This window comes from Dermacentor andersoni, chromosome 2, assembly GCF_023375885.2.
Source record: "Dermacentor andersoni chromosome 2, qqDerAnde1_hic_scaffold, whole genome shotgun sequence".
NCBI classification, from domain to species: Eukaryota; Metazoa; Arthropoda; class Arachnida; order Ixodida; family Ixodidae; genus Dermacentor; species Dermacentor andersoni.
Window position 1 is genome coordinate 134590986 of NC_092815.1, and position 144179 is coordinate 134735164.

Below are 144179 nucleotides of genomic sequence, written 5' to 3' on the forward strand. Positions count from 1 at the left end.
TTTGGCTTTTACAAGCACGATTCCAGCTCTCGCGTGCGCCGCGGTACCCCAGCTCATCAATTCAAGGCATGCGAGTGTGCCACTTTCGCTATTTCCGCGCAAAAGTTCGACGAGCGCGTACGTTATGCTCTTCGCCCCGGCTGACGTGGCTTTGGACTTTGTTCAATTCCCATTAATTTTTTTTTTTTTTTTACTGGGAAGCGCTCGCCGCATCGTCGGGTCCATCGCCGACGTCTCCGCGGTTCTTCCACGATTCTCAGCGTGCTAGAATGCAGCAGTTTATACGCAGACACCGACTCAGGTCTCACATGTCTGCCAGCCACAACCTTAGTATACTTTGCGAGCTGCTACGTGCGCTGTGCCAACGCCGTTGCGCGCTCGCGCTGTTCTTTTAATACGAAGTCTTTTACTACGAGTCCAGTCGGTTACCTCCATCTGGTACTCTACGTTCTACAGCAGAGGCTCGGCAGCCTCGGTGCGCTCTGCCCCCACTCGAAGAAGAGCGCATTGGGATGGCCAAGCTAAAGGCGCGGATAGTCCGGCTCGCTGCATCGGCAAAAAAGAAATTCGAGAGAATAAACATTTTTATTAGGTAAATGCAGCTTTGGAGAGGCGTCCTCATTCCAGAATGCCTTGAGCTCGGGCCGCGTCCTGGGCCCTCGCAATCAGCCGTTGCTGATCTTCGAGGTCGGAGCTGGCCAAGGCTCTCTCCCAAAGCTCGTTGGTGTGGTAAGGGTTCAAAGGATTTAATGTTGCAGCTCTGCAACCCCCTACTATGTGCCTGAGGGACCCGGGCCCTGCGCAGAAGCGGCATTGCGGAGATAGTTAAGTAGGGGTTATATGAGGTGATTTCTGGTTGGGTGGGGGAATGCATTAACCTGTAGAGCTCGGAGGAATCGCTCCTGCTCTCTAGGTAGTGACTTGTGTGGGGGTGCATATGTTCTGCGGGTTAGCTTGTAGTGTTGTGTGATGTCTTTGAACGAGACTAATTGTAGTGTTGTGTGATGTCTTGGTACGAGACTAAAAGGTGCATGCGCTCGGGTTCCGATTCCTCGGCGTCGGCTCGGTGGGTCAATATCTCGAGCCACGTGGTTGGCGACCTCGTTGCCAGGAATTCCGTGATGAGCTGGCGCCCAGATGATCATGACTGATCTCGTTGGCGGCTTTTGATTGATGATCTGGAGCGTAGTGGTATGAATTCAGCCGCTAGCAAAGTTGCGGCACGCCTGTTGGGAGTCGGTCACTATAGATGACTTCAACCTCTGTTTGGGAGAGGGCTATGGCCGCTTCCTCGGCTTGGAGGGGATTGTTTCGGGTGAGCGAAATGCTGCTCCGATGTTCTTTGTTGACGAATACGGTGGCTACTGTGGCTGCGCATCTGGGGAAAGACCCCGCATCAGCGTGTAGGCTGTAGAGGGTAAAGTCCCGTATTGCTTGTGTATGGCCAGGGCCCGGGCCTCCCTTCGCTGTGCGTGGTGCACTGGGTGCATGTTGCGAGGTAGCTAGAGGACATACGGTGATGTTGCTCCGGATGGCATTTACGACACTACCAAGGGGCTCAACCTGTGGCAAGACGCCAACGAGATGGACCTCACTCTGGTCACTGACAAGGCAATTTTACCACGCGCATCGGCATCTCCGTCATCCGGGACTCGACACCCGACCTCGCCTTCTTAAGGAACGTCGAGGATGTGGGCTGGGAGAACACCGCCATGGAGTTCGGCAGCGACCACTACATTCTAGAGACCAACTTCAAGGTGGCTAGGTGTAAGGTCGGGAAACTCACGTTCGTCGATTGGGACCATTTTCGCAAGATTCGGGAAGGACCCGGGAGAGCCAGGGCACCCACCAGCCTCGAAGAATGGTGCAGAGGCATCCGCAACGACGCTTCCGCGGTCACTAAGAAAGTGAAAACTGATCTCGACGTCGAGCGAATGGACAGCAAACTCGCCCATCTGATCGAGGCCAAAACACCCTGATTCGCCGATGGAAGGGTCAAAGACCCAATCGCAGACTCCGAAAGAAGATCTCGGAGCTCAACAAGGTCATCGATGACCACTGCAAAGCTCTCCGCAAGATCATCGCAAGGACGGACAACGTTTTCCGCCTCGTTCGCAGAATCGCAAACCGACACCGAGGCATGAAGAAAAACAATCTCCTCAGGCTGATCAACGCCTTCGTACAATGCCACTTCACGTACACGATTTCTATGCACAACTGGCTCAGAGCGGAGCGAGACAAGTTCAACGCTCTCATCCGCAAAGTAGTCAAAAGGGCTCTCGGGCTACACATCAGGACCCATACCGAGGATCTCCTCAAGCTGGGGGTACATAACACCGCCGAGGAGATTGTCGAAGCCCAAGAACGCGCGCAACTCACTCTCCTGACCACCACAGAGGCAAGTAAACGCATCCTCAAAAAGCTGGGTTACCACCTGCAGGCGGCATTCTCGATGGTAAGTACCCAGATCCCTAGGTGCATTCGAGACAAGTTCCAAATGGCCCCCGTGCCCCGAAATGTCGATGCCGTCCACAATGTGGGCAGACGCAAGGCCAGAACAGCAGCGATCCTCAAACAGATCAAGCAACAAGACATCAAAGCAAGCTTCGTCGACGTCGCGGAGCACAGTGATGGGAAGACTTTTGCCATTGTCGTGGTCGACTCCAGCGGCAAGATTTTCAATAGCGCCGCTATTCGCACTTCAGACCCCGAAGTCGCCGAGCAAGCCACCATCGCCATCTCCTTGCTAGACGGTTGTGGGCCCGTGATCTATAGCGATTCCGAAACGGCAGTTAGGGCTTTTGAGAAGGGTTGCATCGCCGAGCAAGCTGCTCCTCTTCTTATATAGGGTCTCTAGTCCGCATGCTCTTATGCATAATTCGATTCACTGGTTTCCCGCTCACCTAGGGTTGGTCGAGGGTGCTCCCCCGGACCTCAATGAGCCTGCTCACGATGCTGTGCGCGACCTCATCGACCGCGCTTCCTCTGTAAGCAGCGCCGACCCCTCCTCCCTACGGCCACAGGGACGCTCCCGCTGCTCACAACGAGGTTATTAAATTCTTCTGCATGTTTAGAAAGGTCTTTCCACCTCCTCACCCCAAGTTGTATAGGGTGCAATCCGTTTCTCTTAGACTGTTACAGACCGGCACATATCCGTGTCTGACCGTTCTACACGAAGTTTACCCCGACTTATAACGCGACGACGCCTGCCCGTCCTGCGTGCAGACCTCCACTCTAGCCCGCAAGATCTGGGAGTGCTGGTCGACGTACCCTAAGTTCACCAAGGAGGAGTGGGACTCGCTTCTGCGTAGCCCCGCTCTAGGCAAGCAAATCCTGGCCGTCCGGCGCGGCCGCGACCGGACCAGCGTGCTAGACCTGCTGGTCCCGACGTGGGACTAGCTGGTTGCGCGACGAGTTCGTGTCCTCGCTGGACCTCCACTAAAGTTCTTTCACTCACTCACGTCTTGCCCAGCTCCATCTTTTTCTTCTTCCTTTAATATCATCTCTATGTGCGCCTTCTAGCCCTTCGTTTGATAACCATTCATGTGCGTCGAAACCACGGCAGCCCGAGGGTGCTATCGCAATAAAATGGCTCCTGTAAGTATAGTTCTCGCAGCAAAAAATAAAAAATAAATAAAAAAAATTATATTTGGTGCAAAATCAGCTCAAAGTTCCAACTATATATGTATATATATTGGTTATTTTAATTTGGTCACGCAAACACTGAAGGTGGGACGTGCACTGCCACGAAAACCACCCGCGATAAAACTATATATATATATATATATATATATATATATATATATATATATATATATATATATATATATATATGGCAGACAATCGAAATTATTCCCAACAGTTGGGGATATTTGTAGAAAGGAGGCAGATGTCTCAGGCTTGCTGTTTAGTGCAGGAAAAGCAGCTGTTTATGGCATATAACGATGAAAGTAGCGTAATTACAGTGTAGTGCGTGGAATTAACTGCACCCCCCCCCCCTTCGCCCAAGGTATTTAAATGAATAAAAAAATACCTTGGTGAATGAAATACGGCGAACTGCAGGGTAAAGCATAGGTAGGAATTAAAGCAATATAAAATATCGCTGTCATGAAGCACATGTTTGTGCAGCGCTAAATAAACAGGAAATGAAGGATCCCAAAACGACGTAGACAAACGTTGACTTTCAACTACTTTATTTTGAAAAATGTCGAACCAACCTAAACACATGCAGACATGATATTGGGGAAAGAATAAGTATGAAAATTGGTTCGACGTTATTCAAAATAATGTAGTTGGGAGTCGGCGTCTGTCTATGTCGTTTTATTTATTTATTTATTTATTTATTTATTTATTTATTTATTTATTTATTTACTTTCAGGGCCCGGAGGTTTTGTGTTCCTTCATGTTCCGATTATCTTGCACTGCACCAGCTGGACCAGCTGGTGTACCTCGCGGACCAGCAGATGTACCAGCTGGACCGCGAGTGAATTCTTCTGGTGCAAAAGTCAATTTAAAGTCGTAGTGAACATGAAGTTATTCGCGGAATGTAAAAGGGTGCGATGGTTCCAGGCTTCAACTTTGCAAATGCAATAGTATGCCTTGGATCAGACATTTCTAATCTTGAATAGTGCTGCTTCCAGAAACGCCGCAAAGAAAACCTCCTGGCTACGATCCCTGATTCAGAAGATCCCCTTCCCGGAAGGCGATGTGGCGGCCATGTCGAGGGGCATAACTCCTTTATAAGAAATGCGAGAGCAGGGTACGTCGTGAGAGACGACAACATCGCCTGTGGCGACGTGATACAGAGATTTAGGTTAGGGGACGCAAGCAGCTCCGAACCGTCGGAGGACGCAAACCTCCGGGCGTACAATAGAACCTATGCGAGCACAAAAGATCGCGAAGGGCCCACAGTGGTGTTTGCGTCCCCAAACGCTTGGATGCGGCTTGCGTCCAATAACCTTAAGTTCTCTGACTTCGACCTCCCAGTATCACCTCTGCAAGCGAAGTGATATGCATGCGCAAGGAAGATCACTCGAAGTGTTCATCCTCTCGTGCGGAAATCTGAAGCACTCGAGAGATTTCGAAGTTCGTATAGCGGCCTAAGGAGGTGAGATCGTCTGAGGACCAATTGCTTCGAAGTAAAAATTATAATATTAAGAGCACCAGTAAGGGACGACTTACTGGTGCTCTGGAGGGCGCTAGGTTACCGGGTGGCAAGTGCGCTTTTAGGGCCTCGTACCGCGTGTGGCTGCTGAAATAACTTGGAGAGTTTCCTGTTGGGTCAGTTCGCACATGATGCTTCAGAAGAAAAAAAAAAGGAAAGGAAAGAGCGCAAGGAAAACGGGACAAGAAAGAGACAAATGCAACGCTGACTTGCATCTGAATAGTTATTTTTGTGACGCAACATATATACATGGTAGGAACTTGGGTGCAAGCCAGGGGGCGCACTGTGACGCGCCCGAGTGGCGCGATGACTGAAGTGAGTCAGCTAATGGGGCGGGGCAATTATGGACGTAGGAATAGAAAAAAAAGTAAAGAAAAGGACTAGTCGGATACCAAATTAATTATCCAAGTATTCGACCTCTTTCTGTGAGAGAAAGACTGCAGCTTGCTCACACACGGTATAGTATTGACACACGGCTATAGCTCAAAACGGGGGTTCGAAGGCATACATACATAGAAGTCGATTCAGAGTCTCAAATTCAGAGCGCTTCAGCACAGGAGTACTATGGTACGATGGTATAGCATTTGGAACATCCCGCCAATATCGACGACCCGGCCGAGGTCCCATGAGCGCTCTTGGCTTTATTACGATAAGGGAAACGAAGTAATAATATATTCATGTGTAAACGGCCTGGGCAGAACACGGTGCTCACCGCTATACCACTGCAGGCTGTCGCTTAATCTCTCGGTCTGTATAGTATATCGGTCTCGTGGCTTTCCATGCTGTTGATAGGCGAGCCCATGCATCAAGAATTTTTTTTTTTTCATCTTCGAGGCTTACGGTCCTGTGAGCGTGAGGGAAGTGCTGCTGAATGCAAGGTGCTTACAGTAACTTCTTCGCTGCCACAGGCGTTGAAGTCGATACCGTCCAGTATGCGCGCGTATATATGTTTGTGTTCGTAAAACGTGTGTTGTAACGGTATGCAGGGTCGTGTACGCAGCCTTTGGGCAAGAAGTACAATGGTCGCGCTACTTTTTAGTTGCCAATCATCATCAAGGGGTGTCTACTGGAGAAGGAGAGCATATAAGAAATCGATCGATTGTGAACTATGCGTCCTTCAATGTGGCCGGGACAGCAGATAACGTGCAAGAATTCAACGTGCTAGCGTTGCTTGTAGGTGTTCGTCAAACATCTACCCGAGACCACCGGCGGCGACTTGCAATAAAGCACCTCTGCGGTCAGAAAACTTGCAGTGGCAATTCCCGCCCCTTAATATACCTCACGGCGATGCCGCAACATCGGCGGGCGCTTTGGTATATCCACCGTGTTGATCCTGCACTTATAAGTCCATGGTGACGGCGGCGCAGCGCCCGGTCCCTTTGTCGGTAACTCGCATTTTTCTACTCATATGCGTCCATATGCGCTGCGGTAGAGAAAGGTTGGTGGTTAAGGGAGGCACGACGCAGCTGTCGCAGCATTCTTGAGCGGGCTCGAAAGCAGCAAGTGCAGCGTCGATCCGATCGAGCACCCCGTCTTCCTCAGAGGCGCCACGCAGTCGGTCTCCCACGCACCGGCTGTGCACCACCGGGTCCCGGAGTGGCTACAGGATGGCCCGCCAAAGTTCCGAGCCGTGTTCTGGCGATGATGTTTGCTCGCATCTTTGTTTATACCCAACAATCCGTCAGCGCTATAGAAACACCCACGCGCGGAGAGACGTCGGCAATGGACCCTGCCGTTGGTTGTAGAGTGATTCGGTCCGTACCGCGCTGTACTCTGTACGGTGCCGGAGCAGCCCATCCAGAGCATGCCGGCCGAAGAAGAGGGCGATGAAGAGGCGTCCGTGCACTCGGAGGTGGCGGCGCCGTGAGAGCACGGGCGCGCGTTCGTGCGCGCGCGACGGCACGAGACCTGCCGTTCGCGACCAGTGCGCCCCGAAAAACGACGAACTGCCGCCTCCGCCGTCATGCCCATCCTCTACACGGACGGCAGCAACAGCGCAGACGCCGGAGCCGCCACCTCCTCCGCCGCATCGGCGTCGCAGCAGCGCGACGACCGCTCGGACAAGAAGCGCCGCAAGAAGAGCGCCATCGGCCGCTTCGGCCGGGCGGTGGTCAAGTCCTTCAAGAGCAGCGACAAGAACTGCTCGCGCCACAAGGATGTCGAGATCGCCAACGAGAAACTCCGGCAGATCAACCGCGGTGAGTGCGCCCTCTTGGCGTCTGACCGTTCGCGGCGGGATCCACGCGACGTGAGCGCACGCCCGCGGCCCGCGTCCTGTACACATGACGCGATAGGCACAAGTACAACGCATTTCCGGCACATTTTCGGCGTTGGCGCGCGCGTTCGCTTCGCGCCGCTTGATAACCACGCCATTATCGTGATTGCTGTGAGTTCCGAGTGGTAATCGCTTTAGTGGAGGATCGCACGGAGCATTTTATGATAAAAGCTACGAGGTCGTTATCGCGAGTTCTAAAAAGAAACGCGCCAGCGTCTTGTGTTGTCTTATATCTTCGGTGGGAACAGCCGTGGCGGGATGGCTCCTATATACTCGCGGGCAACTTTCTGTGGCAATGAAGGGAAAAGTACGGGCGCGTGGCTGCTGCACATGTGTTACGGCGCCAAGTAGTCCGCCAGCGTTTGATAGTGCTTCCGTAGCTCGGAACAGACGCTGAATCGACGCAGCTTCCACATGCAACGGTTTCGCGTTTGCCCAGACGCGGAAGGGAAAAGCCGCAAAATAAGTAAACTTTTGCGTTCAGTGGTGTGTTTTATGTTACTCAACTGTTGCTTATAAGGTGGTTATGTTTTCTCTTCCCCAGCTTAAACTAACGTGGATGAAAACACGGGACACTTTTCAGAAGCGCTGTCACTTGTGCGCGCTTTGCCTCTGTAGCTTTCCCAATTCATTGTCAAAGAAAGTTGTCCGCGAGTATAGGCCTTTATTGAATTAGCTGCTAAAATATAGATAAACGCAAATAGAAACGCTTTGGTAAATGGCTAGGCACATATGGACGAGACGAACTGCGTTTTGTCCTGATGTGCTTAGCCGTTTCACCATGGTAGTTTGTGGCTATATATATATATATATATATGGTGCGCTTCTGACCCCTTTACTAACGAAAGCATTCGAGCCTTTCGTGCCACTTCGTTCAAAGTTAAGTACTCGACATGATTTTGTGTGGTTGCCAAAGACTTTTATAGCATCCGTATTCTTTTCTCACTGACGAACCTCGCCGTGAGTGCTTCGCGTTTTACGTGATTCTTTTTAACACTCATCTGACGTATAAAAGCGTTAGTCGATACGATAAATGAAGCATCCAACGCATATTGTGATGTTTCGTATATTCACACTCTTCCTATATATTCGCGCGGGAGTATCGCTAGTTCAGAGACGTGGGTTCGGGATCAGCGAGTGGCGTTGTTACGTCATCCGTCGCCTCTCGTTATCTCGCTTAGTCTCGAGGGGCACTGAGCTCTTTAAAAAAATATAGTATTGCCGAAGTTACTGAAGAAATCAGCATTTGCCTCCGGCGACACCCAGCACTGTACAAACCATAGAGTTTCATACAATTACTACAGAGGGAACTGTGGCACTACTATCTACGGGAGCTACAAGCAGGGCAGCTCAGCCAGCATGAGAACGATGGGTAATGCTTGGATTTGTCTAAACTTCATCCTTCTGGCTTTTGAATGGCTTCGTGACATTGCAGAGTTGTCCTTCTTAAGAAAATACTGCGTAATAAATTAAATAAAAAAATTTTCCGACGGCAGTATTCGAACACAGGACCTCAAAAGCACAGAAGCCCGATATTGAAACCCTTACGCCACGGACGCATGGTAAGCGGAACCACTGCAATTAGCTAGCAGCGATTATGCGTGCTTGCAGAGTCTTATTACTCTCTGCATTACAAAAAAAAATATAAAGTGCTTTGAAATTTAGGCCAATTTAGGCCCAGATAAAGCGTAATAAAATAAACCACAAGAACGTCAGAAGAACCAAGCACGAATACCAGAAAAAATCCATGTACTAATTCCGATGGTGGCTGAATGATCGCAACGGCAAAGTTCCCTCTAGCAATTGTGGGACACTCTATGGTAAAAATGCTCGGTAGTGCCCTGATGGCTCGTGAAACAGACTTCCGGGCCAAATAAGAAAAAAAAAAAAGAAACAGTGGGCGCTGCCAGCATGTCGCTGCGGAATGATACGGCTTCGGGTGACATGCCGCCTCAGAGAAAAGTGTCTCCTCTGCCGTGCTGCGTACTGTCGTGATGCACACACGTTGGTCTGTGTGGGTGTCTTCGCGATCGCTCTACCTAGAGTTGGAGTGCTTGTTTGCGCGTGCCATGAGGTACCTCAGCTCTACCAGTAAAAAAAAAAAGTCAATGCGTCCAACTGGTCACACTAGTTGGCAATTACATCCAAATGGAATGAACTGGAAGCCAGTTGGAGTGTTGCACTTCAACGGGAGAGCCCAATTAGACTTGACAGTTTCGAATCGTCATGACAATTTTCCGTTTGGTCTTATAATTGGAATTCGCTTGTTGTTCCAATTGGTTGTACACATTATAATTGGGGACCAATTAGAACGACACCTTTACTATTTAAATGATTGGTAGTTCCACTGGTCGCACAATTCAAATTGGCGTCAACCCTCTGGAGCATTGCTGTTCCAATTGGAATCGTTTGACAAGGTTGTGGGCCCAGTTTATATGAAGCATTCCGATTAGACATCTTCTGATACCGCTCGCGCCGGTTGCGCCACCGCGGGTGGAAGGGAAAGGTAAACAAAATTAAGATTATGGGACACTTTACTTTCGGGACACTTATGAGACACTTTACTTCAACAACTCAATGAGGTGTCAGGAAAGACTTGAGCGGAAGTTTCGCGACGCACACTTACGAGTTCTAGCTCTAGCGCTAGAGGATTAGGTGAGAACGTAGGAGCAGCGAGACAAGCCGCGTCTGCTTTGCTGCGCTACAGGCCCTGCTTGTTACTGTACAGCCGACCAGCTCCGGAAGACAACAAGGAGTACCAACGCCTACACGAAACGATCCGCACCGACACTGGGCGAGCAGAATCACCACGATCTCGCAGGCAGACTGGGAGATGGGATGAAGACCAGTTCAGGTAAGCTGGACGCTACCTGTACTTGTTGTTCTTACACCTTGAAACTGAAGCAGGAAATGAGAGGCAATACATTAGTGTGTAACGTTCACGAAAGCTTAGAGTTAGTGTCCATTGTTCTTCCAGTGTGAGTTAATCTTAGTGCGGTTGCATTTTTTTATCGCTCGTTAATTTTGCTGCATCAGTTTAGAAGCGCTTGCGGTTGCGTATTACAACATTGTTCACGTCACTTGATATTCTTTAATCGCCTCTCGCAATTTGGCACTGAACTGGCGGTTTCACTTGCCATGAGTTCGCAGCTTGTACCATTCTTCATGGCGTACATTTAGACAGGTCTCAATAGTATAGTTTCTTATTCGCGTAGGAGCACAGAAACAGACGTCACGCGTTCTAAAATAGAGAAAATGTCTTGTTTTTTCGCAAGATGTCAAATTTTGTTTTATCAACATTTAAAGTGAACCACATTGCCAAATTCATGATAATCATCGAAATTTTGTTCGCACCGGAGGCAGAGCTAACTTACCGCACGGAATAGCGAGGGTTGCGAGTTGCGGTGGTCACCGAACTGTGCAGACAAACCGTGTTTCACGAGCCCCAGAAAACAGCAACTCGGCATTGAAGCTGCTCCCGGAGCATTTTCCCTTCGTTGTGGTACTCTTTTTGGTGCAGTCAGGCCCTCTCGTGGAGCTAACTCATTCAAGACAAATTGGTTCTGAGTGTGTTGCATTACGCCGTTTCCTCCACTTTTTGTTTATTTGTACTTCGAGACTTAACAATATGAAGTCTTGGGTGGCATGACTAAAGGCAATCAAATTGCCTGCCAAAGGCCATTGCAACAGAAGTAGCAGAATGTCAAGATGTAACACGACTTTCTTGCACAAATTGTAAATCAGATATAATCAGAACAGTCGCATCTCTTAAGCTCAACACAACGCATTAAAAGTTCCTATAGACATGGTGATAATATTGCACAATCCAACACAACTCCACATCCTCAAACCACACATGAGGGTAAATCACCGGCTGTCAAATTTAAGAAAATAGATAAAGAAACTGAACAATGAAATGGTGCAACTTCTAGTGCGCACTTAAAATGTTTTTCTCTTTAATTCAGGTATGAGAATGGTCTGGGATGTTTTGTCAAGTAGGGTTGCGATTACCTTAAAGGCAATATATCTAAAAAGAGAACGTCAATGTCCAGCTAATATTCTGAGTTCACGCGTTCAGAATCAGAATCAGAATCAGAATCGGTTTTTATTGAGATCATTAGAATGATTACAAGTTGTTAATATTCAGGAGGAGGTCCCGGAGTCAAAGACTGCAATGGGACCTCCTTTACAAAGTAAACGTAATAAAACAAAAGTACAGCAGTTTTCAACAAATTGTTAAAAAATTACAGGTTTTAGTATGAATACCGTGACTGAAGAATTACATATGCATAAATGTCATGAAAAAAAAAGCACTGTAACACAATCTCGTTGACAACTGATGAAGTAACTGCGTAGATGACGTGACGAACACAGTAGAATTTGTTAACTCGAATGTATATGTGAGGCAAAAACAGAAACCTAACGGTATGGCAATGAAAATGAAATGAAGGGACCCTGAAAGAATGGTTATGAGTATGGACTAGGCGTCAGTATTCGACAGAATGTAATCTTTTAGTTGTTTCTTGAATTCGTGAATTTTAAGTGTTTTTATGTAAATTGGTAGTGTGTTCCAGAATGCGATAGATGAAAAATGGACGCTCTGTTTGCCATAATTAGTATGGATTTTAGGTAAAATGAAGTTCCTATTTATTGCAAACCTGGTAATATTAGTATTTAATAGAGAAGACTGTGGTAACAAGCTATCGCATCGTGTGTAATTGATTTGACGGAACAAAAAGGTACCTAGATTATATTTAACGAGTTGTGTGACTGTAAGAATGTGATTAGTTCGTAAAAGATATGAGGCGTTGTTATTATATGGGCTAAATGTAATTATCCTAATAGCCTGATTCTGTAGAATTTGCAATGAGTTTAAATGGGTTACGTAAGTGTTTCCCCGGCAAGTAACGCAGTAATTAATGTGCGAATGAATAAATGAAAAGTATAATGATAGTAATATTTGATGGTCAAATATGTTTCGTGCTTTTAGAAGGACCCTAATCCCGTAGGTAATCTTCTGTTTTAGTTTGGTTATGTGTTCAGTAAATTTAAGATGTTTGTCTACTTCTATGCCAAGATAATTGCATGAAAAACTTGCAGGGATAGGACTTCCGCCCAATAAGATAGGAGGAATGGAGTGAAGTGTTCGTTGGTGGGAAGTGAATACAACAAATTTTGTTTTAGACGGGTTTATCTGTAGCTGGTTAGTTTGGCACCACTCCATCAGGCTGTGTAAGTCGCTATTAAGGTTAGATACTAAGGTTGTAATACATTTATTGGAAATAATAATAGATCCATGCATGAATTAATAATAGATCCATGTATCTATGCTAAACGAAAGGAGCTGCATCAGTCACATGGCTTCAAAGCGAAAACCTGCCATATCGCCGCGCATCCTCCATCGGCCTCTGACTGCTCATTTCGTGGCACAAACAACAAGTGGCCATACACAGTTATTTACCTGTCAAGACACTCCGAAGCAAGCTGTGTTGAAATGTGAAGCATTCGTCTCTTATAGCCTCTATACATGTCTATGAGACGTTAGGCATAATCAACCAATCATACACGGTAGACAGAGCGATACTTTCCTGGGACGGCCACTCCTGCCTCATAGGAAAATGTTTCTGAAGCATTAGAATAGTTGGAGACTATAGAAAGGGCGAAGAGAGAGAAGAGATCGGTTGACAGAAAAGAGGAAGGCCTGCTGACCGCACCATCCAAATATACACTGCACGAATAAGCATAAAGAGGAACTAAAGGCCAGGCTTAGCTTACAGGGAAGCATGTGCACTGCGTGAGCAAACGTCAGTACAATGACTATCCGCAATGGGCGAACAGAAAGAAGTCGCATTTTCGCTCGAAAGGCGAAGCATCGATTGCGATAGCAAATGAGTAGACAGCTATACGAAGTAAGGATAGTAGTTTTATTGGCCGTGTAAACTTGGAAACATTCGCTTGCTAACTGAATTAACAAGCATGGTGTCAGCGCGCACAAGCAAACGTGACACATCACACTCGATGAGCGCGGACACTCTTTATTAAAGCGCTGTCGTGAGCAAGCGCGGCAGCAGCAGCGAGCGAAGGGACCTTCGTTTCAAGCGAAGTGACTACCGCTTCAACGCAAGAGCGGCTAGAACGCAGCGCGCACAAATGTATGAGCCGTCTGCAGATCCCTTTCACGATACGGCGTACGCGACCGTGCAAAGTACGCACTTGATAGCGGAGTTCAAGTACGCACTTGATCCCGAAAATTTTGACCACCTGGGGTTCTTTAACGTGCACCTAAATCTAAGTACACGGGTGTTTTCGCATTTCGCCCCCATCGAAATGCGGCCGCCTTGGCCGGGATTCGATCCCGCGACCTCGTGCTCAGCAGCCTAACACCATACCTATTATCAAGCTGACAGATTGCGGACGAAATTTGGTATACAAAAGCTAAATAGACGTTAAACGCTCTGCCAGTAATTCCTGAGCTCATACGGTAAAACTACACTACGCATTTATTTGCGAGAAGTGCGCCGACATTCTATCTAAGAACCTGAGTTTCTAAAAGAGGGTTTGTCTACGTTTCTCTGATATTTTCTTCATATGTCCATGTCTCACTTTCGTGTCTTGTTTGTATGTCAATTCCAACATATAGTTAACCTATTTTTGCCCTGCGTTGGTTTAGCGGGCTGTAGCGCAGTCAGCCATATTTTGAAATCGCAGCAGGCAACATATCAACGCGAAGTGTCCATCTACTTTTTTCTTTTTTTTTACACGGGAAGGGTAGATGGTGCATGGAACGTGTAATCTTTCTTCGTTTGTAACCAATAAACCAGAATAACATTATCAGGTTCCTAGAGAAAAAGAAGCTCCAGCCGGAATCGCTGGTGACTTTGAACCTGTTGGGTGATAGGCGAAAGCACTTTTTGAGCACTCCAAAAGTGTCCCTGTTTATCCACTGCAACGCGTCCTATAAAAGCGTTTACACGTATACAAGCTACAAGAGTGGCTACCATGATTGCATTCTCGTACTTGCTTGCTTTTTCTTTTTTTGGCAGAAACCTCCAAGGACGTTATGAGGTACCACGACGTGTCACCAGTTCCTACAAGACACCCGCATGGCATCAGCATGGTGGCCGGTGTCAGAACGAGAGCCTATTCGGACTCCAAGTGAGCAGTTTATTTCGTTAAATGAACGTACAAACACTCTAAACCATAGCACAAAACACTGACGAGCTTCGGAAGGCTCCAAATATTTTGCTCTGACATTTTCTCTCACTAAGAGGTTTCGGTACCCCGTAGACGGATGTGTCATGACGTCACGAAAATTTGGCTCTTATTTCTGCTGTTGCGACCGATGAGCAAAGCCAGAAGAAACGGTCGCAGTACTTTTGTTCATTTTATCTTGACGGGCCGCAGTTATACATAGCCTTATTGTTGAACGACGACCCGCCGTGGTTGCTCAGTGGCTATGGTGTTGGGCTGCTGAGCCCGAGGTCGCGGGATCGTATCCCTACCACGGCGGCCGCATTTCGATGGGGGCGAAATGCGAGAACACCCGTGTATTTAGATTTAGGTGCACGTTAAAGAACCCGAGGCGGTCAAAATTTCCTGACTCCTCCACTACGGCGTGCCTCATAATCAGAAAGTGGTTTTGGCACGTAAAACCCCATAATTGAATTTTTTTTAAACGACGTCAATAAATTTAGCTCTCTGTCACGACGTCACGAAAATGTCAATGACGTCGAGGCGGGCATTTTCGGATCAAAACTTCAGTGCTCAAACTGTTTCCCAACCTTCATATTCCTTAAATGCCATCCTTTTATGTGCGACGGTTGTCAGTATACAGTTTCTACAACTTCAAAAATATGATTGCACCAGTTTGCTTTATGACTATGGTGCCAGCACTTGTCTATGGTTCGAGTGCGCAGTCTCGAGAGCGTTTCACTCGCCGATGATCGCTCCGTAACTGCTGAGCACGAGGTCCTGGGTTGTCCGAGGTCCGAGGTGGAACTTGCATTACGACGGGAGCGGAACGCGAAAACGTTCGCACTGAGCTTCGGGTGCTCGTTGAGGGTACACTATACTCAAGAATGTTCAGTTGAGCTGTACTAGTAGATTACGCTTCTGCAAGAACAAAACAGCTACCCTGCACGTGACAAGTGGTTCGGTGAGTCGGGGGAAAATATGTGCAGGTGGGGCACGCCGCTTCGAAGTTTCCGTAACATTTTTCATGTCTACTCGGTTCTACCGGGTGTTTTATTGCGAAGCAATACTACTTTAGGTCGCACTTCAGCCCGTTCCGTGGCGAGGCGGTGGTAGGCACCATTGACCTTATAGCGTGACCTGGCTGCGTGACGTCACACCACGTGACCTAGAGTGACGTCACACCAGCTGTGTAAAAACGGGGCCCCATCTCACGCCGTCGCGAGGCGAGGCGGTAACCACCAACGGCGGCCTAACTCCCGCTCCTCTCACCAGGGGCGCTACGGTCGGTGTGACGTCACACCAGCTGCGTAAAAACGGGGCCCCATCTCACGCCGTCGCGAGGCGAGGCGGTAGCCACCAACGGCGGCCTAACTCCCGCTCCTCTCAGGCATTACTGAGTATATTTACTCAATTACTACCAGCTGATCCGAGAATAACACACTATTGCTTCGCAATCACTAGGCTTAACCAAGCTAAGCCACGGCCGTTTTTTTATATTCAAGTTAACGTAATTTTTAAAAATCCTTTGTGATATTTAGCACAAATGTGCTTATTACATAATTGTTTAATTAAGGAAATGTCGCAAATTCACATTTACACTAATTACTATATTAGTGCCCATACGACAATGCACGGATTGAAGCCAGTGATTTCACAAGGCACATGCACTTGGAACGAATTTTGAAACCGGCACCAGTTTTGAGATAAGCGCAGTCAAACTTCAAAAAGCATTACTGTGCCACTTACTTCTTCGACAAAACACCCTTTTTATGCATTAAATTTCAAAAGTTACTGGGTCATAATGCATTTCGTATTTCATAGGGCCCCCACATTTGTTTTTATTAAAGAAACCAGTAAAGTCTCAATCAGTATTTCTCAAGCTCTTCCAGTACGTGGCCGCTTGTATTAGTACCAAACCTACCATGACCATGACCTCATCTTTATAAGCCTTCCGAAAATTTACTTTTTTTTCGATGACGCGGATACATTTGCATTTTAATTTATTTAAAAGACATTAATCACAGGAGAGACAGCTACCAGAAATGCTGGTTGTTGTATTTTTGCCAATAATTGAATTAATAATGCATTTTCTTGAGAAAGATGTATTGGCTTTTTTGATACAACGAATCATATGTAGGTCTGTGTGGCTAAAGGCACATCGCATATGTGCTTTAGGTTACAACCTGTTTCTTGCCTTTGATTTGACTACTAGGAGAGTCGAGAAATCACGTTCACAGTGTTAAATTGATGAGAAAGGAATGAGAACTCCTGGAACCCATCTTTGGCTGCGGTGTTGTTAAGTTCCAAGAATTACTCTTGTATGTGATCAGGAAGATCGTCTACAGTGCATCAGAAAGGAATGCGGGAAAGTTTCAGTTGTACATTCTCATGTGCGTCAATATCATGAAAATAGCTTGAACTCTTCTAGTAAGCTTGACAGATATTTCTTGATATTTTGTTGCAGCTCCATTGCAAGTGGTTTCTCACCGAAGACTTCATTCAGACGCTGGAATCGAGCAACATTTTCCCTTTAAACTTTTCTCTCCCGAAGAGCTAGCTTGTCCAGGAAAGCGTTGATGGCATCTGTGTGCCTTATAATGTGGGTCTGTGGGCCTTGTACTTAGCGGTTCAATTCATTCAAAGCTTCGGGCACGTCTACTAAATAGACAAGATAATTCTTAAACTGATCATGAATGTCATTTAACAACTCTGTCTTGTCCGCTTGAGTTGGCATAAATAACTGCAATTAATCAAATAGCTCAAAATACACGCGCAAGAACATTGACCTTTAACAACCAGCGATCAGATGTGTAGAAGAAGAGATCCGGGTGGGCACAATTCATGTACCAAAAAAAATCTTTTTGGATATCGCGTGCCAAAATTACGATATGGTTATAAGGCATGCAGTAGTGAGGGACAACGGAATAATTTTGACCATCTCGGATTCTTTAACGTGCACCCAATGCACGGTACACGGATATTTCTGCATTTCACCCCCATCGAAATGCGGCCGCCGTGGCCAGGATTTGATCCCGCGCCCTCGGGCTTAGAAGCGCAACGCCAAAGCCACCACGTCACCACGGCAGGTAATTAATCTCCTGGCACAACTGAAGAAACAGCCAGGTATAATGACGGTCCCTTCTTCGATGCGGTTGTCGATGCGGAGCGCAGTTTCTAAGGTGATTTCGCGAGCAGCTGGAAGCGTCTTGGGCGCAAAAGCCTCACGGTTGATCAGGCGGTGTGTTGTATTTACAGCCGGGTTCTTCTTGACCAGAGTCACAAATGCAGACTTGGAGCCCAGCATGCATGCTGGGAGCTGCATCCGGGAAAACACCAACCAACTTTCCCACGAGAGCTTTTCCTCTTGAAGAAGTTGGGCAGTATGTTAATGATATTTTCATGTTAATGTCTTTGTAGCTAATTTCAGTTGCTTTCAGAAGAAAAACTTCTCCTTCAGCTGATTTTCTTAGACAAACTGAGCATAAACCAAAAGTGGGGGAAGCTGTGCGACGTCTGTTGTCTCATCAAATTTGATGGCAAAGATCTGTGAGATAGTTGTATTTTCTCCGTCACGTTAAGTCTGATATCCTAAGACATGTCACTGACGCACTGCTTAACTGTGCTGTCCGATCTGACCCATCTTGTTGACACACTCATGATCGACAAGACGAGCAGAAGGGAGATCTTGCACGAGGCCTCGACGATATTGCTATGCTAAAGGAGAACTGCTGTCCCATGATTCAATCTCGACCGCTTGGGCTCGTGTTCGTTGATACTGAAGTAGGCGAAATCTTTGCTGGCCGGTTCCAGATGAGGCTTCGTGAGGTACTCCTTCAGCTTGAAGGGCTTCACGCTTTCGTTAGCAAGTGTCTTCTTGCAGATGCCACACTGTGGTAACTGCACGCCATTGTCCACGATATACGACAAGCCAAAGCTGAGAAAACTCGTTGTATTAGGGGTGCCCGGATGTTCAGGGAGAAGACATTCAGACAGCTTAGTGCACAATCGGGGTTCTTTCGACTAAGGCGGCGACTTGTCGCCTTGGTGGAAAGGAGATTTAAAGCCTAGGAGCATCACGTGAAAATATTGAAGCATAGTCGTAAAATTTTAAGGCAGACCTCGCGGAAACGGTAACAAAACACGTGACACTAGCGTGATCCCTGCGCGGCCGCGTCGATTTCTTCGTTTCTTCCGTCTGGTGCGCTACCAAGATGTTATAATCTGATGGTGCCGACGTTCCGGGGTGATTTTCTGTAGCAATCGTTACTCCGCTTCGTTAGGCAAGTGGACTGCGCGCGCCGCCCCTGCCTGGGCTTCTTAAACTCAAGCTCGAGAGCACGGCAGCTGCGGGTGCTCCGTAGCGAATGTCTGTTGCAATCGAGAACTGCAAGGGCGCTTCACGCTGTGAGATGCGCCTTCCAGGTACCGGAGGGAGAAATAGAAGCCTAAAATGCAGATAGAAAAAAAATAGCGGTTACTCCCGCAGCCGGGTTGCTTTCCTCTATGGTCATCGCCTTGCTTCAGCCCTTGGGGCCCGGACTTTATATGCGATAGCGTTTCTTTGGGTACTTCCCAGAATAAACTTTGGTCGTCTCGCACTTATAAACGGAGTGCGAAGAGGCAAAAGTCTGACGTGAACGGTTGGTAAAAGGCATTCACGCCATTCATGATATGACCCCCACAAAGAGGCTCGTTACGCATTTGGGGGTCATCACCCGCAATTTGAGAAACACTTGAGCCCGACAAAACTGGCGCCTCGTGTCAGCATCGTTTTTTTTTTTTTTTGCTTTCGGCCCTTAAGTCACACTATATTCAGCGGGATTGTTGTTAATTTAAGCTTTATACATCTTCTATCCACGCAAGAGCAATAAAAAAATATGTCACTGGTCATTTGCGACACATAGTGTTCTCGACCTCTACGCATTTTATATTATTAATTGAGGAGGTTAAATCTGAATGCCAAAGCCACAGATAGCCTTCGTTGGCTCCCTATTAATTTGAATTGGACGCTCGCTAACGTACGTCCATGTGACTTGAGGTATCTTATATCTCCTCTCTACTGAAATCTCATCGCGCCATGCAACGTTATCATTGGGCCTGGAGCAGACAGCGGAATTGAATGACAGTCATGAAGTAAGCGGTGACTCCCCGGCAGCTTAATGGCTTTGAGGTTGCACTGCTAAGTACGAGGTCACGGGATCGAATCCCGGCCGCTGCGGCCGGACCCCGATGGGGGTGAAATAGAAATACATCCGTGTATACCGTGCATTGGGCGCACGTTACCCCAGCTGGTAAAAATTAATCAGGAATCCCCCACTACGCTAGAATCTCCCACTATTGTAGAAGGGTAATTTAGCGATACAGAAAAAAAAATTCTCTTTAGTGTTCTTTTAGGGAAATTACGCGGCTGGCTTTATAACTAAAGACAAGTGTTCTTCTAACCTTGAATTGGCTAATATATATCATTCCGCTCTCTGCCCGAAAGAAGCGCCGATCACAGAAACATGAGGAACACTCATCGGTGATTGCTTCATGGACGGAATATCTTCCCGCCTGGCTTTGCGAACTGTTCACGGACGGCGTTATCTCACCACATAGCCTTGGATTGGAGTTCTCAAAGCTGTAATCTTTTCGCCGAAATCAGTGTTGGACATATGGGTCCTTATAAGCCAAGTGTGATAACATAGGCCGCCATCGACCGAGGCATGGTATGCATATTTGAACTCGCTTGTATTTGTCAATAGTTCTATAAGCTGTTTAGGCAGTTTCCACTTGCTTTCGTTATTCACGCTCGAATCGCCCGTTATCGCGTATTCAAGAGTGTTCGCGTGGCGACACATACTTTTGGAGGTTATATAAACACACAAACACACAATCGCGGTGATCTTTCTCTGGCTAAAAACGAAGACCGCCTCACAAAGCCCGGTCCCAGTCGACGGGAGGATAGTCCGAACATGACAAATAATAATTTCACACCAATAGCAACACAAAAAAGAAAGGAGGTTCTTGCAGCGAAATTCTTTTAAATGTGTCACGAACACCAGTTGACCTCCAGTGACATTGTTATTACTACGACATAATCAACAGATGCTGAACAGACCGGTCGCCGCGAAGAAGACGACGCGGTGCCTCTGGGTTCTTGACAAATATGAACGCGAATGTGTTTAATTATAGTGCTTTGGCATTTGCGTCGTTTGTTAGCCACGTGTTCTTGTATGGAGATCGAAATTATATAGAAGATTCCTGTCTCTCTTGGAAACGCCCGGTGACGACAGTTATAGGTCGACATTTTGTGCGTTGGCGGCAGCAGTCGAAGGGCCGGCCTCAGTTGCGTGAGTGCACTCTTGCAGCAGAGTGATGTGACCGCGTGGTCTCCTCTTGTGCGCGACCTGCTGGCTTCGCTGCAGGAGCCTGCAGGAGGACACGGGCAGCCTGAGCATGCACATGCAGCAGCACAGCGAGACAACCCCGCGCGTCAACGTGGCCGTACTTCGGCAAGAGGTGGAAGAGTCGTTCGCGGTCATCGAGGCTGAGAGCCCCGTCCCGTCGTCGTCAATGTCCACGGCCAACCTCAGCGTTTCTGGTGAGTGGACAGCGCGCGGGAAAGCGCGCAGGAGAACGCACTCGTCACCATCTGGCGCTCAATCTTAACGGTTTGTCGCGGTAGCTCGCTTGCTCACTCACTGGATGGCGGAGTCAAAGAATTGCTAATTAACTTGTGAACTTACGCGCGAGTTGATGATCTAGTTGGTTCGACATGCTAAGGGCACATTCAGAGCGCTCGTGGCGTGTTTTACCTTCTTTCGTGCTTTGGCCTTCTTGCACTGCTGCTTTAGTATTGGCCAGCTCACCTTTTAGGTTTTGAGGAATCAATCAATCAATCAATCAATCAATCAATCAATCAATCAATCAATCAATCAATCAATCAATCAATCAATCAATCAATCAATCAATCAATCAATCAATCAATCAATCAATCAATCAATCACATGCCGATTGCTTGTAATACGATCATGAACGTACCAAAATTGAATCGACCAGGTACAGAAGAAAAATAAAACATGATCAGGTTAGGGACATCAGGTGTAAGCCTTGAAGAACTTAATGTGGTGCTTGAGCTTTGACTCGTGGTTAAACCACCTGGAGCTGTCCATGTCTGTTTTATGAGGCAGGAATTCATGCAGCGCGAATGACGGAGGTTTGAGCTTATAACTGAGCAGCAGAGGCAGTGCGAGTGCAAGCGTGTATTGAAACGGGGTGCTACTTCATAGTGGTGTCGTAGTGATGCGTAAAGAGCGCTGCAGTATTCGCGCGCACGCAATTTTCGCAAATCGTTAGCTGTGTCACGCCGAGGCTTAGTGCCTGGAAAGGGAATGATATATGCTAGCAGTGAGACGCGTGCCACGGGTATCGCTGATCGACGTCCAGATAAAATACTTCAGATACCACATCGGTGGCGTTTCCAGTGATACAAGCCACGGGAAATGATAAAAAGGACGCGGCAGGGCAAAAACTGCACCGATTCCGCGTTAGCCGGCTTGTCCTCAGTGTTATCTTTACAGACGAGCAAAGCAAACTTGTAGCACCCAGTATACCGTCGATAGCCTGCCATAACACGCGCGCCTGATAGCTTCTCACAAGCAGCATAACTGCTTCTGCTGGAGTGAAACAACGAGCATTCATCTATGTGCTTCGCATCTATAGCAACGACGTGACCGCAATTTTTTTATGAAAGCCGGCCGCGCTCATGGCCACCTCTACTTCCTCCCGAGCAGCAGAAGACCTGGCATCGCTGAACACTCAGCAGCTACCACCACCGGCCGGGCCCGCCGTGCTGGAGTGCGGCCAGATGCAAGAGATCAAGCTCCACAAAGCGGCGGGCGGGGACGACTGCAGTCATCAGCGGTCAGTCAGCAAGAACACCACGTTGTCTGACCTCAGGTATCACCTTCCGTCACGACGTCTCCGTGTATATGGAGACGCAACTTGCGTTTGGACATTCCGATTAGTGGCAACAGGCAAACGACAGCAACAACATGAACATCGCGCAGCATGTAAACGTAACACAGTGCTAACGCAAAACAATAACATAAGTCACTTTGGTGTGTAAAGTACTGCAAAACAATTCTACTTTAAGAAACTCACTGACGAGAATAGGTGCCTAAGAGGTGTCTGGCGAGAAGTTCGACGTGTTGCACCGTATCGCTGCTGTTAGTTTTCTTGCAGCTGAAGGCCTGCCACTCAGTAGTAAGCAGCGCATCTCATCCGTTGGCGTGATGTGATGACTGGCCTGATGTGAAGCAAATATTCATGCTATAGATACAGAATATCTTTCTGCAAAGCGTGAATGGTATATAAATTTTGAGGCCTTGAGATGAAACTATTGCTCGAAGCCAACCCCGATTTTCCTCTACAAAACAGTCACAGAAAACGAAGGAGATGTTATGTGTGCGATACAGCGTCCAACCAACGCAGTGGCGAAGAAACTAAATATACATCAGAAGCTCTAGCTTTCACACTACTTTAGTGCGCGTAGTGGCTCACTAAGCCATGTTGAAGTGTATGTACTGACGTCAGGTTGTGTCAACTCACCCATACCTACATCCAAATTAGGAGGCACTGGCACTTGACAGCACCTTGAGACATCACAGCTGAAGAAGTGCCTCTGTCTTATTTTGACTCGTTGAAGAGCCACAAATGCAGCTTTCTCGCACAGCACATGTCCCTTACACGGCTGTAATTATGAACTAATTGCGACGAAAATTGTATGCAGCTTGGCAAAGGCTTGTACTTCGGAATCACTTGCCTGAAGGTGTGATAGCTGTTACTTATTCTTTGCATCTCGATTAAAAGACACAAGTGCCCTTCAGAGGCGCAAGCGCCCTTGTTTCGAAGGTGGAACTTCTCATGAATTCTTAAATTAACTGCAGTGTTTGTAGCCCACTGCACTTCTCAGAATGCGCAGCCGTGCCAGAAACGCAAGTGCCCTTAATTGAGAGGCGGAAGTGTCCTTGATTCTTAGATGAAATGTGGCGTTTGCAGGCCACTGCCTTGCGATGGCCCTGCACAGAGTGTACAGCTATGCCAGAGATGCAAGTGCCCTTGATTCAGTGGCGCGAGTGTTTGTCGATTTTTAGATTAACGGAAACCACAGCCTTCGTAAGACACTGCGCTCTACACAATGTGCGAGCAGATATGTGGAGCGCACGGGATAACGAGCGCGCGCCTAAATCCACGGGCGCATTAAGACAACCACGAAGGGAACTTGCGCTGTTCGAGAAAATTCGCTGGAGTGTCTTGCAAGAGGTAACCATTGCCAACAGCGCGAAGCGCCGCCACGTGTTCACACGCACATCTTTTCTACTCGCGCGCGTCTCTGTGTCTCGGCAGGACGGCAAGCGTGGCGGCGGCCGCCAGTGCGGAGTTCTGCGCCCAGGTGGCCCGGCAGTTGAAGGACGTCTCGGTGCAGACCGACATGACGCTGATGCCCGAGGTGCCACCCGAGCAGCAGCACAAGAACTCGCGCCTCTGGGAGGCGCTGCGGAACTTCTTCAGCGCGCTCCGAGACTTCTTCCTCTGTGCCGCGCTCGCCCACAAGGAAGCCGCCGCATCCGACTGACGCCGCCTCCCACCTCATCACCTCTGTGTTGACGTTTGCGTGCCCGCACACCGAGAAAAAAAAAAAAAAAAAAGGGTTACGCGTCACACCTCCGCCTGCTGTGCGTGCCAGTTTGCCCGTGGTTCTCGCCAGACTCTCTTGACTGCTCCCCCACGGTTAGGTCAAGAGCACGGCCAGTCGTGCATCCTGTTGAAAACTGTCACCACCCCTCCACCCCAAAAAAAGAAGAAAAGAGTGTCGAAGTTGAACAAGACGAGAGTTAAGGAAAAAAAAGTTGCAACATCGGGACGATCACCGCGAAATTCGCCCCACCGTTCCTTGTCCTTCACCCTGAGCTCCCCTCGCGTCGTATGCGCTCTGTTGCAGTTCATGTACATGTAAAATAAACTTGAGAGTGAACGTCTGAACATTCGTTGTGGGGTGCAAGTGTCGGAGTGAGGCTTTCTGTAAGCCTGGGCGCAAATCCTATGTAAAAGGAGGGTGACAACGTACTAGTTTGGCTGCAGTCAGTTCGGGACGCTCTATAGTAGCGGGCGAACTGGAGCATGCAAAACTGCCGAACAAGCGCTGCCATGAGGGGCCATTCTGCCTTCGGAGGTGCAACCGAGACAAACGCGTACCCTCGCAAGAGCAGTTTACGATCAGTTCTCGGTGCTCCCGTTAACCTAGTGTATGTATTTGGCTGCGCTCACCAACTGAACAGCGAAAAAAGGGAGAATGGTAGGCGACCCTACCTTTCTGTCTTAGTAGCATTCGCACCTCGGCGTTTGTGTTCTTTAGGTTAAAGGGCCCTTCACTAGGCCCCATTGCAAACCTTGGTTATACGCTGGAAGTTGTTACGTGTCCTCTAGGGAGCGTTCTGCCGCAAAAAGTTTAGAAATCTGCTCATTAATAGCCGAGATAGAAATATTTCAGTGCCGCGAACCCATGATTTCAGCAGGCGGGCTCCACTGCCAAGCGAGAAGCTCTCCACTCACCCCGTCTAGCCTCGGCAAGCGAAATTCCTTCCCGGCATTCTCACATACCGGACCTCGAGTATCGCGTGACGCATACGTCACAGACGCGCCTTCATTTTTTTTCTCCGCTTTTCCTTTTTCGGTGCTACACACTTCCGCTGGCGGCGTCGCGCGCGAGCTGTTATCGTTTCGCGCAGTGCGCGATTTTGCACGCTGTGCACAAGGAAACACGACTAGCGGTATAATTCATTGCTACACGAATACTCAGGCAGAACAAGCGGATCCCAGAGCATGATCAGGCGCTGGAACACGGTAGAAAATGGCAGTTTCGATACCTACGCACGTCACCGCATGACTGTGGAAACAAGCAGACGAAGCGGAAGTACATATCTCTTGCTTTCGTGCGAAGTAAAGCAAAAAACATGCAGACATTCCGTTTGTGTGTTTTATTATTTCTCTAAACTACAATTCGTCAATTCAAGCAACAGATCGCACAGATAACAGATGTTGTCTTGAATAATTCTTGAAGTCACGTGTCACCACGAGCGAGGTCACACTGCGGACACCAGTACGTAGGCTCGGGCACACGAGTACGTCATCCTCCAACTTGGAGCGCAGCGGCCGCAAGGAGAAGGAAAAACGGCGTTCGGATTGAAATTTCAGATCTTCCCGGGGCGCGTAGCGATGTAATACTCTGCAGACGCATTCGTTATCACGCAGTGTACGCTCTGCGTTTGTCAGCTCAAAATGGCCAGACCTGCTGAGGGGCCCTCTAAGCGAGCGGACATCTTTCCCCTGGCACGATATGCGGGCGAGAAGCGAGGGAGGGCGATGAGGAAGAGCGGCACGCGCCACCTGGCGGGCTTAGCCCCCTAACGAGTGGCGCACCAAGCGCACCTTACGCGCCCTCTCCGGTGCTGACGTCAGAGCATGTAATAAGCGCGAGCGCGCGCGCAGCTGTTGCGAGCGAGCAAGTGAGGAGGTGAGCGAGTAGGTGAGCGCCGATAGAGGAGAAGCGAGAGAGCACGGAATGACGTCACATCCGCTCTGATAAACAAATGTTCAGTCTATGCCAGGCAATTGTTTCCCATTAATTAGCCGGTTAAATATCATGCCACCTTCTTGTGTGTGATGTCATTAGCGACATAATTATTTCCGCTTTCTACTTCCGGGTTTCCAGGAATTTAGACAAAGTCGTGCGCACGTGGTGGGTCTGTAAAGTCTACGATTCTGTGCTTTGGTGTGCGGAAACCAGTGATTTCTAATTCTAATTATTCCAGACAATTCAGTTACGTCACATGTAACTAAACTTAAGCTCGGATATCGTATCTCTAATGAAACCCATGAATTTTGTACTTTACTATTTTTTCTATATTTTCTTAATTATCTTGTATTTCATCCGCGGTCGTCCCAGGAGGTGAACCGGAAGTGCTACGCAAGAAACAACAGCGTCACTTGATGCTCATGCCACTAAATGCGGTGATGAGGCAGGAGGTCGAGGTGTACGACAAATCCGTTGGTCGAGAAACTACATTTGTCATGGCGCGAGGCTAGTTCGGCTTTTGAAGCTAGGTTTCGCCAAGTTTTGAGCACTGCAAACAAGGAATATTGACGTGAGATCATGTAGTGGTGATCTTGCAGTGTCTACGCAATGCACCTATGTGCTTAGGCAAACTACGGCGTCATTGGTCTTGTTTACCATGTCACCGATCCCACGTGCAGCGTGCAGACAGCAGCAACGCGAAATACACAGATTCCAGCGAAACACAGGGCGTGCTAAACTGCCACTGGAAGCAGTGAGTAAGGGAGAGAGAGAGAGACGAATACTAGACGGGGCTCATGACGTCAAGTGACGTTGCTCTCTACTCTAATACGGGTGAATGCAGGGAAGGAATTTCGACTGCGGATGCTGGTAGAGAACGCGATAGAGATTATGTTAGTTTGTTGTGGTTCCTCGAACAACCAAATTTCCTATATAAAGGTAAAGCGTTATAAACAATGCCACGTGACGCTTGAAGCCACAAACACGAAGATTATAGAAATCTATGCAAAATCCATGTACTACCCTTTATTGATGTGATTTCTGAACAATCTCAGCGCCAGGAATTTCTTCTACAGCAATTTCTTGTGGGAAAACTTATGGGCCGCACATCGATGTCATATCTAAAAATCTCCCTCCTCCTCGATCACCACCAAAGCAGCACTACCACTAACATAATTATCATGAGAGCAACTGTCGTTGGCAGTTTCTCGCTTCCTCGCATTATCGCCTCGATCCAATTAATGTGCTTTTATGTCCGCTATTACAAAGTACTTAAAAAAAATTCCTTGATAATATACTGTTCCGTGGACGGTGCTTTAAGGTACGGACACACTGGCGGCAAGACACGCGCGGCACGCCGCCGGTGGCAAGAACGCCGCGCGGCAGAGAGGCCACATCGGTTGTGCGCGCGGCGGCCGCCGCGGAGTCACGTGACAGCGCTGATCTCGCCTTGTCTCGAACTGCGCGAGCATAGGCGCGATATCGCGGTTGTCGCGCGCTTTTTCCTTGCTCGGTTAGCAGATACCGCGCTGATCGCGTTGATTCCTGCAATGGCAGATGCAGACGACGATGTTCTGACGACGATGAGCGTTTTGGTCATTGTGTGTTCTCTGCTGTTGCGACGGCTGCGCGCGGAAAAGGCACGCAGACGAAGCACTAGCGCTGTTTGTCGCGGCTGGCTCGGAGCGCTCGGTCGTCGATCGTGGTTCCGCCGCCGCCGCTGGAAGTTAACTTCGGCAGTAGCCAAGAGGTGGCGCTTAGGAGAAAGCCCGGACGTCTCTCATTGGTTCGCGGCACGCGGCAAGCCGCCGAAAATGGCTCCTCGACCCATCCTCTGCGCGGCACACCAAACCGGTTCCGCGGCAGGTTTTGCGGCACGCGGCGCGCCGCCGGCGGCGTGCCGCGCGCGTTTTGACGCCAGTGTGTCCGTACCTTAACATCTACCAGTGCGCAAAAAAAAAAAAAAAAATATGCCGGGAAATGGTGAGGGGTTCTTTAAGAGTCACAGAAATCGTCGAAGAACGGCTATCGCCATTTCCTACATTGCGGCAATCAGAAGGTCTAGCGTAGTTCCCGAGTGCACCTTGTCAAAAAGAAAAGTAGCAATAAAATTAGTCACCTTCTCGTCTCGACCGAGGCTATGATTGTAAGTATGTTGTTCAACTGTGTCCTTCTTTGAATGATGGTTTAAACTTCTTCGTAAATACATGAAGCAATCCTACCTTTTACATACTCGGACTGCCAGCGTATAAACGTAGAAAATTTGCTTTTATTTAGAAATGAAGTGCCTAGTCCGGAGATTCCTCTTCTTTGAGCTTCAGTATTTCTTGCTTGTATATGAAGAAGTAGCTGGGTGTCCGCATTTTCTGAAAAAAAAAATGAAGTCACTTTTGTTCTAAAACAGCATAATTGCCAACGTCATTTCACTCTTTCTGTGGAAACTATTATAACGAACAATCAGCTGTCTTGCATTCCGCGATAGGGCCACTGACGTGAGTGTTGACAAAACACTTACATACTTCCATATACTGGTCGTGTACTTTGAGGAATATCAGTGCGCACGGTGGTTAGTATTTATGTGCGACCAGTGTGGCAACCAGACGAACTAATCTTTTTATGTTAAGTGAGATTAAACCCGAACGTTCCTTCAAAGCAAAGTTCATGAAACTAAAACATTCTTATTTTGGTCGTGCCATGCGGTGTGGCGGTTCAATGAAACGGAAATTTACTGCTCGCTAAAGCTGAAAGTACGAAAACATGGAGTACACAAGCGCACGAGATGTTCAAGAGAGGTTCGTTCAAGCCATAAAGAAGTGCCGCAGTGAGCTTAAAGAAACTACCTTAAGCAGATCTTTTAGGCCTTCTTATGATCATACGGTGCCACCAATAGTCGAACGCGACTCGATGACACGCAACTACTGCAACCAGTGTAATGACGCTGTCATTGTCCGGCCTTTCTCGCTTACGGGAAGGACGCTCTTAAGGTCCTTCTACTCCGTAGTTTCGTACAGTCACAATTTGAAGCAACTTACGACGTCTCTGGCAGTGCGCGAGGCCCCTCCCTGTACCAGGATCTGGCCAAGGGTGGTCACGTGGGGCATCGCCATGGCGTAGTGCAGTGGCGTCCTTCCCATCTGAAGGAGGAAGCTCGTCTCATTACGGAGACCATTTTGTCTAACCCTCGTAGGCTCTAGCAACCGTAGATTTCCTGCTTTGTGGGTCGTGCAGCATACTTGGAACTTTATACCCAAGTCACATTATCAACCGCTAATATTCGTTACAGTCTCCACAATAAACGTAGTAGGTAGCGAAACATGTTAGTTGTACGCGAATGTACGTAAGCGATTTGTTCCCTTTTTACATTTTTTGGCATGCTTTTGAACTGTTCTTAAGTTCGATAACTTTACACCACTGCTTTCTACCACAAAAAATTTGGCATGTGGCACATATATCTTTGACATATGTATGCTTTCTTCATTCCTGAGTGTCTGTGCCTGTGTCTGTGTCTATGTAGAACGCAAAATGAATTATACCGTGTCATACGATACAAATTCGTATCATAAGATATCATAAATCCGTATCATAAGTTTCGTATTCTAAGAAAGGAAAAATGAAAATAAAAGTGGCAGTATAGACAACTTGCCACCAGTGGGAGCCGAAACCTCAACCGTTGGCACAGTGGGAGCCTGACCCCCCGATATTGAGGGTTGCAAGTCTAACAGGGCTGCGTTCAACACATGTATGCAAATGCTTCCAAAATTGTAAGGATGAATCAATTGGCGGAGCATTGCACGCGCCATGCAGAGGTTGTGGGTCCGGTTCCTAACGGCAGCAAGTTTCATTTTCTTCTTTCATCTACTTTTTCCTTTATTAGGAACAGTAAGGTTGTCGCAAATATAACCCTTATTTTACACTTAATTTTGACGTTTAGGTGCGCGCACAATCACCCCTGTCCAAAACACATGCACTCACGCACGCACACACGCATGCGCACTAGAGCCCACATAGACAAAATGCCCCTTCAGGATACGTACGTTGTCGGCGACGTGAAGTGCATCTGGACATGATTTGACCAGGTGTCGCACCACGTCCGGGTTCTCAACGAGCACGGCAACGTGCAGTGCGCAGCGTCCTCTGGTGCCCTTGGCAGTCACCAAGCTGACGTCACGCTTCACCAGTTGTTGCACACCCTCCAGGTATCCGTTGCGTACAAACGCGTGGAGCTCCTCGCGAGTTTTCTGCGAGTGCATCAGAGGGTGAGAGAGCAGTTTGAGCTGCTACAGTGCATTTCCAATTCTAGCTCTCTATCAGAATCAAAAAATCAGAATTTCCTTCTTAAACCTTGTTTTCCTTCCAACACTAACGACTAGAAAGCTCGTGAGTAAATTTGTGCACTTTTCTGCGTGTGATTCGCAGATGACCGACAACAACACAACATTATCAAATTGAGTAAGTACACTACTTCCTTTGAACTACGTAAAAAAAAAAAAAAAACTGCTGACAAATGGCAACAAAACACAGTGCCCAGGTTCTTCCAACCAAAAGTTTATACAAAATTTTCTTTCACTTAGACGCCTTTGAGAAAATCTACAACAAATAATAAAGAAAGTAGAGAGACGTCAGTCACTATATCATATACGCTTGTTATATAAGTTGTCTTCCAGTAACTTCGCAATAGGCTACGATAGGGAAGCAGCACCTTATAGTTATTTTACGAGCCTTGTTTTAGTAATTCATTTGTGACGGCTCACCAGGAACATGAAATTTTAGATATCTGCGCAAGCACTCCTTCCTTACCATCTCACCCCTCGTAAATCTCCACTCTCTCCCTCGCTGTAACAAAACAATGGTTCATCCTCATCACTTCCTATACTTCGTTCTTAATAGCACCACTAGCGATGCTGTTAGTCATTGGAGGTGCTCTTTGTCTGCTATTTAGACGGGTTATTTAGAGACATTATATATGAAATGGTTACACTATGTTTAACGAAATACACATAAAAAACCGGCAGATCCCACGCTCTGTGGGAATCGATGTTATGCGAAGCAGTGTGTGGGGAACCTACCAAGTTAACGAAACGACCATGAGAGCAGCACCAAGACATAGGTGGCTGTTTCATGACCGACATAACATGCCGGTTATAACATTAATGTCATGACCTATCACTTATGTTCGTCATACACTCTTGCCATACTATGCCAATTTTGGTAAATACCAAGACGTAGGCGGCTGTTTGACGACCTACATGACACGCATGTCATGACATTAGTGTCATGACCTATCATTTATGTTCGTCATACTATGCCAATTTTGGTATATACCAAGGCGTAGGCGGCTGCTTCATGACGTACATGACACGCATGTCATGACATTCATGTCGTGACCGATCAGTTATGTTCGTCATGCACTCTTGTCATACTATGCCAATTTTGGTACATACCAAGTTAACGAAACGACCATGAGGGCACCAAGACGTAGGCGGCTAGATAGACAGCTAGATACTGTCAAAGTGGCAAATCTTCGCCTAGAAATTCTCCACATTTAAAACGTCGTTAAGCTAGTTGCGAAATTCGTTGTAATCATTGTTTGGGCTCCAGGAGCACTGCCGGCGGCCTTTCCGGGCTCCGCAATAGGCGAAGCAACCAGTGCTAAACGTGAGCTGTCCCGCAATACGAATCCTTATGTTGTGGTGCACGCTTTACAGGCGGCCATAATAGCACTTGAATACGTCTTTGGGTGCGGAAACGTGCTTGAAGGGATCGCAATGGCGATTAGCATTATTATGTGTCCTGTATGGGGAAGACCTTGAGTTGAACGTAAACCAATGCAGCTGCAACGAATTGGTGTGGCTCTAGCTGTTACTAATGGGAGCGCAGCCTCGTCGTCTGCTTATAATGTTTCCGCCCCGACTTCGGACGGCAAAGTTATCGCAAGAGGAGGGTCGGATACTCAACGAAGAATGCGTCCATGTCGTGCACGAGTGCCTGCATATCGGTCATCTGGAATTGAGCCAGCACGGCCGTCAGGTGTCGCCCGTGGCGGTCGGCGGCATGCAGCAGTGGCTCGTATCCTCGATGCGCCAGCGCGCGCAGCAGCCCCGCTCGGCGCTCCAGGAAGGCGTCAAGGACGAACGCGTCGAGCGCGAACACGTTGTCCGTCTGCTGGGCCTCGCGAGCCACGTCCCTCGCTGTCCGGTAACGGGAGTCCCTCTCGGCGAGTAGCGCCTGGCCCTGGCGCACCAGCGCGTAGAAGCAACCCTCGCTGTGCGCGTGCGAGGCGGCGAAGTGCAGCACTGTCTGACCCTCTTCGTCCTACAAGCACGAACAAGCCGCCCGCGCGGAATTCAAAGTCAATTCCCAAATGTTTATCTGTCTGACTACCCACTCTTGTTTGGAATAGAAATTTTGGTGCAACTTGTGTGCCTTCTGTGGACGCTGCTGAGCACAATCTGCATTTAACTTCACCTTTTTCGTGCATGCAAAAAAAAAAAAAAGAAAGTTGAATCGAGTGAGTTACTTCACCTGAAAGCTGTCCTCAGGTAGTTGTTTCACATATCGACATTGTCGGGAGCAAGTAGTTTTCAACTTCAACCTGTCCCCGTTTGGCTTAGCCACACGATCAATGAACACAGACATACGACGCCGAATAATTAGAGTTACATTAGTCAATTGCGATAAAGAAATTGGTTAGCAATGCGATTAGCAATGTGGCAAAGTAGTGCTGCAACGTATTGCCTTCGCGGAGACGCGTCATATATGAGGCGCATAGGCAGCCGGGCTCCTCTCTCGCGCTTCACGCTGGACATGCTGGGTCCTTCAGCAGCGCCGCAGCGAAGTCCACAAAAGGCGCTTGTGTGAATATACATTCGGAGAAATTTGTCTGAATATACAGGGTGTTTCAGCGAACACTTTCAAAAAATTTTACAGGTTGCCTGTGGCAAACAGCTCAATTCTAGTTCATGAGGTGGTCTACTCGAAGATGCGTGCACTACTTGCACAAAAAAATTAAGAGGCAGGCTCGACAAATTTACAAAAATCATTAATGAACTTTTTCAACTAATTGCCTTATGACCCATATTGCAATTTACAAACTCTAGCCTTGTAGCTCGCAAGGCAGCCCTACTTGGAACAAATTCTCAGGATGACACCTGTTTCGAGATATTAAATTCCCGAACTTTGCGGAGAAATGCACAGGCGTTCCAGTTAGGTTATTACCGAAACATCGTTTTATGCATTCTAACACAAAAGTAACTGGAACGCCAATGCATTTCTCCGCAAAGTTCGCGAATTGATATATCAAAACTGGTGTCATCCTGAGAACTCGTGTTAAGTGGATCCGCCTTGCGAACTCCATGGGTAGAACTTGTTAATTGCAGTATGGGTCATATGGTAATTAGTTAAAAGTTATTTAGTGAATTCATATTAATTAGTCGATTATGCCTCTATTTTTTTTTGTTTTTTTTTGCGAGCAGTGTCCACCGCTTCGAGTAGACCACCTCATGAACTAGAATTGTGCTATCTGCTACAGGCAACCTTTAATAATTTTTGAAAGTGTTCGCTGAGACACCTGTATATGTTGCAACAGAACTGCTTGTTGGCCTAGTTGGTGCTTGCTGAAAGACATATTTTCTTTTGCGGCAAGTTAAAACACGCACGGAAGGAAGACACATAGAAGACAACACGCGCGGCACGTCCTTTTGTGTGTGACAACGCGTCTTTTTGTGTATGTTTTAACTTGTCGCAAGAAGCATGTATTCTACCCTGTATATGACACGGGGTCGATTTTGCCCAAGCACCAGATAAATCTTAAGTGATTCTTCTTTTGTAATTGATGAGCGACACATGCCCAGTGGCACGTACTCAGTAACACAAGTTGGCGTGAAACGGATTACCTGATGAGCGGAACATACCCAGTGACCCGACATGTTCCAGCGGTTGGTTTCGAACTCGGTTCCCTAAGCAAAGCCAGCCTGATGCTCTAACCATTCGACCATGGGACTATACGGTTACCCAGGTTGGCGGGAAAACGGTTACATACATACATACATACATACATACATACATACATACATACATACATACATACATACATACATACATACATACATACATACATACATACATACATACATACATACATACATACATACATACATACATACATACATACATACATACATACATACATACATACATACATACATATGCTGGCATTCTAGATGCCGCCTAGGAGCGTCCGCTGCGTAGATCCATGTTGAAACTAAAAAATCCGCACCTCCACCAAAATGTTACGGGGAGAAAAGACACTTGACAATATATTTGCAAGATATACACAACGGGCAGAATACAGGCATACAAGATGGAGCCAGTGCACACGACTATCGGCGATCGTTGTCTTCGTCAGTCCTCTCATCATCGTTCGCTCCTGCAGCATCTCGTGGCAATTCATTCATTCATTCATTCATTCATTCATTCATTCATTCATTCATTCATTCATTCATTCATTCATTCATTTATCGCCCCCGGAAATTCCGTGAAGTACCCTAAGAATGTTAATCCTATTAAAAACATCTGTATATTCTCCGCCATAAACATAATTTTGCAACGAGTAGAGTGAAATTTACCAGAAGTAGTGATACCACTTCCAATATTGCGAATTAGCACCTTGTTACGTCACTGAATGGAGAAACGACGGGTTGGCACTAACTGATGCTGACTGTTGGGGATTTAGAAACATATTATACAATACCAGATATACGTGGTTTGTACATGTTTCTTTTTAGCATTCACGCATTTTCTTATTCAGATTCCCGGTAACGATCGCTCGTTTCAATGCACCACCACCATACGCTACATTGCCCGATGTCTTGAGAAGCATGCTATATGTTTATCACGCGCTAGTCAACGGGCGCGATGATGTTTTCAAGACAACGGGCGCTGTCAAAAGAGAGTGCCCTAAATTTCTGTGCTGCTGTCAACCCGACGTTGCCGCTGAACTTGGAATGTTGTTGGCACCGCTCACAGCCAATAAATTGTTCCTCCAAAGTGTATGCCTCTGACTTTAAAATGACAACTATTCATGTTAATTCCAAACTTTTACAAATATGCGCACTGCTCTTCAACGTCCACAGTTTCATGCACTCACTCGCTCCCAGCAGCAATACAAAGCTATAGACCGTGGGGCTTGACTGGTTATTGGCTCTTGCGTAGCGTCTTCATAACGTCATCTTTGCAGGGTGCTTAACTGAAACATGACAAGAACATGGTTCATAGGATAGACTTACGGCCCACCTACTACAAGCAAGGCCTCGTTGTAAACGATCAGCTTTCATCCTCCTTGCTCGAACACCAAATTTTTTTTACTCCTAGTTTGATTCGCGCTCTGGTGTTTGTTATTCAGTGGGATGATTTGAGTTACTCTGTGATTAGCTTTGTTCCAAGAGATGTGGAGGCCATGTGGTCATAGGATAAGCTTTCCCGTAGGAAACACGTCTAACAGCTCGAATAGAAGGAGCAGCAGCTGAGAGCCCATATGATGATGATGATTATGATGATGACGACGACGACGATAATGATGATGATGATGATGATGATGATGATGATGGTGGTGATGATGAATGTAGGTACCAAGCGCCACCTTATGACAAGACGCGCGATGCACTCCGGCAACTTCAGCGCTTGCGCGTATGTTCGCGCTGAGTTAGGTATGTTCCAGTTTTATTTGCGAAAGGTTGGTTAAAAAACAGACAATTATTAAATCATTGGACGTCACATTTAACAATTTTCCCCACTTTTGCAGGTGCTTTCTTTCAAAGTTCTGACGAAGGCTAGTCACGGGCTAAGCATTCGACCATGGAATAACAGATTCTGCTTCAAAGCACGTAGTGGGGGTAACTCGGCTGGAGCCTGGAAGACCCAGTCTACAAAATTATAAGCTGTGTAGCTTATGTTCACGCAAATTTACCCGGAAGCGTCCGTAGGCAGACCACATTTGTACAGAATTGTATTGCAGACCCAGGCGCCACGTGGTTGGGTGAGTTATGGCATAGAGAAAAGAAATTGTAAGCGTGTAAAGCGCGTAAGCGTGGTGGTGCTACGTCATTACGTCACGCAAACCAGAAATATTTATTGCACATACTTTATATGAGAGTGTGAAGAGGCACACTGTTTTGACACTGCTGCATTCTCTACGTGTAGTACGGTGCCAGCTTTCTTACGATTCGAATAAGGTTCTATGTCAATCTCGGCATTTTGCCGTTCGCATTTGTTTTCCATGTCGAGCGAAGTATAAACGATGCTGACGTCTTCTGTGAATATAGTTGCAAAGCAGGAGGCTGTGTTGTTAGCACGAACAACTCTAGTTAGAACAACTTGAGTGGAATGACTTCATTGTTTAAATTCGCAAAAAAAACATTGTAAATAAACTTGTAAGCTATAAATTTGCAGTATGTTCAGATAACAAAAAAAAGTTATCTTTACAAAAACCATATTGACAAAGTGAACAACACCATCCTAACAAAATATAGGGAATTTATTTAGCCTATTTAGGGGAAAACTGACTTCAGAGGTTGGAAGCAGTGTGCGCAGCGTACGTGAACGGTCACCGAAACGACCTGAGTGCACACAAACTAATGCATGTTTCTTATTGCTCCTCATGTGCAAAGTGATGCATGACGTGTGTTAATCAGTTCCTGAGGCGCTTTGCGTCGCATCTTAAGTGAATTTGTGCGAACGCGCATGCGTCTGCAATCACTGGAGCAAACTGAGCGTCCAACCTTTACGCTTATCGCTTAACGTCTGGTTAAACACAAGGCGTTCCAAATAACCTAGGAATTTCCTTTCACGTTAAAGTTTGCATTTTGATCGCAGCTATGCGCTCCCCCTAATATACGATCCATTACATTATTCGTTGGCTTCGTGCCGGAAGTGCAATTGCGAAGCGCTTGTTGTACGCTGCTGTCTGAGGAAAAATGCTGTCACATTGACGTCGTGAAAAAAAAAAAAGAAGAAGTTCCGTATAGTGCGCGGCGTGTCACTGTGTAGAAACGCAACACAAAGCGCACGAACTGCGGTGCTTCTTTTTACCACATTTGATGAAAGTTGGCAAATGATGCAGGCTTTCTGGTGGCGACGCTCTGACGCAGCCTCTCACTCTTGACGGTGTGTGTGCTGGAGCCTAGAAATGCGACCACGCATGTACAGTCGAGTGAGAAACTGATATATTTTAACGAGGAACGCCGGTGGACGAATCACTTGGCTTTCTTTTTGTTGCCTTTTCCCTGCGTCACTCGCGTTAAGCTGGTGATCGCGGTCACCAAGAACTTGCCTTGCATTTCGGATATGATTTTACAGATGAAGTGGTCTCTGGGATTACTCGCTAATGCTCCTGTAATAATTTATTTGTACTGTAGTTAGACCAACGCAATGAACCGAAAGTACATCTCAAGCAGGGCGCCTTATAGTGCGTGTTCTGAAGCTGATGTACGCATGTTTACAACCGAATTTGCTCTTTATTAAGTCTGGATGAACTCAGCGGTGAGTGAATCGAGTATAAACGAATCAAGAGGTGAGCGAATATTACATGAATAGGTCTTGTGGAGAATAAACGCAATTTGAACCCTTTATCGCAATCACAAATGTGTTCATAAGTTTACAGCAAACTGTTTGCGCAATGCCGAGAACGTGATGTAAACAGTGTAAGAGTGAGAAAGGCGTGCAGGCTAGAGAAACACGAGGGCTGTGCTGGACCACACCGTACCAGACGAGACCAAGCACAGGTACGAAATAGACGGATTCAAACTTAAAGTATCAATACCTACATTTATCTATCTTTTTTGTTGTTTTCTCATCCTTTGCGACGTTTTCACCACGCCGCACGGGTGAGTAAGGGGACATTTGACACCGACGATCTAAGGAGGCTGTGCTGTCGACCGCGCGACTGGTGAGTTACTGACTACGACCGTTTTGCACACCGGCGAGCTCGACTAGCCAACCGCCACACCGAAATGTGACGCTGTTGCTGCCGTTCACGTCTGTTCGCGCAGCCATCGACAAGTAATAGACAGTTTTAGTTACACGTACGTAGAGGCTTTGCGTACGTAGAGCTTCTACGTGTCAGCAGTGCGCATGCGTAAAACGTAGCGGGCGCGCGCGCGTCTCACGGACGTACGTGAGATTCGATTCTTTGCGTGCGTTTCTTGCGCACGTAGACGGCCTCGCGCGTGAGTTCCGCGAGATCACGAACAAGCGATAGCGGGCCGCGCGCGCGCAGACGGCTTGCACCGAAACACGGCGACAGGATCGAATTGGCTACCGCCGTGTTCACATTTCCCGATAGATGTAGCTACGGGGGTCCCTCTTGGCGTGCGTCGCGTACGTGTAGCTAAAAGCGTTTCGGATGGCGTGCACGTAAGGTACGTAGGCTTTTCACGTTTGCGTACGTGAAGCCTCTACGTACGTGTAACTAAAACTGTCTAATAATACGCGCTGCCATCGGCACGTAATGAGCGTCAGCGTATACCGACGTGCTGATCCTGCGCCAATGACTGACCCAACAGCATTGCAGCTCCAGTAGCGGAGATGAAAAACCAGTCAGTGAGCGACTTAACGAAAGTGGTCGCTTTTAACCACCGAAGCGACCGTTTTCGACGGAATTTGTCGCGCGAGCTTCATTATAATCACCGGTGTGAATGCCGGTGATTGCTGTCAATACTGCCGCAGGTGAGTTCTATTACATATTTTATGCGCCTTAACCATCGGTGCGAAATCGCAGCGCTTCGCGTCATTTCTTCCCGTCTCACCTTGAGCCGGGTGTAGTCATCCATGTAGTGCTCCGTCTCCTCGATGGCAGCCTCCTCGGAGAAGGGGTTTGTGAAGCCCGCTCTCCTCAGGCTGTCGTCGCTAGAAACCAGAAAGTTTTGCGCTGGGACTCAGTCACCGAAACCCTCCGCGAAAGATTTCCTTAACTGAACGCTACTTCCAAAATTGCAGATGTGCGTGTGTTTCCCTTTCAAAAGTGCGCGTATGTTTCTCTGCTATTCACTTCTGGTGCGAGTCTCGGAAATAAAGCCTATACGTCGGGCTCGACTTGTGCAAGTGTAACTCAATGTGTCACTCTATTATCCTTTCTTTACTTTCTTGAAATCAACGCAACTGAGAACACTCTTATAGGCACTCTTCTTGTAGCAAGTGATGCGAACGGGTGCATGTCTGATTTTCCCTTTATTAATTATAGACACCCTGCGTCAGCTACTGCGCGCGTGAACTTTCTCTCCCTTTCGGCTTTTCCTTCTTTCCTTCAGTTCCTCACTTCTTTCCCGCGCAGAGTAGCCAATCGGACGCCTGTCTGGTCAATCTCCTTGCCTTTCCTTGTTCTTTGTCTCAATGCACGCAAACACCGCGAGTGCACTATCAAGTCACTGTTGTTGTCTGTTTTGATTTCCTCCCTTTTACTGAATACCATTACTTATTTCTCAAACGCAGCGCTGTGTCTATCTTATCAAGCATTTGTTTCCCGCACCAACCAGGACTTCACTTTCGGTCTGATCGCTTACAAGTGACGTGTTGATTTCTGCGTGGCTTAAAACGGGCAGCTAAGCAGCTGGTTAAAACGGGCAGCTAAGTGACTGAATCATTTAGAACAAGCACCTGGCATATTCGGTAATTTCTTTTTGTCGCAGCGTTCTTGAGGTTCAGAAAAGTGCAGCTGGCCGTTTAGCGTAGCTCTTGTATGGTGTTCGGTTTAGCCAGCAAAAAATATTGAAATAATAATAAAATAAAGAAGACTATAAAAGTATTAGAGACTGGCAACCTGGCTCCTCATAATTTCACTGCTCAGCGCCCTTATTCAGAGATATGCCTATAGAAAGAGTACACTTCCATGGTTCACTTGCACTGTTAAATTTTAGGTATTACTACAAAAAACGCTTTCTCTTTCATTAAATTGGGTACATCTGATCTTGCTTCTGACAGATAGATAATATCTGAGAACAGCTTGCAATGCTTGACACGACACTTTCTTTTTCTTTAACCATAAGCACTAACTGTTCACCAAGAAAGCTCTCAACGTCGTCGCACTCTCGCTGCTGGTGTCATCGCGAACCGCATGAAGCTGCAGCTCTTAAATAGTGTCACAAATAAAATAGCGACAAGGACGACGCATCGGCTACGAAAGACCTGGAAAGACTAACGACTCTTATTTTTCGACGTAGTGTGTGTGTCTTGACCACGCTGGTTCGTTCTCAATGTTCCCAGTATATCAACCATCAACTCTGTGCGCCATTTTATTTAAAAGAGTGTGAGCTAGAATCGCAGGTAAAAAAAAAAAAAAACACTCGGTTTCGCACTCTTTGAAGTCAACTTGCTAGATTGACAGGCTCCACTGTTATGCATATTGTTTTTATTGCATATCAAAGTGAAATCGTGTCTGAAAGCCTGTTTCAATCACGTTACTGCAATTTGCGAAACGGTGCAGGACGTTACACTCAGTCACTCGTGTGGAAGCAGACAGAGATTTCACGCTGCTACGTCAATATAGGCCGGTACTTTGAGGCAACGACGTACAACAATGAAGTCGTGATAGACCGTCCTACGTGTGCGATGTTTGTGTTCTGTTGTTCCTTGCTCACGCCTAAACAAATAAATAGAAATAAACACTCAATGAACTGCTACAAATAAATAATGCGTAATTAATGCAACATATAAATGATGTAAAAAAGGAAATATGTTCGAACTCAAGCTAAATAAAAGCATACGAAAAAAATGAACGACTTAACACTGGTGACGTAATAACAGAACAAATGCGCAGCATACGAAAGAACCAAAAGCTCCTAGCTAGCAAAGCAACGAAATAGACTCGTAGCTGTGGAGTTTCTCTTTTGAGTTGCTACAGCAGAAAATAATTTAAATAGCAGAAACAGAATGCATGAAATAATTTGAGACAAGCATACTAGAAATAAACCTAAAGTGTGCTTCGATGAAGCAATTACGGGCCTGCTTGAGCATTCCTCATAAGGTAAAGATTACTCTGAGTTCGCGAAAGAGAAACTGAGACAGAAAGAGACAACTCCACCAGTCTACAACGGTTTCTTTATTGACACAATATTGTAGAGAAAAAGGTTTACAGAAGAAGCCGGTCGATAAGCTAATCTACTCACAACCAAACATACATCATCGCAACGCATGCACCTCGTAAGGAATCAAACTGCAGGCACTGAATAAAGAAAGTGCTACGCAACTCAAGCATAACGATCACAGACGAAACTCAGGCAAATGATAAAAACGATCCGAACCAACAAACTAAGTGTTTAGTCTCTAATAACCCCAAGGCGCTTCGGAGGAAATTAAATCGATCGCGATGAATACCGATTCGCCTTGAGCAGTCGCGTGACGGAGGCCAAATGAATGCATATCTTCTATATTTAGTTTAAATTCCCTAAATGTGTTGTTTGAAATTTCCTTCTTATTATTCTTTCTTTTTTTGTGCAATGATTGATTTGCAGTGAAATAAATAATCAGTATTACGTACCTAAATATGCGTAGAAACTTCTGGTAGGTTATCCAATCGGCGCCCCTTTACCGCAACTCTCCTGACACCTCATTGCAAAAAGCGGCCGAAACGCTCCAAAAATCACCCATTGTTTCGCTAAATATTACTAAAAAAAATGAAACGAAAAACAACGTTGCACCTGAGCCAAGCTTAAGTGCGCGTTCACGAAAAGTCCCTGGGGGATCGTTAGAAACACGATGCGCTCTCGCGCGTCACAGAAACTACAAGTCGAAGCTTGTGTGAAAAATACCGCGTACTTCAATTCATACGCGTCAGGCTGTACACACATCATCACCACCGTAAAAAAAGAAAACGTGCTTACAAACGGGCTATCTACACTTTTACCCTACACGAATGCCTAAAACATCAAGCTCATTAAATGCATTCTTTTCGCTTCATTCTATCGTTTCGGCTCGTCACCAAGCTGTTTCGTTCCCGCTTGCCACAAAACAGGTTGATCGCCAGCTCTTGGGGGGCCCAGTGACGAGCTTTTCAAATCACTCGCACGTAAATTAGCCGAGTACGTTAGTGCAAAGCGTTCAGGAGTGGCACATTTCTGCGAATGCCAGCTCGGCGTGTATACACACCGCTGAACAAATCACAAAGACCGACGTTGTCAACAGGGCTTCCTAGCGTAGCCGTTTGGTGCAATGCGTAAGGGCGATCCGCTCCAGCGATGCTCCACATCGAGGTGCTATGCGCATTGCTTTCTTTTCGCGGAGCACGCGAACGTATACGTTCACATGCAGCTGGTTAGGTATCGCGATCTGCGTGCTTTAAATGCGCCAAAATAGTTTAGCTCACGGTCGACTCCGCTCAGACCAATGTATCCTTACAATTTATACACACAGAACCGCTTATAGCAAGAAGGCAGTGGTGCGCAGTCCAGCGCAAGGTGGAACTCTGCCCTCCATTGGCTACCGAACCCATTGAGTGGAGCGTGATGATGGTTTCACACCAATTGAGAGGAGGAACGTTTCACTTGGCTCCTTCATTGTTTCTAGGCCAAGCTGCAGTTACGCGTCACTTGCGTCTCCGAGGAGACGTGCTTAATCAAATATGCGAAACCGGCGCAGTTCTCTGCAGTGACACGTCAGCGGCGCGAACCGTAAGCGATGTTCAGCTAATTTGATTGGTCGAAACAGCGTGAGTTCTTTATGTGTGAGGAAGCTGCGCGCACAACGAACAAGATAACTCGGGAAAACACAACTGAAATGCCCCTCCCCCCCTTCCGCTGCGTAGAATTAAACTATAGCACGCCCTGTGTCTATGCACGGCGAATGTAAACTGCACTAGGAACATCCGTTATCAGCTGATGTTTCATAACAGCAGCGTTGACCGCCCGTAAGAGCGCAGTAATATTACAAATCAACAGAGAGCAACTGAATAGCAAGCTCAGCGTCAATTCGGTATCCGAGAGCTTGAGCCGGTGAATCCGCTTTCTCCTTGCGTTTTTTACCTTGTCGCCGAAGACGAAATAGTGTTTGCTCTGGACGCTACCTCGTTGTCTCGGTTTTTCGAGTTCACCGCCTGCAAGAAATGAGAAATACAGAGGAAAAGGACACTTAATTTTGCAGATATGCTTTTCCTTTGAAGTAACCTGAACTCGAAACACGAAGCTACACATTTGTTAGAAAAAGAAAGTTTTTTTTTAATCGCTCTTTTTATCGCGTTATCGCTGTTCCCTTCGAGTTCAATAATGTACCAACCAGCCCAATTCAACAGGCTACTGCAATTTTACAAGGAGATCCTTGTCCGATGCATAACATATATATAAAACATGTCGCGCGAGACTGCGGGTGGCACTAATGTGTAACGTTCTCAAAGGCACTCGCAGCCTGATTGTAAGGGCTTAGCTGCTTAACGTCCAAGAAATGGGGCGTTTGGGCTTTGGCCGCTTTGGTCGGGTGTCGAGCCCGCGGTCTCGTGCTCGGAAGCAAAATTTCATAGCCACACTGAGTCGCCCCTGTGGATTCATCCGGGACGGGGGTGAGATAAGACGAGGCAGAGCTGATAAGATAAGCGTAAACGTGCCCGCGCGTGCGCCTTAGACGAGAAGAGACCGCATGGAATAATCCAGAGACGCGGCGTGGCCTTGGCTCGCATCTCCCGCAGCGCATCTCTGCGAAGTGTATATAGGGAAGTATGGGAAAGTATGGGAAAGTACCAGTATGGGAAAGATGAATGGAGGAAACAATCAAAAATAGGAGAGACCCTGAAGTCACGTTTTTTTTTTTAAGCCGGAAGTGTCGCTATTTTGACGCACATCTCCGTTTTGCGTCTCAAATCAGCTCGCAGGAGCAGATGAGCGCGAGCATCGAACTTCAACAAGCTGCCGACAGCGTGCGCAACTGTGGCGCCGTCAGCACGAAACTTCTGCAACAGTTTTAAGGAAGCAGGCGCGCTCTTGTGTTCGTTATATCGTGGCACGTTGAAGAAGACGACGAAGACCCGGCCGCTCCGTGAGTGTCCGAGAGCCTTTGTTGCAGGCTCACACTCACACCCACAGTTCACCCACTCAAAACACTACTTTCAAGCTTACACAACACTTCTCTAGAAATGAACGTGTTTCGATAAGGTCCTATGCCGAAAGCTTTTATGCCACTACGGAGGGCCAGAGCAGCGAGAGCTTCCGGAGTGCGGTTGCTACGGAAACGAGGATGTTTGGACCACCAGTCCCATTGCTCCTTTCCGAAAACCAGCACGTGAGTTCTGTCGCAATCGCTCCAAAACAACTGGGCTGGCTGGGGCCTCTCCTAAGTTTCCCTCCCTCCATGGAAAGATAGGCAGTATACATGTATTTGCCTAAAGTTCGTCCTTATAGCTTCAAACGATCTGATGACTTTGCAAATCGACCCTTTTAAACAAGATATTGCGTTTTAAGTTGAACAATTCAAAATCACTTAACGGCAAGTTTAGCCTCCGCGAGAACCTCCTATAGTTATATACTACATTCCGTTTTGACTACAAACTAAATGTTACTGTGTCCTCTTGCAGAACCAGCTTAGTTCACGGCTCTCTTATTTGGAAAACAAGTTTGTACTGGAACTGCCTGCTTGCTTCCGTCACCACCGTCCCGGACACCGCAAACTTAAGGCAACGTCACACAGCATATCGCCACGGTGGTCTGCGAGCACAACGACAATGTCGACAATGACCACGTTCATCAATGACAATAACAAAACGATGCAGTGCTTTTAGGCTAGACTACTCACCATACTGTGCCGTTTGATAATTTGTAAATAGTAATACATTTTCATTTATCTGTACATTTATGCGTGTACTTCTTTATCTTTATCGAGCGACCACGTTTCACCACCTAACAAATGTTATCGCACAGCGCAGGACGCGCCTGCATGTATGGGAAGTTTCTGGAATGTTATCGATGGTTCCATCCGCTGTCTGTCACGTAACCTTGTGTAATCTGATTGCATGTATGCGCGAAGCGAATAGCATAGGACTTTGTGTAAGACACGCGGGTCCCAACGATTACTCTAGGACATTCGACGACTGATGTACAAAAGCCGACGCACTTAACCCGCTGATAAGATTTTCGACGATCGCCGACTGTGTTCGGCGCTGTCACCGTTCTTTGAGTATAGCACGTTTTTTGAGGGCACAAGTTCGCCCAACAAAACGCGCTAGTTTCGTCATTCCCAGTATTGCTGCTTTCCTCACCGTCACTACTACGCGACAATATCTGTACCTGCAACATTTTTTTCGTATAGATTCGGGTTTATAATCTAAATGATCTTTAATGGTATCTTCGACTGGTCGCCTGTATGCCCCTAAGCAGAGTCGGGTAGATCGGTCGTTTCCCGAGCTCAAAGGTAGGGGACAAGCGCGCAAGCCGAACGTGCGACTCGCTCTCGGAGGACGAAATTGCTGATGCGAAACCCCGTGACTACTGCCAACGTCCGATGTTTCGCCTATCCAAAGCTCCCGGCGCTGCCCAAAAAACCGGCGGACGTGCCGGCGGGACGAACGTTCGTCGACACGCCAGCATGCAGTGGCCTAGGTTGCAAAGGTTACGGTGGGCCGTCGCCAACAGCAGCGACGCGGCGCTGCGATGACGTTTCAATCTCGATGACTGCTCCGACGACAGGGCTCGGAGCGCCTCAGAGCGCTCCGAGATAGAGGAGAGCAATCGAGAAGAACCAGCCGAACGCAGGGCGCGCACCCTCTTTCAACCAGTCGAAGACAACGCCGCTCGCGAGAGCGCTCCAGAGTGCTCAGAAACGACCAGCCGAAGATAGCATAAGTAAGTCAGCTCGTGTATATACGCTGTTAAATCCCACTCCTTTCTGCAATCATTTCGGAGCCGCACGGCGCCTCGTGTGATAACTGTGGTAACGAGGAGACTCTTGCAGCACCTTCTCTGTGACTGTCCTCACTATAATTTACAGAGACGATGGCTCGCAAACGCGATAGGGTGCTTTGACCGAAGACCTCTAACAGAGGAACTTATATTAAAATGCCGCCATCACAAGCCATCGCAGCAGAGGGCGACGAGGGCACTGTTGCAGTTCTTAAGGGCTACAGAATTGGACAAGTGGCTGTAGCATGAACATATGTTCATAGTGCTGCAAGTGCTACTGTGCTGTGCGGTGACAGTGTGCGGCGACAGTAACCAACAGTGATTGTATGTCTGTGCTCCTTTCTTTCTTTATCTCTACTTTATCACTTTACCTCACCCTCCCCTCTTTCCCCAGCGTAGGGTAGCAAACCGGATCTTCCCCTCTCGTTAACCTCCCTGCCTTTCCCCTCCCCCTCTCCTCTCTCTCTCTCTCTCTCTCTCGGAGCCCCAAAATAAACGAATGAGATGAAACGATATTAAATGTCTTCATTGTTCAGGTCAATTCTGACGGCGGCGATACGTGGCGTTGTGCTCACTGGCATAGTGGCGTTCGGAGCTCTGGTGGTCGGCCGGTCCTGGACCATTTGATTCTGCTTTAGCCAAGAGGCGACGAAGGCCACGGGGTCTGGAGGCCTCTGCTTGGCGACGGCCGCGAGGGCCCCAACTAGCGCGTCGCCGACGCTGGAACTCAGGTACTGGGCCTCCTCCGACGTTCTTCCCGTCAGCAACAAGGATTGTGCCAACTGCACCATGTCGGCGCCGCCATTCTGCCCATTCTGTCAACAAAAAGAAGAAAACAAAAGTGAAAAGGCTGGAAGGTGATTCGACCTGTAGTTGAGTTCAATAAAAGATAATGTCTTCCTGTGCGGGTTGAGGCTGAGAATGGGGCGCAGCCACTGCACACGGCACTCTATCGCGTCCATGTCTGGACGTGATAAAGAGGTCAGGGTGAGGCGAGGTTCGGGTTCAGAAAAGCATAGAGGATGAGGCTGAGGCAAGGGGGACACCGTTTGGAATAATATAATGTGAGACTAAAAGGGGAGGACGCGATTTATATTGCTTTTAGTCACCTAGATCGTACGCGTGATGGGTTTGAGGTCTGAAATTTTGAAGCGCCCTGGCTCAAGCGCCCTCTCGAGCTTAGGTGGACGTCGAAGCCCACTTTTGAATGACCTCAGCCATCAGTGGTTGTTGATGTCAGCTGTATATAAACTTAGAGACTGGGAACTGTAGCAGCAACGAAAGTGAAAACAGTGACAGATTTTTTTTGCGTCACTCCGACATTACTTGTTTTGTCCAGTGATAATGGTGGTTCAGCACACTCCTTTATGCCAACTAAACACTCTAGAATTCTCCTACTCTTGCTTTTGATTAGAGAGGGACAAAAACTTGAGGTTTGAAGCTTTTCAGGCATTAATAGCGGTCGTTGACCTAGTGAATGTGGTATCAAGTGGGAGGAAAAAAAGACATTGTGTTATTATTGAAAGAGCTCGACTACAGCACAATCGAAAGCGATTTTTTTATGTTTCGGCTGGCACATGGCAACGGCTCTCGAGGGACTTTATTTACGATAAACATGTAGCTAAAGTGTTTTAGCTTAACCTCGATAACGTCGTGGTGTTGCACTGATTTTCTCGAATAAGCACAACAAGGTAGCTGATTAGTATAACAGGCAGTTCATTAGTATCTAACCACGAATTCCAACAAGCTCTCCGCTTTGAAACCCCAGCAACTAAGGCGAAACTTGCTGCAAAAGAAGAAGAAAGAAAGAAACAATGATAGCACCTAATTAGGAATATATCAGCGACTCAGCATAGAATATATTAACGCTCCATCTCGTTGACCATATTTACACATTGTAAAAGAAAACTTAAGTTTCCTGCCATTAACAAACATTATTATTGGACATGTATTCTATTCGGCTTTTTAGTGCATGCTGTTGATAATGACGTATAATCTTTATACGTTTAGTCAATACCCTTATGAGCAAAGCAATGTGGCATGCTACGACAATTAGAATGGCACAGCAAGCAATCATATTTCTCGACTAAGCTCACGGGACGAGTAAATGACTTACTTGTAACTGCAGCAAACCCAAGGTAAGAGATGGATTGTAGCCTTTTAAACGTCAGAGTGAGGATGGGAGCAGGGTGAGCAAATTTTTGTGTAGGCGAGGGCGAGGGAGAGTCGGTAAATTTTTCAACTTGAGGGTGAGTTGAGTACGTGACTTGCGTCGTGAAGATGATAGAAGAAAACCAAAAATTAGGGCATTTGTCCACCTGTGATCGCATCATTGCTCGCGTGACGGAAGTAGCAGGAGCGGCGGACTGTTAAAACTTGATGAGCGCGCTATCTTCGGGATCGGCTCATACTTTTAGACTGTACTATTTTCGGGATTGGCCCACGAAAAGAGGCTAGAGAAACCCAGATACGGAAAAGTATAGGTACCTCAATAAGGAATACATTGTCTTCAATATGCGGTTATCTACTTCTGTAAACGGAACTTTACCACAGTGAATCGCTCAAAGAACCATTGATCGTTTCGCAAAGGAATACGTTCGACTAATCCGTGGTGTGTTTAGTGATGGCCACGCAAGTCAAATATTGTTGTTGCCAACCGAATACACTGTGTTTCGCTACAGAGTTTCTTGCAATTAAATTTGTGTTCCTTCTCTCTCTTTCTTTAGAACCGACGTTTCAATGCCTAGCGGTTATTTTATTGTTTAACGTCAGTACATTGACGTTTGATCTTTATCCCTGATCGTGACTGGTTTGGCCAGCATAATGACAGATAGAGACACAAAAAGCAAACAGTTAAAATCGCTGAATAACAAGTGAATTTAATTGAAGGAGTATTGTTAAGTTGTCAGTCAGTCGTGCTCTCGTTTACTTTTTTTGTCGTCCTTGCGTAACACTATGCCGGCCGAACCATGCGATGTGCATCATCTAGTCCAGTAGAATACCGAGTTAATACCATATTACTGTGACGCCATGAACAACTCAAAGAGGACACAGAGGTTAGCAAAACGCTTTGTCCATAAGTGGGATGAAACCAATGAAGACAACGCGCGAATCTAACTTGCCGGCCTTTGAGGTGAACAGAGAGGTTGTCAAATTGCAGTCCGAATACGCGAAAGAACGGTTCGCTGACGTGCATTGGCTCAAATAAGTGTGACACTTTTTTTTACTTACGTATGATGCCGTCTCACTGCGAGACGTTGCAGGGGTGGGTACAAAATATGCTTACGTAGGTAACAAATCAAACATGATACAGCACGCATTTGCACGCATACAAAACACGAAATCGCATGAGTGTCCACTGCTCCTTGCAACGTGCCTTAGGGAGAGAGTGAGAAACAAATGAAAGGGAGGGAGGTTAACCAGAAATAAAAAAGGAGACCGGTTAGCTACGTTAGAGCTTCCAAAGAAATATTATAGGTATATTAAAAAAAAAAATTCAGAGTAAGGTTCATCTGCGACGCAGGATCACTACGTTTTTTATACGTTCATCCAATCTTTTGGTGTTCCCTTCGGATTCAAAGTGGCATGAAAAGCGGCGCACCCTCCGGACCTTGTGTGTGCTGCACCTCAAGAAGCCTACCATTCACTCTGAACGCTGATCTGCCACTGAAAATCTCAACTAAAATTTTTTTTATGCTAGTCCTGCGAATGTACGCAGTGAGGAGAAAGTCTCGCATAGGAAGAAAGTGCCATCCACCTGGCTTTAGCACAATGATTTGAAAGGAACCATTTCGGTGTCTGATTGAAAAGCAAACGTTGCAGTCGACAAAAGAACTGGTTCTGGCCCGAAGTTTACTACCCCTCTTCTCCTTCCTGCTGTATTTACGCAGAGTTATTTTTCAAGCTTCAAACACTACAAGTTGTAGAATACCTCTGCTTCCATCGTGCTGCCATTACATAATGTTTAACGGGGGTGAGAAAGCGGAAACTTTCTAAATTCCTTCAGCAGGCAGCAGGCACGGCTGGACCGATCCCTGGACCAGAATTAATTTCTTGTTTTTTTTTTCTGTCCAATATTTAGGCTTTCTTTTCGAGGACACTGAGATAGACCTTCAAGAGTCGTGTGGCAAGGTGACAATCGTTCCTTGTGTAAAACTTTAAGGGACGAGGCCCGACGAACCTTGCCGGCCGGCAGCGTGGTCGACGCTGGCTGGCCCGTTGCAGCAGTCGCGCGACTCGCAGCATGCTCGCCCAGTGGCAGTTGGACCGCCGTCTGCAAAGGTTCGTCGACGGGCTGTCGCACACCTTTCTCGGTTGGTACCGGTGGGGCAGCCACCTGTCCTGGCGCTGGCGGCGCCTCCGGCGCGGCGTTCGACGCCGCTTCCACCGATGGCACTGAGTTTGTCGTTTTCGACGCCTCTGACGCTGTAACCTCGGGCGCTGCTTCTTGCTGTTGCGGTTTTCCGTCGGGCAGGACGGCCGGCTGAGCCACTCCTCCATTAGCCGCGGGAGCTACTGGCGCCGAAGGCGCTTCCGGAACGACAGTCAACGCTTCTGCGAGTAAGAATTTCGTCGGTTAAAAAAAATTATGCCTAAGCCCTGTTACACACTCAAATGCACCTAAGCAAGCGACACCAAAAGCCACATAAAACCGTGTCCTAACATTTCTCGCCAAGTACGCGACCAAAAGCAGGAAAAAAAAGAAACTCGTACTTGTTCAGGGTTGGAGAAAGGGGGCCTTTTCTGCCACGGACACCATCACGGTTGAACACACGTGCTCACACGAACACACGCGATCACACGAACGATCACGTGCGCATGACTTCGGAACTGCAAAGTCCTTGCCTTTCGGCGTACGATACTCAAAAGCAAGCATGTCCAGCCGGACACTAGTGACCGGACGTTCAACAGGCGCAAGCTTTAATTGTTACATGGGTACGCCAGCAACCATATTTTCAAACCTATATGTGACACCGCGGTGCGACAAAGCATTCCTTGTGTGGTGGCATCTCTTCGGAGACTTTAGGTTCGGAGCGACCCTATGGCAGCATCCGTCATCTGGGCATGAGGACCTACAACAGTCGAGCAAAAAAGAGGTGTCCCAAGTGCACGGGTCTCGTGGCAACTACAGGTGCCCGACACCCGATTTGGCTGTGCCCTGAAACACGGGCGAATGCCCGTGTTAGGCTTGAAATGCTAAGACCGGATTGAAGTCGCATGTATACTGCACAGCTAGAACGAGTGGACGCGGGGAAAAAAAGAGTGACGGATCATCCTCCCAGCTGCGTTAGCCGTAGTACTTCTTAAAGTATTACAGTGTATCCATAACCACGTTGTATCTATAGTAACTGCATCTCCGTCTGCCACCTTTCACAATTTGTGGTTCAGGCGCAGAACCTTATGCACGCCAGACCGACGTTTACGAACCGGAAGCTACGTGACACCTTCTGTAATGCCGATTTATGTCAAGCATGCCGCTTATACATGCCGGCTGCCATGTAAACAGTCGTCCTCTATCTACCGAATGACCCAGCAGCTTCGCCCGGGACCTTACGGCGCTGATTTTCGGCCTATACATAAACGGCTTCCTGAATACAAACTTCATTATAGGCGATATGCGACAAACACGTGTGGTACAAACACTGGAGGAGAACTATATACGAATTCTGTGCTCCTTGAAATGTGCAACAATGTTTTAAACCAATGTGCTTATCTAGATACATTATTTAACTAAGGAGAACACGTGGTGTAACATACGGTAGAGTAACTATATACATGGACTCACCGGGCGCATCTGCGGCTGCGGCGGGTGTGGACGGTCTCTGCCACACGTCCGCTTTGGCCGACTTGTCGTCGTCCGTTGGCGTGTGGTAGTTGGCGAGGAGGTCTCTAATGCTCAGCTCCTTGGGATTCTTCAGGTAGTATTCCGGCGTGTGCCCCATCTGCGAAGGTCGCGCGAGTCGGCGGTGACGTGTTCCTCACTTATTTACAGCCCACCTGATCGTAGCAGAATGGCGCAATGAAAACACACGCGCATTTCTGGGATACCACGTCATACACGGGAGGCACGGGATGGGGGAGAGAGAGAGAGAGAAAGGGAGAGAGAGAGGTAGCGCATTCCCCCTCCCCCCAACATAAACCTTTCCTTCTCATTACTCTGACTTCACAGCTAGGAAAAATTTGTCCTCGCGCTGGATCACACTGTAATATACGAGTCGTTTGTTCAAATAGCCGACATTACATTTTATGCTCTTCTCGCACTCGGACGCCATCGCGCCGCCGCTCTCGTCGAAATCAGCCACGACCCGACGCGACAGACAGGAGACGGATAATAAAAATACAGGTTCTCCAACCTTCTTTAATTGCGCAAGGAAAGCTTTTTTCTTTACAACGAGCGTAGGCACAAATATTTCAGTTGACGTATCGGTGGAGTGCCTATGTAATGCTAGTTACGTACCTTGTCCTTGATGGCCTCGTCAGCGCCAGCCTTTTTGAGAATGTCGAAGTAATTTTGGGCCTCGAGCACGACGGCTGCGTAATGCAGCGGTGTTCGCCCTTCCTGCGAAAAGCGAAGCACGCCCGGCATTACTGTCGTTAATGACAACATTCGCGTAAGCATATCGTCGTGCCTCGTCATATTTGTCAATCGATGGCCAACAAACAATAATAATAATATATGAGGTTTTACGTGCCAAAACCACTTTCTGATTATGAGGCACGCCGTAGTGGAGGAATCCGGAAATTTAGACCACCTGGGGTTCTTTAACCTGCACCTAAATCTAAGTACACGGGTGTTTTCGCATTTCGCCCCCGTCGAAATGCGGCCGCCGTGGCCGGGATTCGATCTGGCCAACAACCAGTCAAGCTAAGAACGTTAGGGTGAAAATTAGTTTCTTAATTATTTCTGCATTTCAATAAAGAAACGGTTAATTTCCTCTAACTTTTCCTTGCCTTTTATTGCCAGTGGGTTTGAAAACATTGTTACTAAAAATTGAGCCCTTAGTTTTCCGTGATTCCCCTGCTCATTGCAACATTAAAGCTTAGGAACACCACACTTTCTTCGGCTACATTTTCCAGCACATAGCTTCACTTTACACTTTGTGCGTATTATCCCCAGCCCCATTCCTGACAGAGGTACTGCGTGCTCTTAATCGCCGACTGCAGATGCACTTGCGAACAGTATTGAGACTACCTACCACAACGTCTAAAGTTAGGAGATGGCGCCAATTCGCAAAAATAAATGCCATGTCCTCCAGCATTCGTGGGCGAGCCAGTGATACTGCCGGGCGCAGCACTCCTGCCGGGGCTTCTGTAGGGCGTCCTTCATTGATCGCAGTTTCGTGTGAACGAAGACGATCTGTCACCACTGTACGTATACTTAGCCTCACGCAATGAGTGCACGCGTGTAGCACTGAGGTATCCAGCAAATTCTAGATCATCGAAAGCTTACCGTATATATGACGATCGGTGGACCTTACAACGAGTTCGCACACAAGGGATAGTGACAACTAATGTCACAGACGACGGCCGACCAAAGGCAAGGAGTTATTATAAATAAGGAAATTGTGAGTTCGGCTCATTGAGACCATGCAGCGTGCAAGGCACAAGCGCGCGGGGAGAAAACACACTGCTGTCTGTAACATGTAAAGTTAACATTCTGCAGTCACAAGAAGCACGTATTGTTTCTCGTCTAAAGAAGGAAGGGATCGATGCCTGGTCTCGAGACACACTTACGTTGTCCGGTCCGTCCAGCGTCTCGGGAAAGCGCTCGACGATGTAATTGAGCACGTCCGTGTGTCCGTGCAGGACGGCGAGGTGCAGGGGGCTGGCGCCAAGGCGGTCGCGGCTGAGCGCGAAGCGTTTGCGAGTCAGCACCTGGCGAACCTGCGCCATGTTACCGCTCACCACCGCCTCGTGCACCGTCCGGATGCGATCCTGCGAGCAGACGGGCACGCAGCGAATGAGAAGGGACGAGTGGCCTCCTTGTGCACCCCGCTCCGCAGCAGGAGGCCCAACGTATACCGGTGAACGCAGACAAAAGCGTCAGCGTACCAAACGTAATTTGCAGTAAGATTTTCAGGAAATGCGTTGCTCAAAGCGTGAAAGTATCTGTAAGAAATATAGTGTAGAGAGCATGTGTGTGTGTGTGTGTGTGTGTGTGTGTGTGTGTGAGAGAGAGAGAGAGAGAGAGAGAGAGAGAGAGAGAGAGAGAGAGAGAGGGGCAGCGACGTTAGTCGGTTTGCCCCTGGTTTGGTATACACTACGCTGGCGAACGGGGAAGCGGGAAGCACAAAAAAAAGTACGTAAAAGGAAAAAGAATGGAATATAGCAATGGATGCGTGCGTATCCAAAACACCGTTCACCATGCACTCAAAGAAGGTCGCATAGTCTATTCGTATTTAAGATGTGCAGCAGTGCTCTGGTGAACTTCCGTGCGGATGACGCTCAAATTCACGGTCTCAATATCTTTAAATTTGTGAACGATCTGTCGCCCTGTCGGCTTAGAGCCGCACACGGAGCCTGTCTTTCATCATCAAAAGAAGGGCAGTAGATGAGGATACGTAGCTGTGGACCTCGGTCGCAATCACAAATGTTGCGCGATACACGAGATATGTCAACATTGGGTAAGTACGCCGTTTAACCAAATCCGTACACTGCGGTCAAAGTTACAAGAGTCACGCCTGCCACTGAGAAAGGAAGGCCAGGAGGTGGGTTCATCCCCTTTGTCATTGTGACGCATTTCACGCCGCTAGTCAAAGCGTGGTCCCTTTGCCCAACTGCTATATATCGTGTGCGGCAGGATTAGTGGTGAACAGTTGATGAACACTTCCCCTCGTACTTGTCCCCGATTGGCTTACGCTATCGGTAGTTTTGACTGCACTGCACTGATTTGATGAGATGTAGTAAAGGCGGTGTTCCAAGTGTAAAAGAAAAGAAAACGGCTTAGTAAATTCGGTAGCGCCTAATAGCATTTCTTGGGATACAGGAGCGATCCAGACTGGGCTGGTTGGCACAACATTAAGGCGGGAAGAAACAGCGCTTAAGACGCGAAAGTGAAGGCACGACAGACAAGGCACACGACAGCCACAGCGCCTTGTCTGTCGTGCTCTCACTGTTAGTTCCCGTTCTCTCAAGATACATTTTTATTTTTGTGTTTGCAAAGCTCATGTTATTTATCTTGAAATGAACTCAGCCGCTTACGAGATAGAGAAGAAACAGTCAAGTAACGCGACATCCGAGCGACCGCAGAAAACTACGCAATTGACACTTGCGTCAGCCCATGACCAAGAGTTAATTTGTCCCAGGTGGAAACCCGATTGCTCTCGCGCGGTCATATACAGTACACACCATGTAGGCGGGAACGAGTCCCAGGAACTCTTGGACTTGCTTATCGTCGGACGTCTTGTTGAGTAGCCGCTCCCCCTGGCCCGCGATGACCACGTGCTCGAGGCGCAGCAGATCGCCTTCCTTGATCCAAACGTCGATGAGCTCATTCAATCGATCTGAAATGGCACGTCTGCACCTCGTTTTGCGCCAGCACCATAAGCATAAGCTCAGCTATGTCAACATATCTGCAGCCTGGCTACTCGGACGGTCCGGGAAGCATTTTACAGAAAGGAAACGAAGCAAGCAAAACATTTTACCATAACCCTTTACAGAAGCAAAAGTCCTAATTTTTTTACAGTAGCACTGACCGACCGCAAGCGCCAAATACCTATTATGCTTGTACTTTTAGTAAGAAGTTATGCTAAAGGGCGCTGTGTGTTTGGGGAGAGAGAGAGAAAAAAAAGTTACAATGGTCGGGATGCAGACAGAGAAAGAATGCTAAAATGGCAGCTCCACGGAAACAGTGGCACGTTTGCGGTTGTCAAAGGAACGCTCGGAGTTTAAATATTTTACAAGAACTTGCTGCTTGAGGGATTCCACTACCGTCACTTGGCACAGCTGCGCAGTGCTCGCTGTAGGTAAAGGCTACACCTTAATAGACCTTGACTTTTAACGGTTTCTGTAACGGCAACTTAGTGAGACTACACGAACATGCTGGAAAGAAAGAGTGGTACATAGGCGGAATGTATGATATAATCGCCTTGTCGGTTAAAACTACTGTTCCAGCGGTCGGTGACGTGATAGGCATTTTCAGTGAAGACGGTTGCACATATACGGTTGGCTGCGGATCAATAATTTAACGACGCCGTTGGACATAGTGCTGACTTCCGAAACGGCTTTAATTAGGAGCTTCTTTTTGTTTTGTTTTTCAATTGTCCGGAGACGCGGTAGTCGGAATACAGATATCCGTGCTCAATACTCAGCTTTCACGTTGCAGAAACGACGCGTTAAACGAAGACTCATTCTACGCGTTTCACAGTGCCGTTGTCTTGTGACCTGCGACGCTTTCTATACAGAATAACCAGTTAATATTGTTGCGTGTGGAAAGACACAGACAGAAGAGACTATTTACAGGCTATTTATACGAGCCAGGCAGCCAGGCCGACACTCGCTCACGCCAAGCGCACCGACCACCTTCATCGTCGTTCTCGCGGCGGCTCGTTTCTTGAGCATCGCTCGATGATATCGTAATAATATTTTACAAATACAACTTGTGAACGCAATGTTACGTCAAATCACGCACTATCTGTGCACATTTGTGCTACCAGTATAAAACGCATACTATACGTTTGGTCGCGAACATAAGTAATTCGCTGTGGTCGCTGCTCGCAGAAACGGGTCACTCCGCTCGTTCGGTTATAAACAGCGTCAGATCTGCAACGCCTTCCGCGTAATAAATACGTCATATTTTGCGACATAAGAGTATGAGACTTACTGTTACACCGAATTGCATGACGCTTACTTATATCTCTATGTCGTACGTGACACACTGATACCCTTTGGGCGCGCATGCAAGCAGCGAGAGAAATCTCTCTAGCCTTCGTAGGTAGCGTTGTCTGCTGTGTTACGGCGGATGATGGATATGGTAGAAGATTTTTCATCAGCCCCGCCACACATGGCTGACATTGTTGCCGCGTGAGGGTTACACGAATAAAAAGAACTGTCACACTGTCACTTATGTCTGTGTCGGCAGTGGTTTATCGGTTGGAATATGAGAAGGAAAGCGTGGGGAACACAGGTTACGATTCTTCTCACACAGTCTCCTCGTTAGTAAAAAAGAACTGCAGGCCTCAAGCACTGCGAGAATCGTTGTAAGCTAAACTCCGATGAGCCGGCAAAACAGTAGACTCCGAAAAAAAAAAGCACCATTTCGAGCGTGTGTGCGATGACAGGAGCAATGTGACAACAACGTCGATAGTAATGACGGCTACGGTGACGGCATGACGAATTAATTTATTGCACTCCGGTAAAGGACACGGTACAAGCTGTTAAGTTATGACTTCGGCCAATGCACAACGCTATAATATGTCACATGGCGTTGAAAAGCGCCAGTTGCCATTGGGAAAGGAAGGGGTAAAGTATGCCGACCCTGAAGGCGGGCGCAGTGTCACGGTGTTCGTGTCGTTCTTCTACTAAGAAAGGATGAGGGAAACTGGCGCGCTGTCACTTTTATGAGCAACTTATGAGCAAAGAACAGTGGTAACAGTGACAATTTTCATTAAAGCATCCATCTTTTATAGTGCAAAGTTACCTATGCCTGCAACGATCCCGGCTCACATTCTTCGCATTATTAATGCACAGCACGAAGCTATAGATGCGTCATCAGGCGCGTACGGGAGGAGACAACGTGTAAGACGTCACAACGAAACATTCGATCACAACGCAACCAGCTGCGGCGCGAAATCTACACCCCAGCGACGACAAAAGAAACTCAAGGATGTAGGTAACGAATGTTCTGCACTTAATGTGTCCCAGTGGTTCAAGAGATGACACACAACCTCACCGAAACGTGACGAGACAACAAGGGTGCCAAGGGTGCCTGTGGTCTCGATGCTTCCCATGGAAAGTGGTTGACCATACCTTCTACAGTCGGACGTTCGTATACGGCAATTACCATGCCTTGGGAAGACTGGCGAAAAGAGAGCTTTCAAGATCATTATTTGAACAGACAAAGGCTGCCTGTCACTTAGAAATGACGCTTATAGGTAGCACTCTTTCTTTCCAGACAGGAGCCGCAGTTTGATTTGGGAAACACTTATACACGTGCTCAGGTTGTTACCGATAAAAGAACGATTTATCATAACGTTACCGCCATGCTGTTATTGCTATCATTCCTGCCACGTACATAAATTCACACAGTAGGAAAAATGGTGCTTGTAAGAGTGAGAGCCGGCGTGCGTTTCTTGGCGTAATTCGATTGGACGCGGTAAGCGTGATTTCATTTGCTTCCTTTCTAATGAACGCCGACGACAGTGGGTTTTGAATTTCTGCACAAGAGTCTTAGCTATGGAGGGAATGCACGTATGGCTGAACTTCGCCTGGTCAAAAAAAGCTCTGAGGTGCTATGCAGGATACGCCCGAGTTTATCGCTCGCCTGATTTTGCTCGACGGCAGTCAGTGAATAAAGATAGCGGGGAACGGGCGAAGGAAGCAGACAATAAAATGTCGAGATGGTGTCGACACGGAGTGCAGCCTGCGCACGCCGCTTCCTCATTTCAAACACAGCAAATAGGGGGATGTTACGCACCAGCGCCGCTTGTTGTTATCACTGGAACATCGCAATACAGTGACTGTCCCGTTATTTACCTACATTCTCGGCGCAAGACGCTTGCCACGCCTTTCTGGGACGCGTCACGGGCGTGTTTCCTCTTTCGGACATTATCTGTCTATCCATCATCGTATGCGAACAATGCAGACGTGGAACATTCTTACGCCAACCCTTTCCTTTCTTTCGAATACGTTAAAAGGTAGATTTTTGCCATAAGCTACCTGGGCAGGTGATGTACAGTGTGGAACTACACACAAATGAAAGAAGGCACGAACGGTTTGACGATGTGACTTTTTCGGCTTCCCATGAGCTCATTCATGACCAAGTGATTATAACCCAACAGCGAATCTAGTTAATCCAATGAAGTTGGAAACGTGCCAAGAGTTGGATTTTATGTCTTGACACCATTAGCTCATTCTTCTGAGGGCGCCGCCAGAGCTCGCGCAGAGCCAGAGCTTTGCCAAACTGAGGCCTTCCCGCATAGCGCCCCCAACCGAAATTTCCGGAGTCCCCCACTACGGCGTGCCTCAAAATCAGAAAGTGGTTTTGGCACGTAAAATCCCATAAATTTATTTATACATAGCGCCCCCAACTATTTACCGTGTAGTTTACGTTGCGGGTGTAGCTGGCAAGCCTTTACATATATTATATATTATATATTATATTATTAGGTTCCAAGCCATAAAACAGACACAACGTGTCTCCAAGCAAAGCCGCAAACAATCAGTGGAAATTGTGAACACGCGAACTTGCGCTCGCAGAACAAATGTTTTTCACTAGGCCATCACAGGAGCGCAGTGAAAGCCAGTTATTTCTGCGAGAAAATAGAGATCAGATGCAGGAACTATCGAAACCTAGCCCTCATATTTGGCGCCTAAGTGTAAGTCTGCCCGTAACTGGCTTGACACGCAGCGTCAGTGCAGGAATGGCGACGCGCATATAGTTACGTTTAATACACAATGTGAAGATCAGAAGCAATAGGCGTGTTTAGTGCTGGGGCTGCAGCGTTGCAGCAAACGCTTACCGAGAAGGAACAGTATTAAGATACCCGTCCTGTCAATGCAAGGACAGAATGATAGAGATGGCAACAAGGCATAGTGCAGCGTGCGCACGCATGATATCTTTTTTTTTTAGTCTCTTAAAGGTGTGACAGGTGACGAAGAGTGAACTAAAGGGAGAATGAAATTGTGACTCAGCTCAAATGTCAGCTGCCATACCGGGGCAAAAGCGACGCGAAAGTGAATGGTGAGTGACGATGGAGTATGCGAAAAGCACGGCGGGAGTGTGGTCAGGCACAGAGGTGATATGTCGCATAGGTGTCGCAGTGGCTCGCGAGTGAGTGTCGCACTCCCGCTTGCAAGGACTCTCGTTCACAGGCCAGTGTTGGTGGATGAAAGGAGGTGTTTGTGGTGTCTGAACAGCGGTACCGATGAAGTGCTCCCGGGGATATCTGAACATGCGCACGGCGTGTCTGCCAAGAAGCTGGGTGCGCACGCGTCAGCTCCGAACACTGTATGCATACTCACCGAGTTGCGCCGACGTGTTACTTGACACTTTAATCCCCTTATCGTTCGGGCGCTTTCCCGCGCTTCGCTGGCGTGGCTCTCCCGGTTCCGGCTTCTCGTGAGAGTTGGTCGACACCCGTGGCTTTGACTTCGGCGCTTCATTGAGTGCGTTGTCACTGTCGACACCGACCTGTTCTTTTGGAGCCACTTCTTTGGTAGGCTTAGTTGCGACAGATGCAACTGAACTGTTCGACACTGCTTCTTGGTCTTTGGATTGCTCTTGCGAATCCATTTGGTCTTCTTTTGCACGAAAACTCGCTTCTTGTTCGTTTTTGACGCCTTTGTACTCTTGGCCCGAGCTTTGAATGTCATGTCCGTGTTGTTTAATTGCTTCACTTCGCGTGACGATTGAGGGATTTTCTTCCGCCCCTTCAGGAACGCGAGTAGCTATCGTGTCTTCATTGGTAACTTGAGTGCCCACTGAGCCTTGAGCTTGCAACACTTCTTCCTTGGTTGCATCGAAAGCAGCGACACTCAGACTTTTTTGCGACTGTGAAGCACTGCGATCTCTAATTTCATGCTCTGTTCGGATTGTTGTTTCACCTTCCTGCTCTTTCTCCCCTTCGTGTTCATCTTCTCGGTCAGCCTCTTTCTCGGTCAGCTTGTGTAGAGTAGCTGCATCGCCTTGATGGTCATGACTACTGCTCGTCAGTATGGCAGGAATATCGCTGGAGCCCTTTGCTGCCGGTCTTGCGCCATCTGGATCTCCTCTTTTCTGTTCTGTGCCCGATTTACCTGTGACAAGTGTGGCTACGGAGTTAGCTCTTGAAGCTTCATTCATACTACTGGTCATTGTCCTCGTATCAGAGGAACCATGTTTAGTGTCCTTCGACACATTCTTTTCATCGATATTCAAAGAATGTCGAGACGAGGTCTTAGACAAGTGCTCCTTCATGGACGCCATACTGCTGCTTCTTCGAGGGTTCTGCATTCCGTTCTTCTTTACTTCTTTTGCACCTACGGGCTTAACAGCTGGCTTTTGATCCGGCACAAGCTTTGATTTCTTGCCGAGCTTGCTGGATGGTGGCTTGTTGGTATCCTCATTCGCTCCTTGATCCACTTTCTTCGCAGTTTCTAAAGGTTTTTTATCTTGACTCTCATTACTGTCCTTTTGGTCCTTAGAATCAGCCCCATCGACTTCTAGGGCTGCGTTCTCAATACCTCCTGTCATCGCTTCGCTAGAAATGATGGCCTTGGGCATCTCATTCTGAGTTTCGCCATGGGCGATGACGTGGTCGTTGCTTTTGTCAAGCTCAAGCGTTATATCATTTGACTTGGTTAAAATTGCAGTGCCATTTCCTCGGTCACTGCTCTGATCCTCTTTTGTATCCGCCTGGGCCTCTGTATTATCCTTATCGACAAAAGTATTATCTGAAGAATTAGCATTGTGATCATTCTTGAGCACATTTTTCGAAAGACCCGGGCCGTTGAGAACCAAAGCACTGTCGGGCTTCAGCTGTCCAGAAACAGGATCGTTTTCTTCTTCATTTGAGTTGCTTGCCTGCTGATCGCGCATGACTTCACTAGCTTGGCTCTTGTCGCTTTCGCATTGTGTATAACTATCCTGATTTTTATCATCGGCTTGAGTCTTACCGCCGCCAGCAGAGCTTTCACACTTTCCTCCAAGACCGCTCTCTCCTGTAGACGATTCCTTTTGTATGTTTTCTACGTTAGGACTTTCTCTACGATTCACGCTGTTTGTAGAGCCGTCACATTGGTCAGCCGGAGTAGCAGCTTTTTCGGCACCGCTTTTCGCTTTGACGTCTACAACACTCTTCAGCTCAGGAGTGACGCCTCCGCTTCTCGAATCCTTGAGGAGTTCCACATGTTCCATGACGTGAGGCGCCGCGCCATTTTCTGGTAGCCCTTGAAGTTCCTTAAAGGGTGCAGGTACCTTTAATTGTTTGGACTCATCGGCTCCATTTGTAAGGCTAGTATTGGCTTGGCTACATTCTTTACTTCCATCTTCAATTACTGCGTCGCTTTTGTTGCCCGCGCTGTGATCACCCTCGCTCTGACTCATTTTCTGATGGTATCCTTCTGCAAGTAATTCACCGGCAACGTCGCCATTCTGAACTTGACGCGCGACGTCAGCAGTCGCCCCTTGGCCGACGTGGCTTTCACCATTAGCACTTGTTTCGCTTACTGCATTTTTCGAAGAAAGCGCTACGCCTTCATCCATTGCGACAATATTACGCTGCTCACTCGACTCTATACTCTTTGCATCCTCGCCATTTTTCTCCCCACCGATCTCTTCGACGCCCGCACCAACCATCCCTCTTTTGGCGACTTCAGTTTCAGCGTCACCAGAGGCACGCTGCCCTTCTTTGATTAGACCGGAACTGTTCACTCTATGAACAGCACCATCGTCGGGGGAGACAGTGACGACAGTGGGCGGGGAATCAGAAGAGGAGGAGGAGGAGGAGGATGCATCAACAGCGCCTTCTCCCGACAACTCTTGCTGGTCACTACGACCGTCCTTTGGGAGGGCGCCGGCGGCCTCTGCGTTCGGCGCTGGGCCATCGATAACGGCTCCGAGCATCGCACCCTCGACCACCGCGTCTTTGGCCGCGGCAGCACCGCTCTCTGAGGAAGCCGACGCTGGAGTAGCAGAGCCCTTACCTCCTCCGTCGCTCGAGCCACTCTGGCCAGATTCGTTACCGCCGGGCTCAGTCGCCTCTTCGTTCGTGGCGCCGGCCCGTTCGGCGCTTTCGTCGCCGCGGCCTACGCCGTCGGCAGCGTCGCCGACTGCTCCGAGTGCGCCTTTGTCGGCGGGCACCGTTATGGTCTCGAGCTCGGTGCTACGCGCGGCTGTTTCGACGGCGGCCGCCTTCGTGTCCTGAACTGAGGACGAGCGCTCTCGCGACGTTTCGTGCGTGGACGCCGTGGATCTTGACCGCCGTTTTCGGCTGTTCTTTAGGTAGTACTCCGCAGTCTTCCCTTTCTAGAAAAATAAACAAAAAAGAACGACAGTTAGAAAGAACGGCGATGGTGTGGCAAATCATACTTGTTCCGTTTAGAACCATTAAGGCACACGAATTTACAAGGCGCGTACACGAATTGTTGCTTATGTTTATCTGGCATGAATAGAGAGAAATCTTATGAGAGCACATGTATCGTTTTTTTATTTACATACTGGCTTTTGCGCTTCTAGGTATAGGCTATATTTGAAGACCTGCACTCATTAGGGTACTTCTTCCCTATCACAATGATGATGGTCATCGTCATCACGTTCACGAGAGTTACATATGCCGCTGTTAACTTTTGAGCGTAATGAATCAGGTCAGTGTTAAAATTTGGTCGTTAGGTTTGACAGAACGATATGTATACAGTCATGCGCGGCAGGCTTAAATATTCAGTGAAATTTGGAAGAATGAAATGACTAAATATGAAACACTGCAAGTCTCTTCGCCGTGACGTATTAACTATTCAACCATTGGGAGAGTCAGAAAAGTGCGCCATTATTGTAATTCTTCACCTGGTCCAATGCCTTGGGGTCGGCTCCACTATCCACCAGGAACTTGAACATTTCGTGATCCCTTCGAAGTGCCGCTAAATGCAATGGGTTCCGGCCATGCTGAGAAAAGACCAAAAAAGGGCGTTAGCCATTGCGTGTAACTGAAAATACGAGCAAACAAACAAGACATACAAAAATAATTCTGAGTTTCATAACGGAAACTTGCAAACGAAGTGTCCAGTGGGTAACGGCCGGACCTGCTTTTCGCGTGTGCTGTCGTTCACAGACGTAACTTTACTCGGGCCAATTTAGCACACGTATAGCGTAACACTTGTTACTCACAGGGTTGGTGCGTACGACTACGTTAAAGACACAACCATAGCGTACCAACCTGTCCTGGCTTTCGCTTTCAGTTTACGAAAGCGAAGAAAGAAATATAGAAGGAAAAGAAGGAAGAAGGAAGAAAGGAAAGTAGAACAGGAGGAAGAAGGAAGGAAGGAGAAAATGAAGAAACGTTTGCCTAAATGCGGGAGCACAACGCGAGCGTGGTACATTTCATGAAAATTTAAGTGTTTGATAGTGCACTATAGAATTTGGTTCTCGTGCACTCTACCTCTCGCGATGCCGGCGTAGAAAATAAGCGTCGACATATCGCTCGCACCAAACCATAAGATAATTTTCTGACCGCGAAGAACTGGGGAAACTGGAGCTTTTAGTTTAGTACGAAAGAGGGGCTCCAGCGCTAACACCGACCGTGACTCTAGCCACATAGGTACAGTGCCGCGTGTGGTTCCGCGTGTCCGTCTTGTGCCATCTCCAGTAATGCATTGTGTGCATTTTGTGCGCTTTTCGTTGTTACACTGGCTGAGGTCGAGCGCAGGGTTTCAGCAAGCGCGTCTGCAGCACCTCAGAGCAAGCAGTATTACTCGCTCCTGACTTGCATCACTGGATACATCGGCTGTTTCGCCCACAGAGTTTCGTACCATAATTACTAGAGAGAACTCTGGCGGTGCGATCGTTCAGCCACCATGAGAATGATGGTAAGTACATGGATTTGATTGATGATTGACTTCGTACTTGTGGATTCAGACATTCTTATGGCTTTTTTTATTACTCTTTATCTGTCTTCATTGTCCCAAGTTTCAAAGCGATATGTACTTTCCTCAGTACAGAACACTCTGCAGACACGCACAATATCGTTACTAAGTACAGCGACCCAACCTGTCGAGGTGGCCAAATTGAAACGCGGCAAGTGTCTCAACAGGGCTGGCTTGCCCGCATGAAATTCATAAGGGTGTTATATGGCGTTTCTCGTTGCATGCGTCTGTGGCGTAATTCTTTCAATACTGGGTTATGTCCTAGAGGTCCTGCGTTCGAATTCAGCTGTCAGACAATTTTGATAATGTTTTCTTAATAGTTTATCACGTAGTATTACACAGCGACCGCGCCGGAAAGGCGTTCGTTCTGGGTTCAACGCCCCCCTCCCATTCAGCCCCCCCCCCCCCCCCCCCCATACGAAATACAGGGCACGTATTTCTCCAATGCTCTGAGCATTCTGACAAACCCGTATGGGGTTTTCTTTGTAGCCTCGCGCTGCAGTCGGGTGGATGACAATTTTTCGCTTTCATGAACCGTCCTCCACTTTGTAAGCTTCCGCAAAATTGATTTGCCTTAACGCGTTTTCGGCCGATTTTCTCAATGCAGATAAAACCGTGTCGCTTGGTCTCGGTGTAGTCTCGGTATAGTTTCGCTTTCCTCCTCGCGCCTCTACGCTCTCGCCACTTTTTTCATCTCTCGCTGCGCGCTGCTTTGGCTCGCATCTTTCGCTGTGCTCGTTCTCTCGGTTACGCCGAGGCACGCCGATGCTCGCCACAGGAACGGCCGCCTAATAAGAGCTGCGCTCTAAAATGTTTGTCCTCTTAAAACGCACGGTGCGAGAAGAGTGGCTAAATACTTGTCCGCTCACCGGTGCCTTGAGCTTTATGGCGGCCGGGAAGGCATCCAGTATGAGCCTCGCCGCCTCCAGGTTTCGGGCCTCGATTGCGGCGTGCATTGGGTGGCAGCCCAGGTCACTGCGCGCCCGCAGAAGCTGCGCATCCGAGGCAGCCAGGTCCTTGAGCTTTGCCAGGTCGCCACTGCCGATGGCCTCGTGGGTAGCCCTCACTTGGTGCTGGAGAACGGAGGGCGGCGGCAGAAAGTCAGGCGCAGCCGACTCGTGATCGGCTCGCATGCACGGGAGTCAATAGAGAGTTTTAGATTGGGGGATGCAAGCGGCTTGCGTCCCCTAACCTAAAACTCTCCAATCACGCAGTCACTTTTCACATTTGACAGTACGATGACGACGCATGTCTTACGCGGCGTAGGGTCGGCGAGTAACAGCGGCAACACAGTGAAAAGTAACGCTGTCAAAAAAGTGACACAACGATGCGTGGCAATGTGAGTGCCGCCGTTAATTGTTTTCGGTGCAAATCACCCGATCCGTTATAAACAATTCTGGCTTATTTCGAAAGCAGTTTCTTTATTTGCTTTCCTTAATATTTGCTCACCTGTGTTTCAATAAGTGTACGCTTCATCCGCAACCGTAGAAGAAATAATATGGTCTAACCGATTTTGAAATGACCAATGCTATTGCAAACGCTCTTTTTATCTCTTTAATTATCGTTGACTCGTGGACAGCGATGGCGTCGCTCGAAAGTGATCTGTGCACGGATGCGGCAAGGCTGGAACGCGTTCAATTTGGGCCGGATAAGTTCTTCAATGCATACGCCGGTATACAGACTATTTTAGGCCGTTTGGACGCGGCACCCCTAGGTAATGCATTTTACGCGCTTGGAAATGATCGCTGACAGCTGCGGGAGCATGCACACAGGAGCTCAAGAAGAATTCGGACTATCCTTTAGTGACACTTTGCGCGAGTTGTTGCTTCATTTTTTTCAGAGCTACGGTATGGTATGGTTAACTTTATTCAGGTCCGGTAAAACTTTTTTTTTTAAACTTCTTTTAACAGGTACATGAATGACGACGGGCCATGCACTCGGTGGGGAAGCGACGGTGGACAAGAGCACTCACCAGGAACTGGGGCAAGCTCTTGAGCAGGTGGCGGACCTCCTCGTTCCAGCTCGTGCGGCCCAGAAGATGCCTGCCGTGGCCTTCCAGCACGAGCTCGCGGACCTCAGCGGGATCGCCCTTCTGCAGCGCCGCCGTCAGCTTCTCGTGCAGTGCCGTGGACGCGTGAGCTGCGGAGAGAGAGCGAGCCTGTCACCGAATCGAGATCGACGTCGGGTGACGGACGTCACCGCTGTCGCGAGCGGCCCGACAATTGGCTGCATATAACATGTAGAGCGGCGTAGCGGCGTATAGCTAATTATAGGTACCACTACAGATGCCCAGAAAGTCAAGCGTGGTTGAATGGGGCTTACAAAACCTAGAACACCGTACACGCGTGCAGTAAAATGCACCATAAGCAAAGCAGCGTCAGTATTTTCCATGTGAATCTGTGGGTGTCGGCCGTCTCGTGTTTAGAGGGTTCCCGCCAGTGTAGTTCAAATATATATATATATATATATATATATATATATATATATATATATATATATATATGCACTTTCCGTCGGGACCGTACAAGCAATGTTGATTAAATCGATACATCACGACCAAAGCTACTTCGTAACAACGAGGGTTTACTGCAGATAATGTCACTCGCAGAGCGGCCTTTCTATGCTTTGGGAATGAGGTCCAGTGTTGTAATGGAAGAAGAGCACCGCTATCGCTCCCCTTTGGTATATACCAACCCCCGTGCATTTCCGTCGCGCTCGCCGGTGCTGCCATACTGTGAGCTTCAATTTAAGCTTCGATCTCGCTGCCTGCGAAAGCGAGTGGCCATCGTTCTGCTATAGAGGAAGTGGAACGCTCTGCATTGACTAGGGTAGTAGCGTTTAAACATTTTCGAACGATGTTACATCCCGCATCTGCAGGGAAACCACCTCACCTTGGAAACTACTTTGACCAGTGTACCAAGTCGCCTTGTGGGGGAGCTTATCTAGCATTCGGAAACATAAAGCTAAGACTGAGGAAAACGCATGTTAACCTCGGTTCATAGATGAAGAAAGTATACCAGGCTTTTGCAAAGACGCTGGGACACAAGGCCGCGCCAAATCTCAAGGCAAGGACACAGGACAATGCCGTTTCAAAGCTGAGCATTAACATATTTTTTTGCAAGGCAGTCTACAGCAGCGGCCGGACGTTCTCACGTTTAGAAAACAGGTTTAGTAACACTATAGACTTATTTTGGCAGTGAGGCACCGGTGTGTTGTCATCTACACGACAACCCCCGAAGCAGCTGGCTTTGGCATACTGGCGTCAATGTTCCTTATTAATACGACAGCAGATTCTGGATCGTCCATCAGTTTCCGTTTTACTTCAGCTTCATGCAACCTGCTTTCGGCAAAAATTCATTGTGTTCATTACCAAAGTCGTTGCTCTAAATCAGAACTCATTTTCAGCTAGGACTTTGGCAAAGGTCACGATGAATGAAAATGAGAACTCATTTTCAACTTTGACTTAGGCAAAACACAATGGACAGACTAAGGGGGATCATGACTATCTGTAGTTCTCAGCGAAATTTTCATATATGGTGGAAAAATCTCTTTGTATGAAGGAATCAACCTTCGTTTTGTGAAACCTAGCACCAATTTCCTGAAAAAAAATTCTTATTTCCCTAAAGGTGGAAAAGAGCGTCTTAAGGACTTGCATATTTTACAAATTCGAAGAGCTGTCACTCTAAAATTAACGCATTGCATACCGCCAAGAAGTTTTCGATAAATCTACAGCATTAGTACTATATTTGCCCAGGGGGAAGCTAACTTTATGTCGCCCACAATATGTTTTTGAAAGAAATTTTCAGACTTTGATTTCTGCACAGTTGAGTTGGAAAAGCACTCGCAGTTCCGCCGTGTGGAAGGACGTCTATGCCTAATGTAAAAAAAAAAAAAAAAAAACTTACGTGAAAGTGAAAAATATTCGGAACCCGTTTTGCGACTTTCCTCATCAGAACATACCCAGCTGGCGCATCCACTGCAGTGGCCTCATCGCGCTTTCCCACAAGCTTCGTGCATCGTTCACGTACACGGGGAGCATTTCGGATAGCAGATGCAATTAGGAATCAATGCCAGAAATAGTTTCCCCGACTAGACTTTAAAAACTTGCTGTGCGCACTCTCGCGTGCTTGCAACCTCAACGTACGGAATACGGATGCAGAAGCCGCGAAAACATTTCATGGCTAAAAAGAAGCTAAGGGGACACAAGCTGAGTCACACTTCATTGCTACAACGAAAAGAACGAGTTCAGCATTAAATGTGGGTGTGATTTGTTATTTTATTATGAGAACGAGGCACATCGTTGGGATGACCATACATGCGTGTTAAAATAGGCACAAATTTTCCACTTATATATAAATTTATGCAACATGTTCTTGCAATGCTAGATTTACCAGCCCCGGGTTGGTATTCTATAGCATTTTCATAAATATCTTCGATGATTATTTTTTAAAACGTCTCCAAAATATTTACATTTTCGCTGTTTGCAATTTTGGCATTTTTGGGATTTTATAACGAAATAAATGCGTGGTGTAGTTGCACACGTCTTTTTTGAGTTTGCGAAAAACCTTTTGAAAGTTTGTCAGAAATGTTCTTTAGTTTCATCGCCCTAGCTAAAATGGCTCAAAAACACCTCTCATTTCGAAGTCAGTCAGAGGAAGTTGCTAAAACACCAAAGTTTGGCCATTCTTCAAGAACATACTGTGAGCGATATAAATTTAACGTCCCCTGGGCCCATGGTACTAGTGTTGTAGATTGACGTAAAAACATTTGTCTAGGTACAATTCGTTAATTTTAGAGTGATAGACCTTCGGATCTGTACAATCTGCAAGTCTTTAAAACTCTCTTTTTCATCTTTAGTGAAATAAGATGTTTTTCAATAAATTCGTGCTATGTTTCGCAAAACGAAGATTGATTCCTTCCTACAGAGACATTTTCCACCTGATAGTAAAATTTGGCTGAAATCTAATAATAGTTGGGACCTCCCCTTAGTATGTCCATATATATATATATATATATATATATATATATATATATATATATATATATATATATATATATATATATATATATATATATATATATATATATATATACCGGGACAGACCCAGTTGTGAGTATTTTGTTTGTGTTTCTCTGCGGTACTACTGGAAACAAAAACCAAAAGTTGCTGACATTCTCATCCGAGAGTAAAACCATCTCACGTGACGTACAGCCGACCGCGAAATTCTCTGAATACGCGATTCGAGAAAAAGACAAATTTACCGCTTCTTCGCTGCTGAAGCTGGAAGTCAGTGGTGCAGTGTGATGATCGCACAGGGAAGTATGCACGCAAATCTTTTTCACTTCGACGAAGGACGTGCTGTTATCGACAAAATGTAGTTCTTTCGCCGGCTCTGTGCTCCGAAAAGTTTAGCGATCGAGGGTACGTCCGGGCTTATGTTGATCACCGACACAGCTGTACGTTCTGGCACCATGCCGTCGATCTGTGATGGTCACGGTGATGACTCCACCTCTGTCCTTGATCAGCATACCCGTATAGAGATTCATATCACTTCGATAATTCGCGGGAAACTGGGTTGCATGCTCGCTCACTGCTAAGAGTATGCAAAGCCGAAGCGCACATGCACTTACAGTTCCTCCGTGGCCTTGACCCCGGAGGCTCCGAGCGACTCCTGGCTTTGTCTCTCGCACTGCTGCTCATCTGGGCGATCTCGGGAGCCAGTTGTAGGTGGTGCGTTTTGTAGTATTCTGACGACTTGCCCCTCTGCAAGCAGAAATCAACAGCTGCATCTCGGAAAGCGTAGGGAACTGCTTGAAGCACAACCACACGCATCCGCATGGATTCACATGAACTTGAAATATTCGTAAACAGCTGGTTAATCTCGTTCAAAATTCATTCGTTGTGTTTGTGTAGGTGGCAGAGCTTTGGGACTAAGAGGGTGGGCGCAAGTAAATAGCCCGCAAGGAATCGGTTCCTTGCGGGCTGGATTGGTGCCTCCTCCAATCCAATTATGTGTAAGCGTGATGCCGTGACGTCACCGCTATGTAAAGAGGGAGCTGCCTTGTCGTACACTAGCAGATTTGACCGCGCCGCTCGCTCTGTTTTTTCGCTCTTTAACAACGAAGAATGCACATAGTTTTCCCGCAGATTGGTCTTACTTAGACTCAAACATATACTCTGCGTTGACTCGGTAGGTATAGCGTTCTGCTTCAGAGCACGAGGTCGTGGATTCGATTACAAAAAGGTTCGTGTGCCGCGCTTTGAGCGCCCGTTAAAGAATGCCAAGCGGTCAAATTTAACCCGGAACCTTCCCCTACGGCACCTCTCAAAGCCTATATGTTAAGCCTCATCAATCAGCCGTAAATTGATATTATAAACACTGATAACGCCGACGCATTGTGGTATACTTACGCGCGGTCGCTCCTACATACTGTGACACGTGCCATGTGTGTCGTAAATGTTCGACGGAGTCGCAGAACTCGGTCGATTCAGCCTGGAAATAGAAACAACGACTCACGTTGTCCCTGATCCTTGGGTCTGAGCCATTCTGCAACAGTAGTCGGTACATGTCCGCGCGACCGCTTCTCCGGGAAGCGGCCGCCGCGTAATGCAGAGCCGTACGTCCTTCCTGGAACGATGAAGAATGGGTAGAGCCATATAAGCAGGTTCTTTTCGTTCTCTTGTGACACAAAATCTTGGTGTGCTCGTTAATCCTTAAACTTATCCCTAGTAATTTTGGTTTGTAGTTCGCTCATCTTATTGAAGTTAACGGCGCATCAATCGCACAAGCGCAAAGAGGCATTAAGGACAGCGTAGTGCATTTATTACAACCTGAACAAAAGTATAAATGTGTCCCGTCAAGAAAAATAATGCCACTACTCACATTTAGGAGTATTTCTGTCTCAAGAGAGAGAGAAAAAACATTTATTCGAACCATCGAGGTGGTTGCTATGAGGTCGAGTGGGTGGTGTCCTCATTCCAGGACTCCACTGGCCATGGCTGCTCGACGTACTTGCTGGACGAGAGCTTCTTGTCCCGCCAGGGTATCGCCGGTCAGCTGTACCTCCCACCGCTCAAATGACGTGCTAGGCGTCTTTAAGTGTTGAGGTTTGCTCCCGCACCCTGTTACGACTTTGCACTGCTGCACCACTATTACGACTTTGTGGTCCCGTAGCGCTCGTCACCCGTTTCGTGACAGAGCGTTGGTAGCGAAGACTCCGAGCCAGGCGTCGATGAGAATAACAAAAGGGACTTTATACACTATATACAGGTCATTATACAGGACATGAAGGGATCGGCACTGGGGCCGAGAGCTCACAGCAAACGCGACTGTTCCCGCACGGCAACGTCCGGCGAAAACGCGTGACACATCTCGCTCCAGTCGAGAGCGGCACTGGCTCCCGGTGGGTCGGCGGATCCGGTTTTTCAGGCGGCGCGCCTCCGCTTATAAGCCCCCAAAACCATTGTCACCCAAACGGCCCAATACAAAGCGAGCACTCGACGGTCGTCCGAGAGGTCCAACCAGCGACCGCGCTGGCCACCTGGTTCAATTGTGGCGGGCGCGGTGACCTCCAGGCAAGGGCCGGAGGTCACCTAGTGGATGTCTACGGCGCCGGGCTGTCTGGCACTTGGCGACACGTCCGAACAAGTTGCTCGCCGATGCTTCTCCCGCAGGACACCGCTGCCTGACGGCTCAGCATCTTGACTTTTCAAGGGAGAATTTGGGCGCTCGAAGGATACTTTTGCATCTTGCAGATTCGGAATCCGGGCTGGTGGTAATGGCACAACAGCATCCCCGCCCTCAGATAAGGCGCCGGGAAGACGAGCTGCCTCCACGTGGCTCGGATGCCAGGCACGCACGTTCGTCAGGCTCGTCCAAGTTCACGTCCAGTGTCGGGACGCCAGGTAACTTCACGTGCCCAGGTCCGACTTGCCAGGACAGGAGCTCTGCTCACCGCGTTGTCGCCAAGGCACCTCGACCAGCTCCGCTCGGGTCGTTCCTAAGCCCTTGCTTCTCGCCACTGGTCCCGGTTGGTCGTTCTGCAGCTTGCAAAAGCGACCGGCAAAAGGCAACACCCAACACGAACAAGTGCCCTCTGTCTCCCGTCAAACACCAGACAAGGCTATAATCCAAATCAACCTAACTGAATTGCTATCCCCCTTTTTGCTCCCGCTGCAACAAGAGGCAGGTGTACGATCTAGTACACAAGGCTCAAACAACCAGTTTTCAACTTAACAACACACCAAAATATCAGAAATAATTAATAATCAACAATAATAATGACAAATAGAATGGTCCCCTCGAAATCACTTGGACCGAAAACATACTACTGAGGAAGCAAATGAGGTCATTCAATTTTCCCCCGATCTCCCTGTGAACAGGACAGGTCGTCGAAGCAAGAGAAGGTAAGTAACGAGTAGGAACGAGTAGACCACTGAAAGAAGCGAGGCCTAGAATGCACGACTTAGAGCATCAGCGTTCGCGTTCAACCTTCCCTTCTTATAACGGACAACGAGGCTGTGCTGCTGGAGGGTCATGCTCCATCTCAGCAAACGGCCGCTTTTAGAGGACATGCTACTTAACCAAGTTAGAGGGCAATGGTCTGTTTCCACAACAAACTTAGAACCGGAGACATAACAAGCCAGCTTCTGAACGGCCCACACAACGCAGGCGCACTCTTTCTCAGAGGTACTGTATGCCTCTTCTCTACAACTTAATTTGCGACTTAAATACAAAATTGGTCGTTCATGACCACTAGCATCTTCTTGGCATAGTACCGCTCCCATGCCGCGATCACTCGCGTCGCATTGAATGATGAAACCTTTGGAAAAGTCTGGCGCCGTCAGAACCGGCTTATGGCTTAATGCTCGCTTCAGCACTTGGAACGCATTTTCTTTCTTTGAGTCCCACGTCACCTTAACGGGCTCCGACTTCCGAAGTGCGTCGGTTAGCGGGCTGGCAAGGTCAGAGTAGTCCCTCACATAGTGTTGGTAATATCCAGCTAAACCTAGAAAGGCCCGTATATCCGTCTTCGTGGTTGGCCGGGGATAGTTCAAAATAGCAGCTACCTTGATGTCGGACGGTCTACGCCGGCCGCGCCCCACCACATGGCCCAAATAAGTCACTTCACCGCAACCTAGGTGACATTTAGCTGGTTTCACAGTAAGACCTGTCTCTTTCAACCGGCTCAACACGACTCGCAAGTGCTCCAGATGTGATTCCCAAGTGTCCGAAAATATGGCAACATCATCGAGGTACGGCAATGCGAACTTGCCTAAACCATGAAGCACTCTGTCCATCAGGCTAGAGAAACAATACTGCGCGTTTTTGAGGCCGAAGCTCAACATGAGTGGCCGGAATGTTCCAAGCGGGGAAACGAAGGCGGCATAGCGGCTAGCTCGTTCCGTAAGGGGTACTTGCCAATAGCCTCGCACGAGATCCAGGGTAGATATATAATTTGCCTTCGACACTGTCTCTACCCTTTCTTCCAAGTTCGGTATCGGATATGTCTGATCTCGGGTTATCGCGTTCAGACGCCGATAATCGACACATGGCCTCGGATCTTTTCCTGGAGCCTGGACTAATATCAAGGGCGACGTGTAGTCGCTCTCACTTGGTACTATAACCCCCAAGTCACGCATGCGCTGAATCTCCTCAGCCATGATTTTTTTCTGCACGGGCGAACAACGGTACGGTTTACTGCGGATCGGTTGATCAGAGGTTAACTCGATGTCATGCTCTAGGACCGTTGTTCTTCCGGGACGGTTCGAAAAAACCTCCCTAAACTCTGAAACGATTCCCTTTAAATCCTCCTTTTGGGCGGCACTTAGGCGCGCTTCCAACGTCAGCTGTTCCACCATTAGCTCTAAACCACATACCTTCATATCAGCCGTCGTCAGGATTTCGGCCCCTTCCTCATCGTCAGCATTTATCGTCATGCTTATAATCGCGCGACGCTGAATGTAGGGTTTCATCAAGTTACTGTGGTAAATTTTGTTGGGCCGTTTCCCTAATTTAACTTCGTAGTTGGTATCGGAAAGCTTAGTTACAACCTTTGCGGGCCCCTCCCAATGAACCTCGAGCTTGTTTTTTTTCGACGGTCGCAGCAACATCACTTGGCTACCTTCTTCGAAGGTGCGTTTTTTTGCTGACTTGTCGTAGTATTCCTTTGACAAGGTTTTCGCCGCCTTCATGTGGCTCTCTACAATATCTTTGGTTTTCCCGAGCCTCTGGAGGAGGTCGAGGACGTACGAGACTACATTTGGGTCGTCGTCACTGCCTTCCCAAGACTCTCGCAGCATGCGCAACGGAGTTCTTAGGCTCCGGCCATATACAAGCTCCGCGGGGCTAAAGCCGGTGCTCTCATGGGGAGCCGATCTCAAGGCGAACATAGCGGCGGGAATGCAGGCCTCCCAGTCACAGTGGCGCTCAAAGCACAGGGCTCTCAATATTCGCTTCAGCACCGAGTGCATACGCTCTACTGGGTTAGATTGCGGGTGATGGATGGAACTGTGCACTACCTTAATGCCGCATCTTTCCAAAAAAGTAGAAGTTAGGCAGCTGGTGAAGACGCTGCCATTGTCGCACTGAATCTCGCAAGGGAACCCGACGCGTGCGAATATTGAGAGCAGAGCGTCCACGACCTGGGAGGAATTTAGCTCCTTAAGAGGTACTGCCTCGGGGAACTTGGTCGCGACACACAGGGTGGTCAGAACATATCTACAACCGTTCGTTGATTCTGGCAGAGGGCCTACAATATCGATTACTAGTCGCCGAAAAGGTTCGGATATGACTGGCACCAACGCCATCGGTGCCTTCCACTTGTCAGTGGATTTGCCGATTCTCTGGCAGGTGTCGCAAGAGCGCACGAATTGTTCGACATCCTTCCAACAATACGGCCAATAAAACTCCTGAGCCATTCTAGCCTTGGTCTTTTTCAAGCCAAGATGCCCTGCCCACGCGTTTTCGTGCGCGAGTTCCAGTAACTGTCGGCGATATTTCCGAGGAATCAGAAGCTGTTCATATTTGCGACCCTGCTTATTCGTGTAGCGGCGGTACAATAAGCCAGATTCCTCGTAAAATGAAACCCTCTTTTTTTTCACTCCCAGTTTGACGCTCTTCATCAGATCGGCTATTGAACAGTCTTCCTTTTGCTCGCGAATCAGAGTTTCTCTTTCAACTGCAGCTAGCTCCTGCCAGCAAAACCGGAGCGAGTATGGAGCCTGCGTCGCCTAACTGCGGCGTCGTGTCCATATCGCGGCTAGCACGTCGTGTCCATATCGCGACTAGCCTTCTTTTCCTCCTCGCGACGTTCCTTTTCTTTCCTTTCCTCCTCGCAACGTTCCTTCTCCCTCTTTTCCTCTTCGCGACGTTCCTTTTCTTTCCTTTCCTCCCTTTCCCGACGTTCATTGATATCCGCCCAGGCCTCTGCGGCTTCCTCAGCCGTTACGTCCCCAGTCCTCATGACCTCAAGGATCGCATTCTTTCTTTTAGTTGAGCCCAACTCAATGCCCAACTCCTCACAAATTTGGAGAAGTTCCTTGACCTTGTACTTCTCCATCGTTCACACTGTCCTCCTGCTGTTTGCCCTTTTTGAATATACCTGCCGTACGCTACTATAATGCTACTAGTAAGACATATGCAAGTATTTCACACACTGCCCTGTTTACCCCCTCAGCATCCCCTGGTTTTCAAAACACTCTAACTAGGCTTGAAACACACAAGGTTAACACAATGCAACACCAAATCCTTCCCTGAGCTACTATAACCTGTGTCAGAGAAAGTCTGGTGTTTGAGGTAAACTTCAGGCACTCACTGCGCCGAGGTAGCTGATGCCGGTCAATCCCGTAGCTGCCATCCACTGTTACGACTTTGCACCGCTGCACCACTATTACGACTTTGTGGTCCCGTAGCGCTCGTCACCCGTTTCGTGACAGAGCGTTGGTAGCGAAGACTCCGAGCCAGGCGTCGATGAGAATAACAAAAGGGACTTTATACACTATATACAGGTCATTATACAGGACATGAAGGGATCGGCACTGGGGCCGAGAGCTCACAGCAAACGCGACTGTTCCCGCACGGCAACGTCCGGCGAAAACGCGTGACACATCTCGCTCCAGTCGAGAGCGGCACTGGCTCCCGGTGGGTCGGCGGATCCGGTTTTTCAGGCGGCGCGCCTCCGCTTATAAGCCCCCAAAACCATTGTCACCCAAACGGCCCAATACAAAGCGAGCACTCGACGGTCGTCCGAGAGGTCCAACCAGCGACCGCGCTGGCCACCTGGTTCAATTGTGGCGGGCGCGGTGACCTCCAGGCAAGGGCCGGAGGTCACCTAGTGGATGTCTACGGCGCCGGGCTGTCTGGCACTTGGCGACACGTCCGAACAAGTTGCTCGCCGATGCTTCTCCCGCAGGACACCGCTGCCTGACGGCTCAGCATCTTGACTTTTCAAGGGAGAATTTGGGCGCTCGAAGGATACTTTTGCATCTTGCAGATTCGGAATCCGGGCTGGTGGTAATGGCACAACAACCCCCACGAGATGTGGTAGAGTGTAGGGCGTGTGTCGCCGCACCAGGGGCAGATGCCGCGATATGTATGTGGGAACATTTTACTGTATTTGTGTAGGTTAGGAAATGTGTTTGTCTGAATAAGTCGGAGAGCTACGGCATCTTCAATGCTGAGCTTTCTGTGAGGCGGAGGATAAATCCGGCGGTTGAGTCGCTGGATCTCGAGTCGGTCGCAGTAATTGGACGGCAGGAGCATGAAGGTAAATGGTGGGGATTGATGAGACGATTCGTCTTGCCCCGCTCGGTTGATTAGCGCTCGAGCTAGGGCGTTCGCCCTCTCGTTCCCCTCCAGACCCGCGTGGCCCGGCGTCCACGTGATTTGATGGTATTCTTGCAGCCTCGGGCCTAGAATCTGAGCCGCCAGCAGCGGTGTTCGTCCGTTGGTAAAGTTACGGCAGGCCTGTTGCGAGTCGGTAACGACATGGACTTCCCTGCCTACAACAAATTTTCGTGCGCATAGTTTAATAATACTAAACGGTCCTATTTCGCCAAACATGCACAGATAGATGGCCATACAGTTGGCTGTGCCATTAGAAAACTTAAGACATTTCGCTTCTGATCTTCATACTTGCCGGACCTTAGGAAACAGCAAGTCCTGTTTACTATGTAAATTATTATAGTGTGAGAAATACCGGTTATGTACGCTGATCCTGTGCTTTGATTTTGGCGCGCTATAGCTCGTGTATTACTCGCCCTCGTGCGCGACGCCTCCCTCTGCAACAGTTTTGTAGCATACGACTGGCTCATTGTGCAAGTATGCGCCACTGGGCATACTATGTAGGTTCTACCGAGTGGATTTAAATGTGCGGTTGCGTAATTTATATTAGAACCGATTTTAAACACAGACATTCAAATGGTCTATCAAAGACCATGCCTGTAGCTCTCACTCTCTCGTAGTTTGCGGGCATATATTTGACCAATGACATTTTTTTTTCAGCATTTCATCTTATTCTTAGTTATTTCCTTGCAGAGTTCGTGGCAACGGAGCCATCGCCGATCGGCTTTCGAAAAAGGGTGTGCCTCGGGCTCGAGCTGCTGGCATTCGACGTTACCGAGCTTGCTCGTTCTCGAACACGCACTGTACAAAGCTGCGTCTATAGAACGACCTATGTCATGGTTCTGGTCGACCTATACGTGTTCATTCGCCCTAAATGAAGTACGCCGTATTAAATTCACACATTCATCATTGTTGACATTATTCTGAACCCAACAAAGGAGTCGGCTGGAGCACTTCAGAATAGATTTATCAAACACTTGTATTTACCGTTTGCTCACTGTCACCCGCCACATAAAGCAACAGAGTAGGTGATCTGGGGAGGGGGGGGGGGGGCGTATTATGCAAGAGTCTACATAGTTGACTGTCCGTTTCGACCGCCGCTGACTGACTGGGGCCGCTCGTCTCCTCCACGCTTGCAGAGCTCCATCCAATCAGCACATCAGCAGCGGCCGAAACGGACAGTCTGCTATATGGACTCTTACAGCATATCCCTTCTGCAATCACTTTAGTGACGCCATATTTGCAAGATATGCGTTCCCAGTAAAAGAATCCAGCAGAACCCATCTTACGACGAACGTCGACGTCAATGGTATTAGTATTGAGGCAGTGCAGACATACACAGTATTGGTAACGCCGAAACATGTACGGTAGCTGGCCTCCTCTCTCGCACCTCTTACTGTCCACGCTGCGCCATCAAGCGGCGTCGCCTCAAGGGCCGCGCGTGGCGCTGGTTTGACTTCACCGAGCATCGGAGCAATTTAAAAGATGACTTTTGTCATTGTAGAGCGGAACACATCCTGTGGCACACGCCTAGTTACCAATGTGAACGTCAAAGATGTTCACTGAATAGCGGCACACACTTACTAGTACATATCCAGTTACCCAAGTTGCACAGACGGTTGGTTTCAAACACTGTTCCCTCAGCACAGCAACCCGATACGCTAACCATTGCACGATGGACTACCCAATGATACATATTGTCGGACGGACGGACGGACGGACGGACAGACAGACAGACAGACAGACAGACAGACAGACAGACAGACAGACAGACAGACAGACAGACAGACAGACCCGACCCGACCCGACCCGACCCGACCCGACCCGACCCGACCCGACCCGACCCGACCGACCGACCGACCGACCGACCGACCGACCGACCGACCGACCGACCGACCCGACCCGACCCGACCGACCGACCGACCGACCCCGGAAAGTGCGCGAAGTATCCTAAGGATGATAGTCTTATTAAGACCGACGTACCGCGTCGGGGGATCGAGCACTCACCCGATCCCTGGCGTTGATGGTCTCGGGAAAGCGGTCGACGAGTAGCCGCGCCACGTCGTGCCTTCCGAGGACGACGGCGCGGTGCAGCGGCGTCATGCCTAGGTGGTCCCTGGCCAACGCGTAGTCGGGGCTCTGCAGCTGGCTCTCCAGGGCGCGGACGTCGTCGTCGGATACCGCGCGGTGGATGGCCTGGATGCGCTCGAGCAGCCGCGGAACGTCCTTCCTCAGGTACTGCTCCACCTGCGGGGTCAGTGATCGAGGTTTGTTCATAGCGGGACATCCCTGGAATTGGTGTTCTCCGTGGCCGCTTGATCCACCAAATAATACTGCTCCACTTGACAGCCAGAAGAGTGCTGTAAATAAGACCCCTTGTATATCCTGGTGATGTGGCATGGATATGATTATTGCGCGAGGACATGTAAAACTTCTATATAAATGCACCCAAAACGCCGCTGCAAGAAAAACAAAGGAGAAAAAAAATAAAATGGGTTACTAGACAAGTGAACGCGAAATTTTCAGAAGCCACTCTATAGGGTTATTTCGCAACGCAAATAACAAAAGGAAACACATGGTTAAACAAATTTTCATGATTAAATGAACAATTGTTAAGTTTAGGCTACGTAGCCTTAAACAATAGGAAATGAGCAACACGAATTGGGGATCAAATACAATATGTTATGTTTGAGAGTAGGAGGAGGGGGGGCATACTTCGGCTACAGAGTGAGGTCCAATGGTAGGGCAGCGCGCAGTCGAGGCCGGCAGAAGAGATAAAGAGGAAGGAAAATTTGATTTTGGTTGCTACAAGAAGGGTTCGTTGGTTGACTTCACGCAGATGCAACTGGAGGTCTCCGGGGAAAATAAACTCTTTGGCCATGTCCAACCTCTCCGCACACGACAATATTGTCATCGACCCGAACAATGGCAGCTGCACCCGATGCAGCGACGAGGCCGTAGACGGCACTACACGCTTTGTACGACAGTGCTCCTGGAAATCTGAGTTCTACGCCAAGTGTACACACACTCTGCCACACAGGATGCATTCGAATGCGTGCTATACGTGGGTAGTCAGGCGCAGACACTGTATGTCGAGGGGAAATACTGACCTCCCCACAGGACTTTCTAAAGAAAGGAAACCCCAGCGCCAATTTTTGAGGTGCTCAGCCCCTTACTTTACTGCACACATGACGGTTTTCAAAGCCAGTGGTCTCAAAACAACGATAAGAATATGCGTTAAAGCAGAGACGGCTGTCCCTGTAGCATTCGTAATTACTCTGACTGTCACAGTGATGCCGCTTTACCGTAAGGTTAACCGATCAGGCGCAACCGGAAGTATACGTATTCGTATCGTTACTGGGCCATGCGGAAGGAGACATCGAGAAAGACCCACCTGCTCGTGCCGGACCGAGGGTTCTTTGGCGAGCCTCTCACCGTAGCCTTCGAACACGGCGCCCTCGAGCTTCTGAAGATCCTGCTCGTCGATCCATTTGCGGATGTTGGCGGAGTTCACTTCCAGGCCTGCGCACATATGCATACGCGACCCGCGTATAAAGGCTCGGCGAATCTCAAAGTGTAACGTATTCGCGATGCTCGTAGAAAGCAGTGGTTACGCGAAGCGTTCGAAATGTCCTTGGCAAAACTACCCAATGAGTGATTCGACGACACAAGAAAGAGTAACTTCGGGCGGTCAAAGTTAATACGAAGTCCGTCGGTATGGCGTCTCTCGTAGCCTTATGTGGAGTTCAGTCAGCGTAGTCAGTCATCGTCGGCAGTAAAGTGCGTTTCGCACTTTGCCTTGATTCTACGTCAAACTCATTGCACATCGCAATGCGCACCTAGAGTTAAATAAATTATGGGGTTTTACATGCCGAAACCACTTTCTGATTATGAGGTACGCCGTAGTGGGCTACTCCGGAAATTTCGACCACCTGGGGTTCTTTAACGTGCACTTAAATCTAAGTACTCAGGTGTTTTCTCACTTCGCCTCCATCTGAATGCGGCCGCTGTGGCTGGGATTCGATCCCGCGACCTCGTGCTCAGCCACCCAATACCATAGCCAGCACCTGAAGTGACGCAATCCTCCTGCAGGTCGCTGCTCACGGTAAAGCAATCACTGTGCTATGGATGGATCGCAGATTAAACGCAAAATTGTCGCCATCCGGGTTAATGAGTAGGCGAATAAGAATTGTGCAGGTCCAACGCACATGTTGGAATGTACGTGACGCTTCTCATAAATTTAATAGCCACGCGAAGTTTCGTTTAAGAATTTTCGCACACATCTTAGTTCAGCACTCCTCGAAGAATGGAGGCGCGAGCATCTTTATTGGGCATGTCGTAGGAATGTTTGAAAAAAAATTATATTTATAATTATATAGTATTGTTATATAAACCATTGAAAAAATCATATTTGTTTCAAGGCAATTTCTTGTTAAATTCTTTGTATATCACGTTATTTTCCTTTTCCTCTGACCTTTTCCCGCAAATGTTTGCTTTACTCTCTGGACAGGATAATACTGCCATGTATATTCCATCCGATTTTCGGTTAATCCGCTCTAGTGAATCCGCCGTAGGCAAAGCAAACCAAACCAAACTTTGGGGTAACGAACTCGCAGTCGTGGCCAGAAACGCAGTTTTGCGAAAGATTTGTCAATAAAATGTTTCGGCGTGCACATCGCAGCCTAGACAGAAATTGACACGTCCAGTCTCCGCTCGACAAGGTTTCACACGCACGGCTGTTACTCGTCACGCTTCAATTTAAGAGGCGGGTCACTGCTCCGGAGCCACTCACCGAAATCTAGGCGAATACATCCCGTGAAGTGCAACATCCTGGACTCGTGGTCTGACTATAGAACGACCAAGCAGCGCACATTGCTCACAAAAACAAAGAGGCAGAACTTCGCTCTCAGAAGTCTATTGTTAAGGCACAGGGCAAGAGCATGGAGGGTTTAGCCAATGGCAATCGTAAGATTGCGCAAAATTACTATACCTCGCTCGCCAGTTGGTAAGAGTCAGCTGCTCCCAGAAATTAAAATATTTCGCTTAGAAATAGTTTGCTCAGCGTAAAAAATTAAGCGGTGGAATATACTACAACGCTGCTTTGCAAAAGAAACTGCGAATAGTCAGGTAGAACACATCTGCCAGTTCCAAGAATAATGTAAATGCATAAATTGTGTAGATTTTCCTGGAGAGAGCTTCTTTTCTGTTGTTGTTTAGTGCGTAATGTATTAACTTCTCTTTTATTGCTAGGTACTATAGCTTAACGATCCTCGCTCAACTAACGCTCGACTGCTTCTGTTGCCGATTTCGTTTCTCTGCAGCAGACTGCCCGTTGCTCGATTCACTCCTTGCCTATTGTTCTGATTGTTCGGGCACCTACCTAGTGACACATACCCATTCTGGGGAATTGGCCAAGACTGTACACACACCCATGGCTCAAGTTGCCTGTTCGAGCACACACCCGGTAGCAGTGCCCAGTTGCACGTATTCAGTGGCTCAAGTTACGTTATTAATAGGAAATACGGCAGCAGCCAGAACCCACAAAGTGAGAAGCAGAGGTAAAGTTTTCTTCTGAGAGCGAAGTTCTGCCTCTTTGTTTTCGGGAGCAATGTGCGCGAAGAAAATTTTCTTAAGGACCTGCTGAAGAGCAAGGACCCAGCACATCAGGGATACCACCTTTGCGTTCGGTCGAAGCCATTTCCTCGTCAATATTTATGGGTTTTGCAGGTGAACGTACGCTGCTTATACTCGTCCACAGTGAAAACATCACAATGTAAAGAAAAACGCGATATCTAAATTTAGATGCTCCCAAAAATTGTAAAAAAGCGAAGGAAACCACTACGTTGCGTCACAGTACCCTGCCGCATTTGGGCATAGCGAGCTTCCAGTCAGGCTGCAGACGCACGCAAAGCGAGACACAAGCGCCCACGGTTAGTCTCACTGGCCGCTGCTTTAGCGGCCGCGTCGAAACGATCCGATGGCACCACACGAAAGCCGTCCGTCGCATTAGTGGGCGAAAAAAAAAAATATCGAGTGCCCCTGCGTAGTCAAGCTGTGCCGTGCTGAGGCTGCGGGGCGTCGTTGGAACGGCCACTGGTCGTCACCAGAAGGAGCACGACCTGAGTGGGTTCATCCTCGAACCCGGCGGACAGCTGAAGGCCTCCGCGAACGGCAGGAATCGCGAGAGCGCCACGTTCACGCGCATCCTGGCCGGCACGCCGATCTTGTAGCGGAGCCTCCTGCGCGACGCGTCGGCCGCGTGGGTCGCGGGTGGCTCGCACAGCGTGCTCGCCCAGTTGACGAAGAAGAGCTGCCTGAGCGTCAGCTCGAGCGGCTGGCCCGCGATGGCGGCGCTCGCGTCGGCGCGCTTCTTGACGACGCGCGAGAAGACGTTGTACAGCGGCCGCAACACGGCGCCGTCCATCACGTTCTCCTCCAGGAAGACCGAGGCCGCCAGGCTGTCCTGAACGAAGTGCCGGGCGGCGGCGCCGAAGCTGCCCTGCACTCAGGGTCGGCGAGCATACGCAGCGGATGAAAGGACTAGGAACTGTATAATCTTATTATGCACGGGCGATAACGAATTTATTCCTGCTCGTTCAGTCTTACGGTTGCGAAAATTTTAAAGTAATTATAGAGTAAGAGTAAGAAACAGAAATATATTTGTTGCTTTGTGAACAATGAAAAATGATTAGAGATCATAAGAAAAGCAAACCCTCTCTAAATTACTAAATGATAATGTACGAATAAAGCGTTATTCGACGCTGCGCCTTCAGCTTCGACAAGTTTTAGCACCTTTATCCCCCTATTCAGAAATGCATCTTGACTCCCACGTTTGATTTGAATCACGCCTGTCGTGAACGCACCAAAGGAAACCCAATGAGCGTCTTGAGCGCGTTCACACCAGGCGTCATTTGTATCAAGTCAATCGTGGGCTTCAAGTTAAGTTGCGTTTCTGAATATGGGGCTTAGTCTATTCGCTCGACCAATCTCTACTGTCGGTAAACATTTCAGCAAGAAGACTGAAAGTGAACTTTTACAGATTAACGTCTGGGCTAGCTGAGTTTGGCCTCATGATCAGACTTCGACCAGACAACATTTGCACTGCGCAGCAGTAGCTGTGCATGTACTATACAGCGCCGGCTTGCCTGCAAGCACCTGGCCCGACCCAGGAAGCGATCCTCGGACGTCGAAGACCACCAGCCGCGGAACTCCCCGTCGGCGTCCACTGTGCTTCCGCGCACGTCCATGACTGAGAACATGCCGCGCAGAAGCTGGCCCAGGAAGAAGGGCACGACGTTGTGGTCGGGGTTGCGCGAAATGCCGGCCACAAACGCGACGGTTGCGGGTGACACGGACAGCGTGTTGCGGCTCGGGTCGTACGAGAAGCCCGCCTTGAACGCGCTCTCGGACGGCAGCAGCGGCTCCCGAAACCAAGTCAGGTTTGGCGTCGACCAGTACTGGGCCCTTAGCGTGCGCACGAGGTTGTAGTACGTCTCGAGCACTGGCACATATTGGTTGGAGGAAAGCAGAACCGTGGGCTGATCTAAGAGCGGGTACTGAAGCTCCAAGTCACGGTACGCCGGAACCAGCACAGACTGCAGTCGATCCATCTTGAGAACGGCCACGTCGGCTTCGTCCTGCGTCAACCACGGTGCCGTAGCGGCGCTCTGCCTCATCTCGAAACGAGCGAGCTCTTCCAGGTGGTGCAAGTCATCGATTAGCTTTCCGGCAACGAGACCGGGAATCTTGTGAAGGACCGAGTGCCAGACCAGCACCCTCGTGCCGTAAGGGTACAGCCGCTCCACCAGGTACATGCACGCCTCGATGCGCGCTGGAACGCCACCGGCCGAGTTGTGCTGGTGGCTCAGCGGGATCATGAACTCGGCAGCCGTCGAAGGCAGTAGCGGTGACAAATGCACGAGAAGCTTGTACCCGATGTAATTGGCCAGCAACCTCGAGCTGGCCTGAGACAGGATGCTCGAAAGCCGCTCGAAGTAAACGGCGTCGAGCAGGACGATCTTGGCGTTGGAGTGCCGACCTTCGTTGCCCTGTAGAAAGTACGAGAAATAGACGTTCCAGTTCCAGTGAGAGTACGACCGCACCTGCATTATCGGGCGCACGACGTGAAGCACGGGTACGCTTCGCACGGAATGGGCGGCCGCGTCACTCAGCCTCTGCTCCAGGCGCACAAGTTCGAGGACGAGGTTGCGCGTGTACGAGCGCGCCGGCTTTAGCAGCGACAGAACTCTGGCGACGAAGGCTTCGTACGTCTTGGTGTCCTCGCCCGGGAACATGTCCTCGTGCCTTCGCAAAAGTATGGGGGGCGAGTCGAGGTGTAGCACAATCTCGTGGTCCGCTGGTCGCTCCTTCAAGCACATGGAGACGACTGTCGACAAGCCGAGCATCTTGTCGGCCACCATCGCGATATTGTGGATGTCCGTATTTGGCAGTGTGTCGACGTAAGGCCACTCGGCTATGCCGAGGTCGGCGAGTATCTTGCGCAGGACGCTCCAGTCAGGCGCATCTTTACTCGGCTCCGGGACGCAGTGGCGCAAGATCAACGCGGCGTGGCTCGCGAACGTGCTCTCGTTGACGGGTTGCCTCTGCAGTAGCTTCCACAGGTCCAACATGACGGCCGACGATGCTCTATAAGCGAATGGGAGAGAGTTGAAGTTCCGGGCGTCCTTGAACCAGTTGTCCGAGCACACGTGCGCGTAGAAATCCTGGCAGGGCGGAATCCTGTTGTCTATCTTTCCAAAGAGGTACTGGCCTTCCCAGAGGCACGAGTCCGTGGCGCAGTCTCCCCGCGGCTTCACACTGGACGCCGACGTCGGTGGCGGACCGGCGACCGCTGGCACTTCGGCGGCCCGTGCGGAGGCCCCACTGCCGCTTGATCCCTGACCTACTGCCGGGTAATGCACCGCTCTGACTCCGGCGATGGGAAACTCGTTGGACACCATCTGGAGCAGCCTGTTGGCAGTGCCCAGCAGTATCAGCAACACGCAAGTCACAATCAGCACCACGGGGACGCAGGCGTTCAGCGCGCACACGTCCCAGTCGCCGTCATCGAGGGTGTCCTCGGCGCGCGGTCGCCGAGTGCGAGGTACGCGGAAAAAGCTCGCTCCACTCAGGCTGCTCAGCCCATTTCGTGGTAAGAGAAGCGGCCGGGGCCTGACGCTGCGCGGTAGCGGCGGCTCCATTACGGTGCTCGCGCTTGCGGCGCCGTCGAGGGCGGCGAGCTCGGCGAGCAGCTTGCCGATAGACGTCGACGAGGGCGTCGCGTCCGAGTCTCGACGCTGTCGTCGGGCCGGAAGTTGACCGAAGCGTTTCTTAGCCGACGGCGGTGACTTGCGACGGCGCCGGCTTTTATCTCTGCCCTTGTCTGCTTTTCTGCGCGGCTGCTGGTGCGACTCCCAGCCTGGGTGCCGACGCGACTCGACATCCGACCTCATTTTGTCGGCGTCGCGCGTCGGAGGGAGCGGCGGCACGATGGGATACGGCACCGCGTTGGCGAACGGGAGCGGCGTCGCCATCGGCATGTAGGGCGGCGGCGAAGGTACGATCATCGGGTACGGAGACGTCGGATAAGGAAAAGGCTCGGTGGGGTTCGGGCTCGGAGTCAGGCTCGGCGTGAACGTAGGCCACGGAGGGCTCGGCGACGAGAACACGGGTAACAGCGGCGACGGAGAAGGAGAGACCAGGCAGGAAGGCATCGACGGCGAAGGCGGGGGAAACATTCCTTCGCCATACCACGTCGGTGGGCCGGCTTCTCTACTGGAAAGGCCAGGGGAACCTCCGAGAAACTCGGTCGAAGCGTAAGGGTACATAGGAAAAGGCCTGCGCAGGAATGACGTGCGTTACGAATCGAGAGTGCTGTAGGCCTGAACAGGTAAGATGATAACGAGGGGCTCGAGCAGCGGTGAAAGCAGCACGCGCACTACCACGAACGTCGTTTTTATCCTCGCCGCTTAAGGCTTTAATCGAAGAATGGAACAGAGTAGGAAGCAGAAGAAACCGATATAAAAAAATTATTACTAACACCAAGCAACACCAAAAATGAAAAGAAAAAGAAGAAAGGAAGAAATGATCGTGTCCACGAATGTCCTGCGACTTAGGAAAAGAAAACGGTGTTGGTTATGACGGAAACATTTATTCCACTGATAAAAAAAAGATATCCACTGGTAGTGGTTGCGACTGCACGCGCCGTCAGACGACCTCAGTATGAATTTTCAAAAAGTAGTCGCAAAGTTTGTCGTAGCTGATAGTGTTCATGATAATTCTGCTATAATAATGCTGCAGTATATAGGCGTTGCAAAAGAGCCCCTCATTTCTCAAGTTCCCCACCGACGGGTAAAGTGAAAGAGAAGAAAGACGACAGCATGAATATATTTCTACAAGCGCTTTGAGCACACATTGTGATCATTTTTAGGATTTATGGAATTTTAAAAAAATAGCCTGTTGCAGATAACGTAATTCTAGTCCTTGAGCTGGATTTTTCAGAGAGGCGGACATTACTTGCACGATAAGTCGAAACACATATTCAAATAATTAACGAAAATCCACTAATTATCTTTTGAAATAATTACTTTACGATACAAATTGCAATTTACCAATTGTAGCCGGAGAGATCGCAAGGCGTATCCACTTGGAATTAATTTCCAGAATGACGCCAGTTTGGAGATATGTGCCATCAAACTTGCCCTAAATATGCACTTTGTTCCACTTCTTCAAGAAAACGTTTTTTTTTTTTTTTGCACATTGAAGCACAAAAGTATCTCGAATGCCCGTCTATTTCGTCCCACACTTTGGAAAATAATATCTCGAAACTGCCGAGCCAAAGAACACTTCCGCGATTTGTAGACAATTCTCAAAATTTTTGTATATATATATATATATATATATATACACAGAGAGAGAGAGAGAGAGAGTCAAAGAAAGGTCAAACTGCTCACGCGGCAATATCACAGGAGGTAACATGGGCTTCGTTCGCATCATGACTTTCTTTAGCGATTCTTGCTGGCTGACTAGATGGGCAGCAGCTTTGTCCTCGGCCGTGTCTTGGGAGCCTTCCGACTGGTTGTGGCAAACACAGAGGAAGAAGAAGAAGAAGAAGAAGAAGAAGAAGTAAGAAAGGAAAGATCGGTTCTCCTCAGTGCGCACTTTTCAACATTTCGCAAAAAGACAATGTGTGCTTTTGACATATCTTGACAAGGTGAAAGCTTGTCAACACTGACTTTCGACGATACAATTTGCAGCAAGGTAGCACTTAGTGATGAATTTCGTGGCTTCGTTAGCGAGTTCAAAAAGAAAAAGAAAATACCGGACTGAAGCTAAGGCAGAGGGCGCCAGGCACCAACAGAAATAACTAGTTGTTTAGCAACTTAACAAATTCTGTAAATAACAATGGCAATAGTGCATAGAACTTATAAAGCTCTTAGACATAAAATTAGACGTTCTGCAGACTATCTATAATAACCTCCACCTTTCTTTTTCTCTCTCTCTAGACTGTGTACAAGCGTTATGGACAAACTTTCTACGGAACTGCCAAATATATTTATTTTTCCGCGCTAACGGTCCATTCCTGGCAAATACGTTGTAGAATCGCAACTTACCTCGTCATCACCGTTCAGATGCGCTTCATGGTTGCCGTTCAAACCGCCATTAGAATGGTGGTACCTCTCGTGCATGTTCACAATGGTTTCTGAAAAAGAAAAGGTATTTCTTCTTCAAGAACTGCCCGCATGTATTGATTTTTTCTTGCCAGTCCTGCCCTGGGCGTTTTTCGCCACCTAATACCGTGCAACATTGCGCACATATTGAACATGTAGTGAAGTGCCGGAGTTACGTTATATTCACATACCGCTTCTAGTCCAAACCTATCGCATTCGCCACAGTGAATAATACATTGGTGCGTTTCAGTGTCACCAAGATGGTTGCAAATGTACTTCGCGTCTCACGAAATGCATTAGAAATTGCTTTAAAATAAGGAAGATGAGATAATTAATTGATTTCCGCGTCCTTGCTGTTACCACGGACGCGCACATTTGAAAGTGATCCGATGTAGCAATTACCCAAGTAATTATGCTAATTAGACTCATTAACCCTTTAACCAAAATAGCCTAGTAATTGATTCCAATGGAAGACATGAAGCGCACAATATAAGGAGCTCATAACCGCATAAACACAGCAAAAGACTTTACACTGCTAATTTTTACAGCGTAATTAATTCCGGTGAATTTCACACAGAAAAGTGAAACTGAACAGCTGAAGAATGCAAACGTTACACCGTTGGTAGATGCCCATGAATGACGTTAATGCTCGTTTCTGATCGGTGGGCGAGCCTTAAGCGAGCGTCTTTATCAAGCCGCGATCTCCCCCGCTCCATGCTTGCATGATGCGAAGGGAAGCAAGGCGGATCAACAGAAATTCTGAACCACCGGCAACAGTGTTTTGCCGACTAGACTGTCGGCTCATGAATCTGCATGTGCCCGGATGAGCATTGCTGCTTTACGGTTACTGCAGATAATATATACAGATGCAAAGTACGTGTTGTGTGTCAGAGGAAGAAGTCTTCAGCATAAATTACTGCGTTTTACCCTATAACCCGGCCACGGGGAGAGCAGACCTGTGCCTACGCGGAGTGCCCCCCTTTTCCGGTCTATGGACATGCTGTAGAACCCCCAACCATAGCTGTAAGACAAAACAAAACAGGCGCTGGCTCCTGATCAAAGTAAACAAGAAATAATAGCGCAAGAACTTGTGCGACTAAACAGCGTAGACTGTATAACTAATTAGGCCTACCTTCTGCATTTCCTTCACTCTCAGTTAAGAATTTCTGCCAGCGATGAGTCATAGAAGAAGACGTCATAATAAACGTCGCAAGTGCTGGGGCGCTATACCTTAAAACTATTCCAAACTTTTCTATTCCAATTCTGCAATCAGCCCTCCGCGATTGGTCAAAAACGTTTTGGACCACCCCCCCTTCACCTGTGGCCACCCTCACTTCATGCGACGTCACTAAAAACGCTATAGCTCCCCATTTGGTATGACGTGTACACACTGATTATGCGTGATTCGACCGAACAAAAGAAAAATAGTTATTTCTGATTCGACGCCTTTTCTCCGTTAGCCCTCGGCTATTGGTCAAAAGTTTTCTGGCGACACCCACTTCACCTGCCTTTCACGCGACGTCACAAAACCGCAAAAACTCACAGCGTCAAAATGACCTGTACGCCTTAAAGACGTATTAGTATGCCGAACAAAACTCAATTTTCTTCTGAATAGCCGCAGGCTGCCCCGTTCCGAAAGGAATCGAAGATGGCTGCCGCCCATCGCTCAGCCACTTCCTAGTCACAGCTGCCGGAGAGCATCGATTTATTTGCGTATAATAAATATTTGGGCGTGGCCGCGTAACGTTTTCAAGCACTTTTGGTACGTTTAGGACCTCGTTCTGCCAACTCTTCTTTGCTGAGGATTCGTTTAACCGTCATTCTTAAGCTTCCGTTGCATGCCGCCGCGATTTTCGACCAGCCACCGCAAGCTAAGCAAGAGAAAGCGGCCCAATCGCAGACGCCGGCACCACCCTCTTTATCCGGTTATCGATTTTCAGTGCAGTGACTCGGCCCCATCGTATCCCTCTCCACTTGAGTGTGCTCCTCGCCTCTTGTCAGCCAAGTAGATAAGACAACCAGCCCAGTGTAGGCAATGTTATTCGTTTTTCAAGCAAACAAAAGTGACCTATGAGGAGATCGTTTGATTGGTCTCTTCAGACAACCCTGCTGGTGACCGCACGATGCTTGCGTCGGCAGTTACGCAAATTTGACGTAAGGAGATTGGAATAAAAAACATATTGGAATAGTTTTACGTTATAGGGCCCCTAATCTGCTACATTCGTGGCCATATTGCATAAATGGGAAACTCTCACTCTGGATATAAGGGGGTGCGAGGGCTTTGAGCCTGCTGACAGTATTGCCGAGGTGTGTTGCGTTGGCCAGCTGATTCCGTTTGATGATTTGTTCCAGTCCTAGCTTCTCAGGATACTGCAGGTAGTAGTCGGCTGTCTTGCCTTTCTGCGGACGGGAAGCGAGCGATACATTAGCGTTGGTATACATGTTTTGCACACTTCACATCAGACGTGTATATTCGACAAGAGAGATCATATGTCAACGTCACTCTGAGGCGATTAAAAATTTTAGCTTGGCCGTAAACGTGGTACAGTTTACGGAATACTGAAATGCCGGGAAGACATATGTGGCCAGCAGTGACGCTGGCGTCATCATGTGACGCTGATGTCAACCACAGCACACGTAACATTAATTGCAACACGTACGTTTTAGCTATCTGAAGGTTCGAAGGCATTGGCGGTCATTCACGTATAGTTGGTTTCTTTTTCTTAACTCCACAATATAGTGCTAACTCAGCACAAGGACATATCTAACACTTCGTGGCTGTTGATGCGTCACAAGATAACGCTAAAAGCACTGCTACTGCTCTTTGTTAGTATAATGGACGTATCCGGTGTTCCGGTATTCCATAAACTTTAATACGCTTACGAATAGGCTACTTTTGTATATTATTAACTTGGCGTTCACACTAAGAATGACCACAAATGTACGTCGGTTGTCGATGCACATATCCGTGTCGCCTTATTGTACCGTCGACAGGAGCCACTGGCTCGTTATCCACTTGCAGTGGGCCGTTTCTCTCTCTCTCTCTTTCTTGTACCTGTGGAAGTGCGCAATTCACATGCACCTGCCCCCTTCCATCGGTCCATATTTTCAGATTGCCCGTACCTACGGGAACGGGTTTAAGTTGCACTACCTTCGAGATTAGCCCGCAGTTCTTACACTGCTCTATCCCTGGGATCGGCCCACGAAAGAGACAAGAAACATACTACTCACGCTATCTACGATTGTCGTCGGGGAACCGGCTGCGATGAGCATGTTGTACATCTTGCGACCGTCTCTGAGTGCGGCCGCGTAGTGAAGAGGGGTTCGTCCCTCCTGGTGGAGAAAAAAAATAAATAAACGAAAACACCTCCGCTGTACCAGAGTCCTTCCATGTTTTTCTGGTCACGAAACTCCGCCGTCACGCTATGGGAGAGGTTCATATGCTGCCCAAAAGTGCCGCGACGCGGCGCCACTGTGCCACAGAGGGCATCGTTCGCGTACCGAAACGCGTGCGCAGTGCGAGGCGAGCTGAGTGATCGGGTGTGTTCTGTGCATGTGCTGCGCTATTTTTCGAGTACTCGGCGGTTTAGTTGAAGTGGCGGGGTAGGACAACGATGCCGAACACGTGTTGCAAGTAACAGCTGAAGAAGTATCTCTAACAAGCCATTTAAAAAAAAATTGCTGTATTTGTGATTTGGCTACTTGTGTTTTGCCATGTGTTATGAAATGCTTATGCTTTACACTTTCTTGTTTATAGAAACAATCGATTATGCATTCTGTATTTAATGCCATTCGTTTGCTGGTGTTTGTTTCCTGCCCCCCCCCCCCCCCCCCCCGATGCATATCTCTCACGTTTGATGTTATTTCTTTATGCTTATTATATCAGTGTCATGCTTTTAACAAATTTCTTGCATTGTGAATGGTGGACCATTCGCGATCGGACGCCTTTGTGCTGTCTGTATTTCGCTCCGCTTATTTTACATGATAAATAAATGATCGTGCTTGTTTGTTGTTTTTGCACCAACACGTTCTATTTCTTTTCTTGATCGAATTATAAAGTTTTTAACATATTGTAAATAGTTGCGCATTAAGAACCAAAATACCTAGTCTCATCGTTTCTGCGTCGAAACCACGAGCAGCGTGAATAAGTGCTTCGCTTACGTACTGACGCTTCTAAACGACTGCTTGTTAAGGCAATTGCCTAATTAAAATACAGCTAGTTTCAACTGTGCAGCTCCTAACACTTCACGTTCGCCTTAATCCGTTGCTAAAAGCTGCACCGAAGACATTTGAAGACAGTTTGTCTTGCATTAATCCTACCTAAATCTCATTCAGAAATGGCATAGCTTTGCAGAGAAATCTTGAGCGCACGGAGCAGCTCAATTTTCTTTTCTTTGTCATTAAGTATTCTACGGTAGCAGCCCTTTGCAATAACAATTTCATTCTTTTGATCTCCTTATAAGATATTGCCCACAGTCAGAGTCCTCTGCCACAGTTTAACAGAAATTTAGTGAACAGCTGTGCGCATGCTCGGCGAACAATCTGGTGCTATGCGCAACGGAGAGTTGGCGCTTACTTATGGGTAAGCGGGGGTGCAACAGCCCATATGTTTGCATCTGCTGATAAGTGGGACCACTGGTGCTTTGTTGCGAATGCGCGGCGTTTAATTTCAGGCAAATATTAAAAAGCGGAGCCCACCGAAGTGTTGAGGCGAACAGCGATGATGAAGAAATCTGGACCGAGACCGCCCGGCCGTGTACAGCGGACGCATTTCGACGGGGGCGAAATGCAAAAGACCCTTTTATTTAAATTTAGGTACATTTTAAAGACATTTAGTAGCGAAGTTTGTCTTGCATTAATCCTACCTAAATCTCATTCAGAAATGGCATCGCTTTGCAGACCTTTAGGTGCATTTAAAGACATTTAGTAGCGAAGCTTGTCTTGCATTAATCCTACCTGAACCTCATTCAGACATTTATTTACGTTTATTTAAATTTAGGTGCATTTTAAAGGATCCCAGGTGGTCAAAATTAATCCTGAGTCCCCCACTACGGCGTGCCTCATAATCGTATCGCGGTTCTGGCTCTTAAAATCCCAGATTTTTAAAATTTTTATTGGTCTGAGACCGCCGCAAGCTCCATGTTATGAGCGGCATTTTTTTTTTTTCGTCCCGGGCGCTCATATAATGGCAGAAGACGCGCTCAGGCAGTAATTTAAACATAGTCAATGTTAAAAGATAGTTACGTGAAACTAAAGCAACGGTTGAGGAAGTTGAGAAAGCTAGAATACCGAGGCTGCCCCACACACAACCACAGCGGTAGCGGCGTTCGCATGCCCTCTCATGCACGGTTGCGCTGGCTCTATATGAAACTGAGGCGGCAGTTTCGTGACCAGAAAAAAAATGGAAGGACTCTGGCTGTACTTAAATTCTGCGCGATATAATCCACACGAAAGCCAGCTGCCGCTCGAGTTAAGTTCGTGAGGTACCGCAAAATTATAGCCCTTCTGGGCATGTCAAGGGACAGTCCCAGCCACTCTGAAGACAAAACAGGTTTCCCGAAAGGATGATACCCAAGACGTATATTTTCTTGTGAATTAGGGCCAAGAAAACAGTGACAGAAAACATTCTTTTGTATGAGAAAAGAAGATAGGTCGACCGGAGGAGCATAATGCGAACAAAAGCCCAACGAGAACACTGCAGCTTATCTTCGGAGGACTCGGGTTTTCGACGCAACAAAACTTTCAACGTACGTTGTCGTGAGGAAGGCTTCTGTGGGCATGGCACAAATCGAGTGAGTGTACTTACCTAATTACGTCATCAAATATGTATTTAAATAAGCGCATCTCTAATACGGTGAGAGCAAATTTGCAGTACCATCCGGCAGCCGGCCTGCACTTCGACAGTCGCGCTGGACTCCCGACTGTCGAAATGCAGCGTGACTATAAAAGAGTTACATTGACGCATCTCAGTTCTGCATATATCGCAAGAATGCACAGTACCGTCCCGTGTTAAAGTAAACGTGCACTCATTATTCTTCCATCGATAACTCTGGCAATTGGTCAAAGAGTCCACAGACAAGTATTTTCACGTACAAGTCCATCATGGATAACTGAAACAACGAATCTAAAAACGTTGAACTGAAATGCGAACCCATTCGGGCTAACTGAATACCGAAAATCGGCTCTGCAGAAGCCCGCAAGGTGGAATTTTCATGAAAGGGAAAGACTGTCAATCACCCGACTGGAGTACGAAGCTACTGAGCAAGCCAATACGGGTTTCCCACAAATATGTACGTACGTTTGAGCTCACAATAACACATCCTTTCGTTTCCGCTTTCGCCAATTCTTATAATGTTGGCGTAATTTCGGCTTTAACACTCTAGTGTGAGGGCCACGCTATGTCCAAAGATAGATATTATTGATATAGGAAAGACAGAGATCGAATAAGTAGCGCTATGGGATCGTGCTCTAGAGTTATTACTCGCTAAAGGTGTTGTGCATTGAAATGACTCGCTCTATTTTAACTCGTCCACGGATCCAATCAATCAGATTAACCACTTTTTTCTAATGAATGTTTTGGTTATATTGGCTTTATTACTAGATAGGCGTCCCTTTTAACAACGGACTGTACCGGCATGTATTCACGGTAAGTTATGAGATAGAACAGGGGGGGGGGGGGGGCAATTTGTTGCTGTTTATGTTATATCTTGCGTTAAATACAGAACAGAGGCAAGGAACACAGTGGCCTCAACGAGAGCGCGATCTCTGTCTGCTCCTGCCTTCCTTGTCTCTGTTCTGTACTTAGCGGAAGAAATAACATGATCAGATAAAAGCACTGTGCCTACATGCAGTATCAGTTCCTTATACCCCTCAGCAAAGTAATATCTAGAATCTATAAAAGCGTAGAATCATAAGGTTGAATTTCATACGGCGACCACTACCCTAACTTCCCCAGCGACACGCGCGCAGATGCGACTGGGACGTTGCTGATGGGCGCTGTAACAACGCGCGGACCTCGCGCAGCGACTGGCCTAGTCTCTGCCGCGCACCACTAGAACAGAACTCACGACGTCCTTGGCACTGAGCGAGTCGCGGAAGTTGTCGGCCAGATGCTGGGCGACGTCCACGTGGCCGTGCATGACGGCCTTGTGGATGGGCGTGGCGCCCATCGAGTCCCGCGCCAGCGAGAGCGACCGGTGGCTCATCAGCGTCTGCACCTCGCGCAGCCGGCCCCGAATCACGGCGCGGTGCACGTCGCTGATCTGCTCCTGAAGGAGACGTCGTCGAAAAGGGGAAGGCGCGCGCGCGCGCTTTGCCAGCTTGCCAAGTCACGTCACTATTGTAGCTCCACACACACACACACACACAAGAACAATCTTTACAACTCGGGCCCCACGTTGGCGTGAAACAGGTTTATTGAGGAGCGCCACATACCTGCAACAGCACATACCCTGTGGCCAAAGTTGGTGTTAAAGAGAAACATTCCAGGATCGGCGCGTGCCCAGCTGCACATAGCCAGTGAGCTAAATTCACATCACAGAGGTTCACTGAAGTGTGGCGCATACATGGTTTCACATGCGCAGTGATCCAAATTTGAGCGAACGGGATTCATTGAAGACGGCCAGCTGGGAGAGTTGGTGATTGAGCATGTTTCTATGGGTGGGCAGCGCAACCCGGATGAAGGACCTACTTCATGCATGTGAACTCAGACGCATGTGTCAGCCAAAATTCTATCACTCTGCAGGATCAAGAAACTGATTTTTTGAATGGCAAGATAGGCTAACACCCTTGTAAACGTCACTTTACACGCGTTTACATTTTCTGTATATTACAGTCCGTTGCTTGAAATAAACCAGTTGTTAGTCTGCGCTCGTGTTGTGTACTTCCTCTCGTCCTTCGTCCGGGTTGCGCTGCCCACCCATAGGAACATATTCATTGAAAGGCGGCACATACAGGCAGTGGCACACATACCCAGTAATACAAGTTCGCGTGAAATGGTTTAACTGATGGCGGCACATACGCAATGTCACATGCACGTGACCCAAGTTGGTCCGACGATAGGTTTCGAACCGGGTTCCCGCACCACAGAGGCTCTAGCCACACAGGTGCTCTAACCATTAGACCATGGACTACCCAGTGACCCAAGTTGGCGGGAAGACGGTGGGAGACAGAAACAGACAGATTGCCAGCTCCAGAAAAATGCATGAAGTACCCTAAGAACGCTAATGGCATTAACAAGGCGTCTCCGTGGCTAATGACTGACAGGAATACCCCAAGGATCCATGTGGGGCCCTTTTCTTTTTCTGGCGCGCATCGACGATTTGCACGGCTATTTCTCAAAAATATTGCATGGTATACGCAGACGGCAGGAATGTCAATACACATAACATTATTTGGAATCTTCACAGACTTTTAGTGATCTATGCCTCTAACTGTTCTGCCACCAACGTGTCACTGTGCATATATGTAATCTATGGTCTAGAAGTTAGAGCATCGAGCTTCGGTGCTGAAGGAACTGGGTTCGAAACCAACCATCGGGCCAACTTCTGTCTCTAAGCATATCCTACTGGGTATGTACCGTTGTTCAATTAACCTCTTTGACTCCAACTTGGTTCACTTGGCATGTGTTGCCGGGTATGTGCCATCCACAATGAGCCTCTTTGACGCCCACTTGGGTCCCCGTGTATGTGCCACAGGGTATGTGTCCTCCTTCAATGAACCTCTTTCAGGTAAACTTGAGTCAATGGGTATGTGCAGCTGGATTTATTTGGCTGTTCAATGACAAAATAATTATTTAACATTTCTCCCGTGCGGGGCGCAATTGAACCGTGTACATTTTATTGAGCCAATCTAGACTGAATATACAGTCTGGTCTGAATATACCCTCTAGTCTGAATATATATTCTCACAGGCAGCACATGCAAGTTCATCGACGCCACTAAATGGCGCAGCTTGTTCAGTGGGCAAGGCGAGAGATGAACGCGGCGTCAAACACGCCTCACACAGGACGCGTTCTGGTGGTAGCAATATGGCACGTCGCTACATTGCTTCAATGCTAATCGCAATAACGTTGACATTCGTCGCGAGACAGATTCTATCGGTTTTTTTTTTGAACAGCCGAAACGAAAACTGAACCTTAAAAAAGAGCTTATGATGTTCTGCGAAAACTGTTGAACTGGCTTGAACCTAATTGTCTTCGAGCCAACATAGATGAAAGCAACTACATAGTATTCGCCACGAAAATGAACTGACTAACGAACACTAAATTTTAAAGCTTTAATTATTGTCATTTGCAAATGGTTAATGACACGAAATATTTAGTAGTTTATCTTGAGCTCCAACTACAATGGCCATAAACACATGCACGAAACTACACCGACTGTCTACAAAGAGAACCCTAATACTTTATAAATTATGTCATGTCTTCCCATTACATACACTTCAGACTTTCTATATTGCAGCTTAATACATTCACATATTACGCATGCAATCAACATTTACGAACTCACGCGCGACAGCCCCTTATTGCCCATCCTTATCGCACAAGTATACTGCGCTTCCGAGCACTGTTTTGCTTAAAAAGGATGGGCTCGATTAGATTCACTTGTCCGCTGCTTACCTTACAGCCCGTAAAGCACTGCTTTCATTACCATGTTCTCCTTTAGAAAAGATTATGCACAAAATTACTCTATGTCCTTCAGTAAAAATTGCTTAACAGAATATCGCATATCCGCTACGATCAACGGCCTCGAACACGCTACAGGTGTGGCGAAAGCCCGCACTAATTATGGCTCTTTTTCCTTTTTTGTATTCTCCAGCAGAGTTGCGGAATAAATTACTGACAGATCTAATACCACAACAGTAATTTATTTGTTGCCAAACTTATTCTTCGCACTTTCATGCTTGTACGAGCATTCAACCAATGAAGACGCACGAGACTTGTGCCGTCGTAAATATTATTTTTCTTCCCCCTTTTTCTACTTCTCTTTTCAGACGCTAATTATGTTTCTATAAAAAGTCTAGAAACCATTTTTACAACTTCTGCAAGGGTTCTACCTTTACACAATACCCAATGTGTAGCCCTTCGTGCAATGAAGAACTTGTAAACTTATATGTCGCTTATGTGACCGCAGCTTCTCTCCGCTCTACCTACTTTAAAACCAACCTCCTTCGCCTCTCGTCCTTACGTCGAATCACTGAAATTTCTGTATTTGATTGTGAACACTTCTTATTTCTCATTGGGCTCTCGCTATTTAACACCCGTCGATCAAAGCCCAACTCGCCAATATCACGAACTAAGCACAGCACATTACAATGACCTTTACTAACACAACATTTTCATTTCTTCTAAGGACCATTGAGCAATGGAAAGGTTTACCGGGTGTCATCCGTAGATCACAACTAAATTAATTAGTATTTAGACTGGTTGATACGAAATTATTTTATTGTGTTGTTCTTGCTTTCTGTCAACTTGTCAATGTTAATGTGCCTGCTTCGGCTGCTTGTTTTGTGTTTTATATGCTTGTAATTCCACTCATGCCACAGCTAGCCCACTTAGGGCTACAGTCTGCCAAAAAAAAAAAAAGAAGTACCACCCAAGAAGGGTAATTGCGAAAAAAAAAAAAAAAAAAAGACACGAGTGTGATTTTGAATTATCGAAAATATCTGACAGCTTGAAGGTCGCTTGGCTTCTGTGCATTGAGGTTCTAAGGACAGCGTTGTCTTTTGCGCACCGTCTTTAGGAATGGAATTAACAAATGCATCCCCGCATTTCGGCCAGGAGTTGCCACTCGCCAGGGGTGCGCATTTGCATTAATGTGCTCACGATATATCCGGGCACGATGTCCAGAAACTCCTGCACGACCGGGTTCGGGCTGGTCTCGCCCAACAGACGGTCGCCGTGGCCGTGAAGAACAAGCTCTTCAAGGGCCTCGAGGTTTCCCTGGCCGATGATTTCACGGATCTGTACCTTCAGACCCGCTGGCTCTGCAACGGGGAAAAAACAGTATTAATAATAACGATTGCCAGTTTCGCCCCAAGGCGCAGCATTGAAAGTGATAGCAAAGTTTAGCTTTGCGCCGAAGGCGCCTCAGAACGCTGCCACGACGATGCGGACGTGACAACGACGCTGTGGGTGTAGCGCTTGGATGGTACACACGAGATGAGGTCGAAGTGAAAACCGACGGCGTTGGTCAGCGTACTAAGAAATGATCAGATAAATTTAGCTTGACGTTCGACCACGGCGTGGTATGCATACGGCTGCTCAGCACGAACGCTAACGTGTGTGCGCACTGCGCTGGTGCTTGTAGTGGAAGCCAGCTCGGGCAGAGACGATTGGGCGGGGCGCGCATGTCCACTTGGCTTCGTCGCTTTTGAAGCCAAACGCACTTCTCGTTTCTCGAGGGCTCTTCAACGTTCTTCGCGTGAGCCGCACATGTACCGTCGACAGTAGGACGGCACGACAACACCGACGCCAACTGCGACGGCAGAAATGCGCGTCGAACGTCAGTATATTTGTTATCGCAATAGAGAAGGAAGTGTCGCATTTGAAAGAAAAATAGCCATGCCACGAGAGAGGCCGGTGCACATGCAACAAGGTACCATGAGCCGGACGAATGAAACGCAAACAAAACATTTCAATAACAGGTATGGAGTTCTTATTAAGCGCACGAATATCTTCCCTTTAGACGTGTACAATATGTTTATCATAGAATCCCGTTGATCTTGTTTTGATGCACTGAATACTTCTGCCTTGTCTTGCTTTTCTTTATTTACTCTTGTCTTGCTCTTTCGATAATACTGCAACACCCTCTTTGTATGCCTCCTCCACCCTTTCTTACGTAGTGCCCACAAGTGATAGTAAATTTAAATACGTCCTTTACCCGAAGGAAATTGTTCGATTTCGCTGCTCTGATATCACTTTTCTTATTCGTGCCAAATTTTACCATGGTTCGAGTAGCGGATCTTGTTGGGAAAGAAGACCCCGCGATTTGTTTTCTTGCTCAGTTCCCAGTTTGCTTCCCGGCGCACTTGATCTCAATGATCACGTAGGAGCTAAATTAATGAAAACCAGAGATGAACGAGTGGATAAAAAAATTTGGAGGACGCTTAAGCGTCGCCTTTAAGAACGGAACGCGATAGCATTCAAAGACCCCTGATTGCTTTTCATGCTTCCCGGCAACTGAAGCTTGTGTAACCGTAACGTTTGCCGCAAAACGCTGGCGGCAAACGCTATGCACGAAGACGAGCTTTCTGGTAGAAACGCGGCCCCTTGCGTGGGTCGATCTCCTGTTAATGTTTCGCACTTTTAATATTTTAGTCTGACAAGAAATAACATAAAATATATGCGCTGTCGGCGTTTTTTTTTATTACATTTGTTTGTGGGCTGCCGTTCTCAAGATTCTGAGGAATAACTTTTTAAAGAATGAGAGGTAAGGTATGAGCAAGTGTCGTGGTAGATGAGTGGTTGGCCATGCGTGATTCGGAATTAGGTGTGAATTCTCTTTTGCTGAAGCGACGTCCGACGCCGGACGCATAATGCCGTCATGGACGCCGGATCTTATGCGACACGGGTCCCATAACGCTATCGCGTTAAATATCGGCTACATAGGGGACGCAGCTGCGGTGGCGTCCGTGCAACGTATTGTGCCAGTTGCAGATGTAACCAAACACACAACTTACATTTATTCATGCAATAAAAAGCTTACATTTTATTGTTCTCATATTTCTATGTGAAAAGGAGTAGACGGTGTCAAACAAAGGCGACAACATCTCCTATGTACAATATAATAAATAAATAAATAAATAAATAAATAAATAAATAAATAAATAAATAAATAAATTACATTCTTACAGTTAGCGAGGCTCTTAAGGTCCAATTTTGTAATCGTGCTCACTTCCTATTCGTATACCGGGCCTTGTTTTTTTCTTTTTCTTCTTTTTTTTTTTTGCAGAGCGTGTATGGGAACTAGGGTACAAAAGTACTCCCTACAAGGTTTCAATGTCGCGGGATTGAATCCGGCCATGGTGGCCACATTCAGATGGGGGCGAAATGCGACAACAGCTGTGCACGATCTCTTAGAGTTCGCTACCAGATCAAAGGCATTTATTTGTTAGGCTGCCTGCATGTCTGTCACATCATCTCACGAGAAATATTCCTTTATGAACACCATCTCGCTCGCAGTCTGTTATTTCATGTTATTTCTGTCCTCTTTCTGAAAGAAATTTTAGATATTTGAAACCGTAATATTTAAAAAAAAATCGTTTTCGGTTTCATTTTGAAATCAGATATTGACATTCTGTTTGAAAACATACAAATATAACTGACAGAAAGGGAAAGATTGGAGCGAGCAAGCTGGCTTCTGCCACCGGAAAGGGCATGACCCCCATAGCCCTTCAGGAGGGAAGGGGGAGAAACAGAAATGGAAGATAGACACAAAAGAAGAAGCTAAGGTGGTTGGGTTATAGATTACAAGGGTCCCATTGAAAAGGCGCGAAGCGGCGCACTTCTGGCAACTCCATATCACCTGTAGGGAAGGTGTGTAATTTGCACAAGAGAAATACGCGCACTTACTGAACTAAAATAAAGTTATAGTATTAAAAATCACAAAATGACACTTTAACTCGTTCACGCACTAACGCATGTGAAAGAGGGAAGAGGAATCGGGGAAGGGGGAAAGAAGATAACAACGACGCGCGCGTCACTGCATATAAAATTGACCTTTTACAGCACTTTGAGTGCATGTCCGTGACAATAAAGAAGTGTTTCGATGTTAATGAACGCGGCCCTTTCAAGGCCAGTAGTTGGTCGGGACGTAAAAGGAGAAACAAAGAAAGAAAGTGGCCCGTCACGAAGACTAGGTACAATAGCGGCGGCAAAATAATACAGTACGCAGTAGGAGCAGAAAAGAACTTGTCACCAGAGGTTTAATAAGTCAACGTCGCAATAATGGCAAATAAGCTCGAACATATCGGCTACACGCCTTTCGTAATCGCCGTCTCCTTCACAAGTGTCCAGGAGCCGAATCGCAAAGTTTTTTTTTTTTATTCGTAAGCACTGCTTGCCAATGGTCGGGTGCATTCGCTAATGATATGTGCATCACGATTGGTTGACATTAGGTCTTACGAACAATTCCAGCACAATAACCTTTTGTGAATACGGACCCAGATTTGGCCCTAACAGCGCGATTATTTTTCTTACTCACGCGGAAAAAAACTTCATAAGATTGATGGGGTTTTAAGTTACAAAGCCGCGCAATAAGCTACAAGGAATGCCTTAATCAAAGACTCCAGAAGGAATTTTTACTTGGGCTTCCTTTATCACCCTGGTCTGTGTTCGTGAGAGTTCTTAGGCTATTTAAGCTAAAACTTCTCGTAAGAACTGATTACAGCCAATAGTTATGGTGGACCTATTATTACCGAAGGCGGCCCGACAATAGCGAAAAGCATTTGCCAACGAAAAGTTTTGTGAACTCGGCCCTCGAATCGGAGCAACAGGAGCACTTTGGATTTCGTTACTACCAGAATATCAGCCATCGGGACACGGAAAAGAAGCCGTGAATTACATGATCGACCGCAAAACGACATAGTCACTGAGGAACTGTGGTGGTTATTCTGTCAAACGAGCTTAATCGCTTAAGCAGCGCCAGCTGCAAAAATTTTTTTTGTTTTATTTTGATGCGCCGATATCCACTGGAGCCCACTGACTTAGGAGGTGCTTGCAAAATTGCGCACTTGCAAACAAAGACAGGACGCCCGCTTAATATATAAGGTGCTTTCTTTTTTTTTATTTTAGAGCGAAAACTCTACTCCTCCAGGTACAATTTCCAAGGTCAATCTTGGGGTGCGTTTGACCTTTAGCCGCAGGCGCGCAAGTGTGAAGCTGTCACGTCACGTCACGTGATCCGCTGCGGAGAGGCGTCGCCGCTGCGCTCGCTCGAGCCTCGCCGCTGTGTACCACGTGACTAGGCGAGGATTTAGCAGCCGCTTCGCCTGCTTCGCCGGCGCTTGGTCGCGCAGTCTCGCCATGGATGAAGCACGCGCCGGGGCGAGCGCGTCCAGGCTGAGTCTGAGCACGCAGCCGAAATAGCTCGCCGGGAAGAAGTATTGAAGAACCGTGTCTAACCATGCTTAACAGAGCTCCCGCTCATATAGCTAGGTTCAAGTCACATTGAACCCCAGTCTCGTTTTTTTTTTTCACATTCAGAATTTATAAATATAGCCTGTGGCATATAGCGTAATGGACCCCAGGTGGCCGAAATTATTGCGGAGTCCCCCACTACGGCGTGCCTCGTAATCAGATCGTGGTTTTAGCCCGTAGAACCCCATAATTTAATTTATTTAATATAACTCCATGAGGTTGATTACTCAAAGTGGTGTACTACATTACTCCCACGAGAACTCGAAATACATAACAGACTAATTAAAAAAATAATTAATTAGACTTTATATTAAACACGTACTTTATAGTACATATTGCAATTTACTATTCGTACGGTCGGCGAGCTTGCAATTCATAAACACTTGGAATGACATTTAAAGATGGCATGGATTTCGATATAGGCGCCGTTTCACTTGCGATAAAAATGCACTATTATCTCACTCACTTCTTTTTATAAACCACCGTTTTGTGCACTGCAGCCCAAAAGTAACTAGAACGCCCATGTATTCGTAGCACACTTTGGGAACGAATACTTCGAAACTGGTGTCATCCTGAAAATTCGTTGGAAGTGAATACGCCTTGCAAATTCACCAGCTACAATTAGAAAATTACAGTGCGTGCCATGATGTAATTAATTAAAAAATGCTAACAATTTAGTTTTTCGTAATAAGTCGGTTACGCGTTTCGAGTTCTCGTGAAACTAATCGCCACCGTTTTCGAGTTTTCAAGCTAAATGACTATAATTATGCTGTCGGCCACAGGCGATATATCTGTGCTCTTAAAACATATCTGTGCTCTTAAAAAGAAAAGAAGGCATGCAAACGCTCATGGCGACGAAACATCAACAACAGCGCAAGTGTATTGCACGAGATGCGCTGCTGGCAACAGCTCGACCATACAGCATCCTCTACGAGACTGGACCGGCCTGCAAAACAAAAGAGACCAGTACTTGGATCCTCGCATCACGTATTCTTTGCAACACGTCTTTGCAACGCAAACTCCTGCGCAGGTTCGGTGAACGTGCCAAAGAGAGATTGAGTTTGGGCATTCGGATAGTGCGAATCACCGGATACACATGACACTGCGCGCGCGTTTTCCCTTTTTCCTCTGCGAATTTGTTAAAAGGAATCAATCGATCCATTCGAAAAGTTAGTCTCGATTCACTTACTTGCGGAGTAGCCACGAATGCTGGCAGTGCTGTTTTCACCCGACTTTCTTCTGCGATGTTTGGCCTTCTTGGAGCGGCTCGACGAGGTGCCTTCTTTGAGCTGCTCCAGTGTCAACTCGCCGGGTGCGTCGAGGTAGAAGTCGGGGGTGTGGCCGTACTGCACGAGCAATGCGCGCGTCACTTACGTTTATTTTATCTATCTATCTATCTATCTATCTATCTATCTATCTATCTATCTATCTATCTATCTATCTATCTATCTATCTATCTATCTATCTATCTATCTATCTATCTATCTATCTATCTATCTATCTATCTATCTATCTATCTATCTATCTATCTATCTATCTATCTATCTATCTATCTATCTATCTATCTATCTATCTATATATATATATAGTTTTAGAAACGAAGGTGCACACTTACGAAAATTGCATCTTTAATGTTTTTAACGTTTCGGCCGTGGCACGGCCTTCGTCAGAATAAACTACCTATGCACCGGACCCACAGAACTTCTCATTGAACTATATATATATATATATATATATAGCAACGAGAGGAAAGGCAGTGAGGTCAACAAGACGAGTGTCCAGTTTGCTACCCTACACTGAGGGTGAGGGAAAGGAGGAATAGAAAGAAGAAAAGAGGAAGGAAGTAATGACTGTATGTGCAGTGAAGCACCGTGACACCAAAGTGGAGTTGCATAGGTGGTGGTCTGGCGTTGATGACAGCTGGGACGACCAAAGAGCCAGCGGTCGTTGCGCGAATAGGAGGCTGCGGGTGAGCTATGAGGCTTATCCCGAAACACTGGCAAAGTCGTGCAGGGATTGCTACAGGAGTGGGGACAAATACACGAATCGAAATGTATAGAAAAACAAAACAATGCCCTATAGAAAATGCAAGGATAAAACACCCGCATAAGCAATTACATATAAAACAAGTGGACGCGGATATCTGCCTAAACTTGATCGTGAGAAACATACGGAATACTGCTGGCGCTACTTTAAAAAAAAAGGCATACAAAATACAGGAGCAAGGAACTGCAGAAATAACATACCGAAGAAAATATATCTAAAAGAGCGATACCTAATTTCTTGCTGGTGCTGAAGCAGCTTTCTCCGAGTATTCAGCGAACGGTAACATTGTCGGCTGATCAATAACACCTCCTCTCTAGACAGTTATCCAGTGTATACCGACTTTCGAGACGAAAACACTTGTAAAGCCGAAAATGCAAACACGTGAAATGCGCTTGCGGTTTAGCAACTAACGTGGATAATGAAAGGTACAGGGTAATTCTCACCTAAATACGTAGACGTCCGATGCAGGTAGCAAGAACATAATGCATAGTATAGGCCGGTTTTAAGGCTAGAAAACCCTGAGATCTACAAGTAAATAGTCACTGCCCTAAATAAAGAAAAGTAACAAGACGTTTCCCTTAAGGCTAAACCCCATGAGCGCGATTTTGTGCGCGACAGCGACGAGCGACGGATCGGGCCATCGCGTGAACAGATCGCTCGGTCTTGTCGCGCGATCGCTCGGTTCTGCAAATCTAGAATTCGTCGCTCGTCGCCCGGAAGTGCTATGAGCGACTAACCAATAGCGCGAAGCCGGAAATGGATGTACATAATTCAAGTACTTCTGATTTCCGCAGGGAACGAGCAAACGATTGAATTTTTATACTTGCAAGGATAAGAACCTACTGCAAGACTTTCATAAATATTTTATGCTGCTTTTTACAGTAAAACACATCAACTTAAGGTAATAAAGCACGCGTCACGCTAGTTTCGGCGCCTATATAGCTGCCCTCATACCGGCAACACTGGGGAGACGTCGCTCGAAGTCGTCGCTCGCATGGGGTGCAGCTTGTAGGCGACGAGCGAACGCGACAGCCATTTCCATCGCGTCGCTTGTCGCTGTCGCGTGCAAGATCGCTTGCATGGGGTTTATACTTTACGCAGAGTTCTGGACTCGACGTCCAGTTGCCGATATTACTCACACGTGCAAAGTGTAGTACGCAAGTTTTATGTCGAAAGATCACGCAACTTACTCGCGCATTGGTGACAAGTGCAGATGGAATTGATGCGTGTCACCATAACGGTCCTCCAATGTGGTTTCGAATTCTTACCCTGCTTTGGCCATTGAAATCGTCATTCTCATTAAGTCACATGCGCCAGGTCAGCTTTCGCGCGCAAGCGGCGAGGGCAGACAAAGGCGGCACAAACTCCTGTGTCCGATGGCCAAGCGATGACTGGAGCATGCACGCTGCCACCGAAGGAATGACGCTATTGTCACGTGGTGGTGACGTACACGTGTCACTATCAAAGCGTACACGTGTCACTATCAAAGCGATCGCGGTCACTCACAACATCGGTGGCGTTCTCGTCGGACCCCGCCGTCTTCAGCATCCGGTAGATCTCGCCGTTGTCCTGCAGCACGGCAGCGTAGTGCAACGGCGTCCTGCCTTGCTGCAAACGCGCAGGAGAATAGCGTACCTCTCTGTAGCGCATTTCACTTCGTCGATGCTTTCACTGAGCATGGCACATACGTGTATACTCTGTGTTACCTGGGAAGTTTATAAGGAAGTAGCAAGTAAATAATGTACAGTAAGCGCTGAGGCGCCCGACTCGCATGTTAAATATGCTTTATGTCTGTGAAAGTCCATCGTATAGGCCGGTAACGCACGCACACACAATCACGCATGCACGCACGTACTCATAAACACGTGCGTCAAAGATTTTCTTGCTAAAAATTATGTTGAAGGGAGAAATTGAGATAAGAAAGGAAGGAAGGATAGGTGTTAAATTATCCGCAAGAAGAGCCCGCGCGATAAACAAGAACCTGGAGATTATTTACAAATATATTAAGAAGGTGTAAGCTCACATGGGATAATGCTACGAGCGTGCGAAATGCAATTTTTGAGACGGAATCGGATGCGAAACGAATAGCGCCAGAAGTGAATGGAATTCGAAACCACCGAGCATGTGGCACCCGCCTCCACCTAAATTTCTGTGTATCTCCGGTAAAATGCATTGGTTCCCCCTCCCTGTCCCCCCCGCCCCCCCCCGGAAAAATATTCGAGGTTACACCACTGCTTGTGCTCCAATTTTATGTTTGATCGCATGCAGCTGACGATTTAAGCTGTGCAAAACCTATTCGAGAGATACTCGTATTTACGAATAATGACTCTTCGACTCGAAGACCCAATCGAATTGGACAATATTCGATTCGTTATTCCGAACTTCTGAATGTTCGCACACCCCTACGGATAACACTGTAGTTAAAGGGTACGTCACTTTCGAATCAGTCATGCGCATGCACTGGATGGACAAAGTCGACTTCACAATCTCGTTACTCTGCGTGATGCCACGAGGAAGGCATTTCTTCAATTGCGGCACTCACGTGGTCCCTAGTGTGCATGACCGCGGGGAAGTGCTGCACGAAGTAGGCGACCAGGGCGCGCTGCTGGAAGAGCACGGCCTTGTGCAGCGGGCTGGCGCCCTGCTGGTCGCGGCAGTAGGCCAGCTGCCGGCGCTCCTCGGCCAGGTTGCGCACCTCCTCCAGGCGGCCCTGCATGGCGCCCTCGTGCATCTCCTCCATCTGCGCCTGCGCAGTGGTGGCGCCGGCCACGGCGACGAGTCCAAAGGCGGAAGGGTCGCTGAGTAAGGCTTCGTCAGCACGTGCGCTCACATGCGCTCAATTCGTGCGTTGGACACTAGCGAAAAACAAAATGCAGGCTGACAGTTCTTTGTGCAGAGGAGAGATATATCCTTTGCATACCCACGTGACAACGAAAGCGGTACGGTTAACGGTCAGCGTTGGCCAAGTGTGCGGTTAGCGAGACCCAAACTGTAGTGCCAGTATGGCGAAAGTTTAGTCGGTAAACCGTACACTCTCAGGCCGATAGCGCAATAATCACAAAGCACAAGAAGAGGAACTCTCTGTGTCCTGTGTCCTCTGTGTCTATTGCTGTCTCTCTGTGTCCCTTCATAGCACAATATACTCGTCTGAGCCGCCCCACGATACCCAAATTATGGCGCTCTTTGGTCATACCTGGCCCTTGCGCCATTAAACACCACACAATCAATTCAGTTATATTCAATGGAATACGATACCCAAATTGAAGAAACTGTGGCATGCATTAAGCTCGATGCCTAGCGATAAAGTTAGGTACGTTTATGCTGCCCGAAGCGATCTGGTTTGTTCAAACGTGACAATTCGGCTTCTTTTCATAATAGCGTAAACTGCTTGACGAGGCTTCGACAAAGAAATACTGTGAAAAGATGCTTGCTCGCGCTCACTACACAAGCAATAGGCTCTCGCAGCAAATTCCAGTACTCAATGTCCTGTGTCAGCGCTCTTCTCAACCCTCATGTAAGCGCGGACAAGGCAACCGTCGCATGTTGAAGCTGCATCCTCGTTTTAGACGTCGTCTCGCGGCATTTGAGACGCACTTCACGTTTGCTTTTCGCCGTCTGTGTCGCCGCAACAGTCTAGCTCAAGTTAGTATCAATTTTGCCGAAAGCTGACATCCGCACTATGATTAAAGCGCTTCCATACACTTCCGCATACATCCGATTTTATATCGATATCGTTGATATCGATAAAAGACTTTTAAAAATTGTATGGTTAATTGGTCCCAAAATTACACATTGACTTGAGGGACGCCGTATATTGGAGGGCTCTGGATAAATTTTCGACCAATATCAGCACCTTAATATGTACCCAAATATAAGTAATCGAACGCTCTTTAGAATTTCGTCCCCACCAAAATAAGCCCCCCCCCCCCTCCCCCCGCCCCCGGGCCACGGGAATCAAACCCATGACCATGTACTCAGCAGCGGAGCGTGGCCAGAGCCACTTAGCTAGAGCGGCGAATTTTAAAAATTATTTAATTTTTCATTTTACTACTTCAAAGAACCGTTCGGTGAAGGATATTGCTTAGGCGGTGGGTAACTCCAATAAACGCTAATACATTTAATGCAGTGCAAACGCATAAGCGGGAAATCAGTGAATATCAGACAGATAAGTATATTTAAATATATACACTTGAGTTCACTGAAAAGAAACCTTAGAAAAAAATTAATCATCTAAACATTATGTATGAATAAAATGAAAACAAAGTGATATACTAAACGTAATGGCGCGCAAGTAGAAAACCTACTAACGACGGCAATGTGGTGTATATTGTACAGTGGGGTGTCAGGCGCCCATCTCATGGCTCCTGACACCTGCTACGCGCTGCAGAGTGTACCTGCACGGCGGGCACCTGCTTGAGGAAGCGGGCCACCTGCGGGATGCGCGAGGAGCGCCCGCGCAGCTGGTCCCCGTAGCCGTCGAGCAGCGCCTGCTCCAGCTTGTCGAGCGCGCCCAGCTTCAGCCAGAACGCGATCGGGTCGTCGCTGGCCGACGCCATGGTGCCCCCAAGGGCATGGTCCCCTGCGGGGGAGGGGGCTCCTGGCCACGCGCCCCCACTCTCGCAACGCTACGCCACGGCTGCGCCCGCCGTGCCACCTGCACGAAACAGAGGACACTGTGTTGGGACGTCCCGTTCGGTACACGGCGATAGGCCTAAGAACGGGGGACAGACGCGACACAAGACAAAACCGTACACAACGCCAGCTGTTTCCTTTTCTTTTTTTTTCTTTTTTGATAGAGGCATACACGCACGGAGGCTTTCGAGACTATATTGGCAAATTCGTTCTCCGTTTCGCGCGCACAACGTAAAGTGGGCAAATCAGAGCATTCCCCCTGCTGTTGCACGGCGGTGCCTTATGGCAGATTGCTGCACGCGCTTGCGTGACAGCAAATTTTTCCCTAGAAAACGTGAGACCGCGTCTTACAGAGTGATTTCCGTTTCAGGCGGCTAAGCTGACCATACGTGAAGCAATGCAACCAACGCGGCAATACAAAGGAACAGACGGCGCATCAGTGTCTGCTGCCTTTATACCAGAGAGTGGCAGAAACTGGAAACAGTGATGTGGCTGGACCCGTCACATGCTTCGGCGAAACCGCTAAAGGTGTTCTTTTGTCGCTGTCGCCTGCGAAGCACTTACACATCGCTCGTGCTGCTAACCCTGCAACCGAAAATGCTAGTAAAGGAATAACTTCTCACCTGATTTGAAAGAAAGTGATCATGTCTCTGCTGGCTGCAGTTTTGTTCAGCTCGGACATTACAGTGTCTGACACTTTCAAAGAAACCACCTGTCAATATTCCGCCATCAATCACAGCTGAGATATGACAAACAGCCTGTCGGCTAGTTTTTAAATTTTGAGAGGGGCTGCCTGTTGACCAGTCACTTTTTTCCCGATAAACGTGATAAAATGTTGCGGTTACATCGGCTTTATTTCCCGGTTGCTGTGCCTTCTTAGGGTGGAACATTCTTTTAGAACCTTTATTTCGTCATTTGCTTTGCATTCGCCCTGTCACGAGGAGCCATGATTTAGAGTTATTTTATTTGCCGCATGTGCCATTTGATGCCATGTAATAGGCCCAGTCAAGCTACAACATCGGCTTTGAGTCCAGGGGCGCTATAACTTAAAACTATTCCAATATGTTTTTATTCCATCTCCTGACGTCAAATTTGCGTAACCGCCGACGCAAGCATCGGGCGGTGACCCGCAAGGTTGTCTGAACAGACTAATAAAACGCTCTCCTCTTTTATAGGAGGTCACTTTTGTTTGCTTCAAGAACGAATTGCCTATACACTGATCATTGCCTATACACTGATCGGCTTGTCTTATCTAATTGGCTGACAAGAGGAGAGGAGCACGCTCAAGTGGAGAGGGATTCGATGGGGACGAGCCAGTGCAGTGAATATCGATAACCGGATGAAGAGGGTGGTGCTGGCGTCTGCGATTGGTCCGCTTTCTCTTACTTAACTTGCGGTGGCTCGTCGAGAATCGCGGCGGCATGCAACGGAAGCTTAAGAATGACGCTAAAACGGATCCTCAGCAAATAATAGTTGGCAGAACGAGGTTGTAAACATGCCGAAAGTGCTCGAAAACGTTACACGACCATGCAAAAAGCTTTACTGTATGCATATAAACTCATGCTCTCCAGCAGGTGCGAGTAGCCAGTGACTGAGCCATCGACGGCAGCCATCTTTTATTCCCTTCGGAACGGGGCAGTCTGCGGCTCTCCAGAAGAAAACTCTGTTTTGTTCGGCGTATTAATGCATCTTTAAGGCGTACACGTCACTTTGACGTGGTGAGTTCTCGTGGTTTTGTGACGTCGCGTGGCAGACAGGTCGAGTGGGTGTCGCCAGAAAACTTTTGACGAATAGCCGAGCGCTGATAACGAAAATTCGCCGAACCATAAATAACTATTTTCCTTTTGTTCTTTCCAGTCATGCATAATCAGTGTGTTCACGTCTATCAGGTGGGGAGCTATCGCGGTTTTCGTGATGTCGCGGGACAGACAGGCGAAGTGGGGGTGGTTCAATTATGTTTTTGACCTAAGGCGGAGGGATGATTGCAGAATTGGAATAGAAAAGTTTGGAACAACTTCCTCCATAACCACGATTACTCCATGCATATAGAAATACGGAGCTCGTCCTTTACTTTGTGCGCATGCGCGTCCCTGCCTGCGCTGGCTCGACGAAAGAAAACAATAACCAAAATGCCTTAGAGGCCGAAGCGCTTTGCTCTCTGCCGAGTGGAAGTATTCAACATGGCTGCCTCCGTGTCGAGTACGCAGCGGCCACACTGTTTCCGTCATTATCATCGGTCCCCGGCCGGGACTGGCGCGGCGCTTAGATACATCGCTGAGCACTGCGGCGGCTGCTGCCGCCCGCTGTCGGCGGCCACGGTCGAGCGCGTCTCCACCGGCGCGGAAACAAGCGTGTGAGCGTTTCCGCATTTTGTCCGCGCACCGCCTACAGAGCGACGCTGGTCGCGTCGAGCGCAGTGCTTCTGGTCCTTCTTCGATTTCTTTTCCTTCTCTCTTTCACTCCTGTATCTCTCGCTTTCGCTTTTGCGTGCCGCAACCTCAAGCCCTCTGCGTGCATGGCCCACTTGCAGCACTCTCTGAATTGCACGTCGCAGTTTGTGGGAACGCACGAAGGAGTGAGCTTTTCTCTACCACGCGTCTTGCATCTGTGAGGCCAACCAGTTGTTGCTGTTGTTGGGCAAGCCTTTATTGAATTTCGAAATTGCGGCATCCGCTAGTTCAAGCTTCGTCACATAAGAGCAAATACATCGAAGGATGGAAGAATAGAGGAAGTAAGGGAACGTTCAATATCACGAAAAGGGACACTGGCAGGAAGGCATAAAAGGTAGTGACCGTGGTAGATGGAAGAGTGGATAGTTTCTCAGAGCCATGTCAATCAAGCCGGAAAGCAGAAAAAAAAAAGAAAGAAAGAAAAGAATAAAAAGTCACAGTTTCACCCGACAGGCGAAGCAGTGATTGCGATAGCATATTACTAAACAGCTATGTGACGCAAGGTTAGTCGTTTTATCAGCTGAAGAAAGTGCTGTAAACATTCGCTTACCAACTAAATAAACAAGCAAGTTGTAGCGCGCGCACAGGCAAGCGGGAACACATCTCATTCCATGACCGCGCACCCTCGCTCTCGTAACGCTGGCGTGATGAAGCGCGGCAGCAGCGGCGAGCGAATTGTCCTTCGTGCTGCCTCTCGCTTCAACGCGTACTAGGCGCGCGAGAACGCGGCGCACACGAAGCCATCAGCTATCTCAGGTCTGCTAGCCTTCGAACTCATCGCAAATTCCCTCCAAGATAGGACGCGCGTGGCGGCGCTCAGCTTCCGCAGCTGGAGTTGAAGAGGAGATGCGGACTAACCAGTCACAAAAAAAAAAAAATCCTGACGATAATATGTTTATTACGATTTAATGGTGTTTGTGGGCTCATTTATTGTGTCACGTGACTGGGTGATTGCTAACACAAGCTCTTCAGTGAATATTTATGATATACCGTTAATAAATGTGCCAAAGTTACGTCGTTTCGTTCTAAAGTGATGTGCGCTTTATGGAAACAAAGTTATGAATGAAGGATGATCTTTTTAAAATTTCCCATATGACTTCGTAAATGCAGATTAAATATACTTTATTTTCTTGTACCACCAGTCATGTCCCGTTTTAACACGAAAATAATTGAAACGACAGCTTAAAACGCACACCCAAATTAATTATTGACTGCAAGAATCAGGAGCAAGAAAAAAACAAATCCTTCGCCTTTTATTGCAGAAAGAAGCCCATCGAGTATCCCGCCAGACGTGGTAGTGTTTTTCGGTCAAATTGTCGTGTGTATAAAAATGCGAGCTTTATTTTTCCTTCTTGCTCTGCGGCTTTCTTTTTTTTTCCCCTTACCATTACCGTGCGAGCTGGTATAAACAAGTCCCGTACATAAATATGTACTCTATGACGGCAAGTGATAAAAAGAAACAAGAAAATGCCGTAAAATATTTATACCCAACGCATTTTGTCATTGCGGCAATACCGCACGCATCCATTGCAGTTGGGCATTCCTGAGGCCAGAGCGCATTTAAAATAAACAAAAAAATTCTGGGGTTTTACGTGCCAAAACCACAATGCGATTATGAGGCACACCGTAGCCTACGACGAATTTCAACCACCAGGGGCTCTTTAACGTGAACCCAATGCACGGTACACTGGCGTTTTTGCATTTCTCCCCCATCAAGATGCGATCGCCGCGGCTGGGATTCGATCCCGCGACCTCGTGCTTAGCAGTGCAACGCCATATCCGCTAATCCACCGCGGCGGCTACAGCGAGCTTCGATCTTCGCGCACTGTTTCGCCATCGAGTAAACCTTACCGGACGGTCGCCAGCTGCTCTTCAGGAGGCGTTCCTGTGCCGTCAAGTTTGATTTGCGGCGTGACCTGTCTATCTGTCTACACGATCGAATCCATCGGGAACGCTCATTCCGACTGTCGCAATTCGCTAGACGGCTGACAGACTGGAGTCATTTGGCGGTCCTGTCACACGTCGATTCGGTATGAGCATGTTAGCGTACTGCGAAAATAATTGCGGGAAAGGGACAGTGTCGCAATGCTGTTGGTGTGAGAAGGTTAGCGATGTATTTGTTGAATCATTTGCAACTGCGGTCCGCGGTCCAACGGCAGGCCGTGGACAAGCTGCACAGTGAAGTCACACAGTTGCCTCTGCCGCGACGTTCCTCGTGGTAAAAAAAAAAGGGGGGGGGGGGGGAACTCTCAATCGCCTCGAGTTTCCTCGGCCGGCATGGCTAAAAACATGTGGCCAAATGTTCAAAACCTAACAAGGGAAAGGTGCGAAGCGTCAAACTTCTAATACGTGTCAACGCAGTCTTATTTTCTTTCTTCTTTTTGTTGTTGTATTATACATGTCTGTTTGTAAACTGCGATGAGCCGTTAGCACCGATGTACATAATACGCTCACAGTAAAAATCGACCTCCACGCGTCCACTTCTGTCAAGTGTCATCATCTTTACCGCGCGAATGGTGCGTACGTCATTCAGCGGTGATAGTATATATGGCTTCTTTTGGAAGATATCTCACGCTTCCGCTTGATCAATTCCACAGCGGCAAAACCTTGTCGACTTGCTAAACCTTCAGCTATAGTGGACCGGTTAAGCTTATCGCCGTGGTACGTATGCAAAAGCTTCCTGTGCATTTGTGGTCTGAATGTCGCTGCACGTGAAAATGCGCCTCAATAGCGAAATATATAACAAATTCTAAAAGTATTGTTACGCACAGAAAAGCATCCCAGTTTTCGTCTGGGTAGTAAATAGCAGTGTGCGTTCGGTGGTAAATCAAGGTTCGGTAGTAACATCGCGTGGTAATGCACGCCGTGGAAACAGAAGCAATCAAGGTATCCATAAAATTAGGCTGATGATGATTTATTTATTTATTTTCAAATATTGCAGCCCTAAACCGGGCTATTGCAGGAGTGGAGTACAACAAACGCGAGAAACAGAAAAAAAAGGCAATTGAACATAATAGATATAAAAAAGGGACAGCAATCGTATCACACTAGTGCTTCTACAAAATCAGACAGTGCCAATTCACGAACAGAATCAGGTAACTTGTTCCAATAGTCGACAACTCTCGGGAAATAACTGTGTCTGAACATGTTAGTGCTATTAGATTTGGCGGACGGTCCTACCGCTGTCAACCAGATGTAGGAGTCGTCGGACTACCTCGCCGCTGCCGCCATTTGAAGGAGATGAAGGTCGTAGACAGGAACTCGGTGAACAGGATTTATTTACATATTAACAGTTTAAGCAAGATACATTGGCAGACTAGCGCGACTCCCATATGGAGCCCGCAAAACTAACACACAGCAAACAGTTTACGAGCACACAGCTCACTAGTACATTTCTAGTATCACAAGGAGCACTCAGCTCCCGACAACGAGCACGACACGAGCACACACTAGCAGCCGGCAAACGCTGCTTATAAGCCCTTGCTCGACGTCATAGTTCGACGTCATTCAAGATGACCCGCCTTTTTGGAGGATGAGGTGTGTCGGAGCAGGAATGGTCGGGAAGGTTCGTCCAAGCATTGCAAACTCGCCGCCGCCGCGCACTATGGCTCGCACACACAAAGGCACACACGTTCGAGCCCATACACACAAAGGCTCCGGAGTCGCCGACCGAAGGCTTCGTAGAACTGTGCTCCGTCTCGGGTGGCGCGGCGGAGTACCACATTCCTGAGCTGACCGCGCGCCACGTGGCCGCCGGTCATCCGCAGTTCTCGGTACCGCCCAGCTTTCAGTGCCGACGTCAGAGGGCTTCGTAGAACTGCTTTGTCCCGGGTGGCTCGGCCAAGTACCAATTTCCGGAGTTGATCGCGCGCCACGTGGCTGCCGGCCGTCCGCAGTTCTCGGAAGGGCGCCCCGACTGGTGGGCTTGGAACACGTGCAGCGGGCTGAAAGCTGGCACGTTGCCACCCCGTACGGCCATTCTTAACAGTGCACGCAAAGAAAGGCTTTAGGTTGAGGGTGTGACAACGTCTACTTGGAAGAGCACTGGCATACGTGATGTAACCATCAGCAGATAATCGACAACATGAGTGAATAATTGAATGTGATGATGATGATGATGATGATGATGATGATGACGACGACGACGACGACGACGACGACGACGACGACGACGATTATACGAATGGTTGTTGTATTATACTATTTTCAGAACCTGCACCCACACATTCCTTCAGGCCATCACAACTGGTGTTCGAGAACTAAAATATGAAATTAATGAATTAATACCATTTGACTTCTGGACCAATCTAGGTTACTGCGGAAGCTGTGGCAACCGAGTGGCCATATGAACACGCAGTAAGATTAGTCACAAACGTGTTTACAAGTATATGGCATTGAAATGCTCATTGCCCATGGCAGCAGAGTACATTTCGTGAGCATAGGCCAGAAGGCAAGAAGATATTTAGCGGCGGTGTTACGTGACAAAGCACCACTATTGACCACAACATGTAAATGTTCAGTCGCCACCATACTCTTGTTCGGTGGCGAACGTGACCGTTCGAGTTCGAGAAAGGTCAAGGAAGACCAAAGATAGCTATTCGCTTCAATATGGCAGAAACAGAAAAATAAATTATGCGGGTTTATTAAAGAAATCATGCATTTGAAGCAGTTATTTGCTGCATCAATCATAGTTATAGTAGCATTTGTTGTTTCGTTGCGTGGTTCTAGAGAACAAAGCCGACAACCAGCACATCCGCAGTGGTTGTACAGACGGCTATGCGTATATGCCAACTCTATATGTGTGCTCTCCTATGTTGAGCCATGTCTGGCGATGACGTTGTCCGTGAGACAGAAGTCTGCAGGATGCCTCGAGAAATCCCGCTGCTGTGGTAAAACCCAATGCCTATATAAGCAGAGGCCAAATACCGTTAGTAGACCAGCCTTTGCGGATTCTTATCGAAGGCAGGCTCCTCGCTCTGTCTCTACCTCTCTGCGATTTTCCTTCAGAAGTAGAGAAAGGGAGAAGAAAGCGAAATGTAAATGACATTGAACCAGCAAAATAAAATAAAGTGAGGGTGTCAGTTAAGCAACGTCTGGACCTCAATCGGCATTGAACTTTCTTTGGAGTGCAGAGGATGTACATAGCTGCACATTATCATCGCTATTAGGCAGAAGCAACAGCCCAGAAAAACTTGTAGCTGGGCTGGTTTGTCATTCATATGAGTACGTTGCCTCAGAAGGCAAAAGAACAATCTCACATGTACGCGCGCACTCACCCACATTAACACTAACACACATCAACACCAAGACAAGGACATGTTCCAGCGCATAAACGAAAAATGAAAATATGTACAGATACAAAACGAAGGCAGAAAAGGTAGAGCGCTGGTCTTCAACTGTATTAACCTTGAAAGGAATGATAGTAAGTCACGTGGTTACAGAAAAGGATGGTGACACCTTGGTGATACCTACACAGGAGCAAAGGAGAGGGGGGCGAAAATCAAGTTCTTTGCTCACCAATGCAAGACAAGAAACGCTCACTTCATTGAAAGCCTCATTTTATTTACAAAACGCTTCCCGTAATAATCTGCATGTACCTCATTGTATTTTCGAAGAACACGTGTGTTGTCAAGTAAGGGAGTGCAATGATTAGCAAGATAGCCTGATCCCACCAAAGCCTGCACCTGCGCACGGCTCTCCCTCAACTTGTCATTAACACGCCTCCCCGTCTTCCCCACATATCCCTTTCAACACGACAGGTGCATTTTATAAACAACCCCCGCCTTGTAAGGAATGAAGCGTGTAGCGTGCTTTTTCGCACAAGCGTCACTTTTGCCCAGTGGCTAATTGAGAGCTCGGTACATACGTGCTAGCTTGTCCAGTGCTGAAAACAGCCCAGGAACGCCACATTTTACTGGCCACACTCTTGAGGTGGTGCGAAAATATTGCGGCAGAACTCATCTCGCGATGGATGTCGACGGTAATGCGCTTAGCATTGAATAAATATAGCGACATAACGTATTGCCACCGTCGAAACGAGTTATGTATGAGGCATGTACAGCAGCGGTATTTCTCTTTCGCACTTCCCTATAGAACACATTGGCGCAATTTAGCGCCCCCGCCGCGAAGCGTTCACGCGGCCTCTGAAATGCATGGCGTGCCGGTCATGCAGTGAGAAACGCGTCATGTGGCAACCGGGTGGCTCTCTCGCGCTTCGTTCTGGACACGCTGCGGCACATACCAAGTGCATTTGTGGTGCAGCCTGCTAATGCTCGCTAAAGCATTGGCGTCAAAGACGTTCATTGAAGAGCGGTACACACCTACTGGCACAAACCAACTGACCCAAGTTGGCATCAACGAGGTTCATTGAAGACCAGCACAGACAGGGTGGCACATACCCAGTGCTCCCAAGTCGGCGACAAGGAGTTTCTTCGAGCAGCGGTGCCTACCATGTCCCGCATCTACAGTGACCCATGCCGGCGTCAAAGATGTTCGTTCAAGAGCGCCACTTATGTACACATTGCCACATGCTCAGTGACCGAAGTTGGTCCGATGGGTGGTTTCGAAAGCTGCTCCCTCAGCACGGCAGCCCGGTGCGCTACCCATTCGACCACGGACTACCAAGTGAGCCAGGTAGACTGGAAAACGGTTATATAAAAACATGTATATATCTATAGATACAAACATACAAAAACCCCGGAAAGTGCGTGAAGTACCGTAAGAACGCTGACGCATTAAAACTGTGCAAGTAGGGCACAACGACTGGCCATTTTTCTTTTTTGCCTTTGACGAGGCTTTCTACTACGGAGGCCCCAATTTCTTGTGGAAATCCTGCCGTTTTTAGCCACCGAATTTGTTCAGCGACGTTCGCTGCGAGCTGGTGCACACACGACCGCGTCAGGGACGCACACATGCAGTTACTGGCAAATATACCACGGTTTAAAACTTTCGATTGGGCCATATCACAGAGTAAAAAGCCCTAATTTGACCGAAGAAAGTACCTCCCGCACGTATGTTTTCCCCAAAAGAATATCCCAAGGAGAATTTCCCCCAAAACAAGTATCTAAAAACAGCAGGCGACGTTGCACAGGAAACTCATGTGTGAAAATGAGACTTGGAGCAAATGATTCCAACACTTCAAGAACGCTCGTTAGACATGTGCTTCCCTCCTTAGAGCCATCAAAATTTAAAACCACAAGATAATCGTGGTCATATCTTAAAACCTTCACCGCCTTGCATTCGCCTATTCTTGCCGTTATACGTTTGTCACGTTGGTATAGAAACAGGTCGTTTAAAAATGGCGTTACACAGGAACCAATGCATACACCAGTCCTTTGAACAAAATTCTGATGCGTGATAAAAGTAGACGAGAAGTAAAAAGTAAGCATTTCAACGAATCACTCTATCTTCTCTGCCGTCTTTTTGTCTCCGCACTTCTTTTATTTTTCTTATGCGCTAAAACATGTCTTTGTCTAAGTTACAACTAGCCCAAGTTTCTAAAACACCCACACGAACACCCCAACAAATGACGCACCCCCTCTTTTTTTTTTTACTCACGAATTTGTGTGAAAAAGTGCGTGTGTGAGTGCGTGCTTGCCCACACGTGAGAGTGTTCTTTTGCGCTCTGAAGCAACGTATTAAGACAAGAGCCCAGGGGTGCTATAACGTAAAGCTAGTCCAAACTTTTCTATTCCAATTCTGCAATCGGCACTCCGTGATTGGTCAAAAACGTTTTGAACCAGCCCCATTTCGCCTGTCTGTCACGCGACGTCAAGAAAACCGCGATAGCTTCTCATCTGGCATGACGCGTACACACTGATTATGCATGATTGGACCGAACAAAAGAAAAACAGTTATTTCTGATTCGACGCCTTTTTGCCATTAGCCCTCGGCTATTGGTCAAAAGTTTTCGGGCTGCCCCCACTTCACCTGCCTGTCACGCGACGTCGCAAAACAGCGAAAAATCACCGCGCCAAAGTGACGTGTACGCATTAAAGATGCATTACAAAACTGAATTTTCTTCTGAGTAGCCGCAGGCTACTCCGTTCAGAAAGGAATAAAAGATGGCTGCCACTGGTCGCTCAGGCACTGGCTACTCGCACCTGCCGGAGAGCATTGGTTTATTTGCGAACAATAAAACTTTTTTGCGTGGCCGTGTCACGTTATCAAGCGCTTTCAGCACGTTTACGACCTCGCTATGCCAACTTGTCTTTGCTGAGGATCCGCTTTAGCGGCATTTTTAACCTTCCGTTGCATACCACCGCGATTTTCGACCAGCCACCTCAAGCTAAGTAAGGGAAAGCAGACCAATAGTAGATGCCGGTACCACCCTCTTCATGCGGTTATCGATATTCAGTGCACTGGCTCGGCCCCATCGAAACCCTCTCCAGTTGAGCATGCTCCTCACCTCCTGTCTTGTCTTGAGCGGCTTGTCAGATAAGACAAGCCGCTCAGTATAGGTAATGTTACTCGTTTTTAAAGGAAAAAAAAAGACCTCCTTAAAACGAGGAGAGCGTTTGACTGGTCTGTTCAGACAACCCTGCGGGTCACCGCCCGATGCTTGCGTCGGCGGTTACGAAAATTTGACGTCAGGAGATTGGAATAAAAACATATTGGAATAATTTTATGTTATAGGGCCCCAGGGCTACTAAACACGCCAGCCAGCGCAGAGGGAGCACAACGGCAATGGGTATTGGAGTTACTGAAGAAAGAAACAGAAACGAAGAAGGAAGGAGTAGTCAAGAGCATGACGCGTGGCATTTCTGACGAGTGCGAACTGTTGGATAGAATGTTTCACGGGTGCATCATAGATGGTGGAACGGAAACATCATAGGTGGTGGAACGGAGACGTCGGCGATCTTGGTATGGACGGAAATATCGCCTTAGCAGCATCTCAGAGAGGCACCGTGCCAACTAAGCAGAGCCTAAACTTGCACTCTGTCGCCGACTGCGGAAACAAGTGTGTCTACGCCTCCAGACATCATGGTCTTGGTGGTCGCTGTCTCGCATACGGCTAAGCGGTCGTAATTACCCAGCGCGTGACATGAAGTCCGTGTCAATGCCGGACTTCATGTGCCGCAATGACAATGTGCTGCAAGGAAACTTCGCTTGCTTGCTCGCTCAACGACGCAACATTTCTGGAGATAATTATCCGATCAGGTGAGGGATGCATACTCTGGACCCCTTGGTACGGCTGCAAGCACCAAACGGCCTTTCGTCCTTTGCCCCGCGAATCCGGCAGGCAGAAAGCAGAGAAGGTGACGGAGGCTCCTCCGCCAGCACTGCAACGATGCAAGAGTAATGGGCGCGAAGCGAGTGGTGCGCGCACCGTTCGATAAGCAGGTGCCGCAGCAGGCATCAGCGCAGTGCCATCGCGTTGACTACACACAGTATATGCGAGGGCAGAAGGCGAGAGGGAGCTGCGAAGGGGCGAGATTGGGAGACAGGGAAACGCGACAGCGGCGGCAGCGACGCGTGCGGCATGACCAAGTGGCCGAGCTCCGCACCGGGGCACTCAACTCGGGGACGGACCCCGTCGAAGTGCCACTCATTATGCAGCCAACGGCACGCATCGACCGGCCGAATATCGTCGCCCGGCCGCCGGGCACCGCCAGTCCACGCGGCAGCGCCTGCCGATTATGCTTCCCTACACGCTGTGCTTCTCGCTTAATTTGCGTCTCTTGGTTTCGTTTGGCTCTTGGATCGCTATTTGGGTTTCCTGTTTCACCGAAATATGTTACATTAACATTTTCTGCCCATTTCTTCTTTATTGCTTTCTTTTCAAAATTTTCGTAGAAGTCATGGAGAGAACGAGAGAGACAAGGAAAGGTGGAGAGATTAACCAAGGTTGGGCCCGATTGGCTGCCTTACACGCGGGGAAGCGGTAAAGGGGAAAGGCTGATGTGACGGAAGAAAGAGAGAATAAGCACACACCCGCAATAAGTGCTCGCCCACGTATACAGCCTAACGCGGATATAAGGGAATGATTTCACGCCCTAAAGACAGTTCGGTATATAAAGAAAACTAATACATCCGAAACAGGGTATTAGGAACTTTTATAGTGGGTTCAGTCGCAGGTAGAAAGAACAAAGCTGCGCCACCTCTGAAATACCCAAAGGCAACCAGATTCTCGCAGCTGTATTTGTAAGTAACAAAGCAACCCGATACTATGCGCCATATCGATAAGCTATCTGTCACGTTGTGCATCTTATTGCACCGTACCTGGTTACGCGCAAGTATGCTCAGCTGCATGATAAAAAAAAAGAAAGAAAAGCATGTTTGGAAAGCCTGCACACACGAAAAAAAAAGGAAAACAGTCGTTGCGGGCGACCTTATTGCGCAGATTTCCGGCGCACTCAGAGTACGATATGTCCAATGCCCAGTTCGTTTTAAGCTATTTACAATTTAGTTTGCACGGATAACGTTAAAAAATATCGCGTGCTCGATACAGAGCACAATTCCCTCTACTGGGGTTTGTTATAATCGGGCTTGACAGTAGCCACAAGCACTCCTATATTGCAGATTTCTTGATGTCTCCGGAGCACAGCGTAGAGGTCAGCAGGTGTAGGTCGTTGTTGCGTAAGCAATGGGGGAACGAGCCAATGCATTCATGTGGAAACAAATGGAAATGGATAAACACAGCGAGGAAGTTCATGGTTGTGTTCCGATGTGCATCGAGAAGAAAAAGAAAGACAATGGAGTAGCGAAGCGACACACGTTCATCGGTATTACATTACATTGGATTGAAAGCGTTCCGCTCAACCGCTTGCGCCACTTTCTCTTGTAACCACCAGACGAGGTCGATCTCCTAGCTATTGAGCAAGCGCACACCCACTATGCTTTCCATAGACGCATAAACTCCTCAGGTCGCATCTCAACCTACGTATCTAGACGGCAGCTCTCGTGAAGAGCGCAGTGGCAGTCGTTCCTTAATCGCCAGGTCGAAGCGAAAGCGTGCATTCTGATGACCCGAGGGGCCGATTTTCGCAACGATTCTCGTTTTTTTTTTTTTTTTTGCCTTTCACGTAGTAAATCTAGAAAAAGAGGGGGGAGCCGAAATGGTAATGAGGTCGTTCGGAAACACCGAAGTATTATCCTGTTGCAATGGAATAGCTAATGGGAAAAGAGGGAATACAGAATTGTTAATCGATGATGAGTCTGCAGTGCTATAGCAGAGAGACAGTTCGCTTTCACTGTAGAGCGGATAAGAACAAAGAGGTTAACCTAGGGCGTCCTCGACGCTTATGGAACGTTTGACGAAGGAAACTTAGCGTAAACAGGACATGCCTAAATTAGACATAAGCAACAGGCCATGCGAGTTTGAAGCAAGAGCGCACGCGTAGGCTGGCTCCGGTGACGACGGTTAGCAGTCAACGGGCCGCACCGGTTCCATGACAATGGCATGTTTATTTATTTATTTATTAAAAATATATGTAGATCTCGTATGTAACGAATGCTAGCGCGGTGATAGACACACTCGTCATCGATGCCAACGTTCCCTATGTGGAAGTTCAACGGCGAGAACGCAGACATATATTTATTTCGGGTCCGACTTGCAGAGATAATCAACAAAAAGCGAATGACGCGCTGCCTTAAAGCATCCAGCCGGAAATGGCGAAACCTCGTAGCAATGCCCTCTCGCCTCCTCGTGCAATCTCAAAGCTCACTTGCAATTATGCACCTATCGGTCAGAGTCAGAAGTGGTTTTATTTAGGCATAAATGAATTACAATATTTGCGTATAAAGATGGCGGTCCCATAGTCAGAGACTGCATTGGGACTTCCTATGGCAGTGAGTGTAGAAAAATTAATTAAAGCAACAAGCAGCAGTAGCGAGAAGAAACAATAAGATGCATCGCAGGCAAAGCAACGAAAAGAAAACAGCAGTAGCGAAATCAAACAATAAAATACATCGCAGGCAAAAAAAATAAAGAAACACAGAACAGCAAACAAAGGAACCAAAAGCCAAAATTAGACAGGGTAAGAAACAAAGGTAATAAAGGTCTTGAAACTTGTGACTCTCGCAGTATGCGTTGTTTCTTTGAATAAGTAAGTCATATGAACAGTGAGCTGAGAAGCGAGGTTGAAAAAATTTTGCGAACCGCAATTCACAAAGACCAGCTTTTGATTTCTAAAGGTTAAAACATTTTCGCTGGTTATGAACCGTGCGCATCACGGTGGAAACCCCCAAGCGGAAGAACGGATTCAAACATTCTACAGCGTATTTACATTCGTCTTTGAAAAGGATGCTGACGTCATGCACGTCAAGCCTTTGCTTTGCTTCGTCTCTCCACATCGCTTTCTAGCATGTTCGTTTCTTCGCACGCGCCTTCCTTGCCAACACATTCCTTCCACCAAAGTGGGATCTTGGTTACGCGCCTCATACAACTGTCTTTGTTTACGCGACCCCTGTAATCGCAACAGTCATACCGGACAGAGCTTAGGTGAGCTCGTTTCTCGCCGGCCCAAATCTCAGTGGCATGCCGTTCGTGTGCTCCTCGGAGAGCCAAAAACACAGTTAGCTCTGCTACAGATCACTGGATGCTCTAAATTGAGCACTTGCAAGCCTTGACTAGACACCGTGGTTCGTCCAATACTGTCACTTCACACTGAGATAAGGCGTGCTTCGATTTTACAGTGGAACGCCAGGGGCCCGAGGTCCCGCATCTCATGCTTCCGTTAATATATTTTCACAAATCGAATTCCCATAACTGTTTTTTTTGCGAACCCAATGTACTGATTCCTTTCAAGCTGTCGGGGTACAAACCATTTCTTTCATGGACGAGCGAGGAGCGCTGCAATGTGATCGTTTACGTTCGCACGGACTTTAACGTATGCCCACCACGCAGAACGACACCATGACGACAATCAAAAAGCGTGCCTACTTGTAAGAAAGAAGCAAGTGTCATTCGTGTTCACTGGTGCCTGCATATCCCCGTCAGGACAATGTGAACGTGATAGACTGCAAGGCATATATTTGCAGTCTAGTCGTCCCTGGATTACAACGGGCGATTTCCACGCGCATCACTTACTCTGCAGGGGGTAGCTCGGCTATCAATTCCAGAGTCAGGGATCTGGTGTCATTCACCTCAGATCACGACCTTTGTTTTATGAATGATGGAAGTCCTAGGTAACTGCGGGTCCTTAAGCAGCAGTTGTCTGGGTTTCACCCCGGTATCACGATGCTTCAGTTCGCAATTTCCGCAAATGAGTGTCCATACAACACCCTAAACCAGAGGACGCTACATAACAGGCACCATTTGGCCCCCATAATCGTTGTTCTTTCTCCGCGTGCCATCGATTGAGATACTCGAATCATTCGTCTTCTGACAAATAGAACAGAACGTAATGCAATGGCGTTTATACGTCATACCTCTTGAAACGAACGCAGGCACTGTCGCTTTAAATACCAATCTCGACCAAGTATCGGGAAAAGGAGCAAGTTTACTTTTCATAGGAGTGAGTGAGTGAGTGAAAACTTTTGAGTCTTTCAAGAGTTTCGCGGTTACGAGGTCTCCGTCGTCTTCATTTTCTTGGCGCTGGCGACTTGAGACTCCTCTTCAGCAAGGGTGGGCCCCTATTCCAAGGCTCCACTGAGTCGTGCTGCATCGCTCGCGTGCTGCACTAGGGCCCTTTGGGCCGTGAGCTCACTGCTGGTGAGCCGACTCTCCCATTGCTCCGCACTCGGGTGTTCGTGTTTGTGGAATGCTTTGTTGCGTTCGCACTCCCAGGTGATGTGGTAGAGTGTAGGTTTGGCACCGCACCAAGGGCAGGTGGCCCTGTATTGTGTCGGAAACATCTTATTGAGCACGTGTAAGTTGGGGAAGGAGTTTGTTTGTAGTCTGCGCCAGCTGGTCGCTTCCTCCTTTGTGAGGTCTTTGTGTGGTGGCGGATATCTAATTCTAGTTCCTCTATGTAAGTTCAGGGTCTCTGCGTATCCCCCCTCCCAAGCCTGTAGGTGGGTCTCCGGGGCATCCGACCGCCCAGCTCGGAACGCTTCGCCTCGAGCTAGGCTGTCTGCCCTTTCGTTCCCCCCTATGCCTACGTGACCCGGAGTAACATCGGGACGACAAAACAGTTCATCCCCAAATAACTAGTTTCTCTGAGGATGAATAGTCCAGATAACTTAGTTGGAAAAAAGGACAAACAGCTCGTCTCATTTCCGGCCCCTGTTCCTATAATTCTCTGCAATCCGGCTGACTCATCGACCCGACGGTCGCTTAGTCCGCCTTGCATGCATGCGCTTACACGAGACCAAAGTGCAGATTTTTAACGCAACAAGCAGAATCGATGACCCGTTTTTGTCGGTTTCAGGTAAGCGCCCTGGGACCCACTATAGCGTAAAACTATTTCATTCTGATTTAATTCCTGAGGTCAAATTTACGTAATGACCAACGAAAGTACCGGGCGGGGACGCGCAGCGTTGCTTGAGCAGACCAATCAAATGACCTCCCCGTGCATAAAGGTCACTTTTGTTTGCTTTCAAAGCTCGTATTGACTGCTTTGACAAGTTTTTCACATCGAATTGACTGACAACTGGTGAGGGGCGCGCAGGAGTGGAGAGAGTTTCCGCAGATACGTGCCAACCCAGTGAAAGAAGACAACCGGAAGAGGAGGGCCTGTACCGGTGTCTGCGATTGGTTTACTTCTCTTTTTTTTTCGCTTTCGGTGGTGAGGCGGCGTGCGACAAGGCAGCGTGCAACGGACGCCTAAACATGCCGCTAAAGCGGATCCTCAACAAAGAACAAAGAGTAGGGCGATGCCTTATAAGTGCCGAAATGGTTCAACAACGTAATGCAACCACCCAAAATTTTTTTATTATACGCACAGAAATCCACTCTCCCCGGCAGCTTCGAGTAGCCAGTGCCAGAGCAATCGGCGAGCAACTCAATCATCTCTTATTCCTTTCGGAACGGGGAAGTCTGGCTATTTCCAAATAAATTCAGTTTGCTTCGGCATATTAATGCACCTTTAGTGCGCGCACGTGACTTTGACGTGTTGAGTTATCGCGGATTTGTGACGTCGCGTGACAGACAGGCGAAGCGGGTGACGCCCAATAAATTTTGACCAACAGCGTAGGTCTAATGGCGAAAAAGGCGCGGAATCAGAAATCATTATTTTTGTTTTGTTCGGCCTATTCATGGATAGTAAGTACGAATACGTGGTCTGGGATGAATAGTTTTCGCGGTTTTCGTGGTGTTGCGTGGCAGGAAAACGAAGTGAAGATGGTCCGGAAAATTTTTTTACCAATCGCGGAGGGCTAGTACCTATATATATATATATATATATATATATATATATATATATATATATATATATAACCTGCTCGTTCGAAAGGAGCTAATATAATTATACAATTTAATCACGCACTTGGAATACCTAATTAATTTCTTCCAATGCTGCACTCGAGGAAACAAAAGCAATTCTCATCCAGATGGTTTCGCTCATTAAATCGTGCACTGATCGACCAACTCAAGACTTTGCCACGTGCTCTGCTTCCAAGCACTTCGTGGCCCTGCAGAGGCTTGCTTGTTTTTGTAACATTGTGCCGCATTCCCAACTTGTATGTATGCCGCTGCTGAAATGCTTTATTGGACCCAGTCCATTCCACTTTTGTGGCGTCTCTAAAAGGGAAACGTAGCGCACTTATAGAAGACAGTCACAACAGTGCGTTTCAGTTCCTATGGCTTTAGTCACGCCACTCCCCCACGTCATTCTTCATTCTGTAAGCATATTTCTGTCCGTTACACAACACTCTAAAGCCGGCGAAGCAAATAAATGCGTAGCATTCTGATGGAAGCAAAACGTTATGGTAAGCGATCGCACTTAGGCGCCCCAAAGCACGGCTATCTTTATTTTTATTTTTCCGGATGCGCTCTACGAGAAGGAGAACACGTCACTTACCTAAGTGTACTTAGTGTTTATAAACTCATGCGTATAGTACCATGCAATGTACACGCCTTGGCGTTTATGGTGTGTAACTAACCTTACCAAAGTACAACTTGGCCAAGAAATAGCGCTGTTTCTTGTGTTTCTCAGTTCGCACCAATTACCGCGTATATGCAATGTTAGGAACACATAAAGATTTCCTGGGGAGTGGAACGCATTAACAGAGTTGCCTGTATTTAGCTTTCTCTTAATTTATTCTTATTCAGATTTTGTCGGCGCTCCTATAGACGATTTTAATAGGATTCATGGGCGCCGCCACCTTCGGTTCTTACATAAACAATTTCTATCTTTTATCAGACGTAAAGGGACGTAACATGGTCGTGAAACGCTGAACGCATTTATGCAACTATTTTCACGCTGAATTGACTGTAGTAACGCACACTTCGTCGTTAAAGACAGAAAACAGCGGCGTTAACAGCCCAAGATGGGGGCACCTAAACGCCTCCGTAAAATAGTCTATATATTGTGAAAGAGAGAGAAGGTGGAAAGGAAGAGAGGTCGCCGTTGTCGCACCAGGTTGGCTAGCCCAGACTCAATGAAGGAGAATAAGGATAAGAAGTAAAAATATAAGCGTGTGTGCCTTGGTGCATTCGCAGAAGAAAGTTCGCTCGCGTAATCGCAAGTGCTCATATCGTCTGGTCGTCTTCAGCGCTCTTCCATCGAAACAGCCCAATGATGACGCATGGTCGTCTTCGAGAAATACACTATACTGGCGTGCTTTAGTGGCCCTGTGCATGGAAGAGTACTTTGACTCAAGGTCCTATAGAACCTTTTCTTTTTTCTTCCTTTCTGAGAACGGTCTATCGTCTAACTCTTTTAGACACAGTGATACTGTTTAGAACCACGTGAAATATGTATAACTGCCTACAGCAATGCGCATGTTAAAGTTTCCAAAGCAACGCTACTGTAATTAGAAAGCTCGGGTCTTTATTCGGATATTCTGACTACGTTTCGCACGCCCTCTCAAGCGCTACTACGTGTGCAATACCACAAAGAACCTGACGCTCTTCGGGAGTTTTGCCCAGGAAAACACTTTGTGAACTGTTTCTTTTCGCGAATATTCATTTTTGTTGGCCCTCAGAAATTACTTTCATATGAACTGTATTTGGAAACAAACGCGCGTGAACCCTGTAAAAATGTCTCAAATTGGCTTGATATTAATTAGTATCATGCAATAAAATTTTGGCCATACAAGTATACAGTGTCGCTCTGATTTTTTTTTCATAAATATGACCTAGGGCGAGAGAGAATAAACAATTTTATTAGGTAAATGCAGCTTTGGAGAGGCGTCCTCATTCCAGAATGCCTTGAGCTCGGGCCGCGTCCTGGGCCCTCGCAATCAGCCGTTGCTGATCTTCGAGGTCGGAGCTGGCCAAGGCTCTTTCCCAAAGCTCGTTCAACGGTGTGGTAAGGGTTCGGAGGATTTAATGGTGCCGCTCTGCAACCCCCTACTATGTGCCTGAGGAAACCGGGCTCTGCGCAGAAGCGGCATTGCGGAGAGAATTATGTAGAGGCTATGACGTGATTTCTGGTTGGGTGGGGGAATGTATTAACCTGTAGAGCTCGGAGGAATCGCTCCTGCTCTCTAGGTAGTGACTTGTGTGGGGGTGCATATGTTCTGCGGGTTAGCTTGTAGTGTTGTGCGATGTCTTGGTACGAGGCTAGAGGGTGCATGCGCTCGGGTTCAGATTCCTCGGCGTCGGCTCGGTGGGTCAAATCTTGAGCCACGTGGTTGGCGAACTCGTTGCCAGGAATGTCGTGATGAGCTGGCGCCCAGATGGTCATCCCTGATCTCATTGGCGGCTTTTGATCGATGATCTGGAGCGTAGTGGTATGAATTCTGCCGCTAGCAAAGTTGCGGCCCGCCTGTTGGGAGTCGGTCACTATGACTTCAACCTCTGTTTGGGAGAGTGCGAGGGCTATGGCCAGGGCGACTTCATATTGAAAAGAACAAGCATTGTCCAGCCGTGCGCGAGCAATTGAAATGACAAAGGCTGATACCATAGTACGCAGAATATACCGTTGACAGCCTAAGAAAGGACAGTGTCACATTACGGAGGGGGTGTTCCCGGCGCCTTTTTCCTGCACCTTAACAAAGAATAAAGTAAAATAAAAGTAAGAGAGAGAAAGCAAGAGCAGAAAAGACAGGGAGGTCAACCAGAAGAGCACCCGGTTTGCTAGCCTACACTGAGGGTGGGGGAAAGGTGAATAGAAAGAGGAAAAGTAGCTCATTCGAATGGTGCCCCTGTGGTATGGACGGAGAACGACGGTTACGAACGCGGTACGTATACACCACGAAAAAAAAAACGGTTTTTGACGTTCCATAGCCAAACGTAACTCTTTTCAGTGTCTGAAACATTAGGCTCTGGCTCTTCTTTTTCTTATTAAGTGTACAAACAAAGGAAGTTTGAGCACCAGTGCGGACGGCTATGCTAAAATCATCATACGTACGGAAAATAGAAACCGGAACATCAACAACAACAAAATATATAACACAAATGCAAAGCCCTGTCGGAAGTTTATCACAGTATGAGAAAACACTGACAGCGTAAGTCCGTAGATCACAAACAAAATAAAGAAGAAGTAAAAGTTGATTAGTATGAAAGAATAACACAAGCATGTACAGGTAATGTGAACACAGAGAAAACTAAAAATGCACATTGAAAGTCGTTCACAAGGAAATAGATCAATTCAGTGTCCACGAGAAAATTTCGTAGACCGCTGAGAGTCAGTCGCTGTTTGTTGGAGCACGACCGGCGTCCAAGCACTTTCTGCAGAAGAAATGGGTGCCTATTCAAAGTGTTCAGACGGCTGCGAAAGATTTCTCGCTGCTTGTCACGTTGCGGGCACTCAACGAGACAGTTCTCCACAGAAGCTTTTATTGTGCTGCAGTGTGGGCACTCAGATGGCGTCTTTTTATTAATGCATTGCAAGGAGTAAGGCGTACTGGCTCCTTCCGACACCAGTGGATAATCTGTCACAGTCCACATGACAAATTAGCGCGCGATTTATTTGACGCAATACTTTACAATTCTCGTACCAGGCCCTGTTTTTCGGATGGTTTAACGTAACTTGACGACGATTGCGGTTTGAAAATTTGGCAGCACTACGTTCACTAGAAGGTGAGTAAATGCTTGGTATATAGGCAGATATAGGCAGCCACTATCACTGCCCGTATCACCTGCAATCCTATACATGCTAATATTGCGCAGTGTAAGGGTACGATAGGCTAACGCAGGCACCCTCTTGAGCACGTTTGCACGTTATCCCTTGCACACATGAACGTGTGTAACTTAGCTAGCGATTCGTCTGCCTAATATAAACAGCGGTCTGCCTCAGCAAATGCAAGAAAGCAGCAAATAAATAGAAAAAGCATCAGAGGACGCCTAAGCGCTTGTTATGAGTTGTGAATGCGAAAGCATTAATGTCCCCTTGAACGCTGCTGAGCTGTCCTTCGAGTTTTGCGCCGCGAGTAATGTACCATAGCGGTACGTGCTGCCCGAATCAGCAAGCAGCAGCAGCCTGCGATGCCAACGCCGCATGCCACCGACGTCCTGCGCGACGAGAGACTGAGGAAACAGCAGTGGCCACCAAGGCCGGCAAGCGCACGGAGCAGATCAGTGAGAGAGAGTGAGAGGAGCAGTGAGAGAGAGAGGTATGGAACACGCGCCGGATTCCGAAGAGAGAAAGTGACGTGGCGTCGTGGCGATGTCATCTCCCGTCACGCAACACCTGGCGCGCTATCGGGACAGCAGATGTTCCCTTTCGCCCACACCGCTCTGTCGAGGCGCGCTCGCGACGTGGCGTCGCAGCCAAAGGGAATTTAGGGGTCGCTTCGCCCTGCAGACTACACTGCAGACGCCGGTCTTTTTCGCTCAATTTGACGATCAAAAATAGCATTTTACAGTGTCGGTCGTTCACTGGAAGCTTATTTCTAACACTTGTAGCAGTAGAATTGCGTGGTGGGAGCGGATCACATGTAGTGACCAGCAATACGGTGCCCTTACAACGTCAAACACCTCATGAAAGCCAAATCTAATCGAAACCAAGATTTAATTCAATTACGAATAGTTGTTCCTATGGTGCTCCCAGTCATTCAATCCGTTTTCATAGGCCATCGTAGCAGAGGACGATGAAGGTGTTGCTACAGTGTTTAAGAACAACAGGCCTGTGCAAACGGCTGTGGCCTGAATTGGCGTTCATTGAGGTCAGTGTGATCCGGTGCTGCTTTGATAGCGTGCGTTGACCGCATGTCTGTGTTTCCCGTTCTCCTCAGCTACTTTCTTATCTATCTCCCCTGCTTATCATTGTAGGGTAGCAAACCAGATCTTCCGTTCCGGTGAACAACCCTGTCTTTCTCATTTCTGACGTCTTTCTCTCTTTCTCACGCAGTGCTAGAAACGGCAGGACTGTTTTTGCGTCATGTCACCCGGCAAAGAAAAGAAAAAGGTAGATATTCGACGAGACATTTTCGTCGAAGAATCATACGTACGCTTTTCTATACGTTTGTTCGTTATGCTTGTCCTTTCTTTTTGCGTTAGCAGAAGGCGGCGAGGCAGCTGCCGTTCGATTTCCGTTCATTTATGTCCCTTCTCACGTAGACGTTCCCTGCTGCCGTGCTTAGAGTCAATCATGTGGCTCTATTTTTCGCTGGATAGAACATGCAATCTACTAGCCTATATATAAACTCCCGGCATTTGAGACGCGTCGATGATTCTTCTCTTCTTTTTTGTATCCGGTTCCTTAGATACCTACTAAAGCTTGACATGGCCCCTGGCATCTAAAACTTAAACATCAATAAGTGCAAACCAAGAGCCGCAAAGCACGATGTAATCGAAAACATTAATACGAAGGCGATACGTACGCTAATACAGACATCATGACGACCAAAGCAACGCACGAAATTGGCAGACAACATAGACTGAGGAGTAAAATGTGCATGAAACTCTAACTAGCGTTTCCCTTTCCCAAGACTGCTATTTTGGGTTTCATCATAGTACGTTCACGATAACTCACAAACACAAGTGACTGTATGCACATATTACACCGAAGCTGTATATGGCTAGATTCCAGCAGTTCGATGTCCGTATACCGAAAACCGTGGGCCAATCCTGAAGATAGTACAATACCAGATAGTGCAATAACATCTGGCTTCCAGCACTCCGTCAATTTGCAAAAATAAGTTTAATATCTTGGGTCTAAATGCAACCCTCATCACATATTGAGCTGATAAGAACAGATATTACACTTTGACCCGTGTCGGCCATGTCTACAAGACAAAGAAAGACGTTCACCGATCAATGAAAACTTATTAAAAGACAAGACGTTTCGGCTTCCATACGGAAGAAGCCATACGGAAGCCTCAAAGGCTTCCGTATGGAAGCCGATACGTCTTGTCTTTTAATAAGTTTTACTTGGTGGGTGTACGTCTTTCTTTGTCATGTCTCATCATGATCAAACGGACTTCCCTCAAACTTTCGATTAAGGCCATGTCTACGTTCGCACCACCGTCTCTTTGTCGGCGTTCCAAGCGCTTGCGTATCTCCTTTCCTTTCCTTCCGCTCTCCCGTGGTGCCGGTCCCGTCGAAACGTCATGCGTGTCTAATTTCATGCGGCTCCTCGGGCCGGCGGTCCCACCGTCCACGCGAATGTATAAAAAAATAAAGGTAAATGAGTCCATACCTATGTTCAAAATTCTGTGTCACCTCTGTGTCGTATGCTAAACAGCTTCGTTGGTCATCCACCTTCACAGAATGGAATGGCTCATGATTTTTTTAAATTTCGTGGCATGTGCTATACGTCCTTCAGAATGCGCAGGCGCTAAGGCACATTGAGGAACAAGCAGAGAAGACACAACTAGCGCTGGGATACCAACAAAATGTTTAAAGCCCAAAATTTGAAGCAGTGCTCACATTTTCGGAGCTGCGCTAGATTCGACGCATAATATCTAAACATTGCCCATCACTGGCTGATAACATCACCCTCCCCTTACAATTGCGTGTCGCACTGAGACCGCTGCAGAAAGGCACGTTCTTTATTAGACATTGCCAGGCATGAAGTGATCGCACTCAATCAGTGGCAGCTACATTAACAGTTATAGCAGTAACATGGAGCGGCAGCAGTAGTGGATAGTCATAGAAAGGAGTCATAGTAACAGCAGGAGCAGCTTATAGGTAGAAAGAGATAGGGAGGCTATTCAAAGGCTATTTAAAGGAAGTATGACCATCTACATAGGGACGATTGAAAAGTACCAACATAGTCTAGAATAGACGGTCAAAAAAGTACTAAAAGTGCCTAAAAGTACCTAAAAGTGTAACAGTGGTTACACCAGATCCACTTAATTTCCGCGGCAAATATACTAAGGCGCTTAGAGTAACTCCGGCTTTCGTTGCGACTGTAGTTCTGGTGGAAGAGGTCTTTGATTTCGTTACTGGCGGACATTTTATTACGCAACTAACAGGCAGCAAGTATAGTAACCCAAGGGCCCAACACAAGGCCCACCAAGCATAGTTAACACACCTGCCCGCTACCAGCTGCAACCTGCGGCTATTTCCGTTCGACGTCCCGAAAGAAGTCATTTCGTCGACGGCATGCATACATCGCATGTCGGGTTGACAGCCTTCTTTTTCAGTCGCGCTCGGGGGCGTTGGCCCGAGGACGTGCTGGCCGGGATGGAGGGGGTGGCGGGATCGAGCCTTTCACCGCGCAACGCGGGCGACCGCGAGAGAAACACGAATTAATGCAGCGCGCACGACCCTCGACTCCCGTCCCCGTCGGACGTGACGACAGCGCCCCGAGTGCGGCCACAGCGCTTGGCCGTCGTTCCGTGTACGGCGACGGAAAACCCGACGCTCTCACGCGCCTTCGGAAAGGAAGGGGTGCACGCGGGGGCGGAATTTAAGCGCGTACGCTTCGCGCAGGACGTAGGAGGGGGGGGGCGTTCGCATGAGAACACGGGCATCTAGCCGGAAGGTCTGTGGGGCGCTTAACGACGGGTGTTTGCAGATTGAAACTGGCGGCAGTAAACAAAACAACCCAACATTGGCAGCTATAGAAAACGAAAGCTTAAATAAATAAATAAATAAATAAATAAATAAATAAATAAATAAATAAATAGTTAGATAAATAAATAAATAAATAAATAGGTAAATAAATAAATAAATAAATAAATAAATAAATAATGACGTCCGTGTAGGTCTGACGTACACCCTTTATCCTCCTATGTTAACGGTACGTGAACTAAAGCGGCGAGATCGCACCACAAATGCGCTTAAAAAAGCGACGGAGTGAGGCTTTTTTTTCCTTCTTACGCTCGTAATCGCCGTGAGGTTGAATCAACGTTTACGCAAATGCTTCCTACAGAACGGCAAATCTCTGCCAGTATCCAGTGTCGTCTGCGTTTTTTCTTTGTCTCCCTGCTTCTTATTTCAGAGTAGCGCACTCCAATCAGTCAACAGGAAAATTAAGTGAAATGGGACGAGATTCATGGAATGATGGCAAAAGAAGCAGAAAAAAGAATGCCTATCCAATGGACATGTTGGAGTCTGTCGGAAGCCAAGCTGTATACAAATGGGCATATAAATGCTATACAACCAACGGCGATGCGTACAAATTTATTTATTCTCATTCTACGCAGTGTGTGGTATTAGTCATTGTTTATGTTTATGTTTAGCAAATATCACAACTTTAATGTCGAGCAATTTTCATATTTATGCACCGTAAGAATGAGTTCACAAGCTATGTCAATATGCAAACAACGAATCAGGCTGATGCAGAATACGATACGACTCACGAGGACGAAAACGATGCACGATGCTTGTCGAGAAAACAACGGTGCGGACAGGATGTATGCAGAGCGATGCACGACACACACCTAAATACAGTTAAGGAGGAGGAGGAAATAAAGAGAGAAGGCAGGGATGTTAACCGGAAATGCGTCTGGTTGGCTACCCTACTCTGGGGGACGGGAGAGGGGGAATAGAAAGATGAGATAGAGGGAGGGGAGCGGGAGGAAAGCCACTGTGAGCTCGCGCACGCACGCGGAGGGCCTGAGCGAGTCAAAGGCGTTCACACAAGCCAATCGCCCTCAAGAGAGAAAAGTGCCTTCACAGCTTTGTGGGCCGACGAGCGATGGGGACGGCAGAACGGCAGCACCTGCACGGACAACGGGCAACCGTCCAGTCGTCGCAATGCGATAGATAATGTTTGTCTTTCCGACTGAAATCTATGACATTGGCACATTAAATGCTCGATGTTCTCTTCGACGCCGCAGACGTGGCATGTAGCACTGTCGGTCAGTCCAATCAGAGTGGTGTACGCCTTCGTGAAAGCCACTTCCAGCCACAGCCGGCTTGGATTGGATACCCCGACATCGTGCTTAGCAGCGTAATGCCAAAGCCACTACGCAACCACGGCTGGTCGCGCGTACTCGATACAGTGCTGGCATCCCACGAATAGAGGAATAGTACACGATGTACCATCGTTTTGTGTACAGAATATAGAGATCACAAAAACGGCTCACCACGGAGAAGTTCTTGCGCTTCCTTGCAACAGCTGGCCTGTGCGAACGACTGCTGCGCTTCATCGTAATATTTTTAAATATCGCACAGGTGCTAAGCCTACCCTGATTGTGTACTCGCTCTTTTCCTTTGTTTTTTATTCCTCATTTTACCCCCATCCGGTGGAGAGCAGCAAACCACTGATATTCCCATGTGGTTAACTTTCCTGCCTTTCCTTTTATTCCTTTCCCCTCTCTCTACAAGCGAATGTGTGTCTTTTTACTGAGCAATTATCACAATCACGAAACCCATTGCCGATCGCGATAGTTCAGTGAGAGGAGCCGGGGGACGCTGCTGCTGAACACCAAATTGTAATTAAATTTCCGACCTCGGACCTCCCGATGAGGTAATGAGTGTACTGTTTATGCTTACGAGGATGAAAATGTGAATTAGTTAACCCATAGCATGATGAGCACGAAATAAGTATACATATTGTAAGAAATAAACTAATAAGTGGGATGCCGAAATAAAATGATGGATTAAATTGTGACATTTTTTAATCGGGTGCCTAGTCGTACATTGCGCAGAAATGGAGATGCTGCCATATAACCCTGGAAACATGACGCTCAAATTATGCAAAAAAAAAAGCCATGCTCATTGCCACACGGACTTCCTGCAGTATGGAAACAGCCAAGAAAAGTTATCGCTTCGTAATCTATAGTATAATGGCCAGACTGAAAGTAATTGTTCGCCAGCGAATCAAAGACCTTGCACTCTTCTTCACTGCATGCTTAGAAGCATTAAAGCGCTTAGATTCGGAAAGATTAGGCGTGAAAATCAACGGGGAACATCTCAACAGCTTGCGGTTTGCAGATGACATTGTCCTGTTCAGGAACAGTGGAAATGATTGAGCATGTTCACCGATAAAGTGCAACAGTTGGTGTGGAGGTTAATATGCGCAAGACAAAGGCAATGTTCGATAGACTAGCAAGAGAAGGAAGATTCGCGATTGACAGTGAGTCTCCAGAATAACTGAAAAAGTCCTTATTTCTAGGCTAATTAGTCACAGGTGACCCGGAGCATGCGAATGAACTTTACAGAACAATAAAAATGGTTTGGAGCACACACGGCGAGCATTATGAAGAAGAAGTGTACAATTATTGCATTCTGCCAGTGCTTAGATATGACGAAAATCTTGGAGGTTACGAAAGAAACTTGAGAAGAACGTGAGGAACGCGCAGCGAGAGGTGAAAGGAGAAATTATAGGGTTTAACGTTAAAGAACAGGAAGACAGCGGTGCGGATTATAGAGCGAGCGTGGGTAGCCGATGTTCCAGTTGCAATTAAGAGGAAGTAGTGGAGTTGGGCAGGTTGTTATGTAATGCGTAGTTATAGATAAACAGTGACCTATTAAAGTTAGGGAATGGGTGCTAAGAGCGGAGAAGCGCAGTCGAGGACGGCAGAGCAGTAGGTGGTGTGATGAAGTTTGTAATTTGCAGGCACAACCCCTTAGAATCAGCTTGCAGAAGACAATGGTAATTGGAGATCGCTGGGACAGGCTTTGTCCTGTAGTGGACATAAACAAAAGGCTACAAAAACATACATACGTACATGTATGTATGTATGTATGTATGTATGTATGTATGTATGTATGTATGTATGTATGTATGTATGTATTTCGCCCCAAGAAGCCTGTAAAGCGTGCTTCACTATAGCATGGATGTTATTGCAAAAAAGCCTACTTTGAGAAATAAAAGTGGAGGTGTTTAATAGTAGTGTCGCTAGTGCACATGACGTTGACGGCGATGATCGCGATGAGAATGAAGAAGTATTCTTCCTAGAAAGACAAAAAGAAGACACGTCTGTTCTATATGGAAGTACTATATGAAAGACGTTCGCTTATCTTGCAATCCTTCCGCGCTGCTAAAGTCGTGGAGTAGCTCGTCGTACGTGTCATAGCGATGAGTAGCACGTTTATGGCACCTAAGGATAATGCATTGCAGGCAGAACACTTCCAAAAATTGCGTTGACGGTTGACCAGTTATCAATTCGCGATATGTGTGCTGAACGTCTCTTGGACGCCAAGGATGGGCATGCGCGTAATGCGTTTTGGAGCGGTTGGTAATCTCTATAATGCGACTGCGAAGCCCTACAGCTGAAAACTCGAGATAGTCAAGATGTATGAGGTCTTCTTTCAGTGACAAAGTTGCCTAGACCTCAAGCATCCAGCTGGCCGCAGATGTGGTCTCTTCACCGTTGAAGCCGGTAGCGAAATTTTTATCATATCATGCAACCGACGGTTTGAGTGGTAGGTCCACTGATAGCATGTCAATGAAAGCAATGCCAATTATTATATCATGACCGTGTTATCGTAAACATAGGTCGGCCTTACACTTAAAAAATGTGTCTGGTGATTTTTAGAATCAAGGTGCTGCGGCAATTCTAGTAGTTCCGCTCCCTAGCTGCTTCTGTAAAGTACGAGTACGCGTATACCTGTACAGGGTTCTCAAAATTGAACTGTGAGCAATTTTAACAGAAAGCTGACATGTACGCAAATGCTGTTCGTACATGTGGTTCATGCACTTTCGCAGGAGATAATCCTTGCTGATGGCATAAGTTTATATTGGAAACTCCAAGACAATCGTATTCGAGGACAAACTTTTTTTTATACTTCTGAAGTGTTTGTGTTCCCGGATATTCATAATCAAATTTGACGCGAAATACACTAATTTCGCATTCGAAGGTGGGAGTCCCGATATTGTTATAAAGGGTGTTCTACGAAGCATTCATTAACTCAGCGTTTTGGAGAAAAGCAATCCACAGGCGTAGAATTGATTTGCTGATTACTTCGGGCCCGTCAAGGAACTTTACGGCTTGAAAGCATACGAGGTGAAGACCTCTATTTTGCAGCCTGTGAAGCAACGTATCTCTTTCTGCGTCCAACAGTGCGCGCGACTGCAAGTTGGCCAAGTCGGAACGATTAGTAAACGATGCGCAAAGTAACAACGACGCAAACCAGGATAATTGCCCAATGTTGACGTGAAGATTCTTAGAGCGCCCGAAGATGGTTTCGGATTGCATCACTTCTGGGGGCACTTCGGGGCTTTGAGTTTTTGGCGCATATGACAGCGCTTCGCACACAATAGGGTCAGCTATCCTAGTCGAGCCGTAGCCTAATTGTAGAGTGCCCGCTTCCGCTGCGGGAGGTTGTGGGTTCGATTCACACCACCGCCCGGCTGCCGCTAGTTCAAACGGGCACAACTGTATCCGGGCCTGGCATTCGGCTTTCTACAGGGGTGATGTGCTTGGGAAAGGACCCTGCGCCATAAATTCACGTCGAAACCCTCGCGAACACACACACACACACACACACACAATATGGAGGTTTGGGCCGCTCCCATGGCGACAATTTCCCATGCGGCGCCCCAAATGCACCTATTGAGGTGGGGCCGCCTTCGGGTTGGGGACAAACGCCCCTTTTCAAGCGTTGAGGTCCGATAATTGCCGAGCACCAGGCCAGGAGCGCGCTTGTACATATTTTACCGGCAGGTACCCGACGGCAGCACTTGCCTCCCACAGCCGCGGCGGATGCTCTTCAACAAGGCCGTCTGTGGTTGGACAAGAGGCACCCACAAACAACTCGTGAAATCTTTACTGGTCCCCCTTTCAAAATGTGAACCCCCACGAAAGCGAGAAGCAGGCCAGGTAATATCTTTACCCATTAGAAGAAAAAAACTAGTCGGTTTCCGGCGGCACCGGGATTTGAACTCGGCACCTCACGCATAAGAGGCGGATGTTCTACCGCTAGGGCAATACTTCGGTCTGTTTTCCAGTCCAGCCGTGAGACGGAACACACGGAAATTTCGCTTTGAGACCCTCGCTCCTAAGGCCTTTAGACAGTGCCAAATATTTCTTAATAAACTTGCCGCGATGCAGGTCACGATATAGCTAGCCTTTGTTGAGCTAATATTGAGTCTGTGAGCACCACCAATTTTGTGCAATATTGGTCTTAATTTTCCCAGAGCGGCAGCGATCGAAACACTTTCCACATGTGTAGAAGAAACTACGCGATCCAACCAAACGGAAAATGCAAGCGATTGTAAAGATATATTGCATAGACCGCGTTAAGCATAATACACGTTCCATAATATTACTTGCTGACTTTTCGCGCGGTAACATTCATCAGTAAGCGCAAATAAGTCTTTGTAAGAGAGTGTGGTTTATACAATAGGCAGTTATTTTCCGCGGTCGTTGCCTAGGAATGGCAAAACGGTGCCCAAATAACCTAATTGCAACAAATATCCGCCTTCAAGAGTATAATTCTGTTGGTAAAGCGAAGACTTCCTGTGCCTTCGTCCCCAAAGTTTCTCATGCATTGTTGGACCGTTTCTAGAAGAATAAGGTGTGCCGAACTTGTTGACTGAGTAAAAGTGATCTGTCCTCCGCGGTCGGGTGACTGGGAGAGCGTCAGTTAGAGCTGCGGTTATATCGTGGACACCACACATGAGGCAGCACATGAAGCATGTAATTGAGGCTTGAGATGAAGCTTTAGCTTGGGACCAATTTTGATGCCACCTATTAAAATACATGTAAATGCATGTTTACATGTAAGACACATTTATAGTACAACCGCTGCTCGCTCAAATACAACTTGAACGAAATTTATTGCATTTGAGAGAGAACGGGGAAATTCTACTGACTGCAGGGAGCATAATTTTCATGCGGAGTTAGCCCCGAGCTAAAGCTCTGACATAAGAGGAAGCTTTGTCCCGGAGCTAACTGCAATTTCTCTGTTCAAATACACGTAAAACGCGGATATGTTTTTGTGAGACCGAACTACAAGACCGATTTCAATAACATTTGTTACACTTGAGAAGGAAAGCTAAATTCTTGTGACTCTATGAAGGCGAAGTTTGATTTATGATCAGGATTTATTTTGCAAAAATACCTGAAAATTGCAATAACTTGAAAAAAAGAAATGGTGTAAGAAGTTTACAAATATGTAACGTTGTAAAAAACAGATATTGCAGTAGTGTAAGCTGCATCTATTGAATAATATAAAGCAGGCAAATTGGATATATGAGCTTACAGCTTACCAATAAATGTTAACGTTGCTTACGAGGATTTTGCAAAAGTTCTGCTCACAGATTAGTAGCATATTTCAGAGCGACATATAATAATTACATCAGTTTCGTCCGCTTTGGGTGTATTATTAGGTGCAATTTGCAGAACTGTGATATAGTTTCCTAGTGTTGAGTTGCAGAATAGTAAGCTTCATACTCTAGGTGTTTCTTTTATTTTGCAAATTTTAAGAATATTTTCAAGAATTAGTAGCCTAAACAAAAAATACATTCCCTAGAGTCACTAGATTTTAACTTTTTCATTCTAGACTTGGTTGCGAAGTCAACAAATCTCAATAAGGTTGGTGCAGTGATTGCCGAGAAAAACGATTTCAACGTCCCCATCTTTTTAAGATAGGGGCGACAACACTAAAATTTCCTCCTAACGGCTTCCAAAACTGAGGCAACAGAAGGGAAAGTGACTTTGGAAATGCAATTTCGCTCACGCAGCGACCACACTGCCTGTTTTCCAGCCCTCCGCCCTGAATGAGAAACTGTTGCTCAATGGCAGCACGTTGCTCCTTATTGGCTTGGGAATCGTCACGTTTTTCAATGCCTGAGGTGCAAAACCAAACTTGCACGCCATGTTTGCATGTACGGTCGTAACGCCCTAGTCACGTCGGAGAGAGAAAAACGCTATCGAGCCTCACTAGTACATCTAGTCAACCACAACCCTAAAGGAAACTTGATGAAAAAAAAGGAATATTGATGCATGGTCTGCAAGTTCCCGATAATCTCATGACGTGCACTATAACTCGTCATGCTTCCCCTGGGATTGGCTTGGACGACAACGACGTATCTGACGCCAGTAGCCAGTCATTGGTGCTAACATTAAAGAAAATCATGCTCACCACGTCATCGCGCACCGTCATTAACTGCCATTAGTCGCCGCGAGCTCATGATCACCAAGCGTGAGAAAAATTGGCGGTCATTAACTACGCTAGC

The 144179-nt window shown here is 47.6% G+C and overlaps 2 protein-coding genes and 1 non-coding gene across 4 annotated transcripts; 1 reads left to right on the top strand and 2 right to left on the bottom strand.

Annotated features, from left to right (window-relative positions):
- Positions 1-6777: 6777 nt before the first annotated feature.
- Positions 6778-24659, top strand: LOC126540687 (uncharacterized). Of its 2 annotated transcripts, none has more exons than XM_050187526.3 (6): positions 6778-7362; positions 10147-10293; positions 14483-14594; positions 21041-21216; positions 22409-22574; positions 24024-24659. In XM_050187526.3, the coding sequence occupies exons 1-6, from the start codon at positions 7128-7130 to the stop codon at positions 24250-24252; spliced, it is 1065 nt and encodes a 354-aa protein (XP_050043483.1). In that variant the 5' UTR covers positions 6778-7127; the 3' UTR covers positions 24253-24659. The 2 variants fall into 2 exon arrangements, with proteins under 2 accessions (XP_050043483.1, XP_050043484.1); XM_050187527.3 differs by having other exon boundaries at positions 6779-7362; positions 10168-10293.
- A 2163-nt stretch (positions 24660-26822) lies between these two features.
- LOC126540686 (uncharacterized) lies at positions 26823-109387 on the bottom strand. Its single transcript, XM_055076496.2, has 30 exons — positions 109131-109387; positions 108095-108196; positions 105732-105888; positions 100229-100389; positions 96471-96671; positions 92635-92736; positions 91659-91803; positions 89347-89435; positions 88687-88897; positions 81129-81256; positions 79742-80215; positions 71408-71518; positions 70521-70653; positions 66862-67028; positions 65759-65962; positions 63814-63912; positions 60297-63279; positions 55464-55618; positions 53850-54050; positions 52573-52674; positions 51901-52057; positions 50296-50669; positions 46691-46930; positions 43257-43327; positions 39051-39150; positions 32206-32562; positions 30285-30488; positions 29283-29384; positions 28183-28616; positions 26823-27564 (listed from the first exon to the last, which is right to left on the bottom strand). Exons 1-29 carry the CDS (start codon positions 109326-109328, stop codon positions 28539-28541), a joined length of 7806 nt encoding a protein of 2601 aa, XP_054932471.1. The 5' UTR covers positions 109329-109387; the 3' UTR covers positions 26823-27564; positions 28183-28538.
- A 25325-nt stretch (positions 109388-134712) lies between these two features.
- Positions 134713-134907, bottom strand: LOC126541082 (U2 spliceosomal RNA). Its single transcript, XR_007601630.1, has one exon. It is a non-coding gene; the product is annotated as a U2 spliceosomal RNA (small nuclear RNA).
- Positions 134908-144179: the final 9272 nt, after the last annotated feature.

Coding starts and splice junctions, on each gene's coding strand:
- LOC126540687 (XM_050187526.3), top strand. CDS start 7,128: ATGCCCATCCTCTACACGGACGGCAGCAACAGCGCAGACGCCGGAGCC. Junction 14,595..21,040: donor AGAGCCTATTCGGACTCCAA/GTGAGCAGTTTA, acceptor GCTTCGCTGCAG/GAGCCTGCAGGAGGACACGG. Junction 22,575..24,023: donor ACCACGTTGTCTGACCTCAG/GTATCACCTTCC, acceptor GTGTCTCGGCAG/GACGGCAAGCGTGGCGGCGG.
- LOC126540686 (XM_055076496.2), bottom strand. CDS start 109,328: ATGGAGGAGATGCACGAGGGCGCCATGCAGGGCCGCCTGGAGGAGGTG. Junction 65,963..66,861: donor AGAGCTTGCCCCAGTTCCTG/GTGAGTGCTCTT, acceptor TCCGTTCTCCAG/CACCAAGTGAGGGCTACCCA. Junction 54,051..55,463: donor GACTCGTTCCCGCCTACATG/GTGTGTACTGTA, acceptor GTCTGCTCGCAG/GATCGCATCCGGACGGTGCA.